This window comes from Elgaria multicarinata, chromosome 15 (assembly GCF_023053635.1).
Source record: "Elgaria multicarinata webbii isolate HBS135686 ecotype San Diego chromosome 15, rElgMul1.1.pri, whole genome shotgun sequence".
Lineage (NCBI taxonomy): Eukaryota > Metazoa > Chordata > Lepidosauria > Squamata > Anguidae > Elgaria > Elgaria multicarinata.
In genome coordinates, this window is record NC_086185.1 from 2,446,980 (window position 1) to 2,591,158 (window position 144,179).

At 43.6% G+C, this 144,179-nt stretch overlaps 4 protein-coding genes across 7 annotated transcripts; 2 read left to right on the forward strand and 2 right to left on the reverse strand.

The window, feature by feature from the left end:
• Window positions 1-39,213: 39,213 nt before the first annotated feature.
• Window positions 39,214-48,047, forward strand: LOC134409205 (protein EOLA1-like). Of its 3 annotated transcripts, XM_063141816.1 has the most exons (5): window positions 39,226-39,345; window positions 39,606-39,675; window positions 42,374-42,670; window positions 44,441-44,666; window positions 47,547-48,047. In XM_063141816.1, the coding sequence occupies exons 3-4, from the start codon at window positions 42,418-42,420 to the stop codon at window positions 44,662-44,664; spliced, it is 477 nt and encodes a 158-aa protein (XP_062997886.1). In that variant the 5' UTR covers window positions 39,226-39,345; window positions 39,606-39,675; window positions 42,374-42,417; the 3' UTR covers window positions 44,665-44,666; window positions 47,547-48,047. The 3 variants fall into 3 exon arrangements, with proteins under 3 accessions (XP_062997884.1, XP_062997885.1, XP_062997886.1); XM_063141814.1 differs by lacking the exon at window positions 47,547-48,047 and having other exon boundaries at window positions 39,214-39,305; window positions 44,441-44,932; XM_063141815.1 differs by lacking the exons at window positions 39,606-39,675; window positions 47,547-48,047 and having other exon boundaries at window positions 39,219-39,305; window positions 44,441-44,932.
• A 311-nt stretch (window positions 48,048-48,358) lies between these two features.
• On the reverse strand, window positions 48,359-51,698 carry LOC134409204 (heat shock transcription factor, Y-linked-like). The gene is made up of 2 exons (XM_063141813.1): window positions 51,001-51,698; window positions 48,359-49,666 (listed from the first exon to the last, which is right to left on the reverse strand). Exons 1-2 carry the CDS (start codon window positions 51,562-51,564, stop codon window positions 48,896-48,898), a joined length of 1,335 nt encoding a protein of 444 aa, XP_062997883.1. The 5' UTR covers window positions 51,565-51,698; the 3' UTR covers window positions 48,359-48,895.
• Window positions 51,699-52,710: 1,012 nt separating this feature from the next.
• TMEM185A (transmembrane protein 185A) lies at window positions 52,711-64,955 on the reverse strand. 2 transcript variants are annotated; one of them, XM_063141800.1, is made up of 7 exons: window positions 64,780-64,955; window positions 58,562-58,738; window positions 58,044-58,251; window positions 56,889-56,972; window positions 56,234-56,410; window positions 54,248-54,371; window positions 52,711-53,086 (listed from the first exon to the last, which is right to left on the reverse strand). In XM_063141800.1, the coding sequence occupies exons 1-7, from the start codon at window positions 64,815-64,817 to the stop codon at window positions 53,067-53,069; spliced, it is 828 nt and encodes a 275-aa protein (XP_062997870.1). In that variant the 5' UTR covers window positions 64,818-64,955; the 3' UTR covers window positions 52,711-53,066. The 2 variants fall into 2 exon arrangements, with proteins under 2 accessions (XP_062997870.1, XP_062997869.1); XM_063141799.1 differs by having other exon boundaries at window positions 52,711-54,094; window positions 64,780-64,951.
• A 10,059-nt stretch (window positions 64,956-75,014) lies between these two features.
• On the forward strand, window positions 75,015-87,978 carry IDS (iduronate 2-sulfatase). The gene is made up of 9 exons (XM_063141802.1): window positions 75,015-75,043; window positions 76,646-76,782; window positions 78,256-78,433; window positions 78,547-78,635; window positions 79,576-79,776; window positions 80,726-80,896; window positions 81,230-81,356; window positions 84,820-84,993; window positions 85,662-87,978. Exons 2-9 carry the CDS (start codon window positions 76,651-76,653, stop codon window positions 86,150-86,152), a joined length of 1,563 nt encoding a protein of 520 aa, XP_062997872.1. The 5' UTR covers window positions 75,015-75,043; window positions 76,646-76,650; the 3' UTR covers window positions 86,153-87,978.
• The last annotated feature ends 56,201 nt before the right edge of the window (window positions 87,979-144,179 follow it).

The following is a 144,179-nucleotide window of genomic DNA, read 5'->3' on the forward strand; positions in this document are numbered from 1 at the left end:
GCCGCTCGAGGCGACGCTAAGGTGGATTTTTCAGCGTCCCTCTTTTTCTTCTTCTTCTTCTTCTTCTCCAGCTCCGAAGAAGGTTTAGGAGTTCTGGCTTTCTTTGAAATCTTCTTAGCCATAGAACTCGTCAAAGACCGGCCAGGCGTGAGGGGTATCTGTGCCCTATGAGCTCTGGCTTGCACCTCAGTGCCGCGGTCTGCTGGTTTGTCGATAACGGGCTTACGGATTGCCGTTTTTTCAGTAACGGACTTACCAACTGCCGTTTTTTCCATACTGGGAGCCTCAGTAGCCTTGAGAGCTTTTTCCCACAATATAGAGCGAAGTCTATCGGCTCTATGTTTCCTAGTTTGTTTTGTAAACGACATACAGTGGTGGCAGGCCTCCACAACGTGTCCTTCTCCCAAACAAACGAGACAAAGAGAGTGTCCGTCCGTCGGCGGAAGTTTCGCCCCACACCTTACACACTTCCTAAATGGGGCTTTCGTTGCCATACGGGCCTCAGGCGACCGAAGTCGCTGAGGGAAAAACTATCTACAATTATTTTTTTTTTTTATTTTTTTTATATAGATAAGAAAGAAGTAAGAAGAATTAGGAAAGATTGAAGAATGAATAGGTTTAAAGAGAAGATTAAGTAAGTTAACTAGAAAAACGCTAGAGGTTCGGTTAAGCTGGTCTATGCACAATGGCGGACGACGAAGAACTGAGGTAAGGGCGGGAACCCCGCTGGACATGCGCGGTAGCGTGGGGGAGGGGTTCCCGCCAAAAACGTTCCACTCAGCTATAGTAGGTTCCGGTCTGGTCTCTGCGCAGGCGCAAAGCCCATATGTGTGATGCATAGAGACCACGAAGAAGAACTGGCCCAGGCACTTGAAATCAGGCAGAATGGTAAAAGGTCTAAAAGCAGGGCAAAACTTAAATCATTTAGATCTTAAAGCTACAAGATGCTCAACATCAACTGAGGCAAACTTCGGCTTTTTTGAACCGGTAGGAACAAAGCAAATGCTCAGGGCATTCTTGTGTTAACTTAGAAGGCAACATTAACGTGAAAAACTGGAACAAGATTTTTTGTATTTCCATGGACTGAAAAAGTGAAAGCATAAACACCATTCACTTCAGCATGGATTGTTTTAGGGCAACATTTGAGGATTGGATTGGACAATTAGGCCTACCAAGATGCTTAAGAAATTCAGACAGCATTTTCAAGGTTTTCTCCGCTACTTACATGCATAAATGTCAGAGAAAACACACACACACACACACACACACACACACACACACACACACGGAAGATTACCCTGTAATCATAATACTGCAATACGTATTTCCTTGTTGCTATAGTTATAGCTTCTAGGAAGGGCAAAGTTCAGCAGCTGCAGGCTGCTTCTCTAGTGATTTCATCCAGCGGTCTATTAAAACAGCAGAGTTGTTTTTGCAGAACACATGATAATGGGAGAAATTCCAGCTGCCCTTTTTTCTTCTCTGCCTTAATCTCATGCTATTAAGTAAGCTGAGAAGCAAAGCTCATGCACTTCAATAATGTAAAGGGCCAGGTAAAGACCACCTTCTACTCCCCGGCATTTAATGGTACATGATGAGGCATCTATGTCTGGTCTATTAGAAAGAACAAGTCTATTAGGAAAAAACACTGTTTATTTAAATCACTTTTAGCTGTTCACATTGTTTTAATTTTTCCATGTTAAAACTTTTAGACTGTTTTTATGATGTTGTATTTTTATGAATAATTGTAAACTTTCCAGAGAGCTTCGGCTGTGGATCAGTATAGAAATGATAATAATAATGATAACAACATGAAAAATGTGCTAATCTTTGGCTGCCTATTCGCTACTGGGCCAGGTTTAAAATTCTTGTACTTGTATACAAAGCTCTAAACAACTTGGGACCAGGATACCTGAGAGAGCGCCTTTTAGGAAAGCTGATTTTAATAAACTCAGAACTATAATAAGTAAGGTCCCGTGGCAAGGGAGCCTAATGAGAAAAGGAGTGCAGGATGGGTGGGAGTATTTAAAAAATGAAATTTTAAAGGCACAGTTACAAACAATTCCAACAAGGAGAAAAGATAGAAGACAACAGAGGAAACCAATGTGGCTCCACAAAAAGCTTAGAGATGACCTGAAAACAAAAAGGGATACATATAGGAAGTGGAAGGAAGGCCCGGCTACAAAAGAAGAGTACAGACAAGTGGTGCAGAAGTGCCGAAATGGCGTCAGGAAGGCTAAAGCTGTGAATGAGCTGAGATTAGCGAGGGATGCTAAAAGCAATAAAAAGGCTTTCTTCAGATACGTGAGTAGTAAAAGACAGAGGAAAGAAATGGTGGTTGAACTGCTTAACGAGGATGGCAAATTGATAACAGACGACAAAGAAAAGGCTGAAGTGCTCAATTCCTACTTTGCCTCGGTCTTCTCCCAAAAGCGGGTCTATGACCCCCCTGGAAAAAGTGAAGCAGAAGTTGAGGGGGCAGGATTGCAGTTTGAGATTGATAAACAAATAAACACCTAATTTCCTTGAATGAGTTTAAATCTCCAGGGCCCGATGAACTGCATCCTAGAGTAATGAAGGAGCTAGCAGAAGAACTCTCAGAACCTTTGTCTATTATCTTTGCAAAATCATGGAAGACGGGTGAGGTGCCGGACGACTGGAGGAGGGCTAACGTTGTCCCTATCTTCAAAAAGGGCAAAAAGGAGGAACCTGGGAACTACAGACCAGTCAGTCTGACATCCATCCCTGGGAAAATTCTGGAGCAGATTATAAAGAAGTCAATCTGTAAACACCTTGAAATCAATGCAGTGATTACATGGATTTGTCAGGAACAAATCCTGTCAGACTAATTTGATCTCATTTTTTGATAGGATAACCTCCCTTGTGGACTGTGGGAATGCTGTGGACGTCATATATCTTGACTTCAGCAAAGCTTTTGACAAAGTACTACATGACATACTGATTAACAAACTAGCTAAAAGTGGGCTAGATGGAACAACTATTAGGTGGATTCACAGTTGGCTACAGAATCGGACTCAAAGAGTACTTATCAGTGGAACCTTCTCAAACTGGGGAGAGGCAACAAGCGGGGTGCCGCAGAGCTCAGTCCTGGGCCCAGTGCTCTTCAACATTTTTATTAATGATTTGGACGAGGAGGTGCAGGGAACGCTGATCAAATTTGCAGATGACACAAAATTGGGTGGGATAGCTAATACCTTGGAAGACAGAAACAAACTTCAAAGTGATCTTGATAGGCTGGAGTGCTGGGCTGAAAACAACAGAATGAAATTTAATAGGGATAAATGCCAAGTTCTACATTTAGGGAATAGAAACCAAATGCACAGTTACAAGATGGGGGACACTTGGCTCAGCAATACTACAAACGAGAAAGATCTTGGAATTGTTGTAGATCGCAAGCTGAATATGAGCCAACAGTGCAATATGGCTGCAAGAAAGGCAAATGCTATTTTGGGCTGCATTAATAGAAGTATAGCTTCCAAATCACGTGAGATACTAGTTCCTCTCTATTCGGCCCTGGTTAGGGCTCATCTAGAGTATTGTGTCCAGTTCTGGGCTCCACAATTCAAGAAGGATGCAGACAAGCTGGAGCGTTTTCAGAAGAGGGCAACCAGGATGATCAGAGGTCTAGAAACAAAGCCCTATGAAGAGAGACTGAAAGAACTGGGCATGTTTAGCCTGGAGAAGAGAAGATTGAGGGGAGACATGATAGCACTCTTCAAATACTTAAAAGGTTGTCACACAGAGGAGGGCCAGGATCTCTTCTCGATCCCCCCAGAGTGCAGGACACGGAATAACGGGCTCAAGTTAAAGGAAGCCAGATTCCAGCTGGACATCAGGAAAAACTTCCTGACTGTTAGAGCAGTGCGACGGTGGAATCAGTTCCCTAGGGAGGTTGTGGGCTCTCCCACACTAGAGGCCTTCAAGAGGCAGCTAGACAACCATCTGTCAGGGATGCTTTAGGGTGGATTCCTGCATTGAGCAGGGGGTTGGACTCGATGGCCTTGTAGGCCCCTTCCAACTCTGCTATTCTATGATTCTGTGATCCCTTACCAACCTGCCCGGTCACTGAGGTCATCCGAGGGCCTGCTCCTGGTGGTTCCACCTAGATCCATCCTCCGATTGGAATCCACCAGGGGAAGAGCCTTCAGCGTGGTGGCCCCCCTCCTGTGGAATTCTCTGCCTCTGGAGGTCAGGCAGGCGCCAACCTTGTACTCCTTTCGGCGCCTCCTGAAAACATCTTTATTCCAAGAAGCCTTTCTTTAACATGCAGCCTTGGATTTCTGATTTTTGTTTCTTTTACATTTTGTTTTAACTGTTTTATTCTGTTTTTATTTTCATTTTACCTTGTACACCGCTCCGAAATTTTTCAATGGGGAGCGGTATATAAATATTCTAAATAATAAATAAATAAATAAATAATCTTTAAGAACCCCCTCGCCAAAAGTATGCACATATTGACCCAGCAATATTTTGATTCTTCTTATAGCTATATTTTGTGTATAAATTAGTTTTACAGTTTAACACTGTCAAGTGAATTCTAATACAGGGCAATTTTGGGAAATCACATAAAAAGAAAAAGTACATTTGATTCTGGCAGATTTTGCTTTGTTTGTTTGTTAAAGCATAAATGAACAGCTTAAACAAATTTATACAGGCACAATTCTAACAAAAGCATAATAAAATAGATTATCACGACATCCAACTCCTAAATTTAAGCCACAGAGTCCCCATCCCATCATCATATTATCCATTCTCACGTCTTTCTCAGACCGGAGGTAAAAATGTGCACATTGAGCAGGTAATTCTAGGAGCATTTACTGCTGTTAATCTGGCACTGCATATTTTTCTCCTTCAGCTTCAGCCTGCATAAATTCTAACAGATTGTTTGTAGGCAATTCAGCAGTTTATAATGACTCCAGGAATGCATGGTAGCCTGAAGGTAACCCACACAAACAAATTGTTACATGGATGTCATCATATTTGTACACTACAGGCAAATAAGAGTGTGTACATAAGAAATGTTGCTATCACCTTTACAAGGCCACAAACACACACACAGAGTAGATATACAAAGGAATTCAGTTTGGTTATCAGGAAAGGAAACCTTTTTGACAAATTGCCCATTCTAGAGAAAATACAACTAAAAATAGAGCTCATTTCATAGAATCATAGAATAGCAGAGTTGGAAGGGGCCTACAAGGCCATCGAGTCCCCCTGCTCAATGCAGGAATTTGTTGGAAATCAAGCTGTACATGTGAAAGATGAAGTATCATGCTCTTACTCTGGGTGGTTTGCCATTTTGGCAATAATTTTCTCTCTAGAAAAGTCATTGGGCAATGGTTAATGGCCCTCCTGAGGCTAGCTAGGTATCGTTAGCTGATGATCCACCCTGACCCATTGAAAATACAGCAGAACCTTGCATTTCCAAAGACACATCTGGATGGTTCTAATTTTGGGAATCAGGAGCTTTTTCCCAAGTTTCTCTAATCCATTAACCTGTCAATCTACCTGATTGATAAGGACAGGTGTATGTTGTACCATCTACTCAGCATGAGCATCTCTAGTTTTAAAAAACACCTGCCTTCACTCACCCCATAAGGTGCCCCATAGCTCTTTGCTGGTCCCAGGCACTCCACCCTCCCCATCTGGGTTTGGGACTGAAAGACCAAGGAAAAGTGGGGGGGGGGGGGCAGAGACAGTAAATTTTAAACAAGCACAATTTGGGTCATTGCACAGTTCTGTTCTGAAAGCAAGCAAGAGTTTAATTAGCTTGCCTTTTATAAAATGTAAATTACAGTAAGTATTTTTCTAAGTATGCACATATATTTGCATATGTAAATCAGCACATGCAAATTTGTGCATTTTTCTGTCCTATGGGCCTGAGCCCCAGACGTTTTTGATACCTAGCACTGTCCCTGCCTAGCAGGAAGCTCCTGTCTGGAGTTGTCCTGATCACTTTGTCTGGGAGCACATGGTGCTGTAATAAAGCTAACGATACGCAGGCCTAATAATTGCTTAGGTGAGCTTCGAAAGGATGAGCAGGGTAGAAGTATCGTTAAAAACATGCTTGCATATCTTAGCCCCGAAAGCAGGTGGGTGGAAACCTCAGACCATTTTGCATTGATTTACTCCCCCAGCTAATGCCTCAGTGCATGAGCAGAGGGGCAACACCAGGAAGCAGCAGCACAGGGCACAATGCAGTTGATGGTACCGACACTTCTGCTATTAATAATCTAGTTCATTCCATCCTAATATTTTGCAAAGATTCATGATCACATCATCCATCAGAGTGGCACTCTGGCAAAATGGAGGAAGAGGAGGGGCAGGGGAAAGAGAGCAATAATAGAATATTTTGTTGTTGCTGCCTCAGGCATATTTGGGGGTTTGGTTGCCAAGCTCAATTTATTTCTCTGTTTTTACTTTTAATGGCTCACTTAGTTTAACTTGTAACTAAAACACACAAAACTGTTTTGGTGGGAGTTTCCTAGCTGGAGCCTCACTCTAAATTTAGTGCTGACAGCACAGAAAGCCGTAGTAATTTGGCTTTGAATCCTATAAGGTTGAGAGGGATAGCTCCATGTTTATTTTCCTTCCCACCACTGAATACACATGGTTGTTTTCTGTTTTAGGTTAAATGCTACACAAAATCCAGCTCCTATAAAACAAGGCAGACTTCTGTGCAATGCTTCACTTGTAAAATGGGAACTGCTGGGATTCTAGCTCATTTGCAAGCCAAAATGACTAATGCTAGGTGCACAGGGGTTACCTATTGGAAAGGGGGGAAGATGTTCTGCTTATGTCCAGTGGCATTAATCTCCACTCCACTCTGCAGGTACTAAGAAAAGCCAGCACCAGCTATCATTTTGATATGGGAAAGTCAAGTTTCAGCACAAGACTTAGATGGAATTAAGTTGCTTTGTTTATTGTTCTACCAGTGAATATCATTTGCCCACAAACATCTAGCTGGGAAAATATGTTCTTCTGTGCTGCTTAGGAACCATGGTGCAAATAGACAACTTTCATTGCGTATATTAATCTAGCTAGAATAGCAGCAAGGTCTTCAAGTGATTCCCTGTGAGGCTGGAAGAACGTCTTCCTTTACCAGAAAATGCCAAGACATATTAACATGCCATCCCCACATATTCTTACTGAAGCCTGGTGTCAAGGTTTAGTCTGGAAAAGGCCAGGCTCAAAATAAGCACCATAGCCATGTGCATTTTGGTGGACACACAAATGCTAGGGTGACCCTATGAAAAAGAGGACAGGGCTCCTGTATCTTTAACAGTTGTATTGAAAAGGGAATTTCAGCAGGTGTCATTTGTATATATGGGGAACCTGGTGAAATTTCCTCTTCATCACAACAGTTAAAGCTGCAGGTGCCCTGCCCACTTTTAAAATGGTCACTCTAGTATAGCTCCTGCAGCTTTAACTATGGTGATGAAGAGGGAATTTCACCAGGTTCTCCATATATACAAATGACACCTGCTGAAATTCCCTTTTCTATGCAACTGTTAAGGATACAGGAGCCCTGTCCTCCTTTTCATATGGTCACCCTAACAAATGCATGTCTCACACCAAAAATACAATATTGGAAGATACATTGAATTGCCTTGTGAGGACTCTGTTGATCTTGAAACTCACAAAGCTCAAAATGACCGAATTTAGTTTTTTAGACTCACTTCCTGAAAATGTCAGTTCAGCACAGGTATCTGTCCTCTAGCTTCCACAGTGAAGACAACTGCAAAGAATTCATTCAGCTTCTCAGTAATCTCCTTATCCTCCTTTAGTATGCCTTAACTCCCTTGTGCATAATGTATACATGCAAAATAGACACTGTGAAAACAGATGCAAGACCTGCTTCTAAGAATGAAACAACAAAGTAATCAATACTCTATTTAATTGTAAATTAATAAGGTTTAATGGTCAGGTTTGCACTATAATTTAGGAAATAGAAGTAGTAGAATCAATGGGAAGCTTGATTTAAAAGAGGCTGTTTCTACACCTGCCTTTTTTCCAGGTATCATCCTGGGGTCATCCCTGTGCACGCAAATAACACACACGGGATCCCAGGAGCAGGCAGGGACGATCCCTCCTTTTTCCTGGGATAATCCTTAGGTATAGAAAGGGCCTAAGACTTTTTTCTTGCTAATTTAAATCCATCCATCCTGGTTTCTAGAAGAGAAGCAAGATTTTTTCCTAAATGCATTTCCTTGTTGCTTAACTTCTACTACCTACCTTTGAACATGCGTGCACCCATTGCTTACATTATACAACACGCAGAAAGGGTTGTGGGGTGGGTATGAAGCCACCCCTGCTACGTGCTGTGTTCACATGCCATGCCACACAGAAAACTACAAACACAGAAAAGCTCTCTTTCTATCTTAAATCCAAGAATGTTATCCTATGGAATGGAGCAGAAGAATTGTTTGTTTTAATAACACGTACAAAATTATTTCCTAGCACTGCAAACTTAAGAGAAAGCCCCCCTTTTTAATAGATAGATACATTTCTGTATATAGTATGATTCGAAATGATAAAGGTAATTAACTAAGCAATAGCTTGCTGTGCTTGCAGTTTGGCTGGAGATGGTAGTTTTGTGGAATTAACGACTGGATGTGGGGAAGCATGCAAACTAACATACAGCCTGACAAAGCAACTATTGCTCATTTCTTTGTTCTTGAAATGGCACAGCAGATTATTGCCTGCTTTTGGAAGCTCATAATTACAGGCAACAAATTTGCAGAAATAATAAATTAAAAATAAAATATATTAAACTGAAAACAAAGTAACTGTTTTATCAAATAAAACAGAAAAGAATTGCAACCACTTGAGAAGGAACTGTCTTCATATATCAATTGCACTTTTAAACAGACTTGTGTCACATGGCCAGTTTTGTCTGCTGACAATGGACTGAACAAGCCAACATACTGTTTGAAGTAGCATCAATGAATTGTGTTCAGGACTAGAATAGAAACAAGTAATATATAAAATACATTTGAAAGAGTCTTCCACATTCCCAAGGAATCCACATTAAAATAGCATCACAGGCTAAGATGTTAATATAAATGACGCAACACAATAGCAGTATAAATGCTAGTTTGGATGTGCACAACAGCAATCACACCTCTTTTATGGTGGATAAAACCTGCTTATCTCATGAATGCAGTACTTGATAGTGGCAAGCTTATTAAATGGTTAAACATCATCATTTGATAGTTACCCCCCTCCTTCTCTCTGAAAATACTAGAACCCAGGGTCATGGTCATCCCATGAAGCTAAATGGTGGATGATTCAGGACAGATAAAAGAAAGCTGTTGCTTCCACACAGTGCATAGTTAAACTATGGAATTGACTACCATAAGACGTAGTGACTGCCACCAATATGGATGGCTTTAAAAGGAGGTTAGATAACTTCCTGGAGAAGACTATCAATGGCTACTACTCCTAATGGCTATACATTACCTCTAGTATCAGGGGCAGTAAGTCTGTGTACACTAGTTGCTGGGGAACATGGTGGGAGGTTGCTGTTGCACTCATATCCTCATTGTGGATTTCCCAGGGGCAGCTGATAGGCCCCTGTGTGAGCAGAATGCTGGACTAGATGGACCCTTGGTCTGATCCAGCGTGGCTCTTTCTATGTTCTTATCTCAACTGACCATATCCTACAAATGCAACTATTTAATAGGTATTGTTACATTTTTATTCCGCTATTCCTTCCAGAAGTACGGGGCAGTGTACATTATTCTCCCCCCATTGAATCCTCACAACAGTCAAATCCCCATCCAGTCAGCCTAAAATACTCAGCCTAACTATGTCAGAAAAGTTAGGCTGAGTATTTTAGACTGACTGGATGGGGATTTGAACCCAAGTCTCCCTGGTCCTAGACCAATTCTCTAACCAGGATGAAACTGTAATGATAGAGTTTATGAGCCTGGTAAGAGAGCCTTCTCTCTCTTAATGCCAGCTGCTTAAATGCCCCAAATGTATGCCTTACCTGTCAAGCCTTAACTATTTAGCCAGCAGTTTTGCTACTGGCTTGAGAAGAACAGGTTGCTTACCTGTAACTGTGGTTCTTCGAGTGGTCATCTGTGCAGTCACACCATGGGTTCTGCGCTTGCGCTGAGCATTCACTCTGGAAAGGTTTTTGTAGCTGAGAAGCGTTGTTTTTGGCAGGAACCCCTCCCCCACCGTCTCGTGTACATGTTCCAGCACGTTCCCGCCTTCCCCTCAGTTCCTTTGTGACTGAAGTCAAGCCCGGTACCGAGAGAAGAAGTATTACCCCTTCAGTATCAAAATATAGACACCAAAGAGGGGATGGTGGGAGGGTGTGTGACTGCACAGATGACCACTCGAAGAACCAGTTACAGGTAAGCAACCTGTTCTTCTTCGTGGTCTCTGTGCATCACACCATGGGCGAGTATAAAGCTAGTCGACTTACCGGAGGTGGGACGGTGTCACTGGAGAACAGCAGATAGGACCGCTCTGCCAAATGAGGAATCAGCATGAGAGCGAACGTCGACATTGTAATGTTTGACAAACGTCAGTGGGCGTGACCATGTTGCTGCTTTACAGATGTCCACCAGAGAAAGTCCTCTAGCAAAGGCAGTTGATGTGGCCAAACCCCTAGTAGAGTGTGCTCTGACACCTTGTGGGACACTCAGGTTCGATAACTGGTATGCGAGCTTAATGGTGTGTACGACCCATCCCGCATATCGTTGGGTCGACACCGCATTGCCCTTCTGTTTACCTCCATAGCAAATAAAGAGTTTCTGTGTCTTACGGAACTGCTGTGTCCTGTGTTTGTAAAAAGCTAATGCTCTCCTTACGTTGAGACAATGCAGCTTCTTTTCCAGGTCCGTGGATGGAGTCGCGAAGAAGGCAGATAGAATGATAGGTTCATTTAAATGAAATTCAGAGACTACCTTAGGGAGAAAAGCCAAGTCTGGTCGAAGAACGACTTTGTCCTTGTGAAATATTGTAAAAGGGGAGTCAACACGAAGAGCGCAAAGCTCACTCGCTCGTCTACCCGATGCGATGGCCGTTAAGAAGGCCACCTTCCATGTCAAAAGGTGAAGAGACGCTGTGGCAAGCGGTCGAAAGGTTTAGCAGTTAGTGCATTCAAAACGACTGAAAGGCTCCATTCAGGAGATAGAGGTCGTACTGGTGGCACCAGGTTCTTTAATCCACGTAAAAATTTCTTAATTAATGATAGTGAGAATATAGACATGTTCTGGATCTCTCCACGGTGAGCTGTTATTGCCACTAAGTAGAACCTAATTGAGGAGTACTTGAGTCCCCTTGTATAGAGGTGGTGTAGGAACTCGAGGCTATGTTGAACTGTGCATAGATGCGGCTGGAAGTTATTGTCTCTTGCAAATGTTGTGAAGAGGGTCCATTTGGCAGTGTAAGACTTTCTAGTTGACCGTTTAATCGATGCCAAGAGTATCTCTTGAATGCCCTCGGAGAATTGTCCTGGTATCGAAGGGTTCATCCCGATTGTGAAATTCTCCATGCTGTTAGGTTGAGTCTCTGCAGATCGGGGTGGTGTATGCGGCCCCGGTCGCAGTACAGTAGGGACGAGGTTAGTGGAAGGCGATACAGGTTGCCCCTGGAGATTCGGACTAGTGGGGAAAACTACGTCTGTCTGGGCCAGCTTGGGGCGATCAGAATACAGTCTGTGTCGTCTTGTATTATTTTCGATACCACCTTCTGTAGTAGAGGGAACAGTGGGAAGATATAAAAAAGGTGGCCGTGCCAAGTGTATTGGAATGCATCTCCCAATGATCGGTGGCCTATTCCTGCTCTGGAGCAGTAGTTCCTGCACACTTTGTTGTTGCTGGTGGCAAAGAGGTCTATTGCCGGTTGACCCCATTCGTTGAAGATGTGGGATAGTACTGGTCTCGAAAGCTGCCATTCGTGATGCATGTGGAATTGGCGACTGAGCGAATCTGCCCAGTCGTTGTCAACTCCTGCTATGTGGAGTGCTGTGAGGCATATGCCCCTTGGGATAGTCCAGTGGAGGAGCTTGAGTGTAAGGTTGACGAGGCTCGATGACCGAGTGCCTCCCTGTTTGTTTATATGCCAGAGCACAGTGGTATTGTCTGTTAGGACTTGCACGTGGTGGTTCGAGAGATCGACCTCGAATGTAATTAAAGCCTTCCTTACTGCCTCTAGCTCTAAGAAGTTTATGTGGTTCTGAGCTTCCGTTTGGGACCAGTGTCCTTGGATTTGAAGGCATCCGCAATGTGCTCCCCAGCCAGCGAGGGACGCGTCTGTGGTGAGTAATTTGGATGGTGGAGGCTGTTGGAAGGGGATTCCCTGTGAGAGGTTCTTCATCCTCGTCCACCACTGAAGTGTTTGAGCGGTGTCTGGCGGGAGGTGCAAGAAATGGCATCTCGCGTCCCGGTCCTTGTCGAAATGTTTGAAGAACCACAGTTGCAGGGGCCTCATCTGAAATCTGGCCCATTCCACGACTGCTACTGTGGAGGCTATGTATCCCAACAGTCGCTGCACCCTGTGTGCCGAGGGGTGGGGAGTGAGCATCATAGAGTGTGCCCTGTGGGCAAGCATGCGTGCTCGATCCCTCGGAAGGAACGCTCTTGCCCTCCTGGAGTCGAGTTGTGCTCCGATGAACTTTATTGTTTGCATTGGCTGCAAGACAGACTTCTCAAGGTTTATGCAGAGGCTGAGGTTGTTGAGCAGGTTGAGTGTGAGATGGATGTTGTGTTGAAGGCTGTGCTTGGATTTTGCGACCAGAAGCCAGTCGTCGAGATATGGGTATATCTCGATCCCCAGCAGGCGTAAGTGGGCACACACGACTGCCATGCACTTGGTGAAGACCCTTGGGGCCATTGAAAGTCCGAAGGGTAGGTTTCAGTGACCAGCCGCAAGTCAAGCGTTCCTCTAAATGGTTTTATTGCTTTAGGGTTTTATGGTCAATTACTCGGCCATAAATCTCTGGCCAAGAATGCAGGAGGGAGCTGCTGCTGTTTTAAGAACAGCCCAGTCTTTTAAACTGAGTCCAAGAGTTCTTAGCCAGAGGCACGTTCTGCAGCGTAAGCCCACCGGTCCGGGTCGAAGCACCAAAACAGGGGGTGTGGGCATCAAGGAGCCAGGAGTAAGTGAAGGTCCAGTCCAGTCCTAAATCAATAGCCGAGTCAGTCGTCCAGAGTCCCAGGGATAAAGCGGAGTCAATCAAGCCGGTCCAGGTCAGCAATCCAGAGTCACAGTCACAAGGCAAGGCGTCGGGGCACGGTAGCAACCGGAAGAACAAAAGGTGTTTGCTACACCAGACCAGCGGTCAGATTCTCCCTTTTCAAACCCTGCCAGCATGACCCCACCCAGATCCCAGCTGTGCCTCATTCCTCCACCTTTTGACCCAACCCCCTCCTACAGTTCAGCGTCTTTTCCCTGCCTGTTCTGCAGGCGCATACTTTGCCTCACCACCTGCATTTGTTCTGCCCTTCTCCTTCGTCTCCTTTCACGGGGGCTGGGTGGTCGAACCACCTCCGTCTCTGACTCAGCCTCAGGAGCGACAGGCAGAGGAAGCAACTGACTGGCTCGTGGCTCCTCCACGGGACCTGCATTCTCCTCCATGGAATGACTCCCTACCAACTGCGCACTGGTCTCTGGTCCGGCTGTGGGGGAGGAAACACCCTCTACTTCTTGTAAGTTTGCCTCCTCCTCATCTGAGGAGGCTTCCTCGGGTGCAATCCTAACACTATTCCCCCCCTCAAGGTCCTCCCCCAAAAAACCATGGGGCTGCGGTTTCCTTGGGTACCGGCGGTGAAACTGGCAGACTAAGTCTGGAGCATGAACCTGAGTAGCATTTTCCCAGGACCGCTCCTCTGGCCCATACCCTTTCCAGTCCACTAGGTACTGCAGACGTCCCCTGTGACGTCTAGCATCCAGGATCCCTTCCACCTCGAATTCCTCTACCCCTTCCACCATCACCGGAGGTGGTGGCCTCGGTTGGATTCGAAGTGGGTGTCCTGGTACCACCGGTGCCAACAATGCACGATGAAACACAGGATGGATGTGCATTGATGGTGGAAGTTGCAGGCGAAACGCCACTGGATTGATCTGGACAATGATCCGGTATGGACCAATAAAACGGGGTGCCAACTTCCGGCTGGGTTGCGATACTGGGAGGTGCCAGGTGGAGAGCCATGCTTGATCCCCTACTTTCAATACCAGCCCTTCCTGCCGCCTACTGTCCGCCCCTTGCTTATAAGCCTGCTTCGCCCGATTCAACTGTTCCTGCAACACGGCATGGACAGCTTGCAGCTCCTGTATGAAGTTAGCAGCTGCTGGTACTGTGGAGGTGGCCACTGATGAGGGAAAGAATGAGGGGTGATACCCACAATTTGCAAAAAAAGGCGTCTGCAGTGTGGATGCGTGGGGCAAATTATTGTATGCAAACTCCGCCAGTGGTAGAAGCCCCGCCCAATCGTCCTGCTGAAAATTCACATAACAGTGTAGATACTGCTCCAAGGTGGCATTAGTGCGCTCCATTTGCCCATCCGATTGTGGGTGGAAAGCCGAGGAGAGGTGTAACTTCATCTCCAGTAGACGAAACAGGCTCTGCCAGAAACGGGACGTGAATTGAGACCCTCTATCCGACACTATTCCTTCCGGCAAACCATGCAAACAGAATATGCGCTGAATGAACAATTCTGCCGCGGCCTTGGCTGTCGGGGTGCCCGTGCATGGGATAAAATGGGCCATTTTGGAGAACAGGTCCACCACCACCATAATGGTGGTATGCCCCTCTGACGAGGGCAAGTCCGTAATAAAATCGAGGGACATGACCTTCCAGGGTCCCAATGGTGTGGGTAAGGGGTGCAACAGTCCCGCGGGCCTCCCTGTCTGATGCTTTGCCCTGCGGCACGTTGCACAGGACTGTACATACCGCTCCACATCTGCATGCACCCTTGGCCATCAAAACTCCCGGGTTAGGAGATGAAGGGTTTTGTACCGCCCAAAGTGCCCCGCTGGCTTACTATCATGGCATTGGTGCAGGATCTGTGCCCGCAGTGGTCCTGGGGGTATATACATCTGGTTCCGGTGTATCAGGATGCCATCCCGCACTTTTCAGTGACCAGCCATGAGTCAAGCGTTCCTCTAAATGGTTTTATTGCTTTAGGGTTTTATGGTCAATTACCCAGCCATAAATCTCTGGCCAAGAATGCAGGAGGGAGCTGCTGCTGTTTTAAGAACAGCCCAGTCTTTTAAACAGAGTTCAAGAGTTCTTAGCCAGAGGCACGTTCTGCAGCGTAAGCCTACCGGTCCGGGTCGAAGCACCAAAACAGAGGGTGTGGGCGTCAAGGAGCCAGGAGTAAGCGAAGGTCCAGTCCAGTCCTAAATCAATAGCCGAGTCAGTCATCCAGAGTCCCAGGGATACATGTTCAAGCGGAGTCAATCAAGCCGGTCCAGGTCAGCAATCCAGAGTCACAGTCACAAGGCAAGGCGTCGGGGCACGGTAGCAACCGGAAGAACAAAAGGTGTTTGCTACACCAGACCAGCGGTCAGATTCTCCCTTTTCAAACCCTGCCAGCATGACCCCACCCAGATCCCAGCTGTGCCTCATTCCTCCACCTTTTGACCCAACCCCCTCCTACAGTTCAGCGTCTTTTCCCTGCCTGTTCTGCAGGCGCATACTTTGCCTCACCACCTGCATTTGTTCTGCCCTTCTCCTTCGTCTCCTTTCACGGGGGCTGGGTGGTCGAACCACCTCCGTCTCTGACTCAGCCTCAGGAGCGACAGGCAGAGGAAGCAACTGACTGGCTCGTGGCTCCTCCACGGGACCTGCATTCTCCTCCATGGAATGACTCCCTACCAACTGCGCACTGGTCTCTGGTCCGGCTGTGGGGGAGGAAACACCCTCTACTTCTTGTAAGTTTGCCTCCTCCTCATCTGAGGAGGCTTCCTCGGGTGCAATCCTAACACTATTCCCCCCCTCAAGGTCCTCCCCCAAAAAACCATGGGGCTGCGGTTTCCTTGGGTACCGGCGGTGAAACTGGCAGACTAAGTCTGGAGCATGAACCTGAGTAGCATTTTCCCAGGACCGCTCCTCTGGCCCATACCCTTTCCAGTCCACTAGGTACTGCAGACGTCCCCTGTGACGTCTAGCATCCAGGATCCCTTCCACCTCGAATTCCTCTACCCCTTCCACCATCACCGGAGGTGGTGGCCTCGGTTGGATTCGAAGTGGGTGTCCTGGTACCACCGGTGCCAACAATGCACGATGAAACACAGGATGGATGTGCATTGATGGTGGAAGTTGCAGGCGAAACGCCACTGGATTGATCTGGACAATGATCCGGTATGGACCAATAAAACGGGGTGCCAACTTCCGGCTGGGTTGCGATACTGGGAGGTGCCGGGTGGAGAGCCATGCTTGATCCCCTACTTTCAATACCAGCCCTTCCTGCCGCCTACTGTCCGCCCCTTGCTTATAAGCCTGCTTCGCCCGATTCAACTGTTCCCGCAACACGGCATGGACAGCTTGCAGCTCCTGTATGAAGTTAGCAGCTGCTGGTACTGTGGAGGTGGCCACTGATGAGGGAAAGAATGAGGGGTGATACCCACAATTTGCAAAAAAAGGCGTCTGCAGTGTGGATGCGTGGGGCAAATTATTGTATGCAAACTCCGCCAGTGGTAGAAGCCCCGCCCAATCGTCCTGCTGAAAATTCACATAACAGTGTAGATACTGCTCCAAGGTGGCATTAGTGCGCTCCATTTGCCCATCCGATTGTGGGTGGAAAGCCGAGGAGAGGTGTAACTTCATCTCCAGTAGACGAAACAGGCTCTGCCAGAAACGGGACGTGAATTGAGACCCTCTATCCGACACTATTCCTTCCGGCAAACCATGCAAACAGAATATGCGCTGAATGAACAATTCTGCCGCGGCCTTGGCTGTCGGGGTGCCCGTGCATGGGATAAAATGGGCCATTTTGGAGAACAGGTCCACCACCACCATAATGGTGGTATGCCCCTCTGACGAGGGCAAGTCCGTAATAAAATCGAGGGACATGACCTTCCAGGGTCCCAATGGTGTGGGTAAGGGGTGCAACAGTCCCGCGGGCCTCCCTGTCTGATGCTTTGCCCTGCGGCATGTTGCACAGGACTGTACATACCGCTCCACATCTGCATGCACCCTTGGCCACCAAAACTCCCGGGTTAGGAGATGAAGGGTTTTGTACCGCCCAAAGTGCCCCGCTGGCTTACTATCATGGCATTGGTGCAGGATCTGTGCCCGCAGTGGTCCTGTGGGTATATACATCTGGTTCCGGTGTATCAGGATGCCATCCCGCACTTTTCAGTGACCAGCCATGAGTCAAGCGTTCCTCTAAATGGTTTTATTGCTTTAGGGTTTTATGGTCAATTACCCAGCCATAAATCTCTGGCCAAGAATGCAGGAGGGAGCTGCTGCTGTTTTAAGAACAGCCCAGTCTTTTAAACAGAGTCCAAGAGTTCTTAGCCAGAGGCACGTTCTGCAGCGTAAGCCTACCGGTCCGGGTCGAAGCACCAAAACAGAGGGTGTGGGCGTCAAGGAGCCAGGAGTAAGCGAAGGTCCAGTCCAGTCCTAAATCAATAGCCGAGTCAGTCATCCAGAGTCCCAGGGATACATGTTCAAGCGGAGTCAATCAAGCCGGTCCAGGTCAGCAATCCAGAGTCACAGTCAAAAGGCAAGGCGTCGGGGCACAGTAGCAACTGGAAGAACGAAAGGTGTTTGCTACACCAGACCAGCGGTCAGATTCTCCCTTTTCAAATCCTGCCAGCATGACCCCACCCAGATCCCAGCTGTGCCTCATTCCTCCACCTTTTGACCCACCCCCCTCCTACAGTTCAGCGTCTTTTCCCTGCCTGTTCTGCAGGTGCATACTTTGCCTCACCACCTGCATTTGTTCTGCCCTTCTCCGTCGTCTCCTTTCGCGGGGCTGGGTGGTCGAACCACCTTCGTCTTTGACTCACCCTCAGGAGCGACAGGCAGAGGCAGCAACTGACTGGCCCGTGGCTCCTCCACGGGACCTGCATTCTCCTCCATGGAATGACTCCCTACCAACTGCGCACTGGTCTCTGGTCCAGCTGTGGGGGAGGAAACACCCTCTACTTCTTGTAAGTTTGCCTCCTCCTCATCTGAGGAGGCTTCCTTGGGTGCAATCCTAATAGCACTGAAAAAGGCAATGAGTGCTTTGCCCCTGCTCCGACCACTTCCCGTAGCCGTGCTTGAGCAAACTGATCTTGTCCCTGTTGTTGTTGCAGTTGAGGAAGCAGTGTAGGTGGCAATAGGGCCGCCAGGAAGTTTTCAAGTCGTAACACAGTTGAAGCAGGATCCTCCTGCCGGGAACCGGCATGCTCCGGTTTCCTGGAGAGAGCATCCGCCTGCCTATTCTGAGTGCTGGGGATATATGTCACCTTGAAGTGGAACCGTGAGAAAAAAAGAGCCCACCGGATCTGACGCTGATTCAGTTTCCGTGATGTTTGTAAATGCTCCAGATTCCGGTGGTCTGTCCGCACTTCTACAGGGTACCGGGCCCCCTCCAGTAGGTGACGCCAGGTTTCAAATGAGTCCTTGATGGCAAGCAGTTCCTTTTCCCAAATTGTGTATTTCTGCTCCGCCGGGGTCAGTTTGCGGGAATGAAACGCACAAGGTAAAAGGGTCTCCCCCTCCCCCACCATCTGCAACAGAACTGCCCCCACAGCCACATCCGATGCATCTGCCTCTACCACAAATGGGGTCTGCTGATTCGGGTGCTGTAAGATGGGTTTCACGGTGAACCGGCCCTTCAGGCATTGAAATGCTTGCTGAGCTTCTGGACCCCACTGGAACTTTATTTTTCCATGTAGCAAGTCCGTGATTGGGGCCGCCACCTGGGCAAACTCAGGAATGAAACGGCGGTAATAATTGGCAAACCCCCAAAAACACTGGACCTCCTTTACATTCCGAGGAGGTTGCCAGGACTCGATGGCCAACACCTTTGCAGAGTCAACCTCTACGCCTTTTGGCGATATCCGGTGCCCCAGGAAGTCCACCGTATCCAAATCAAAAGCACATTTTTCCATTTTAGCGTATAGATGGTGTTCCCGCAATCGTTGCAGCACTGCTCGCACATGAGACTCGTGAGCCCGGGGACTAACTGAATAGATCAAAATGTCGTCAAGGTAGACAATGACAAAATGGTCTAGATAATCCCGGAATATATCGTTCATAAAGTGCTGAAATATTGCGATTGCATTACACAACCCGAAGGGCATGACAGTATATTCAAATTGGCCGTACCTGGTCTGAAACGAGGTCTTCCACTCATCCCCCGCTTGTACACGCACCAAATTATAAGCTCCCCGTAGATCTAGTTTGATGTAGATGGTGGCGTGACGCAGCCGTTCCAGGAGTTCTGGGATGAGCGGCAGCGGGTAGCGATTCCGGCAGGTAATCTGGTTAAGAGCTCTAAAGTCATTGCAGAGCCTCAGTTCACCACACTTCTTCACGAAGAGGACAGGTGCAGCTGCTGGGGAGGTAGATGGCCGAATGAACCCCCGTTTCAGGTTCTTCTCCAAGAAGTCTCAAAGGGCGGCAAACTCCGGTTCAGACAGGGCGTAAATCCGGCCTGCCGGTATCCGGGTCCCAGGAAGCAAGTCAATGGTGCAATCGTATGGCCGATGGGGTGGCAGGTGATCTGCCTCCTTTTTTATCGAACACGTCTGCAAAGTCCCGGTACTTGGCTGGCAGCCCCTCAAGCGGGTCCTCCCGAGGTCCTTCGAGAATGGCACTCACTGTCCCCGGCCAACAATGACAACTGCAGTAGTCTGATGCGAAGACGACCTCCCCCCAGGGCCATGAAATGCAGGGGTCATGTAACGTCAACCATGTCATTGCAAGGACCACTGGAAAATGAGCTATGGCTGCCACCAGAAACCGAATCTGCTCCCGGTGTCCCTGGATCTCCACCCACAAGGGCTCGGTCTCATGCGTCACCAAACCTGACGCCAAAGGCCTCCCATCAACTGTCTCAATATTGAGGGGCGTGGCAAGTGGGTACACTTGAAACCCCTGCTGCTGCACAAACCCCATGTCCATGAATGTGCTGGAGGCCCCTGAATCCACCATGGCCACGGTCTGGACTGGGCATTGGTCTAACTGACACACAGTCACTGGCAGGGCCAGTGGCTGACAGGAGTGGCGAGGTGGAGTCTCCGATGATGGGCGGCATCCCTGCCCCAGTCCTAGGACTCCCTTTAGGGCTGGGGTTGCCGGTTTCCCAACACCATGGGGCGTGGCCCTTTGGCAGGGCAGGTTTACTCTTGGCCACAGGAGAGGCACAGGTCTCCCAGTCGCCGCCTCTCCTTTTCTTGCATCGAGAGGCGGGGTCGGGCTCCACCCAGCTGCATAGGCTTCCCCAAACTGGGAACTTGGTGCAGGGGTGACTGCTGGTTGCCCATGACCTGCAGGGGTGGCTGCTCGGGGTGTGTGGGATTGTTTTGCCACCCTACGGCTTTCTAGGCACCCATCAATGCGCAGACACAATTGGATAAGTGCCTTCAAAGTCCCAGGCCAATCCACTCTTGCCAGTTCATCCAGGACTTCCTCATGCAACCCTTCCTGAAATTGGTCCAACAAGGCTGCTTCATTCCAGGTGAGATCCTGGGCTAGCAACCTGAACGCATTGGCATAGGTGGCAACAGTATCCCGGCCCTGGTGGAGGCGCCGGATTTTCCTATTGGCAGTTTCTGCCTTTTGCGGGTCCTTATATGCAACCCGAAATTCCTTCACAAACTCCCTATAGTCTTGGAGTAGTGGGCTCTTCTGCAACAGAGGAGTTGTCCATTTAGCTGCAGCATCCGTCAGCAGGCTTATCACAAACCCCACCTGAACTTGAGCTGTAGGGAAGTCTTGGGGCCGCAGCTGCATGTACAGCTCCCATTGTGCCAGAAAGGCTGCAAATTTGTTAGGTGAGCCATCAAACTTCTCTGGCGTGGCAATAGGACACTTACGAGAAGGTGCCAAAGCTGGAGGGGGTTGTTGCTGTATCTGCGATAGCTGTGCTTGCAAACCCATCACCGCTGCAGCCAGCTGATTAATTTGCTGCCTTAACATTTGGTTTTCATCTGCCTCCTCCATATTTTTTCTTTTTTCTTTTTTTGGGTAGCAAACACTCTTTCCTCTAAATGGTTTTATTGCTTTAGGGTTTTATGGTCAATTACTCGGCCATAAATCTCTGGCCAAGAATGCAGGAGGGGGCTGCTGCTGTTTTAAGAACAGCCCAGTCTTTTATTTTTATTTTTTTTTTTAATTTTTTTATTTTAAAACACAAAATAAACATCTTACAAAAAAGAAACAACAACACAACATACTACATACATTTTGAGTAAATGTTGAATACATATATATGAGTAAATATTATCTATAACCTATCCTATCATACAATATAAGCATTCTTAACATATAAGTGCACCCCCCACCTCGGGATCTATTCCTGCTTCCAAAATCTCATGCTTTCTTCCACTGGCGGTTTCCCACTTCCCTTAGAAAACACAAATATTAGGAACTGTTTCCAAATTCCTTCAAACTCATTTATTTTAGTTATACCTTTCCTCCACTTAATATTACAAGTCAATTTATCATTAATAGCTATATCCCAAACTTCTCTATACCATTCTTCAATAGAATATTCCCCCTGAATCTTCCAGTTCCTAGCTACCATCAATCGTGCTGCAGTCAGCAAACTCAATATCAATTCTTTAATTTCTTTTCCACATTTTAAATCTTCAAATAGTGACAGTAATGCAATTTTTGGTGTTTGTTCTATTTTTATTCCCACTATTTCTTCAATTTCAAAAAACACCATCTTCCATAATCTTTGTACATATTTGCATTCCCACCACATATGTAAATACGTTCCTTTTTCCCCACAACCTCTCCGACAATTTGCTGAATGCTGATTATTTATCTTATTCAATCTAATCGGGGTTAGGTACCACCTCCACAAAATTTTAAAGTAATTCTCTTTTATTCTCACTGACATACTTCTCAACACTCTTTGTTTCCACAGTCCCTCCCAGCTCTGTCGCCCTATTTGTACCTTCAAATCTGTCTCCCATACCATTTTTCCTGAGCTATCCATTAGCCCTTTTTCTAACAATATTTTATATATTTCGCTCATTAACCCTTTTAAGACTATACTTCCTCCTTTACCTTTTTCCTTTTTAACTATTAACTCCTCAAACTTCATCATTTCTCTACAAACTCTATTTCCTTTAATCCACTTTTTATTCCACTGTTCTAATTGCCTATACTCTAACCAAGATAATTTTTTCTCCTTTAACAGCTCTTCCATATCTTCTCTTGTATTTATATCTCTTAACCAATCCTTTAATTTCATTTTGTTTTTCTCTTTTAATATTTTACTTAATCTACCCTTCAGTTCCTCTGGGAAATTCTTTAACATTATTACCGGTGACAAGGGAGAGTTGCTCGGAAGCAGCTTCCCTTTAACTTTACTCCAAATTTCCCATTGAGACCTCAGGAGTGGATTATCTATACTTTCAACCCACTTTCTCCCTCCTTCCTTAAAAAAAACATTTTCCAAACTCATCTCTACATTACATGTAGTTTTATCCTCCATCCAATCTAAATCTCCTACTCCTATAATTGCTTCTACAATATGTCAACCTGTTTGCTACATAGTATAATTTTATATTTGGGAGACCCAATCCTCCCTTTTTTTGGCTTAAATACCATTTATTCTTATTTACCCTCGCTTTCTTATCTCCGTTACAATATTTGTTTATACTATTTTGCCAACTTTTTATCTCAACTTCTGAAATTTTTATTGGTAACATTCTAAACACAAAATTAATCTTAGCTAAAATCTTCATTTTTATTAATGCTATTCTTCCAAACCAAGATAGATTTAATCTTTTATATTTTTCCAATTTTTCTAATACCTCTTTTTTTAACCTCGTTAAATTCTCCTTTTCTAAATTATCTAAGTTTTTTGTAATTTTAATTCCCAAATATCTAATCTGTTCCTTAACTCTCATTTCTATTCCCTTACGTTCCCATTCCTTTTCTTCCTTCTTAGTATAATTAAACAAAATCATCTCTGATTTGGACCAATTTATTCTTAATCCTGTAGCTTCTTCAAATTCTCTCAATTGTTGTTTAATTCTATCTATTTTTCTTATTGGATTCTTAATAGTCAATAGGGTGTCATCCGCAAACATATTCAATTTTATTTTCCTTACATCTCCAATTCCTTCTATCTCTCCATCATCTCTTATTGCGTTCGCCAATACTTCCATAACCATTACAAACAGGACCGGTGAGAGCGGACATCCTTGTCTTGTACCTCTGGCTAGTCGTATCTTTTCAGTGAGTCCATCGTTTACCACCACTACAGCTGTATTTTGGGAATATAACTGTTCTATTATAGTTTTAAATTTATTTCCAAATCCCATTTTATCTAAAATAATCTTTAATGCCTGCCAGCTCACACAATCAAAAGCCTTAAAACTATCCAATGCCAAAATTCCTGCCTTGATCTTTGATTTTTTTATCGCGTGTATTACGTTTAAAACTCTTCCCACTAAACTATGCATCTGCCTCCCCGCCACAAATCCACATTGATCTTCTCCTATATATTCTGATATAAATTTATTTAACCATTTAGCCAAAATAGATGAAAAAAATTTAGCATCTTGATTTATTAATGAAATAGGTCTATATGAATCGGGGATAGTCAAATCTTTGTCTGGTTTTGGAATTAATATTATCAATGAGTGTTCCCATGATTCTGGTATCTTCTCTCCTTGTAATATAGCGTTGTAAAGTTTCAATAATTTCGGAACTAAAAACTCCTTAAAAACTTTATAATATTCTGATCCTAAGCCATCTGCTCCCGGTGATTTACCCACTTTCAAATTATCAATTACATCTTCAACTTCTCTTTGAGTTATTACCTTCTCCATTTGCTCTTTATGTACTATTTTTATTCCCTTCTTTATATACCTTCCTATCTAATCCTCCAACTTCTTTTTTTGAATTTCTTTACCCTTATATAATTCCTGATAAAATTTCTGAATTTTTTTTATTTTATCCTTCATTGTATGACAATAATTCCCTTGATTATCCTTCAATGCTCCTATCCCATTTCTCGCTTTTTCCTTTTGTGTGAGTCTGGCAAGCAATCTAGAATTCTTATTGCTATTTTCAAAATACTCCCTTTTCATATACATTAAATTTTTTTGAACTTCCTCTAAATTTAAATTTTCTAATTGTTTCTTCTTAGCTTGTATTTCTATTAATTTATATTTATTTTTACCCTGCCAATATTCTTCCTCCAAACTTCTAATTTCTATCTCTAGCTTCTCCTGCTTTGCATACTGTTGTCTTTTTAAGTTGCACATTTCTCTAATACAGATTCCTCTTACTACAGCCTTCATGGTGTCCCAAACGACTGACCCAGCTGTTCCTCCCTTTTCATTGATTTCCCATGACTCTGACAATTCCCTCTGAATTTTTTCTACCACTTTATTATATTTCAATATTTTTGTGTTCATTTTCCACCTGTACGCCTCTTTATAATTCTTCTTAATTGCAAATTCTAAACTTAACAATGCGTGGTCAGTTACCTTTATTACCCCCATTTCCATTTTACAAATCTTAGTTGCAAAATCTTTTGAGACAAATATATGATCTATCCTGGAGTATGTATGATGAACTGGGGAGTAATATGAGAACCCAGGCTTAGCCCCATTAAGTAGGCGCCAAGAATCCACATAATCATTTTCTTTTACTAATTTATTCAATATAGTAATATCATTCCTCTTTTCAACATTAGTGGGGTTTGACCTGTCCCATCTATTATCCATAACCATATTAAAATCCCCAGCTAAGATAACATACCCCTCCTTGAATTCTTCTATTTCTTTAAATAATTTTATAAAAAACTCTCTATGTCTCTCATTTGGGGCATAAACATTAATTAATGTATATACCTTTCCTTCAATTTTACCTTTTATCATAAGATATCTACCACTATCATCCTTTGTTATGGTTTCTAATATAAATCCACTTTTTTTTTAAATCAAAGTGGCCACTCCATTTTTTTTTAAGTCCCCAATGACTTTTCATAATAAGCTAACCACTTGATCCTTATCATATTTGCATTCTCGAACCCTTGAAGTGTTTCTTGCATCATTATGTCAGATCCTTCCTTATTAAACATTTGTTCTAGTCTCCTCCTTTTCACGACTGCCCCCAAACCTTTAACATTAAGTGTTGATACTTTTATTTTTTTTATCCATATTCACCCTTTTGATGTCTCTTCCGATCCCTTGTGCTCTGAAACTCAAATTCACATACATAAAAACACAAACACCATAACAAAACCCTCAATCCCCTTACTCTAACCCATACCATCCCCCCTTCCACCCCACCCCTCCCCCCACCTCTCCCCCCCCCCAAATCCCCGTAAGTCGAACACTCCAGCCATCTACTTTAGGGGGAGGGGGGGAGGCAGTGCTGCGCCTGGCTGGCAAGGTCTCTATGTTTAACATTTCTATCTACAATTATCTCATAATACAGTTAACAATTCTATTACATCCCAGATGCCCCAGCCTCATCTCCCCCCCACCTGTTTCAGTCACACTTGCTTCCTCATACAGACCCAAGCTATTCAACAACTCCTTACCCTGATCCAAAGAAGTTACTCTGTGCTCCCCCCTACCATATGTAAATCTTAAGAAAACAGGATAACCCCACGAATATGTAATATTTTTTTTCACTAATATTTCAGTTATTGGCTTGACACTGCGTCTCCAATTCAGTGTGTGCTGACAAAGATCATTATAAATTTGCACTGATTTGCCTTTATACTGTAGCTGGGCCATAGCTCTCAGTTTCTTCATAACTTGTTCTTTTTTATAGTAATTGCCAAATTTCACCAAAATATCTCTGGTAGCTCCTTTGTAATTTAGCCCCCCCCCCACTCTATGGACTCGGTCCAATTCGCATTCCTCTAATTCCAAATCAGGCATCATCTCTTTAAACCACTTCAAAATTATATCTCGCAAATTTTCTCCTTGTACTTGAATTAAATGTTTTATGCGAAGTGATGAACGACGATTTTGATCTTCTAAGGCTATCAGCCGTAATTCGTGATCCTGGAATTGCACATTAGATGATTTTTCAAAAGCCTCTTGGCTCTTCTCGATCAGGTCTGCTCCTGCCTTCACATCCTTTATACTCTTGACGTTCTGCGTGATTTTATCAGCTAACACAATCATCCGCTTATCCAATTTTTCCGTTTGCTGGTCCATTTTTTAAAAAATGATTGCATTGTTTTCTGCAATAACACTCTTGATTTCGGCTAAGGTGGCTGGCTGGCTGCCAGCTGATTTTCCACCTTCGGCCATTTTAATCTCTTCTGTTGCTGTGTCTGTATCTTCCTGCTCTTCTTCCGAAGCCAATTTTTCCAGATGGGGGAGTTTATGATTACTGGGTCGTTTCCTTGACCACGTAACTTTTGCAATTTCCTTTTTAATCTTTCTTTTTATATTCGACATAGGGCATAAATCTCCTTCTTGAATCCCGGCTCCCCTTCTTGCCAGGCTATTTTTATCTCTCTGTGCTTTTCAATACTTAATAACTCTTTCTTCTCTGGGGGGGGCGGAATTTCACCACACATCAAGACAGCATTCACTGGGGGAGACCGAAACAACCATAAACACAGTCCCGACAGCACCAAACAGCCGTCTCCCCACCAAATGCTGCAAACGCTCCAAAGCTGCAGTCCGCCTCCCCCCCCTTGATCTCAAATTAGCACACCGTCCATCCATCAGTCTGTGCCTGGGTTACTTTCACTCTATAAAGCCAGTGTTTTACAGCTCTTCGCTTTCCAATAAAAAGTGAGATTCACCATAAATCAAGTCCACATCTCTAACAATAACAAACCATCAACTGCCGTGCACTTTCCAGCACCTAGCAATCAGTTTCACTTTCCACAGAGACGTTTCTCCAGCCGCTTCAAATTTCTCACTTTTAAATCATTTCAACTTTGCATCATTATCAGTAACATCAACAATTAATATTCATAGTCCTTTTCCATCGTGTTCCTTTGAAATTTATGCCCTTTTAAAAGGAGATAATTTACTTTTCCGGCGTGGCCGGTTGGAAAGTTAAGAAACTCTTACCAGCTTCATGGCCGCCAAGCTCCGCCCCCCAGCCCAGTCTTTTAAACGGAGTCCAAGAGTTCTTAGCCAGAGGCACGTTCTGCAGCGTAAACCCACCGGTCCGGGTCGAAGCACCAAAACAGGGGGTGTGGGCATCAAGGAGCCAGGAGTAAGCGAAGGTCTAGTCCAGTCCTAAATCAATAGCCGAGTCAGTCGTCCAGAGTCCCAGGGATAAAGCGGAGTCAATCAAGCTGGTCCAGGTCAGCAATCCAGAGTCACAGTCACAAGGCAAGGCGTCGAGGCACAGTAGCAACCGGAAGAACGAAAGGTGTTTGCTACACCAGACCAGCGGTCAGATTCTCCCTTTTCAAACCCTGCCAGCATGACCCCACCCAGATCCCAGCTGTGCCTCATTCCTCCACCTTTTGACCCACCCCCCTCCTACAGTTCAGCATCTTTTCCCTGCCTGTTCTGCAGGCGCATACTTTGCCTCACCACCTGCATTTGTTCTGCCCTTCTCCTTTGTCTCCTTTCACGGGGGCTGGGTGGTCAAACCACCTCCGTCTCTGACTCAGCCTCAGGAGCGACAGGCAGAGGAAGCAACTGACTGGCCCGTGGCTCCTCCACGGGACCTGCATTCTCCTCCATGGAATGACTCCCTACCAACTGCGCACTGGTCTCTGGTCCGGCTGTGGGGGAGGAAACACCCTCTACTTCTTGTAAGTTTGCCTCCTCCTAATCTGAGGAGGCTTCTTCGGGTGCAATCCTAACAGTAGGACGCAAAATTGGTAGGTGGTTTAGCCGATGGCAAATTGTAGGAACTGGCGGTGTGATTCTCTGATTGCAATATGAAAATAGGCATCCTTTAGGTCGACTACTGCGAACCAAGCGTCCTTCTTTAGGAATTGCAGAATTGATTGTAGGGTAGTCATTTTGAATTTTTTGGGTCTGATAAACTTGTTTATGTCCCTGAGGTCTAAAATAGGTCTGAGACCCCCGTCCCACTTCGGCACCGTGAAGTACCTGGAAAAAAACCCATTTTTTCTTAAAATGGAAGGAACTCTCTCTATGGCGCCCTTTTGAAGCAGGTTGGGCACTTCCTGGAGGAGTGTTTCTGAAGGAGTGGTGACTTTCACGGTGTCGAGCGGGGGGAGAGTCTCGAACTCTATTTCGTACCCATTGAGGATTATGTTGAGGACCCATGAGTCTGTGGTGATGACTTCCCATGTATGGTAAAATTTGGCTAGCCGGTTGTCGCAAAAACGGTATTGAAGGGGTTGTGTTGGCAACAGGGTGGAGTCAAAGACGGCGCTTTAAGAAGCCGTCCCCTTTCCTTTGGGGTCTAAATTTGCTGGCTGGCGTGCTATTTTTCCGCTGAGGTTGTTGTCCAGATTGGAATCTTGAAGATCTGTAAAATTGTGATTTTGGGAAGTAAGATTGATGTTGTCGGAACCACTGACGGGGGCGTTGTTGGTGGCTCTGTTGTTGTTGTTGGCCAATGCCCATTTTCTTGGCCGTATTTCTTGCTTTTTGGACAGTGTCCATATGCTCATCTGTTTTAGCATTAAATAGGCCTTCTGCATCGAAAGGTAAGGATTCAATGCGGGATCTAGCCTCTGGAGTAAGGCCCGCTGACCTGAGCCAGGCATGGCGTCGGAGGGCAATTGCTCCTGTCATTAGCTTTGCGTGGCAATCGGCTTGGTGCCGGGTGGAATTTATTTGGAGTTTTGATAGCCGAGATGCTTGAGCCTGAAAGACTCTTGCCAATTCTCTTTGGTCATCGGGTAGGTAGTCACATAATGACCCGATCTTGCCCCATAAGAAGAGCTGATAATTGGAGACTCTTAGTCCCAGGGCGGCTGCAGAATATGAACGACGACCCATATAAGCGACGTCCTTCCTTGTCCACCGGGGAGGCGTGGACCTTTTGTGATTTTGAGTGCGACGACTCGACTATTATTGAATTAGGTTTAGGATGAGCAAAAAGGAAGTCAACGTCCTTATTTTGTACTCGATACATGGATTCTAGCCTGCGTGAGGTTGGTGGTATGAGCGAGGGGGATGTCCAAGTTATCGTCTGTAGTAATGTTGGGGAGAAAGGTATTTCAACCGGTGTGGAAGCCTCAGTGTATACAGCGTCAAAGAAGGTGTCTTGTATCTGCTCTTGGTACTGCTGGGCGTCCACTCCCAAGGCAGTGGCCATATAAAGGATTTGTTCGGCAAATGGGCCCATCTCTTCCGATGGGGACGCTCTCTCCCTGGTACCTACGGTGTCATCAGGTGAGGGAAGAGATGGGGCTGTTGTTGATGCGGATGATGAGTCCGATTCGTATTCCTCATGGGATGTGTGCGATAGCTGCCCTGGTATATCGAGCTCCTCCTGAGGGATTGGATGTGCCGCTGGGGCGTCAGTCAGGGCTTGACGGGAGACCTGTTGGTCTTCGTCTCTAGGGGGGTAATGGTGACGCCCTTCCCGAGTAGAGTGGTAAGACTCCCTATCATATTCTCGAGGGTAGTCTCTTGGGTGAGGTGGATAGTGGTAGTCATAGTATCTATCCCAATCCCTATATGGTGATCGGGATCAGCTGCGGTATGGTCTGTAGAACCGACGGTCGTAGCGATCTCCATATATGGATGGGGAGCGTTGCCTCGATGTCGAGCATGAAGGGCGTGTCTCCTTCTGGTATGAGTCGGGCCAGGGGTGCGGTATTTCCCTGTTGCCCGCTCCTGGGCGGTTCTCTCTCACCAGTTGAGGGGGTGCAGGTTGGACAGAGATAGGGTCGCCGGGCATGCGTAGATTGTTAGCCCTGCTGTCTTGTGAAGTTACAGTGGGGAGTGATGGTCGTGTCGGAGTCGATGGCTCTCTTATTTTGCCCTCTGATGTTGTAGAAAGGAGCTCAACTGACGGGCGGTCTGCCGGGTTAGAGTTCTCCGTCAAAGCCACTGGTGGCGATAATGTAGTTCGCTGTCTCTTCTTTTTCTTTGAATTAGAGACAGGGGGCGACTTGGCCTTTTTTGCCTTCCTCGGTATCTTTTTAGCTGCAGATATCATGAGGGAGTGGCCTTTAGTCGGCTTGCTGGTATGCACACTCGACATCGAAGACACTGTCAATGTCGGAGGTGCTCCTGATGTCGAAGGTTTGGGCGTCGATGTCGGAGTAGACACCATCGTATTCTTTTTTAGTGGCTGATCAGTACACTGGAGCGTGCGCTTCCAGAGTTCAGCCTTCAGGCGATCTGATCTGTGTCTTCTTGTTTTGAGAAACTCTGACAATGATGGCAGGTTTTGGTAACTCTCCCAAACAAAAAAGACAAAGGTGTTAGATCAATGTTCTTTTCACCCAAGGACGAAATCCAAACAGCCCTTAAGCACGACTCCACCATTCCAGCGACAGAGGGTTCAAAAGCGCTTTATTGATAAGTAATCAAGGCCTGGTCTCTTCAAAGGGAGCAATCAGACAAAAGACATAGGGAATACAGTACAGTATTTGAGCTTGCACGGGGCAGGGGCCAGTAGCAGCATTAACGAATCAGAACATAACACTGGGGCATAGCTAATTATGCTAAACAGTTCTGTAAACAATACCTTTGGCCTGACAGTAAGTTACAGAAGTTAACTTTGACACAGCAGCACTGGAGCCAGAGCTCTTGTTTATGTTAGATAAGAAGGATGCACTCAAGGAGACATTCTCGCATACAGGACATCATGACATTTTGCCTGCAATATGATGGCTACTTTACAGTTTCCTGTTAAAAATGGAGAGACCTCTGCTAACAAAGGGAGTGACCGTCTGCTGCTGGTAATTTGCTACCGCAGCGAACGCATTTACGAAATGGTGCCTTTAGGGTCATACAAGACAGATTTTGAAGAGAGGTAAGTATAACAATAGTAATTTAATTTTTTTTTTTTTTTTTAGAAAGTATGAGAATAAGAAGGAGAACTTGAAGACAAGAAGAGAGAAGAATTGGAAAAGAATGAAGAAGAAAAAACACTCAGCTACGATGTCCAATTTGAGGAGAAACCTTTCGACGAAGCATTAGCTACGCGGTCGCAAAGGAACTGAGGGGAAGGCGGAACGTGCTGGAGCATGTGCACAAGACGGTGGGGGAGGGGTTCCCGCCAAAAACAACGCTTCTCAGCTACAAAAACCTTTCTGGAGCGAATGCTCAGCGCAAGCGCAGAGCCCATGGTGTGATGCACAGAGACTACGAAGAAGAACCAGAGATTTCACAACTTTGCTAATGTGCTAATTTTTCAATTTCTAAAGATTTCAAACTTTGCAGTCATGACACAACACTAAAATGTATACTTTTAGGATTACGTTGTAAGGTGTCTTTTGTAAAGTTATCTTTTGCATTGTAAAGTAATGCATAATTGCAAAACAGATGCCCCTTTTTATATAGAAATTGACAAGATTTTCTTTAGTTTCATCAGATTAGCAAATACCAGCAATAGTTGCCAAGTAACAGAGTGGGAAAGGCAGATGAGCACTGTGAGATAACCATAGAGATGTGAAGGCCCGGAAAAAACCTGGAAAAATTCAGAAAAAACCCGGTTTTTCCCCCGAAGCCTTTTTTGTTTTTCTCCAAAAAATTGGAAAAATTGAAAAAAACGAAGAAAAAACAAATTACGGGATATGTTATTTTAGCATGACGAATAAAATGTTTAAGACAAGGTGTTCAGATATTTACTTCTCCAAATGATTTCTAAAAACTGTACAGAATCAGATTATTACAATGTGTGTGCACCAAGGACAAGCAAGTCCTAGGTTGCAAACTGAGACTACAACTCTCAAATGCAAGAGGAAGATGCATTTCTGCCTCTAGGGGGCAGCACTTCCATGGAAGCAGAGACTGAAACTAATACTGATAGCTATAGATCAGAAAATGAGTCTGATTAAATTAAATTTCATGCATATTCATTGAATCTTGCCCCCCCCCCATTTCTCTCAGTTCTTTTTATGGGAATGGGGGCTTTATGTCTTGACACTGGAGGACTAGTGGAGACATAAATAATTTTCTTTGTTACTAATGTTGGTGGTTTCTTCAGTTGTTGTTTTTTAAAATTGTTTTTTTGCCTGCTCCTCATAAACTGGCAGAACCAAAGAGGTTCCTTACAGTTAAGGTGTTCCTAACAGTTCAGGAGCTTGTAGCTCCATTTGTTACCAAAAAAAAGTTTAAAAAAGTAAATTAAATTTGTAATAATTGTTTGAATACACTAGTTTTAATATACCAAATGTAATAATTTTATGCCAAACCAACTTGGACATAATTACATTTTATGTTCCTAAAGTAACAAAGTGACTTTCAATCTGTAAAAAGTGCTAATATTGCATTATTTCAATTTTTCCAAAAATTTCTGTTCCCCCCCCCCCCCCGAAAAAAACGAAACAGTTTTTTTCCATGGCTTCAAAATTTCCGGAAATTTTACATCTCTAGCATAACCAGAGGGTCAAGGAACTAACAAGGATGTTAGTTATATGCGGAAACTGAGTGAGAACTGGAAAAGGGGCCAGGGAAAGTTGGTGATGGACAACATAGTTTGTCAAAAGATTCCAGTGGTTCACTGTAGATCTTTGGCAAATGATTAAATCCTGTCACAGCCAGAGAATTACTCTGTGGTCTTCTCAGCCACAGCTCATCACCTATAAATTGGCACTAACTAAGCTTTCTTCATAACATTGTTCTCAGCACAAACTAGACAAAGAATCTGAATGCATTTTTTAAATTAATGACAAGTTCTACAGAATATACACAAAAGAAAATGATTAATAAAAGTGAGCAAACACACTAAAGGTGGTGTCTTCACTTAAGATATATAAATAAATATCTGTTGCCATTTTTGCAACTTTACAGTATAGTCCAATACTGCCTTGATATTTCCAAAGCAGATAAAAATCAGGGTTTAAAGTGTTTTAAAGTGTTTATATCTTAGACCTTTAGACCTATAGACATGTTCCCAAAAATTTTTCTCTTTGAATCCTCAGGGAAGAAAGGATGTAAGAACTGGACCCCATGCAAGGAACATCAACACCATGCTTTATAGTAGATTTCATTGGCTTTCTGAAAATTTCTCACCTGTTGCGTGATATGAAAGTACTTCTCAAGTAAACACTGCTGCTATGGAAGGCCTGTTATATTGCCTTTGCGGCACAAGCCTTTCAGCCAATACCAACCACAGACATAAAAGACTGATGTCATTGTAATGTAGCCCCTCTATCCATACACAAAACATCTGCTGTTATTTAAAATGACAGGTTTCTTGAAAACGTATGAGTATGGTTGTGCATTTGAAGTCAGAGTTTCTGTGCTATCCCCTCAGGAGTCACAGAAGTGTGGTAGCTGTTGCAGATAAACAGATTTCCTGTCCCAGTCCCTGGAAAACATCTATGCCACCTCTTGGGGATACAAAGACTGTGGTATTTGCTCCAAATTTACTCACAATACTATGCTCCTCTCATTTTACAGTGGCTCAATAGTGACATTAATAACTTTCCATGCAATGTAACTAATCCATTCAGACAGGGAAGGCGGCAAAGATCAGTACAGCAAAGGAGTAATTTTTTTGTTTTGTTTTTTGCTGCTGCTGCTGTTCTTATTGTTCTTGCTATATAAAAGAGCACAAGAAACATTTAAAGCTACATAACAGGTGGCCGACTACATTCTATACACATTCAGTTCAATTTTCTCCAGGAAATTGATACATATTTCATCCTAAGGACTAGTAGTAGAATGACTGCATTTATACTTACTGCTTTCAGAAAGGAGAAATTGTGGGTTTTTCCCTTAGGCTCATGAAGTTACCATACCTAAGCACAAAACAGAAGAGAAAAAGGAAAGGTCAGTTGCAACCAAAGGATTTCATTCCTGTTTTGTTTTTGCTTTCCCCCCCTTAGCCACTGATACAGACACTGTTTCCAGCCTACATTGCTGTTGGATTTATAGGCAGCTTGGAGGACAAGAACTGTTCAAGCAGTCACACACACTTATGTGATTTTTTGATTTTGTATCAAATTGTAACAGCAAAGCAGCATCACTGTGCACATGCAGAACAGGAAACAAGCTTAAGGCCACGTTATGTTACTTTTTCCAATATGAACGTTAATATCTAGGACTTGTGGAATTCAGTCTTTGCAAATTCTTAAATGAAATGACCTGATCCGAACCTCTCAGACTAACGCATAGATCAGAACTTAGCTACCATCCAATTTCATACCTCTCCAAATATTGTAACAGTTCTTAGCAGTTTAAATTTATCAAATATGCATTTGAGAGAAAAACCCAAGCATTTAAATACATGCTCAAACACATACATTCAAATACACATTTTAGGAGACTTTAAAGAAATGTACAGATTAACGTGGAAATGGAACGGAACAAATGGGGAGGGGGACATGTGAAAGGGATATGGACTGGAAATAGATTTGTCCACCTCTATTAAACCCATTCCAGGAAATGAGTAAACAACTAATGGGCTGAATGGGTGCAGCCCTCCCAATACGTAGAGCAGCCGTGGGTAATACAGTGCTAGGAAATTCTACCAAGAGAGAAACAGATATATATTCAGCCATTCCTACCATAAATTTTATGCACTTCTCCTAATACAGTTATTATGCCCATGAAGCAATGCAGGCAAAGTGATGCTGTGTGTCAAGTATTTCAGCGAGAAGACAGACTATGTAAGGTGGTACTTGAAGCAGCAAAATGTCAGAGCTGTACATATAACACATTAAACAGGCAGCACTGATACTGGACTTTAGACAAGTGCAGCTCGACTGGTTCTGGAATGATGGAGACGCCTAATAGGATGAGCATACTATGGCTCCCAACATTGTTCCACTACAACATGGAAATGCACTCATCATATACACTTCTACTTTGTTGTGCCGGCTAAGGTAGACAGACCATTTGTCAAACTCAACCATAATGCAAGGATCTCCTTGCTAAGCACTCAGTGGGACTTAGCCTCATCATGGGGCATTTTTCTAAGGAACGTTTATGAAGTTGTGTAGCATATCTAATCTCTGCAACCTTGAATTCAGCTCATACTGCACTGAGAACACTATACCTACTTGGCAGGGCTGGGGTGGGTAGCAAGAGATGACCCATTTCTCTGATTTCTGGTAGAATTGTAAAATGACTGTCCCGTGGCTTTTAAGGTACAGCAGCCCCTTTTAACTTGGGATCTATTCTTATTCTGAACACGTCACAGTCTTTATAAAATATGTGTTGCATGTTCCCTCATCACATATGCACCTTCTGTATCTTTCTAATAAAGAACCTAGCTTGCTACAGTTTGTAACCAGCTATTTCTAGTAAGGATAAGCAATGAATGCAGGGCATGACCAGGCTCTGGGACAGGATCTGGCCACGCAAGCAGCCCACTCTGCTCCTTTGCAAAGACTGAGCGCCAGACACAATTTTGCATGCGGTTCTGCCACTATCGTGACTAGCTTGGTTTTCCAACTATCATGCTCTGACCAATGGCATCACTGACCCAGTTTAATCTTTTTTAAAACCTTGATTTCATAACAAAATAACATGAGAAGGGTTGCTTGGTGGTTAAGAACAAGAACGCAATGGACAGGAAGTGATGAGAACATGTTTTTAATCACGGGATGCAGAAGAAACTGGAGACTTTTTCTGTTGAGTGTGTTCTGGGGCCACCTAGGGGAAGGCCAGGAAGAAGAAAGAAACTATTTAATATGGTTAACATCAGCGTTAACCAAACATCCCCCTTCAAATCAATATGTACAAAGTCAAAACATCCCAAAGCCTTTTAAAAGTCATTTACATTGATTAGAGTATACAAGTTGTATTTCCTCCCTACCCTGGAAAATTATCTGGTGGGGATAAAATTTTTGTGCAGAATATCCAGAAGTTCAGTGGTGGAACACGTGGCCCAAAGATAAAAGCTTGGATGAGTACCTGGTGTTCAGGAAATCGAGTCAATGAGAAACAAGTGACTAGAGGCACAAGCAAAGCCTCCATTTGACCAGAAAACACATAGGTAGTGCTCTCATTATTTGCCCCCAACATCTTTTATGATTATTATTATTATTATTACTTTATTCAGGGATACACTCCCTCTGAAAAAGGAGGTTTCACTTATTTATTTATTGTAATCTGATGCATGTTTAGACATAGAAAAATCCTACAACTCTTAGTATTCCCCAGCCAGCCATGCTGGGAGTTGTAGGACTTTTTTTCTGTCTAAACATGCATCTCAGTGTTTCCTTAAGGATTTTCTGGCTTTGCACAGAGGAAAAAAAATATGGTGGGCAAGCATCCTTAACAGAGAGTCTCAGTGACACACAAGCAAACAGATCTGGAGGTATTCAATGGACCCAAATGCTTACATTATCATTTTTCCTAATACATATTGTGATGAAGTGTATAACCTGAACCTATGACTGTCTCTCCATTTTAAACTTCTCAAATTATCTCATGCCTTTATGCACCCAGTTTCCAATTTGAATTTAGCTATTCCTTTTTGGTTTCCCCGTTAAAGCCTTGAAACCAACATCAGGGAACAAAATGTTTTCAGAGATATATACACCTGAGAAGTTCTGCCTTTATATGAAAATTATGGGGAAGGTGGGGATAATTACAAAGCAAGGGTAAAATAATTAAGATGCAGTATGAACACTCCCTTCACAGCAAGTGTTCAGACAGAGCCTTCAAAAAGAAGAGATGTTCAGTATATTAGAGGTCACCACCCCTAGCTGTGATCTACAGCCAGACAGAGGACTTAATCCTTAGCCTATCTTATCTTTAAAAATACCTTTGACTAGTTAGTAGCTGCAGAGTCATTCCTAGTTGCCGCTGGAAGAGGACACAACACTCAGCAGAGGAAGGAGAACTCATGGTAATGAGCTCTTTTTCCTGTACAGATTTCCTCAGCATGAAGCCACATATCAAAAAAGGCTACACTTGTTTCTCAATAAACTTCCAAAATGCGAGGAACCTTATGACTTTCCTACATCCTTGAGGAAGTAAAAGGACAATGTTGAATATCTATGCTATCTCTCCTTTAAAAGCAACCTGAAAGTGATACTAAGCCCTTTCTTTCAGTATAAATAATAATAATAATAATAATAATAATAAATAGGCAAAATTGCCAAACTAATTCAATTTAAGAGATAAATGGCCCAATCTTATTCGTTTCATGTCCTCACTTCTACTCCCAGCTACACCTGCTGAGGTTCTCACCAACCAACTTAGGCGAGGCACAGCAGAAGGAACTTACTTTTAGTTCAAAATAATTACTTAAAACCCCTGTCCAGTGGGGTTTTAGGATGAGATGAAGACTAAAGAAGCTGTCACAAAGTCCATTCCATTTTCCTTTATCCTGCACAGGTAATCTACCTAGGAGCTTTTACTGAAACTTAACATATGTAGCCAAAACCCTAATCTTAATGTTAATTTCCAGTGAAATAATACTGTTATTTCACAATAAAACACATTCATAACAAAACGAGATGAAGGCTATGCGTAACTGATGCCTTTTAGAAGATTCCTTAAGTCACTGAAAATGCATTTTCCAACTTTGGACGGAGCACCATTTACCAGTATATACTGAGACCGCTTACAAAAGCCAGACATGTGTAATAACATAGCACTGAAAAACTTCTCCTGGTTTTGATTCTGGATATCTTGGCATATTCTGCAGGAGACTCAATCATGAGAAGATCAAGTACTGAGTAGGTTTGACAAAAACATACAATATTTGCTCATCCTACTCAGTATCACATCTGAGTCTCAATAAATATTAAACAAGCGTTGTTTTAGTATCACACAAAGATGTAGCACATTTCCATAAACAGGAACTCAAATTTTCTCTTTGTTTTGTTTGTTTTTAAACAAACTTGACAGAATCAGGTGGTGTTTAAGAAATGTGAAGGGAATGAAAAAAATACTGACTGGGTCATATATTCTCAAGAAGTGTATATTCAGACCTGCAAAATTAACATGCAGTTTTTGTAAATACTAGAATGTCATATTGACCTACTGCTGTAAGAATTACTGTGAACTCTGAATACTCATAAACACTAAATATTATTAACAATATGTGTAGCCCTTAAAAGACAGCAGCATGCAATCAGGTCACTGCTGAACAACTTGTACTTTTGATTCAGGATTTCTTAGTCAGACATTTATTTCTTATTAATGTTTAGATATCACTTTTTTTCCTAAAAAGCTATCAAGTACTAGCTAAGCCCTGCCCTCTTTTGTATCCGGTCACTATGTACATGTATGTATTTTACAGTGTTTTTATTTGTGTTGTACCCCGCCTCGATCCTGAGGGAGAGGCGGGTAACAAATATATTATTATTATTATTATTATTATTATTGTTCCTGCAGCTTTAACTGTTGTGATGAAGAGGGGATTTCAGCAGGTGCTGCATGCATAGAAAGGGCACCTGCCGAAATGCCCTTTTCAATACATAAGATGAGCCCTGATGCTGGATCAGACCGAGGGTCCATCTAGTCCCTCACTCTGTTCACACAGTGGCCAACCAGCCATGGGCCAGGGATGAACAAGCAGGACATGGTGCAACAGCACCCTCCCGCCCATGTTCCCCAGCTGTTAACAACTGTTAAAGATACAGGAGCCCAGTCTAACCTACCTCACAGGGCTGCTGTGAGGATTAAAATGGTTCTAACAGCCGCTGAATTTCCCTGGGCCAGGCATCATCTTTCAGCCTAACCTACCTCACAGGGCTGTTGTTGTGAGGATTAAAGAGGTGCACTGGGCTCCTTGAATGACTGCTGGGGCAGAAACGAAGCCAAGCCCCAAGCTGGCGGTCTGGCTCGGCTGCCTTTCCTCCTGCCTCATGACGCTGCCTGCCTTTTCCCTTCCTTCTGAGGCGAAGCAACGTCCACCCTAGGAGGCGCCCAAACCATGAATAAATAAACGGCGGGCTGGGCCCAGGCGGAGGCGGAGGCGGAGGCAGGGAGGCGCCCGCCCCGGCAGCCAGAGCTCTCACCGGTGGGGGAGAAGGCGAAGCCGGGGCCGGCCGAGAGGACGGAGCAGACTGGGCCGCAGCTTCGCCTCGCCTCGCCTCCATCTTAGCGAGGCCTGCTGCCGGCGTTCGAGCTGCAAGGTGAGGCGAGCGGGCGCTAGGCCCGGCCACGCCGCCTGAGGTAAAAAGGGAAGAAGAGGCGAGGCCTGGACGGGCGTCTCGGGTTCGCCTGGGGCGCAATCCTGTGCCTATATAGACGGGGGGGGGGGGCAAGGGGGAAGAAGAAGGACAAAGTCCTACAACTCCCAGCATTCCTCAGCCAGCATGGCCAATGGTCAGGAATTCTGGGAGTTGTAGTCCAGAACACACGCTAGGGTTACCTGATCGACTACACCTGGCAGATTACTGTAAATTAACACAAGGTTGTTTTTATTTCTCGAGGTTATTTCAGTATGTAGGAGGGAGTCCCTTCTTTGAGTTCAGCTACCAATCGCATGATGAAGATTGCAGAGTTTGTATTCATAATATTTACTGGAAAATTTATATCTCTATATCTATCTATCAATCAATCTATATATATCAGTTTACGTTTCCCCCCCACCCCTGATTATTTGAGTAAGGAATATTATCCCTGGTGTCTCTAAATTTGTGTATGTTGCTTTGCAAGTTCCATGTAGGAAACATTGTTTTAGCAAGGGCTGTGATTGCTATTTATAATTTCCCCCCACTGATGAAGATGGGTTTGGTTGAAAGGTGCTTGAGAAACAGGCATTGGCTGTTTGTCCGGCCTTTTTGGTTTGGAAATCAGCCTTGCAACTATGTACATGCGCTATATTTCTGTGCTGCTAATCTAGGATGACCATATGAAAAGGAGGACAGGGCTCCTGTATCTTTAACAATTGCATAGAAATGGGAATTTCAGCAGGTGTCATTTGTATTTATGGAGAACCTGGTGAAATTCCCTCTTCATCACAACAGTTAAAGCTGCAAGAGCTATACTAGAGTGACCAGATTTAAAAGAGGGCAGGGCACCTGCTGCTTTAACTGCTGTGATGAAGAGGAAATTTCACCAGGTTCCCCATATATACAAATGACACCTGCTGAAATTTCCTTTTCAATACAACTGTTAAAGATACAGGAGCCCTGTCCTCCTTTCCATAGGGTCACCCTAGCTAATCAATTATTATTATTATTTATTTATATAGCACCATCAATGTACATGGTGCTGTACAGAGTAAAACAGTAAATAGCAAGACCCTGCCGCATAGTGTTTTAAACTTCGTGTGAAGCATCAGTAGACCTCCAAGAGCTTCGGCTATTGAGCGGTATAAAAATGTAATAAATAATTAATATGTAAAATGTGATAAATAAAACCAGGTGCTGGAGGTGTAAGGGCAGAGGGATGCTGTTGCCATGACGCCCTACTTGTGGTCTTCCCAGCAGCATCTGGCTGGACAATGTTGGAAACAAGGTGTTGGGCTAAGAGGTGCTCCGGCTAAGCCAGGAGGGATCTGGCTTATGTCTAAATCATGTCTAAGGAAAGGTGTACGTGCATGGAAGAAGGTTGCCACTTTGCCCCTGGTTCGGCTCCTGTGCTTTTAAAGCAGTGCAACAAGCAGAAATGCAGCAGGGCCATGCAGATCGTTTCACTGCTGCATCTGAGAGTAGCAGGAGCCCTGCAGGCTTGTCAGGAAGATTTTAAAAACACAGAAGCCCCTGGGGTGGGGTAAGATGGAGCAGTCATAAGGAGAAACTGTCTTGCTGCCTTTTGAATCTAGTTAGGGCACAGTCCTATGCATGCTTAGACAGAAAAATGTCCAACAACTCCCAGCATTCCCCAGCCGGCATCAGATTTCACTTTTAATGGCCCCACACATGCACTTTTACTTATTTATTCGCAAAATTTGTAAACCACTCTATATCTAAGAAAGATTCCCAAGCAGTGAACGGTAATGAAGAAAAGAATCAGAATACAAAAGAATAAAAATATTTAAACTCAAGTTACACCAAGAAAACTGTGGCTGGTCATTCAGAAAAACCTTGTTCAAATAAAAATGTCTTTAGCAGAAACCAGCAATGTTGGTGCCTGCCTGACATCAACTGGCAGGGAGTTCCATGGAGAGGAAGCCAGTACACTAAAAGCTCTACTCCAAGTGGACTCTAAACAGACCTCAGGTCCATGCAAGAACACGTCCAATGACCTCAACAACTGGGCAGGCTGCTAAGGGAGTAGATGCAACACACTTTTATCATTAGCATACCTTCACACAGGTGAAGTTTTTGTTGAGTTATGGCTTTAAAAGCTGATTAGTTATGGCACAGACTGGGTTTCTGGCACATAACCTTTTGTGTTAAGTCTCTGTCTGGGCCTTCCAGAGACTAGCAGAGATTGCAGCGGTTCTCAGCCAAGTCAGCAAAGACGTGAATTAAGACAGAGATTTTTGTAGGTTAAAACAAACCTTTTACTGGGAAATAAATATATAATTTAGTTATGGCAGTACAGATACAAATACTTACAAACGGTCAGTCAATACAGCTCACATCAAGTTGGGTAAGGGACATGGAAGTTATAATGAACATGAAAACACATTTACTTTTATAGAAACCTGTACAATGATGCAACTCCTTGCAACCCTTAATTGAAGACAATCAGTTAGACAATTATGCAATTATGACACTCAATGTCCAGGTGTAGAGTTGACCTTTAAGTTTCTGCGGAGTCCTCTGTTCCTCCAGATCCTCAGCAATTAACAAAGCAATGGAAAACATAACCAAGATCCATTCCAGGATCCAACAGTTTTTTCCAGCATGAAAATTAGGTTCCAAGGAAGAGCTACAGCTCTTAAATTTCTGTGTGCCAGGCTAATGTTAAAGGCACAGGAGCAGAACACGCAGAGAAGATGGCAACTTCTCTGCATAAACTGCTGCATAAACCTAGGATTTACTCTGAACAAAATTCCATTGGAACCTACTCCCTAGTAAGTGTCTTTCCTATTTAAAATTAATTCTCAGTGGATAAAGCAACAACTCTATTTGACAAGTTAAGGTATGCTGGAATGACTGTGATTTGAGGTGCTGTGTAAAATTTCATATGGCAGTTGAGAATTACTGTGCTGCAGCTTCTGACAGGCAGATTAAACAGGCTGTGAACACTTGCTGAGAGCGAGAGCTGTTCTTATTTCTGGTTTTATTCTGTTTGGAAATTAAAGGTGATATGAGCAAAAAGTAAAGGAGAGAACGATGCTGAAGAAAAATGAAGTTTGCCGCCCTTTCCTTCCGACAACCTTATGCCGGGTTGGTTTTGAACAAAGTCAAAACTATCGAGACCCGTTGGCGACCAGTGTTGGCTGAGTACGAGGCCTGCACCCTTGCTGTCCACATTGCTTTTAAAGACTGGGACGATGACGCCTGGAAAGGCATCCTCATGAATAGACTCGGCATGACACAGACTCAAATGCAAGAGTTACTAGATGGGGGTGAAAAGTTTGGCAGAGGTGTCATTGCCGGTAAGTGACAGTTTTGTTAAACAATCTTCCAGTTTGAGCCTTTTGCCAAGAGGCACAAAATGCTGACTTCAGAGCATGTGTGTGTTTTCTTTCACCCACACCCTAAAGCTAGCAAGACTAATTCCCACCCACCCCCACAGCAATTTGAATACTAAGAAAATGCAGTGTCCCCACAAACAGAAGTACAACTGCTGCTGCAAATGGTTGCTGAGCAGCAACTGTGCTCCGGCTATTGGGCGGTATAGAAATGCAATAAATAAATAAATAAATAATCTGTGTATTCATTATGCAAAAACACTGTCAGTTGGTAAACCTCTATAGCAACCTTCTCCAACATGGTGCCCCCCAAATGTTTTGCCGTTCAGCTGCCACCAGCACAGCCAGTGTGGCCAGTGGTCAGAAATCCAGAGTGTTTTAGTCCAAAACATCTGGAAAACACCAGGTTAGGGAAAGCTGTTCTGTGGCATAGTGTCTATGCTTATGGTTCTTGTGAAACTTGCCTGTAATTAATACGCAACACCTAATTCCATAAAAACATATTGACTGGGTTCATATGACACGACAACCCACCATGGGCATTGCCTGGACTGTCTTTCCGTGAGGTGGCTTACTTTTCCTTGCAGTTGGACTGCGAAGTAACTGGAAAGAAAAATATGCAAATTTAATGGCTGGGAAATAAACGGAGGGGAAATTTGCACAAATTTAAGGGCTGGGAAGTCAGTGGAAGGGAAATGTTTTCCAATTTAAGGGCTAGGAAGTAAATGGAGGAGAAATTTGAGTACTGTATTTCTTCGATTGTAAGACGCACACTAATTTCAGTACCACCAACAGAAAAAGAAAACCCTAAGACACACCCGCGATTCTAAGATGCACCCCATTTTTAGAGATGTTTATATGGGGAAAAAAGTGCGTCTTTGAATCGAAGAAATAGGGTAGCTGTATTAACTACTCTGTTGCTGCAGGTGCACAAATTTCCCCTCCATTTACTTCTCAGCCATTAAATGTACATACCTTCCTCTTCCATTGACTTACCAGTTCAAAAAAATGTGTAAATGTTTAAAATTGTCAGGGAACTGCAGTAACCACTGCAGTTAACTGCTCCAAAAAGGACCCACAAAATAGCGGTGGAATGATCTCTATTTCTGGAGGGTATGGGAAATGTTGAAAAGGTGGAAGATGCGGAGAAGTGTCAATTCAACGCTAAAAAGCAAGAGGGTCACAGTGCCAATGGAGAGATATTTCCCCCACTCTCCTTTGGTGCACTTATTATTTTGGCATCTCCTCCCCCCTTTTTTCTCTCTGTTGCTGCTAAATTACTCTGCTGGGTCCCTCCTTTCTCATGGTTTTATTACTTCCCTGGTCCTTCGCAACTTTGTGCAAATTAGCCTATATGCAGCCTCAGTTGCTCGTATGTTACCACTCCACTTTGCATCTCTCTTGGACAGCTGAAACATACAAGGAAATTGAGCAGGCAAGACTACACATATCAGACAGCTGTAAATGTGCACTTGCAAAAGACTAACACAAATAATATTTACAAAATTGCCACCCCAATTGTGTAATTTTGAGGCACTGAAATATAAGGGGTGGGGGAGGAACCAGGGAATGAAATGAGGCATTTGATGCTGCCCTTAATTATTTTCTATCTCATGAACCATCCTGACCAATTCAAAACAAAGGGCAGTATGCAAGTCTTTTGAATAAAAATAAATTGATGAGCATTTTGCTTTCAGGAAGAAAATTAAAGTGCTATTTGTGTTTTAAATATAGGGCTAATTGACATTGGAGAGACATCACAGTGTCCAGAACACTTGCATCCTGAAGATGCTTTGGTATTGGAAAACAAAGCTATCCTATTAGGCCTGGAGCAGAAATACTTGACAGTTATTTCAAACCCCAGATGGTTGCTGGAACCCATTCCTGTACGAGGACGTAAAGATGTCTGGCAGGTGGACATCCCAGAGGAACTGATTCCTTCTGTGGAACGTTATTGAAGGTGCTGACTTCATGGTTCTTTCCTGAGTCAAACACAGCTCTGTTCTGAACTGGAATAACTTACCTGAACAGTTGGACGTTTAGGCCACTTTTATAAAGACTGGGCAGCAGGTGCCTGGCACCTACATGGGATCACTGTTGTATACCAGGAGTATTAATGCAATGGTTGAGGTCGCTAGTACTGTGAACTTTATTGAAGCTTCTCATATTTGGATAATTGTGAATAAACTACATGCACATTATGCAATACTTCAATAGTTGTTGTTTTTACCAAGTTTTTTTAACAGGCACTTGGTTGACCCCACTTCCTCCCTGAAATCTGCAGTCTAGAAATTCTGCTCCTGCTCGGTATTTCATGCAGTGACAAACAACTACTCCCAGCCAGAGAAATTTCATTGCCATGACCCAGGCACTTGTTGTGCTTTCCCTGGTATGGTGATGGAGCAATAGGAAATCTTCACTTGTTCAATTCGTGCCAGTTATGCAGCTGTTAAGGGAAGAGTCTGTGCCAGGAAAAAGGGTGACCGCTATTCTGGCTCATCCTGTTAGAATTACTAGCAGAAGCATTCAAAGCAAAGGACTAAGCACCATAAACTGTAGTGATAGAGTAAGTAACCTCTATCTTTTCATATAGAGTAAGTGACCTCAGGAGGTCCTCCTATCAACGATGGCTCTAACCCCATGTCCTATCCTTAAAAAACATACCCATTGAGTTTTCTTATTCCCTTTTGGTAAACTCAATACTCCATCCAAAATATTCAGGCATGACGTTAGTGTGCCTACTCATCCCATGCCTCCCCCTTCCATATCCATTGGAGTAATGGGACACACATTTTTCCTAGTGGTCTTTAAATCACTGGTGGGCAGAAAGTAGATCCCTAAATATTCCAGTATTCTTGACCATTGGCCATGATAGCAGGGGTTTCTGGGAGCTGAAGTCCAAAACATCTGGAGACCTACTTCCTGCCCACCCACCCCTGCTTTTAAAAGCAATATCAATGTTTAAACATGCCCATTAGGATGATGGCTGTTTTTGTTTAGATTATGCTAACACTTCTTTGGGCCATATGGATGAAACTATTAAATGTTGACACTGCTGAGGGAATTTGAGGAGCCTGGAAAAGTAGTTAAGGTTCATATGAGTATTTCCATTTAAGAACATTTTCTCCCAATACAAATGTTCCTGTGCAAAATAAACTTCAGCAGTCTGTGTCTCCCAAATTAGTGTGCTGCATGAAATGGGTCTTGGCAAACAAAGCATTTCAAAACATGATGCTCTCAATCTTTTCCTTCTTGTAGAGTAATTCTGAGCAGCTGAAAAGCTTGCTATCATATCTGTGTTAAGATTTAGAAGAGCAACTGTTCTCTACTTAGAATATGTCAATCATATCTGTGGTTCAAGTCAGTATTACAACAGATTATTCCCCATCATTGTAATTTTACTAGAATTCAAAATCCAGTGTATTTTTGAACTATTCCACAAAATACTATTCCAGGATAACTGAGAACGCCTTCTCCCTTCCCAACCTGCCCGGTCACTGAGGTCATCCGAGGGCCTGCTCCTGGTGGTTCCACATAGATCCATCCTCTGATTGGAATCCACCAGGTGAAGAGCCTTCAGCGTGGTGGCCCCCCTCCTGTGGAATTCTCTGCCTCTGGAGGTCAGGCAGGCGCCAGCCTTGTACTCCTTTCGGCACCTGCTGAAAACATCTTTATTCCAAGAAGCCTTTCCTTAATTTGCAGCCTTGAATCTGTTTTTGCTTCTTTTAAATTTTGTTTTAACTGTTTTATTCTGTTTTTATTTTCATTTTATCTTGTACACCGCTCCGAAATTTTTCAATGGGGAGCGGTATATAAATATTCTAAATAAATAAATAAATAAAAAAATAAAAAAGGAGTAACTACATGACAGACGGCATATGGCTGAAGATGGGTTAATTAGAAGCACTGATTTTTATTTTGAAACATTTGATGTTCTTCCTCCACTCATACATTTGTCAAATTATCTATATCTCATAACAGAGGCAGGGTGCCTGGACAGAAATGTCCAGCAGTTTGTAAATGCATTTTAGACCACACAATATTATTAATACATTATAATCTCCCCATTTTTTGTAAATTCGTTATCACTGAGTATCTGCACACAATCCTAGGTATAAAAGCAAATATAATCAATTAGTTATGTGAAATAAATGAGAGGTAGTGGATAAGTCTTGAAGCTGTCACTAAAACAAAATGAGTTTTTGCTAAGAATTGTCTAAAAGTTATCAAAATAATTTTGTGGACAGCAGGTTCTTTATGAAGATGAGCACTTCAGATGATTTGGAAACTATCTTGGCTTACAATAAAAAATGTTTGAGTTGTGTAAAGTGTCAGAGCTGGTTTCTCAATCATACTAAATATTTCTTGGGTCAGGGATGTTAAAGAGATGGATTATTTGGAACTTGTGGAATGGCTATTTATTTATTTACTTATCATATTTATACCCCGCTCCTCAGCCAAAAAAGGCTCTCGGAGCGGCTTACGCTTAGCAAAAAAGACAGGCTAGCAACCTACACGTCTCTATATTTGCTTGCCTTTTTAACACAAAGTTCAAATTTAAACTGCTTGCACATCAAAACAAGTAAGTTACAGGCCGAGAAAACTATTTATTTTAATGACTCTAGTCTTAAGCATGAATAATTCTGGATCTAAGCCAATGATGCAGTACTAATACAGTACGGCATTAGTAAATTCTGTACTAAAAACCATTTCAAAACTGTTTAGAATACTTCCGTCATATTGATCACAAAGGATTCTTTTCACCAACCACATGTACTAACAATTGTCTTGTATTTCACGTGGTTAAATATGCAACCTATCCCTATTTTCTCCCTTTTAGAGATTGTGAACAAGAGCTAACACATGGCTTGGGACCGCAATACCTGATGGAACGCCTCTCCCGACATGAACCTACCCGTACACTGCGCTCAACATCTAAGGTCCTCCTCCGAGTGCCTACTCCGAGGGAAGCTCGGAGGATGACAACAAGGGATAGGGCCTTCTTGGTGGTGTCCCCCTGACTGTGGCATGATCTCCCCGATGAGGCTCGCCTGGTGCCAACATTGTTATCTTTTCGGCGCCAGGTCAAGACTTTTCTCCTCTCCCAGGCATTTTAACAGCATTTAACAACGTTAAATTTGTTTTTAATGGACCCCAGAATTGTTGTTTTTAAATGGATACTGTTTTTATACTTTTAATGTTTTTGATGGTTTTTAAATTTTGTATACTTTTTAATGTTTACCATTTTTAACTGTTGTAAACAGCCCAGAGAGCTTCGGCTGTGGGGCGGTATATAAATGTAATAAATAAATAAATAAATAATACATGATGGTAAAGGAAATCCCATCTTTCTCTCCCACTCCCCTTCTTATATTGTTATTTCATTGAACAAGTTATTTACTGCTCCTTGAAAATGAATGGTCTGGTTTTTTTCATAGCAGTTAACCTCAGCCCTGCTGGAACCTCAGATTGCAGTGTAATAGATGCTCGCTGTGACCTTACGAACTTAACTTATTTTGTAGGATAGTTACCTTGAATGGCTTGGAATTCAACTAGTCACTCAACACAAAACATAGAAAATTCTTACCTATGATAAGGACCACATCAGTTAATAGTTGTAACTTAAGCATCTGGTTTAAATTCTGCCCTCTCCCAAACAAAGCTTGCGTAAGTATTGTTGGCAAAGCCTTTTCTTTCCTAACCATGTTACTCTCAGATTTTTAATCTTCAAGCTAGTTCATAAAACTGTCTTGGCCACACATTTTCTTTCCTCATGCCATCATAAAACACATAAGATGTGTGCATATTTTACATGGATTGTCCAGTCCAACTCATCAAGCACTTCTAGCTGCAATCCACTTCAGAATATTTCCTTAGCTGCAAGACACACAGAACGGTAAGGTAAGTTGTTTGTGGACTGCAATTTTTATCTCCAGCAACAGCAGAAAATGGACAACCCAAATCCAACTACTATCCTACAGTTTTTCTCCTTAAATCTATATTTTTCACAACAAAACCATAAAAGAAAACAAGTTACTTCTAATCCATCCATGATAAAAGAAATACAGAAGTTAACCTAGGTAAACAAGACAGGAAGAAGGGAAAGAAAGACATTTATTCTTCCGTCCATGCCATGGTGAATTTCCCTATTTTCAAAAAGGGGCGTATTTTCCCAGTCTGCCCTTTGCTTCATCGATGATACCCAGTATATTCCGCTGCTTTGGGTCCAACCCCTTTGGAAGCAGGTGTGGCGTTTGAAGTACAGTTGCAATTAGGGCAATGATGATACGCAGGAGTTCGATGATGATGGGAGGATCTTGACATGGAAATGGCAGAAGCGGCTGCTATCATAGGCATAGAGAACCATGGATTACAAAACGGGAGTAAACTGGCCCAATGAGCCTGCATGGCTGATAAGTCTGGGTATATGTTTGGGAAAGCTGGCAGCCCCATCACTGGTGCAAAGGGGTTGTTGGGTACGGGGGGTATGACATGATACAAAGAGGTAGCAGATGTGGTGGTGGTCGAATCTATCTCGTGTGTGTTGACTCGAGCATGGTTGGAGTGCTGGGGTACATGGAAAGGAGCCAGCTGGTTTATTTTGTTCTCATTGTCCTCAGGGGCCCCCCGTTCAGAGGCCCTCAGAGGGGTTGGAGGGGAAGCAGCATATCCACTCCTCAGCCGGGCTGCTGCTCCAGCAAGGCCCTTGGTCATGGGAGGTTTCCGGAGTCCGGATTTGTGCATTTTGTCCTTTGCAAGGAAGCCGTTTTCCCTAGAAGCAGGTCCCAGATTAGTTTGACCTTCTGGGCTTCTGGAGCTGCTCTTCAAGAAGCTTTCACTGTAGTCTTCATCAAACGAGAAAGCAACAGGTGGTGTATTTTTGATACCAACTCTTCTCTTGCATCTTGCAAGGAGGTGAGGACAACCTCTTTTAAAATTGGGGTTATGGTAGAACTGTAACTAGAATAAAAACGGGGAGAAATGGTAGTTAACCTTCCAAGAACAAAGGCAATTAACAAAAAATGAAATACTAAAGGTTTTCTCTATGTTTTATATATTTCTATCCTGATTTTTATCCATTACCAATATAAAATATGGGCTTTCCAAGTGAGCTGGTATGACTGAGAAGATACTATAGATTATATAATTAATTAGGCTAATTGAGTAATGAATATTTTCCTTAACCCTAATACAGCAATATAATGAAGTGGTTCACATAACACACTAATCCACGGCTTATTTAATCCAAGGTTTATTGCCCTACCTTGGGTCTGTCTGCCAATTGAACAAACTGTGGTTTGTTTTCTCCATGCCTGGGAGTTTCCCTCCACCTTTGCCCGCTTCTTTCCTATACCCCAAATGCCTTTGCAGTGCTGTAGTACCGGCATGCAGAGTATTTTTACTGCTCTTGCCCAGTGCCTCTGTAGCCTGGCAAAACAACCCATGATTCTGGATTCATAGAATCATAGAATAGTAGAGTTGGAAGCGGCCTATAAGGCCATCAAGTCCAACCCCCTGCTCAATGCAGGGATCCACCTTAAAGCACACGACAACCTACAGTTCACAAACCGACAACAAATAGTGAATTATTTTCCTGAGTTGTTAACTGGGTTGGCACAAAAAGACAATCAAGAATCCACCAACCCATGGGTTAAATAAACTATAGGTTAGCCTTATGGGTGAATCAGGTTAATGCCTATTTCAAACAAGCTGTGCAATAATTTCAACAAAGTTGGACTTGCATTTGAAAATAAAAAGTGAACCAGTGAAATGTGAATTAGATCAATTCAAACACAAAGGGATTGTCCAATCCACTAAAACCTAGGATAGTCAGATAAGGCATTTTCACTGTGTGTCATTCCATACCCAATGAACAATGAGATACAGTTCATTCTGTATCTGCCCTAATTCTCACAAGCTTCCTTCAAGTGCAGATGATGTTCACCCACTCTGTTGATCCATTATAGCAGCTGCTCAGTGCTGATTCTAGTTCATATAAAAAACATTTTTCTGTGACAAAGGCTTTTCTGGATAAGTTAGAAACGTTTAGTTCAGTTCATATTGTATTTGTTAATTACAGACTGCAACTTGCACAGAAAAAATGTTAGCTAGCTACTTTTTTCTCTTGGCCTTGAAGCGGTACAACATCCCATTTTTGCCATTCTCTCAGTAACTATTTCCATTCTGCATTGCTTTATTGGGAGAATGACTGAACTCGCACAGTTCTGAAGGCAAGGGGTTTATGAACTTTAGGTCATCTTTACCTTTTTACAAAAACCATGCTGTGATCTTACCTTGCTAAATGCATAAGCGGCTTTTTCTTCCGCTAAAAATTCAACAAGGGAGGCAGACCTTTGGAAATTCTGTCTCATCTTGCTAAAGCCATAGAGATTGAGCTGTCGAATGAAGCTTTTCATGCAGTCAGTTTCAAAGATGCGCAATGGTCCTTTCCTTTCCAGGACCTCCTTTTTAAAAAGTTCTTCGTCAATCACTACACAATTCCCATCCTCATCCCACCACAGTGATTTAAACTGATCACTTTCAACAATTTTCCACAGTTTCTTTGGGAAGGTAAGGGACAGAAAATCATTGTCTTCAAGAGAACCATCATCACAGAGAGCAAGCCGGGGTCTTTTTGCCCAGGGTCCATCACTCAAAACTTGAAAGGCATTTTCTTCTATCACGGACCTCAAGGTTGAGTCACCAGCTGCTGTTTTATCATGCAATGGAGTAGATGAAATTGGGATTGCAGAATGAACCATTTCATCTTTAGGTGAAAGCTGCTGAGTCTGTGCAGCAGGAAGGTCCAGGTCCAATTCTCTCTTCTCACTCAGGTGGTTTTTTTCAGCTGTAGCCATTTCTGCTATTAGTCAAACCATGCCAATAAGACGGCAGCAGGCCTATTAAAAATGATGCTTGCTTGTAGGGAGCTTCAATAAGGAGTTCTAGAACATCACAGTGAGACCTATCTTGTGCAGGTGTGACATCACAAAATGAACGCTGGTTTCCTAGCAAACGAGATCATAATGACAGGGCAAGATACTGAACTAAGCATTTATTACATCTGCTTTGAACAAAGGAAATGAGGGCAAAGTCCTATGAAATGCCTGCCTAAAAATATTCCTTGTAAAAGCAGCACATACCAATTGTACTGGAATTCCAAGAATGGAAACTTACACTGCTGTTGTTTTTTAAGCTTAGAAGCTTCTTCTATACTTGGATAAAGATGGTCTTATTTTAGTAGCTCATGAATGCTGAAAAACAAATCAGAGTTAATTAACACTAACTTTGGGGCTGCTATGGTTGTGTTTTTGCAGTAAGTAAAAAGAAACACCCCCGAGCCTGGTGCCCTCTTTGTGGTTCTCTTACAACAAGAAAAAGAAGTGTCTTTTGAACTGATGGATCCTATTTGTTGCCCTGTTTAACACACCTGTACATCCTCATTTACTTTGGGTCAATAGCCAACGTGGCGGTGAAGGAGCCAAATACTTCAGACCCCCCACTCATATTAATCACTCCCTACACCCAATACTACTTTCTTATTATGTTACATTAACTACTAGATATGTAATTACTTAAGGTTAAATATGTAACTATAAGAAATCTGCAAATATGGATATATTTGTTAAATTTATATCAGCTGGTAGACAGGGAGTCAAATATGGACATATAGAGGGGAAGCAGCTTTTCACCTCCAGCTCTAGCAGCCTACATTGATTTCCTGTGCTCGTCACAAATCCAATATTTATTGTTTTTCAAGAAGATGCGTGTTGATTATAAGCCTTTCTTGCCTCTCTCTGGAGCTCTGTGTCACAATTAGAGTAATAAAGGCTTGGATCAGTTTAGGACAGAAATTATAGCAAACAATATGTTATCGTATTACTTGTTTCAGACATTCTAAATAAACAAGGCAAATCTTAACAACTGCAAGAAAGTATATCCGTGAGACTCTGTAAACACTATTTTGCAGAACTATGAAGAAAATAAAGGAGCTCAGCAAGCAGTACAGGAGGATACTTTATTGAACAGCCAACAAATAGGGTGGGTGGGAGAGAAATAGATATAACCTAACAGTAACATTTTAACAAAAGTGGAAAAGCAACTTTTCAAAACTACAGTCCCCTCCCTCCCCTCTAGACAGTACAAAGAGTATGGTTATTTACACAATAATTTACATACCTTTATCAAGATCATTTTGATCCATTAACAGAGGAAGAACCTTCAAATCCTACCTGAGGACATGCCTGAAACATAGTGTTCACGGTTCAATGGGGAATTGAAGAGCCAAGAAACATGCTGATATAACACCACATGGCTGTGGTACTTCGATATAAATGGAAGCCATGGGTTGCATCCAGATTTAGTCATTCAGCAGACACACTGAAATCAATGGGACTGAAGTTAGTCATGACTAAATCTGGATCCAACCCAATGTGTATAGCTGAACACAAAATATGTCACTCACAATAGATTATGCACTTCATACAGCCTTTTAAAAATACTTTTACATATTTATACTGTACAGATATTTTTTTAAAATATATTACATTGCCAAAATGTCATATAAATACTATACAGGCACGCTTTAAGTTAACCCATCAGGAAGATTCACAAATAAAAAACACCCTTTCCTCTTCTCTGACCCTTTGTGGCTGCAATCCGGTTTACAGTTACATGAATACAAAGGCCCCTGATTTCAGGAAACCTTACCCATGTATAACTGCAGACAGGTTTGAAGCTTAGGATAGTATTCAAATGCTTTATCAGATCTTGGGAAAACCTTAAATTGTGTTGCCAAGGAAGTCTACGTGGGCTTGATGCTCACAGCTGAACACAAAAAGTAAATTGGGCTTTGCAGACAGAGATTTGAGATTTTTCATTTATGAATCTTACTGCAGCTATTGCATTCTCATGTATTTTTTACTGGCATGGTATTTCATACGCAAATGCACGGAATCTCTGAAAAATTATATTAACACAAATCTTAATTATCTACATTACAAGTCACTGAGGCACAAATCTATCCATAAACAAATCAGAACAAAAGGCATGAGATAAAAACCATATTGGCCACAGATTCCCAGCTGTGGTTTAGTCAGGAGGAGCTCTCCCTGGCTATGTGCCACATGGTTTAAGTTTGCTTTTAATCTGGCATATCAATGTTTAGCTTGGGAGGTGGTATAACGTATTTCCCAGGACTCTGGGTAATGACCACACCAGTCTTTTTCCGAAAAATTGGAGCTATTTTGGGAGGTTCTGGGACAGGGGTTTCTTCCATTTCCTCGTTATCTTCATGATGCAAGTCATAAGAAATGTTGCCATACTCTCTTAGGAATGGGAAAATTTCAAGTAGGAATTGACAGAAGTCTTTGCGAATTCCAAACCACCCTGCATAAACAAAGAATTATTGATAGCTTCACTCAGAAATGAAATTGTCAAATAACAAGAGTACCCCCCTTTTCTGCTACAAATTTGAATGATAGAACTAACTTTACTTCCATACAAGAGGAGCAAGAACAGAAGATTCTGTTTTATACTTACAATGATTGCCCCCTTTCTGTCCGAATGTCGTTGCCATTAAAGTTATCAGTGAAAGCCAAAGAGGAACAAATATGGGTATGTACGAGAATGTGTTGTGTCCATCCAATCTGTGCACAAGCAGGATCTAGCAAGACAATTAAGGTAGCTTCAGTTTCATGCTTTATACAAACGTATCTATTCTGGGGATTTCAAAGTTAGATATTATTTAAACTTCCAAGCACCAAGCTAACCAAGGACTGAATATCTTTTACAAATTCCTAGGCATCAGCATCAAATTTTGTGACCATGAACCCGGAATTTTTCCAAGCCTGTTTGAAAACCAATTTTGCATCCGACATTAAATTCAGCTGTGCTCATTGTTCAAGGATTTCTTTAGTCATGCCATTATCTTAAAGGTGTCACTGAAAACAAGTTATAATCAAGATTGTGTCTATGTCCCAATTTGGTACCATGCAAAGATTCAGTATCCTGACAGTCTCAGTAAACTTTCTAGCAGGGTTGATTTGATTTAAATTGTTTCTTTGAATGACACGATTTTAATGATTTAAATATCAGTTTATACCACTAGTAAGGAAGATTCTATTTAATAGCCATTTTTAGGAGAAATACATCATTGTTCAATGTAACCTTAATACATATTCGAGATGTAGGTTTCATTAGAAGGTACACATTAAGCAATTATTTTGAATTGTTTTCAAATTAATTTTCAACAAAAAAATGGGATGATAATTTGATCATTTAGTACTAAAGCAAAATGAACTTGTGCAGGTATTCAGGAGATGAACCATCTGCAACTGTTCAATTAATCACGATATTTTTGTCACGATATGCCAAAATCACCACCACCAAACAGGCTTTTAAATTGTACTAATGAGGTTGTTTGTTCTTCTATTGCATTTTCTTCTTCAAGAAACAATGATTAACAAAACATGCACATGGATTTTTGAATGTTTAGCTATTTCAGTTTGTTTTTTTAATAAATGTAAAGTTCTTTAAAAAAAAATTAAGCAAATAAAATTTAGGCAATTTCAGCCACAGTGGTCTTAGAAAGAAAATACTCCCAAATGGGGTCTCCTTTATGGCCTGCTACCGCCATGCTAGGTATTTCCCCTCTACAATGGAGGATACATGTGGCAGAAGTCATGAATGCCTTCTGTTCGCTTTTGGTTTCAGTTCCTATTCCCCTCCCTTGCATTTATATCCGGACTCCTCCTCCTCCTTGTTCAGCTCCACTCCACCTCCCTAATTCTCTATCTTGGCACTTAAGAGAGAGGCAAGGCTTTGAGACAAACACAAACACACACACACACACACACACACACACACACACACAGTGAGAGAGCGCATGCACACCGCCTGCAGTGCAGAACAGGACGGATCAGTTTATGTCCCATTTCCATAAACTGCTGTTAACATATTCATAAAATATAATTAGAAGTTGTAGAACTAGTATTCACGATGGTATCTTTAACATAGGCTTTTAAAAAACTAATTGGTTTAAGAAAATTCCAAAATCCAATCTAAATTTTAAAAATCTGGTTTAAAATCTTTTTAAAATATTGGTATTTTTGTTTTTTTTAATCATCCCCGGTTTCTACCAATTGCAGCTGCAAGACAACTGGAAAACATATGAACACTGTGTGATGAGATCTCCGAAGTCAAAAGGAAGTACGGGCCTGTTCTTCGGGCATCAGGGGCAGGGGCTCAGCACCCTGCACAGCTCCACGTGACCAGCAGAAAAAGGGAGAAATTATACAAAGCAAAGCACCTATGTAGAATAGAGATTACCGAATCCAATATTTTTGGCATATGGTTTAGTTTACAGTCTTGTTGCACAAGTTATCAATATGTAGTTCTAGAAATTGCAGGTACTCGATATTCATTCTTATATCCCCCCAATACACATTCAGCACCCCCTCCCCCTCCAAAGGGAAGTCCTAACTATACTCCACCCGCACCACCTAAAGCAGGTAAGCCTTTACTTACTTCAAAGGTGAGTAACGGAACCACGATAGTCATCCAGCTGATTGCCATGGTTATGTGTGTCCTCCTTTGCTCAGCGATCACGTCCATTGAGCGTAAGAACAGGACAGACCAGACAATGTAGTAGAGCACAACCAAACACAGAAAGGACATCAGGATCCACAGAGGGACACAGACAACCTGAAAATGGAACAGGGGGAAAAGACTTTGTATCAGCCCCACGTTCTTTCCCCCCAATAAGCCAGCACCATATTAAATATTTGTCATTACATTCCATAATCCTATTTATGTATCTCTTTAAAAAATAAAAGAATTATCTGCCTTTAACAATAGCCATATGGTCAGAGCTTCTGCCTCAAATTGCCAGTTATAAAAAGCCTTAAAAGTACTTTGCTTCCTTCCAATTTTAAAAATTAAACGGGCTAAATCATAAAACGGGCTAAATCATAAATACGTAAAGGGTCACCTACCATCTATGATATATCTTAAAGTTTATTAAAGCCAAGTGGCCAATTTCTTTTTTAAATTTTGTTCAGCTTTCTGTTATGTGCTACAATTTTAAAAAGCCATTTTTCTGACTTCGCCATTACAGTTGGTACTTGCATAAAGACGTTAAACCCTTTAAAACAACATTATAAATAATAATTAGTTTACGTACAAGCCATGGCCACTTGATGATTTCATCCAGTCGGAGTGCAATAAATATAAACTGGAGAATATTGACAGAACACAGGATTTCCAACTAGAGAAGGAAAAAAGCAAAGCACATCAGAATCAAATGTATTTTGCTACAGATTGCTGCAATAAGCCAAAGATCACCTCAGAACAAAGTATAGAATAAGTGAATATTTTGCTCTATGTATCATTCATTACACAAGGAATAAAAATAAGTGGAACACTACAAATATAAATATGAACAATAGAGGCATTCAATTAAAACATTTTAGCATGTTCTCTCTCTCTCTCTCTCTCTCTCTCTCTCTCTCTCTCACACACACACACACACACACACACACACACACACCTCATACATAGGATACAGGGCAGCCCATTTACTAACAGGGACCGGCCAGCGAGACCACATCACGCCAGTCCTTCTACAACTTCATTGGCTGCCAGTCCAGGTCCGGGCCCAATTCAAAGTGCTGGTACTAACATTCAAAGCCCTAAACGGCTTGGGGCCAGGTTATTTGAAGGAATGCCTCCTCCCATATGTACCTGCCCAGACCTTAAGATCATCCACAGGGGTCCTTCTCCGTGAGCCCCTGCCAAAGGAAGTGAGGCAGGTGGCTACTAGGAGGGCCTTCTTTGCTGTGGCACCCCGGCTGTGCAATGAGCTCCCCAGAGAGGTCCGCCTGGCGCCTACACTGTACTCTTTCCATCGCCAACTGAAGACTTTTTTTATTTTCTCAGTATTTTAACACCTAATTTTAACTTAAATTTAAACCTTGTTTTAATTCCTTATTTTAACCTATATCAATTTTTGCTGTGTGGTTTTATCCTGGTTGTGCTTTTTATATTGTATTTTGTATTTGTGTTTTTAGATTGTTGGTTGTTTTTTATGCTCTTCATGGTTTTAATTTTTGTGAACCGCCCAGAGAGCTTCGGCTATTGGGTGGTATAAAAATGTAATAAATAAAAATAATAAATACATCCACCAAAAAAGCTTTACTAAAAATTATTCCAAAGTAATTTAAGGACAGGTAGATCATAATTTTCAATTTCTATTTATAAACCCAACCAATCAATTTGTACTCCCCTTGCAGCAACCTTCACACTTGTGAATACCCAGCGCACAAAGAGAGGGCCTTACCTCCAGAGATCTATCATGCCGAAAGCCCCACACACAAGCCGCAACTGACACTGGAGACACAAAGAATAATGGCATGAAGACGAGAAGCCAGAAGCGGGTTCCTCTCTCGATCCCATCACAAACCAGCACTTCGAACATCAGCAGTAACAAATGGATGCCCACTGCTATTAACATAGCTTTGAACTCCACACACGTTTCTCCTTCTGCTCTAAAGAGGGGCAGAAAAGCATACAATTCATTCTGTTAGTTTATACTACAATTTCGCCCAAACATCAACAGACTTTTGGCTTAGCTCAGCCTCTACATGTTACCTATACTTCTCAAGGGTGGATTCCTGCACTGAGCAGGGGGTTGGACTCCATGGCCTTATTGGCCCCTTCCAACTCTACTATTCTATGATCCTGTGGGGACTAAGCTGTACTGCAGCAGGGCCTACACAAGCATCCTCCGTGACTTCTTCACAGAGCTTACACAAATTATTCAAATGGTTATTTACAAAAAAAGCATACTGCCCTTACCGATATTGTGGGTTCCGTGCCCATACTCCAGTTCCTACTGAGGCACCCACGATGACCATTAACTTCCACAGCCATATTGGAGCAAATACTGCCCAATAGCTCCACTGAATCTTATCATCCAAACGGAGAGAAAGCAAAACTGAGAACAGCAGCAGACAGGCATAGATAAGAAATTTGCTGTTTAAAAAGAGGAGAAAATGACAACTTTAAGACACATTATTTTCAGAACCAAATGTCCAGGAACATACATCATTTGTATTTCAAAGAAAAGTGTCACATAAACTTACACCGGGTCATAAATAATAGTTCTAACAATGACTGTTAGTCATGACAACTATATCGCACCTCCAGATTCAGCGGCAGTAAGCCACTGAATACAATTTTCTGGGGAGCAGCCATGTGGGATTTTGTTGTGGGCATCCTAGAAACATCTGGCTGGCTGCTGCAAGATTAAATGGACCTTTGGTCCGATCCAGCAGGGCTCCTCTTACGTTCTTGCATCATTAGTTTGTCTAGCCTAGTTCTGTCTACACCTCTCCAACTGGCAGCAGTGTTTCAAATTTCAGCTAGAAGGCATCTCCAGTCCTACCTGAAATCCTTCAGATTGGAAATTCCAGGTAATAAAACTTCTAGATGCAAGGCTTTTACCACCGAAGCATGGTCCACCCTGAAATATGCTCACAATAATCTGAATTTGGCTTGCTTCAAACAAACCACAGTTAAGACTAACCACAGCTTGTCAGGTTTGGATGATGAACATGCTGCAGTTAATAAAATAAATAAATACTCTCCCTCATAGTCAAGTTGGTGGAGAAGAAACAGGGCACCACACAAATCCAGTGGGAGGCTAGGCTCCTTCCCATCAAGGTAATTCATAGTTTGTCATGACACTGAACACAGGCCATGTCTCTGTTTTCTTTAATTGTTGAACTGCTTCAAAATATCACATATATGTTTTATCTATGTCACACTGAATTTTCTGGACTACTCATGTATTTGCGGAATCATGTGCTTTACAATCTCTCATTGTACAACTAAATAATACAACACATTAAGCAGAGCAATTGTTCCATTACACACCAGAGCACACCTTTTGGTTCTACTTTTTTTTCTTCCTTCCGTGTTCCTAAAAAAATCCTGAAGTGGCAAGTCGCGCACGTTTAAGGGTGAGGTAATTCTGCATCTCCTTTAATGCAGCATTTGCACTTCTTTCTGTAAAAAAGCTCATTAGCAAAGAGCTCAGCAGCCTTTCTCCAGCTGCCTCCCACTAGGAAGCTGACTAACACTAAAGCAGCTGCCTTCAAATTGTCATCAGTCAACACAATCAAAGGAAGGAAGATTATGAGTTAAGGAAGCTGATGCCGGCAGCTATGGCTCAGTCTTCTGAGGAGCTGAAATTGCACATAAGTGTTTAAGGTGAGGTCCCAATACACCAGCATAACATCACAACTCATCCTTGGCTTTATGCTGATGTCATGATGAGCAAGCTTGGGGCGCTACGCTAGTGCAACAGGGTGGACAGGCACCAAATTGGAGCACCCATCATCAGATGCATCATCTTGCTGAAGTGGCACAAAAGCAGATGGAAGGAAGGTAGTTTTCGCAAGGCCACGATTCTAGGCTCTCATCAATAGAACACAGACAGATACGCTTGGTAGAAATGAACATGCCAGGAGTATGTAGGCAAGCACAGCCTGCTTCTGCACTGACAGACTAAGGTTACACTGCTGTTCTGTTTGGCTCTAACAGCACAGCTTATCTGGCAATGTATGCCTGGTGCCATAAAGACACACTTGGGAAACTTCCTGGATTACATTTAAAAGGCCTAGGCATGCTCTTAAAACTCAGCTTGCGCTCAATGAATAAGTTGATCTGTTAAAATACCCTTGATACATGACAAAGCCAACGGCTCCCAACACAATAAGGCTGCAGAGCCAATGTGGCTAGACACAACCCTCTAAGTAATAAAAATGAAAGGGAGGGGGGATATTTACAGTGAGTGTAAGGTGGTGTGGGTAAGAGTCCTGACTTCTAAAAAACCCCAACCCTCTTAAAACAAACAGAAAACCCCTTCAGAAAGAGAAAGCCAACAGGGAGGATGGGATAGCAGGATGGGATCCTCTCCCCCCCCTCAGAAGGCAAGGATGTACAATGTACATTTTTGAAAACTGTCCTCTAATGAGATATTTACTTTATATCCTGTCCCCTCCCAAGGACTTCAGGCAGATAATTATGTGAATGGGGATTTATGACTAACAATAGTTTAAATTCCCATTTTACCTTGTAAAAAAGGGATGGGGGAACCTATAACACCCCTCCCCCCGCTCCCCAGATATTTAACTCAATCTCCATGATTTGGAATGAACTGAGATGCAGTCTAACAACATCTGCAGGGACAAAGGGTCCCCATCCCTGCTATAGAGGAAACAAATGTTTACTTAAACTTTCCTGACACTACTGGCACACCTACTATTCTATGTAAGAATCTTTCCTGTTGTGTCATTTTCTCTTTCATATCTTTGTAAACTGTAGCCCTACAGCAGGGCGAGCCTTGATTTTCATTTGTTGCACAACACTTTTGTTCTGAAAGTGGTTCAGACAGAATAGATATGGCGCAATGTGCCAGCTAAGTGGCAGACAGGCCTGTCTACAGTTGTCAGCCACAATAGTTACGCAACATCCCCGCCCCAGGTACAAATGCAGTTTATCTTGGAAAGAATTTATCTTCGAAAGAGACAAACTAGGGCGGACTACTTCTTTCAAGCCCTGCTTGTGGCCTTCCTGGATCTTTTTAGCTAGTCAGAGGATGCACAATTAGAAGGACCTTTGATTGAATCCAGCACCACTGGACTTACATTGTTAAGAGTGTGATCCTAACTCAAATCTCACCTTATCGAGTAGTTTTACAGTAGTCTCTCTCTTGTCTTTCAACAGCCTCAGCTTATAACTGCAATATGGGAAAATCAGAATGCTGGCTTGTCTCACGGGGCTGTTGTAACTGTTATTAAGGTAAATATATACAACCCACCTTGAGCACTTGAAATGAGATATACAAAACACACACTAAATGGCAGTAGCCACCCTCCCTCTGCCATCCTATATACAGCATGGTATAGCGCAAGGGTAGGCAGAAAGAACCATCTCCTAGAACCATCTCTATCACTTCAGGCTCAGGTGGCCTCGGTGGCATGGAGTGCTTTCTACCAACTCTGGTTGGTGGACCAGCTACACCCCTATCTGGTAACCTCCAAATTAGATTACTGCAATGCCCTCTACATGGGGCAGCCTTTGAAGATGGTTCGGAAGCTGCAGCTTGTGCAAAATGCAGCGGCCAGATTGATAACTGGAACATGGAGGTTCAAACATATAACACCAATTCTGGCCCGCTTGCATTGGCTACCTATACATTTCCGAGCCCAATTCAAGGTGCTGGTTTTAACCTATAAAGCCCTACATGGCTTGGGACCACAATACCTGATGGAACACCTCTCCCGACATGAACCTACCCGTACACTGCGCTCAACATTTAAGGTCCTCCTCCAAGTGCCTACTCTGAGGGAAGCTCGGAGGATGGCAACAAGGGAGAGGGCCTTTTCGGTGGTGGCCCCCCGACTGTGGAATGATCTCCCCAATGAGGCTCGCCTGGTGCCAACACTGTTATCTTTTAGGCGCCAGGTCAAGACTTTTCTCTTCTCCCAGGCATTTAACACCATTTAAAAACGCTAAGTTTGTTTTTTAACAGACCCCCAGAACTGTTTTTAAATGGATACTGTTGTTTTTAAATTTTGTATACTTTTAATGTTTACTGTTTTTAACTTTTGTAAACCTCCCAGAGAGCTTTGGCTATGGGGTGGTATATAAATGTAACAAATAAATAAATAAATAAAGCGTATCTCCAGATATTTTGCACCTCAACTCCCAGTACCCCTAACCCTGGGCTGTGCAGGCAGGGGTTTCTGGGAATTGAAGTCATACTACAGTGGACAACACACTACCCTTGGACCAGTCTGACAGAGATTTTGAGTCCTTGCTTCAGCCACAAAGCTCACCGGGTGACTTTGAGCCAGGTGCGACCTCCCAACCTCCCTTATCCTCAAAAGGCTGTTGCTTGGGTGGATAACTTGTGATATAGGGCGATACAAATGTCTTGATAAATAAATAACATAGGAACATGGCGCTCAACAGCTACAGCTCTGCGTGATCTATGGAACTCCCAGCACGAGGGGCAATATACCCTTGAATAACAGATGTCCACATATACTACCTTGACTTGGGGGGATTTGGTAAAAAATGTTTTCTGCTGGTGTAAAAAAACACCACTGGACACAACCCATACAAAGAGTCCTGTCCAATGTCATGTCATGCTATCCACACTTAGAAGAACTTACCTTCTTTCCCTCCACTTCCCCAGATGCTTCCTTCAGACCTTGAGGCACCACTTCCCCTCCCCATCCTTTCAAGAAGACCCTCCAACAACACCCCCCGAAATAGACTCCACAGAGCACCCCAAAGCTAACCCATAAGATCTCCATGGAGCCTCCAGTTTCTTGGCCTATTTACCTTGGAGTTACAGGTGCCCATTCGCAACCCAGTTTCCCCCAGATTGGCAGCCTCCAGATGTTTTGTTTTAATATCTGTTATTGTTTTTCTTATGAAGTAGATACAAAAATTATTCCTTCATTATAAACAAACAACCCTAATCACTCGGTGAGGTGCATTTCATTAAACAAAGACATTTTACAATTAATGAAGGGTACAAATATCCATATGAGGGTTATGTGTCTCATTCCACCAGCTGTTTTGAACTACAGCTCCCAGCATTCCTCACCATTAACCACAGTGGCTGAGGCTGATGGGAACGGCAGTCTCAAACCACTGGAGGGGACTACCAGGCTGGCAAAGGCTACACGTATCCTGCATAATAAATACAAAGGAGGCACCAATACGATTATTTATTTATTTACTGCTTTTCTATACTGCCCCAATAGCCGAAGCTGGGCAGTTCACAAAAAATCAGAACCGCAAAGTACAACTTTAGTATAAAGCGTAAAACCGCAATAGGAGGCCACAATATATACTTTTTTTCGTGTGTTTTTTTTAATTGTGCATTGCACAGAGAGCTTTGGCTGATGGGCAGTATAAAAACGTAATAAATAAATAAAACAATGTACCATATTTCTTCGATTGTAAGACGCCATTGATTGTAAGACGCACAGTAATTTCAGTACCACCAACAGAAAAAAAGCTTTGATTCTAAGAAATAATAAACATACCCGCGATTCTAAGATGCACCCTGTTTTTAGAGATGTTTATATGGGGAAAAAAGTGAGTCTTAGAATCGAAGTATGGTAATATAAAAATACAACACAGATGTAAAACAAGTTAAAAAGACTAAGATGTTAAAATGTTAAAACGCTGGGAAGATATATAAAGGGGGCAGTGGGGGGGGAAGCTCTCCGCGAGCCCATGCCTAAGAAAGTGAGGCAGGTGGCTCCCAGGAGCAGGGCCTTTTCTGCTGTGGCACCCCGGCTGTGGAACGAGCTCCCTAAGGAGGTTCGCTTGGCACCTACATTATACGCTTTTAGACGCCAGGTGAAGACCTTTTTATTCTCCCAGCATTTTAACAGTCTATAAATAAATTTTAACTTGAAGTTTTAAATTTGTAATTTTGCATTGCTGCTGTTTTTATCTGGTTGAGCTTTCATATTGCATTTTATATTATGGTTTTATACTTTGAATGTTTTTAATTTTTGTGAACCGCCCAGAGAGCTCCGACTATTGGGCGGTATAGAAATGTAATAAATAAATAAAGTACAACGGAGGTGCCAGGCGACCCCCCCCCTCTCTCTCGAGCCCATTCCAGAGCCAGGGGCGCCACAGCAGAGAAGGCCCTGCTGCTCCTGGTAGCCACCTGCCTCGCTCCCTTTGGCAGGGGCCACCACAGAAGGGCCCCCGAGGAAGATCTTGGGGGGGTGTGTCAAGGGCAGGTGCATGAGGGGGGACCCTTCGGGTATCCCGGCCCAGAGCCGTTTAGGACGTTAATACCAGCCCCTTGAATCGGGCCCGGGCCTGGGATTGCACCTTTACGTAGGTGCAAAGGCCCCTCCTGCCATCCCCACCCAGGGGGGCTCCCCCAATACTCCCCACAGGCCCCCTTTCCCCCCTCCCCCACTTAGGCCGCCCCTCCCCCCACAGCCCCCTTTCCGGCCTCCCCTCACCTGGGGTTGAAATCTTGAAAGAGGCCCCTCAGGTTCATGGCGCTCTGCCCTGCCACCACGCCGCCGCCGCCGCCGCCTCACAGGGGACACATCGCCCCGCCGACAAAACGCGGCCGTCGCTGCTGCTGCTGCTGCTGCTGCTGCTGCTGCTGCTGCTGCTGCTGCTGCCGCCGCCTCGTTCTCGCCCGCCGTGTTCCCCTCACAGCGGCCGGGCCGCACTGCGCGTGCGCCGCGCATGCGCTGGCCGGAGGAAGCGAGCCTGGCTCGGTCCGCTCTCAAGGCTCGGTTGCTCCTTCTCTTTCATCTTCTTCCACGCCCACCGGAGCAGGAGGAGTAAAGCGCATGCGCGTGGGACTGGCGCCTGCTCTGGCGGCGCCGGCGAAGTCTTGCCCTGCTGTGGGCGTGGGGGCGAAGGCGGAGGCGGGTGACTCGGGTTTCGGTGGGGCTCTGAATCCCTTCTGGGTTTCAGCCCAAAACAGCCAGGATTCTAAGAAGCCATCCAAGGTGCTGAATCTATTTGAGGAGTTTGCCTCAGGACCCTGGATAGCTCCTTTAGAGTTCTGGCTGGGGATGCTGGGAGCTGTAGGACTCCCCCCCTCCATCCCCGTCTAAACATGCATAACATTGCTTCTAAAGACACTTATAGGCATGTTTGAGCCCCCGCAGGTACCGTCTTAGGGCAATTAAAAGCACCTTTTGAGGAGAACGGAATCAGCGTTCTGTTTGACACCTCCCTCCCCTCCCCTCCCCTCCCCTCCCCGATGCAATGAAATGGAAAACCAGAAGCCATAAAAAACTAAACTAACTAAGCTAAACCAAACCATAACATGCGATGTATTGGCCGGTTCTGTCCCGATGCTAAAAAGAGAGATGGGCGCGACAGGCTGCAGAGGAAAAAGCCTCTGGAGAAAGCCCCGGCAAAAGCCCACCTGTGCTGGGATATGTGCAGCAGGTACGTGTAGCACACCTGAGGGACATCATCACCTCTGCTGTAGTTCAGCAGAGATGCTCTCATCTCCCCAGGATCGACTCTTGCATCGCGAAATAGGCTCCCGGTGTGGAGGCGGGGAGGGCGAATAGATGGGAGGGGGCGCACGCCCTTCCAGCCACCCCCCTTCCACGTAAGGGCCGGGGGCTCCGATGCCAGTGGGGCTGTGAATCCACTCTGGGTTTCAATCAGAACCACTCAGAACTCCAAAGGAGCCCTCCAAGGTGCTGAACCCCCCATGCCCAAAACAGATTCAGCACCTTGGATAGCCCTGACTGGTTCTGACTGAACTCTAGAGAGGCTTCACAGCCCCACCGACAGGGCAGCCACCAGCCTTCAGTGCCTTTTCCTCCATCGCTCCCCCATCTCCTCCTCGCATACCCCCAAATCACTCCTAAGCAGAGGACGGGCGCCACGCGTGCGCGCCAAGGGAAACAGGGGCTCTTCTGGGATGGAGCTTTGCTCCTAGTCGCCTCCCCCTCCCCCTCCCTCGCTTCTGCCTTATCCCAGTTGTGCTGTCCTGGGAGAAGCACATCTGCACCTATGTCCTCGGTGAGTAGAAGATGCAGACTTTCCTCTCCCAGGTGACCACAGCGATCTTCGTCCCTCTCTTTCTCTTTGCCCTCTTGCTCATTCTCTATGTGATCTTCTGGCACATTTGCAGGGACCCAGACAACGGCTACATCTAAATATCATAGGTGTGCGCAAGGGGTGTGCTGGTGTGCACAGGCACACCCTAATGTCTTAAGCAATAAGCATCTCCTCAACCCTCCCCTCCCCTGCAATGGCCCTCCCACAGTCAGGCAAGCCGAACGCGTAGTACAGCATCAGTGTCTACAGTGTTTAATAAATAAATGATTTTTTAAAAATGTCCTTTATGATTGAGTATTCAATCAATGTTCACCTTTTAAAAAATAAAATTCCCCGGGTTCACAACCTAATGAAATGTGCTGTGCACATGTGCACAGCACATTTCATTAGGGTGTGCACCCAGGGAATTTTATTTTCTAAAAAGTGAACATTGATTGAATACGCAATCATAAAGGATAGATCTGTAGATATATAATCTACAGATCTATCAAGCTCCAGCCGGACAAAGATGGAGCCACGTACTCCTGGCAAGGTAATGAAACTGCATGAGCAAACCTCTGACTCTTTCCCAAAGGGGAATTGGTATTTTTGGAAACTTACAACCAGGTGCCAGTCCGGCAGCACACTGGAACACACAGAACGCCTGTGTATTATTATTTTATCCTCATTGCATGCATTTCTCTTTTTTAAAAACTCTGAAGGCTTTTTTAAAAGCCATTGGTGATCCTTAATTAAGTCTGAAATCCCATACACAGTTACCTGAGAGTAAGGCCCATTGAACTTACTGGGTCCTAGTTTTGAGTAGAGATGCATAGGACTGCACCATAAAGCTTCTTTTGAGAATGGGACTTTCAGTCCAGAATAGGTTTGGCACAAGGCAATTTATACCCATGCTATTTTTTTCTGAGAAATAATATGCTAGTTTTCTGTGCAGGAGACAGGAGGCTTGCCCAGAGAATTTGCAGTGCCAAACTATGCATGGTTAATTGGGAGGAAATTCCATTGAATTCAGTGGGCCTTTCTCCAAGCGAGTTTCAGGGCTGCAACCCAAGTGTACCATTTAGTTCAAAGCTGTGCTGGTTTACTCAAAAGTTAAGTCCCACTAAATTCAATGGTGTTTACTTCCAATCAAGTGAACATAGGATGGCAGCCTTGGATGGAACAGTGAAAGGCTAAAGAGCCAGAAGAAACAAACAGCAGAGAAGTGGTTAATAATACAGTCCGTTCTGTGTGATTAGATCCAGAATGGTTTTTTCAGCTGTACTATACAATGCAGAATCAATATGACCATTAGAAGAACACTGCAATTAGTCCAGCTAGAGACAGTCCAAACTTTAAAAGGATAGGACAGCCTTCCTCAACCTGGGGCACCTCCAGATATTTTGCACTACAATTCTTGTCATCGCCAGCCAGAATAGGAGTGCACTGATTTGGGAGGCTGCTCTAGGAGAACAGAAAATGTTTCTGTCACTTGTCTGGCAAATGGATGAGCTCCGCTTGGAATGCTGTCATTCCTGCTGTTTATTCCATTTGACATAAGAGGGTCGTTCCCCCACCCCCCTGCATCCTATCTCCTTTTTCCTTGGCATCTTGTGACTTGTAAAAACAGAGTTTATTATCTGTCAGGCATCACTAATGCCCTGCCATTTCTTAGGATTTGAACATATGAGATTAATGTTAATGATGCAAATCTGTCCCCACCCATAAAATGGTTTTCAAATTATATTTCCATGTGTCTTGGGAAGCATAACACCAAATATAAAGTTAGGGAGGAAGAGAGCGCGCCAGATTGATTTAACTTTTACCCCACCCTTCATTCAAAGATCTCAGGGTAGCAGGCACATATAGTTCCCTTTTTATTTATTTAGTTTTTATAAGGTTGTTTTTGTGATGTATTTAATGTGTTTAAATGTTTGTGTATTTGACAGCACAAGCCTATCCATGTTTATACAAAAGTAGGACCCACTGTGGCCAACGGGGCATACTCCCTAGTATTTAGAATTACAACCATAGTCTTAAATCTAAAATGCTGTGTGTAAATGTGTGTGTGTGTATAATAAAAAGGTGAGTTACACATTTTAAGAACAACCAAGAGGGTCCCTGTCCTTTTCACATTCTAGTGCAGCCTTCCTCAACCTGGAGCGCTCCAGATGTGTTGGACTGTTTTTCCCAGAATGCCCCAGCTGAGCTGGCTGGGGCATTCTGGGAGTTGTAGTCCAACACATCTGGAACACCCCAGGTTGAGGAAGGCTGCTCTAGTGTAAGAGGCACTCTCAGGATCTCCATCAGCTCTAGCAGTGATGGGAGCACTATTACGGCCATTCATGAGTTGTCCTCTGTAACGGTGCATCAGCCTTCCCCATCCTGGGGCCCGGGGTCACCTGCCACCCCCTGGACTTGTCATTCTTCTTCACCCTTGCCACTGGCTTGTTTACCTGCCTCTGGGTCCGGCCCAGACAACAGTGGTGATGAGAAGGAGAAGCAGTAGATGCCACGGTCTACTTGCTCACTGGCTCTCCATCTGTCAAGCAAGCAAGCGGTGGAAGGAGGAGGAGTAACAGCTGGGGACAATGGCAGCACGAAGGTGGGCTCGTGAGGGAAGGAGCCATTGAGGGTGCCTTTGCCCAACGACTCTCCAAAACCTAGAGCCAACACGACTGAGGCCCACCAGATGTTTTGGATCTCAACTCCTTTTAGCCCCAGCCAGCATGGCCCATGGTCAGGAATCGAGGGGAAAAAGGGGAGTGAGAAGCTCTGGTGCTATAAATTCTTATTTTTATTCTTAAATCAGTTCTTCAATGTACTCAACACGTTTCAGACATTGTCCTTCGTCAGGAGCTGAAGAAGGAAATGGGGAGAAAAACACAAGACTGTAGTTTGATGAGTCCAAGTAAAATAGTCCTAATTATAAAAACCTAATTATAAAAGGAACTCATAGCTTGTACGTCAAGCATCTGTTGCTTCTCGAAAAATCCCCTCCTTCTTCTCTATTATTAATTAATTTAATAATGACTATAATTAATTTATTAATTAATTACTGAAATGCATATCCTAGCTGCCTGGATTCAGTGCACAAGGTGGCTAATGACAAAAAATACACTACTACAATAAAAAAACACCATCATATCAAACCAAAAATACTAGGAGGAGGGCTTTCTCTGTTGTGGCACCCCGGCTGTGGAATGAGCTCCCCAGAGAGGTCCGTGTGGCGCCTACATTGTATTCTTTTCATCACCAGCTGAACACCTTTTTATTTTCTTTAGTATTTTAACACCTAATTTAACTTAAATTTAAATTTTTCTGTTTTAATTCTGTATTTTAATCCTATATCAATTTCTGCTGTGTGGTTTTATCCTGGTTGAGCTATTTATATTGTATTCTGTATTTGGGTTTTTAGATGGTTGTTTGTTTTATTATGTTCCTCATGGTTTTAAGTTTTGTGAACCGCCCAGAGAGCTTCGGCTATTGGTCGGTATAGAAATGTAATAAATAAATAAATAAATAAAAATAGGTAACACAAAGAAATAAAACCAAAGAGCAGGTAAGACAGATAAAGACAGGAATGGATAAAAAGAGCAGCCAGCTAAAACCAACAACCGTAACAAGAAAACAGATACACTCTGCAGGCCAAAAGGCTCATAAGAACTGAAGAGCCCTGATGCTGGATTAGACGAAGGGTTCATCTAGTCCAGCAGTCTGTTCACACAGTGGCCAACCAGTTGCCCACAGGGTGGATGTGAATGCAGTAACACCCTCTCGCCCATGTTCCCCAGCAACTGTACATACTGCTTGTTATACTGTAGCATATAGCCTTCAGGACTAGTAGCCATGGATAGAAGTCGCATGCTCCCCATAACAGGCTGTCAGCAAGTCTGGATGCAGCATTCAGGACCTACTAAACATGTTGCATCTGGCAGACCAGGTTGGGAACAATGCCTTTCTCATCGAGCAAACACCTGTGGTTGTTTTCAAGTGTTACTGAGGAGCCGCTTTCAGGCAGCTATGCTTCCAGGCGGCCTCTGCCTGGTGCCCATAAAATCTGAAGAAGCAGCCTTCAGGAGGTAATTAATGTAACTGCAGAAGATCATTTAATAAACTTAGGAGGAAATGAGAGAAGCTTGCTAATGAATAAGTCAACACACAACACTCACTTTTAAGTCAAGGAAATCGTTGCCGTTTTTGAGACGCCCGTCTTGCAAGGAGCACTTTTGAACCAGGAATATATTATTGAATGCTTTCGCCTGTACCTTCCAGCGCTTTGCTCCTGGGAAATGGATCTGTATTGCGGTGGAAAGGCGACCGCAAGTGTGTCTTATCATTTAATTATTAGAATACTAACGAAATGTGGCAAATTTATGCAAATCTGCCTCTCCACTGAAGCTCTGCCTTTGGCTCAACCTGGGGTGTGGAGGTTTAAGAGAAGCTCAGTATGATTCTTATGCAGTTCTGAGAGCAAAGCTCATAAATCTTTCAGAAACATTAAAAAAAAAAACCCTCTGTGAGTTCTTTAAAAGATGTGTCTTAAATAACAAAGATGGCAAAGTTTGACCGGCATGTATAATGAGCACAGGCCTTAAACTCCTTTTGTATCAGAATTAGGAACATAAGAAGATCTCTGCTGGATCAGACTACAGGTCTTTCCAGTCCAGCATCCTGTCTCTCACAGTGGCCAAACAGAACCTCCCACAAGCAAGGGATGTGCACAGGGCCGCCCCTGCCATTAGGCAGAGTGAGGCACTTGCCTCAGGCGGCAGATGCTGGGGGTGGTGGCAGCAGCAAGTATTTGGAGGAGAGAGTTGTGGGACACATGACCTACCCTATGACCCCTATGACAGCCTGATGCTTTCAGGTGTGGTTGAGGATGTATCACATTGCCAGTGTTGAAGAACAATTCAACATCCAATCCAGTCTGCTTTTGTATATGGAATGGGTAGGGGCGCCATCTTGTCCTTTGCCTCAGGCAATACAAGAGGGTCAGCCCTCTCCTGCTCGTCTCCCAATCCCAGAACCAGGTAGCCCAGTATTGTCTACACTGATTAGGAACAGCTGTCTTGACCTTCAGGCAAAGGTCTTTCCCAGTGGGGTAGTGAAAAGGGAAGGCAGAGAATCAGAGCTCCAGGCCCATTTCAAGAGCAGGCTTGGTGACGTTACCTGCCAGAGTACCAGGGTATGAATGTACAGATGTTGCTTCATCTGTGATTCACAGACTGTCAGTTATCTTTGATTCCATCATCTGCTCATTGACAGCATTGGATTTCATGTGATTTCATTCCTGTTTGCAAATCCACATTAGTGCAAATTCCCCCGCCCCTCAAAGTATAATACTGGTCCTCAAGTCCACATGACTCAGAAAAAAACTGATCTGCTGCAGATTGGATTCATAGAAATCCAAACTCATTTGAATCTGTTGCATATTTCTTGGACATCCCTACACCAAGGTAATTGATGAACCTTCCTTGTCCGGGCAAGTAAACGGGTTGCTAACTTTAATGTTGTCTGTGACAGAGTAACATAGAGGAAGTCAGGAAAATAATTAAGTAGAAACTTGATGCTTCTTTCCTTTTGTTTGATGGAGCACCTACTTTGCTCTAGCAGTTTCACTTGTAACATGTCTTTGCAAGACAGTCTGCATTTCTAATTAAAAGCTAAAGGTTGCATTTCAGCTGGCTGAAGATCTTTTGTTAAAGCCCAATGTGTTTTACAAGATGAACTGATGCAGTCAAAATTAAGCACCACTGAATTAAATGGAGCTTACTCCCAGGTAACTATGCATAGGGTTGCAGGCAAGCTGATCCTAATAAATTGGGTATTATGCTATGAATGGCCAGTTTTTGGTGTGTGTATGTGTTCTCTGTTGTGATGAGTACTTGCACTTCAGCATGTACCACTACAACACTGGTCTTTTCCATGATCTGCTACCTGGTCTTAAGAACTAGTAATTCTGGAGGAAATGAAATTTTACTGGGGATTTTTAAAAACCCAAAGAACCAACAGCTGCAGGGGCCTTGCAAAGTTTAGAGCAGCATCCTGGCCAACGACTCCCAGCAAGTATCATCCCGCTGTGAACCAGGAGCGACCCAGAAATGTAAACCTGCATTTAAAACATATAATGTAAATATTAACTGGCTGTCACACAGTGATGAAATAAACAAATAAATAGAAAAACAGTTCTAGTATTAAATGAAAGATGCCTCCAAGACAGTTTTTGTAAATAATTCTCATGCACTCGGTTGATTTCCTGATTCCCCAGGCTGCCAAGTGCATGAAGAGGAAGCAATTGTCAGAATAGCATTAAATATTTCCTCTGCTGGAGGAATGTAATTGTGAGAACTCTGTGAATTGCGGGTGAATTAAGGCTAAGCTGAATCTGCATCTATTAAGTCTCCAGTGCCCTCAACCGGCTCATGAATAATACAAATGAGAGGGTCAGGAAAATACATTTCAGTGCCCCAAATATTATTATTATTATTATTATTATTATTATTATTATTATTATTATTATTATTATTTATTTATTTATATAGCACCATCAGTGTACATGGTGCTGAACAGATAACACAGTAAATAGCAAGACCCTGCCGCATAGGCTTACAATCTAATAAGTTGTAGTAAACAATAAAGAGGGAAGATGCCATCGCCATTTATAGCAGGTGTGGGGAACATGAGGCTCTCCAGATGTTGCTGGACTACAAGGCCCATCATCCACAGCTAGCATAGCCGATAGTAACGGTTGATAGGAGTTGTAATCCAACAACTCCTTTAGGACTACGCGTTCTCATCTTTGGTCTATAGCCTGCTTCTTTTTAGTGTGCTAAAAACGTAAGAGTCCTACTGGACCAGACCAAGGGTCCATCTAGTCCAGCAGTCTGTTCACACAGTGGCCGCCCAGCTGCCCACAGGAAACCCACAAGTTGGACATGGGTGCAACAGCACCCTCCCATCCTCCCAACTGGTGTTCATTGGCTTCCTGCCTCTGCAACTGGAGATAGCATAGAGCCAACAGGACTAGGAGCCATCAATAGCCTTACAGGGCTGTTGTGAGGAAAACATGGAAAGGAGGAGGATCATATAAGATGTCTCAAGTTCCTTGCAAGAGGAAAAAAGGCAGGACGTAAATGTAATAAATAATAACAAATGTAATCAGTTCAGCACCCACTGATGGATGCATTTGTGAGATCTTGCTTCTCTCTTATAGGCTGTCAGTTCTACAAAGCAGCCCTACTGCAGGGTGACTTTTTGGGGACGCCAATCAAATGCCAAGGCTGCAGGCCAGATTGAGCCAGGCGAGGAAGGCCTGTTCATGGGGCTTGAGTGCCACCTGGTGATGGATGCTGGGAAGCAGCAAAAGGCCTTGGGCACACCGCTGCCTGCCTCCAAGCCTAGGCAGCGCTGCGAAGGCCCCTGGAAAGGCGCGGGTGGTGGGAAGCCCTGCTCTCTCCTATCCCTTACCAGATGGTCACCCCACAGTCCCCATCCAAATCTGCTGCACCGTTGCACTGCTGCTGAAGAACAGTGGGTGAGGAGATCCTTAGAGTGGAAAGAAAGGGGGGCACAGAGCTCCATCCCCCAAGCTATTTCCTAGGGCCCAGGAGCTCTTCCCCAGAGCCCTGCCTGCCCACTGGCGCCAATGGAAAGGCTGGTCCCTCCCTTGTCTTCATTGTCATGCAGGGGACAATTTTCAAGGGGGATTTCAAGGGTTAATTTCCTGCTCTTCACATGCTACAACACCCCGCCCCCCCGCCCCCCCCCCCACAAAAGCTCTCCATTTGTGGCAATTAAGCTGAGGGGGGAAGGAATCCATTGCTCCGGGATGATCTGGAGCAGAGTGCGAATGGACTGAACAATTTATTTTGAGATGATTTGGATGAGAAATTAATCAGCTGGCTTTGCCTCCTGTGAAATCCAAATGAATCCTAGTAACTATCTCTGCATTTGCATATATGTATACACACACACACACACAGCATGTGAAGTTTTTAATCATAGAATCATAGAATGGTTGAGTTGGAAGGGGCCTATAAGGCCATCGAGTCTACTCCCCGCCCCCCCGCTCAGTGCAGGAATTTTGCAGACGTGTGTCCTGTGGGCCTGGGTCCCAAATCTTTCAGCAACACTCCTGGTGCCAGCCTCCCCCCCCCCCCCCCCCACACACACACCATAATGATGGCGAGAACAGGTAGCAGAGTTGCTGGAATGGGCACCGGTGAGAGTCGGAGGGCGCCGAGCCAGGAAGCGGCTCCGTCAGCAGGCCCTGCCTAAAAGTTCGGGGTGGGGGTGGAGCCAAAAAGGCAGCCGCTCGCCGGCCTGCAGGCCCTTCCAAGGCCAAACCCGGTCTGGTTGTGTGCGTGTGCGCGCGCGCGCTTGTAATTATTTCTTCACTAAGCCGCCACCCCCTCCCCTCCCCTCCCGGGCCGGGCTCCTGGCGCCCCAGCGGCCGGGGGTGGCGCTCCTGGCGCCGCCCCGCGCTGGCTTCCTGCTCCTCCTGCCGCTCCTGCCCCGAGGTGGGCGGTCCGGGAGTTCCCACGGCGGCCCCGTCTCGCCTCGGCTGCCGGACCATGGGGCTGGAGCGCGCCGCTGTGGCGCTGCTGCTGCTCCGCGGGCTGCTGTGCGCAGCCGGGCTCCTGCCGGGCTCCGGCGCCGCTGCAGCCGACGGGGCGGGAGGCGCGGGCCCCGGGGCGCCCCCAGGTGAGGCTGGCAGCCGCCGGGCAGGAAGAGGGCGCGGGGGCGCAGGCGGCGGCTTCGGGGCTCGGGGGCGGAGGGGGGGGGAAGGCGCGGGCCCTCCTCGGGGGCAGCAGCGCTGCGGGGCGCGCCTCGAGGGCGTCGGGGCCCGCAGGCAAGCGGGCTCCGCGGACGGAGCCTGGCCGGAAAAGCGGCTTCAAGCCTCCCGCTACAGTGAGGGCCGGTGGCTCCGATTTCGGCGGGGCGTGAATCCTTCCTGGTTTCCGTCGGAACCAGCCCGAACTCTGAAGGAGCCATCCCGGGTGCTGAACCCCGGGCCCCAAAGAGGTTCAGCACCTTGGAGAGCTCCCGCAGAGGTCCGGCGGCGCCTCTAGCCTCCACTGGCTCTGTCGGTGTCACCTTCCAGACCTGTTGAGCGCAGAAGGTGTCTGTGGATCCCTGGGGCCCTTGGGCAGGGTGAGGGCCCCCCCTCCAGCGGCTGATGGGGGGGGGGCTGAAAGAGCTGCGAAGGGCTTGTTGTTATTTCCAGGGAGGGGGGGGGCAGCTGGTACGATGCAGCTTGGGGATGGGTGCAGTTGCTGTACTACTGGGGGGGGGGGGGCTGCTGGCTTGAGCTTTGAGGTGCACCCATCTCCTTTCCAGTCCAAAGCATCATTTTTATACAACTCATAAGGAACTGGGGTGAACTAGGAATCCATTTTAAGTTCCTAGATGCTTTGCAATGTTCATGTGGATGTGGTACCTGGAGAAGTGTGGTACTACAATCGCTTTTGATCTGGGTGCAGATCTGGGGGAGGATTTTGGGGATCACTCAGTTTCAAGGCTGCACAGCCAGTGTATTTATTCATTTATTATTTATATCCCTTCTCCGCCCCCAAGAGCTCTATGTGGCATACAATCCCCCCTTTCTATCCTAACAACAACCCTGAGAGGTAGGTTAGGCTGAGGCTAGTGACTGGCCCAAGGCCACCCAGTAAACTTTGCGGCTGAGTGGCGGATTTATACTTGGGTCTCCCAGATCCTGCAACCAGAATTTTAGAGAGCCACTATTGGTAAATAGAACCGACTGTCAGGACATGCATTCCTTAAATGCCTTCCCCTGCAAAAACATGTCAAGTGGCTTGCAAAAAAAGTGGTTAAAAATCTGGTATAAATACTTTTAACTAGGAAATGAAATTAAACTACTAAACACTTGCTGGATTAAACTATCTTGCATGATTCCTCAAGGCGAATATGGATAGGCTCCCATGAACTTCTTTGACTAATGGATCCAGCAGTTTTTTCCCAGCAAAACTCTGTGAATAAGGCCTGACTATGCTTGGCCTGCATAAAGTCTGATCATAATGCCCACATCCTGTCCTATAAGCTCAACCCATCGGGATTGAAGAGTGCCCCATCTATTCCTGCAATCCTTTTGTCATAGTGCTTAAATATCTCTTAAGTACATTTTATGGTGTTAATCCTTTAAAATGCTATTATTGTACATAAGGGCGTTGATCTGCTGCTGGTTTTTATAATAGGGTTAAGGAGTTAAAATTAGCATTGTTCCCCAATTAGCGCTGACTAACGGTGCTCAAACCAATGTCCTTTAACACTTTGGCTTTCAAGGTGGCATGAACGTGCTCTTCGTTGTGGTGGATGACTTGCGTCCTGCGTTGGGCTCTTACGGAGACACCCTTGTGAGATCCCCAAACATCGATCAGCTGGCGTCGAAAAGCGTTGTGTTCCAAAATGCTTTTGCACAAGTAAGCAATGCAGCCTTACATTAGGGACTCCCAAACGTTCTTTCCCCTTTGAGTTACTTATTATGAATAGCTCCCAGTCCATTTCCAAGGGCAATTCAAGGTGTTTCAGAATCTGACACGGCTGGTACTACATCAGCCTACCTGTGCTCTGGGTTTGTCAACCGAGGCCCCCGTCCGTCTGTCCCTGCCATTCAAAGCAAGGCAGAGGGTGACTGTGTACAGGCCCTTCTCAGTGGTGGCACCCTGATTATGGGAATCTCTCCCCCGAGAGCTTGCCTGACACCTACTTTGCTATCTTTTCGATTCCAAACAAGGAACTTGGTTATTTTACTGGCTTTTGATGGTTAGCTGCAATTACTGGATCCCTGCCAGTATTTTTCTGCTGTTTAATGCTTTCCAAAATTGTTGCCCTGTTCTTGTGCTTGTTGTTTTTAACTGTGAATATTTATATCGGATTTTGGAAAAGTGCAGTTACATTGCCGAGCAGTTTCAGGTCTTTCACCTTGGTGTACTGGTAGCACGGCTTCTCGCTTGTCTTCGGAAATACAAGCTGCTCACTGTTATCCCACTTTGGCAGATGGCTTTGACGTAACCCTTTACCAAAGGGGAAAAAGGGGATTAGACCATATTGGAAAGTTGTCAAAGGCTCTTAGCCGTTCTAGCTAAATGGAACAGATGTTTGGATGCCAACTGCCAGGTGCTACCAGTTGCTGGAGGTGGCGAAACGCAATGGCTTTCACACCATGCCCTGGGCTTCCCTGAGGCACCTGTGGGAAGCCGTGATGTGGGGCAGAAAACTGTCCAGGGCTTTATTTTTCTGTGGAAAAATTGTTCGTGTCTTAAGTTCTTTCAAAACAATGGAAGGACAACAGAGAAGGGGCGAACCTAGACTCCCTTGGCAGAGAGCAGCCATTCATAAAATCATAGAATAGCAGACTTGGAAGGGCCATCGAGTCCAACCCCCTGCTCAATGCAGGAATCCACCCTAAAACATCCCTGACAGACGGTTGTCCAGCTGCCTCTTGAAGGCCTCTAGGGTGGGAGAGCCCACCACCTCCCTAGGTAACTGGTTCTATTGTCGTACTGCTCTAACAGTCAGGAAGGTTTTCCTGTCAGCTGGAATCTGGACATCAGGATGAAGGTCCTGTCTGGTGTCCCCAGTAAACATACCTCTCATCGCTGTGGGAGCAAGAGAAGGTTTTCCCCAAAGACCTTGAAACCCAGGCTGGCTCGTCGGGGAGAAGCTGGTATAAGAAGCTACTTTATACTAGGTCAGTTTCTTTGTCCGTGGGGTCTTCTGCCCATCCCAGTGTTTTCCACTCTGAATCTCCAGGGTCTCAAACATGGCGCTTTCCCATCACCTGCTAACTGATCTCTCAACTGGAGATGCCAGCGACTGAACCTGAAACCTTCGGCATGCAAAGGATCTTCTCGGTCATAGAGCTATGGGTCTTCCCCTGTCCTCTTTTTCAGCAAGCTGTATGTGCTCCGAGCAGAGTGTCATTCCTCACTGGGCGCAGGCCTGACACCACAAGACTCTATGATTTTGATTCCTACTGGAGGGTGCATACCGGAAATTACACTACCTTGCCCCAGTATTTCAAGGAAAATGGCTACTTTGCCATGTCTGTAGGGAAAGTGTTTCACCCAGGTAAGCTCTGAATTGGATCACGCATGTATGAGACCTGTTGGGGCTGGCTTCTCTACTACTTGAACGTGAACATTTGTTTTTGAATACTTACATATTTTCTTCCTTTTTTTCAGGGATTTCATCGAACCGTAAAGATGACTATCCCTACAGTTGGTCCATACCGGCTTTTCATCCCTCTTCTGAAAAATATGAAAACACAAAGGTGAATGGACAGTGCAGCTGTGTGCAGATGTTGATGATGAATTCTGATGTACAGGGATGTTTCGTGGGCAAGACAAGACAACTCCCTAGGACCTTATGCTGCAGGTCTTACTTTTAGGCTAGATTAGGCTTTAATCTCTGTGGTGCCTTTAAAAAAAAATTCAATTGTGCTCAAAGCAACACACGAATTAAAGACTAATCTAACAGAATGAAGAGACTGGGCTTCTGAGGGGGAATATGCGTACTTCATGCAGTTTGGTGACCAGTGGGAATGATGATTAAGGAGACAAGTCAAAGGCTGTGAGGAAAGGGCAGGGGGAACGGCCCGTAGCTCAGAGGCAGAGGGCATGGTCTGTGTGCAGAAGGTCCCAGGTTCACTGCCCGGCTGCCTGTCAGTTCTGCCAGTACTGGACTAGGTGGACCGGTGTTCTGACTCAGGATAAGGCAGTGTCCTGTGTTCCTAAATAGTTAACCCCCTGCTGTTGTGTGTCTGTCCCATGACTGTCAGTCTCTACGTGAAGAAGCATCAGAAAAAAATGCAGGCTTCCTTTGGGGAATTTGGATTGAACAGAAGTCAGCCCACACTGGCTTCAAAATCAAGCAAGGCGTGAGAGAAATCTTTCCTACGTGCGAAAGATGTGTTCCCATGAGCAGTTGGGCTTTGAGGAAGGATTTGAAGAGGTGGAGAGAGGCGAGGTGCACAAGAAAGGGAACTGGGTGCACCAGTTGCTGGGGAACATGGGTGGGAGGGTGCTTTTGCACCATGTCCTGCCTTGTTGGTCCCTGCCCAACGGCAGGTGGGCCACTGTGTGAACAGAGTGCTGGACTAGATGGGCCCTTGGACAGATCCAGCATCAGGGCTCTTCTGATGTTCTTAACTTCTTTCCTTATGATCTGTTTCCGAATGCGGTGTGGTTTTCAACAGCTTTCTTTCTTCAAAGGTTTGCAAAGGGAAGGATGGAAAAGTTCATGCCAACCTTATTTGCCCTGTGGATGTTTCGAAGATGCCCGAGGGGACCTTGCCAGATATCCAGAGCACCGAGGAAGCCATCCATTTATTGAACATCATGAAAGAAAGCAAGAGAAAATTCTTCCTGGCTGTCGGATATCACAAACCCCATATCCCGTTCAGGTACCCGCAGGTGAGGATGCTTGGCCTGAATGAGGTTCATCACCTCTGGTGTAGAGCTTTCACAGAAGGTAAGGAGAGAGAAGCACGACGGGTCCTTGTTCCCCGTGTGTGTGTGTTCTTGACCACCTGCCTGTAAGTAGGGGCCCTTCGGAATTCTCAGCGGGCAGAACCTGGCTGCTGTCACGTGCTGAGCGTGTCCAGCATGAACTTCTCACAGAGCCATGTACTGTTTCGTAGCAGAGGCATATTTATTTAGTAGAGCAGTTGGTGATTATTGTGAAGTTCACACAGCTGCATAGCAAAGGTCAGTGCTGTTTGCTTCTAACAGAAGTTGGATAATGCACCGTCGCTGTCTTGCACAGTTTTTGCCCTTCTTTCTGATAAGAATGTTCTTTTCTCTGCCGTGAGATACTTTTGCGCCTGCCAAGAAGCTAAGGACCACTTTCTCCTCCTTGGTGAAGGGAGGGAGGTGGGTGCGTGCCTTTTGACAGTCTGAAACCAGGCGAGATAAGCCCTATAAAATCCTGGGAAAATTGGCCTGTTACCTGTTTCCGTCTGGGGGTGCGGGGTGGTGGTGGTGGTTGTTCACCACTTGCTCAGATAAACAGCCCCCTGGGACAATGCCTGTTGCTTCCACGAAACCAGAGCGACTGCAGCTGCAAATTGAGGGGCGTGTGTAAGCTTTCTTTGCTTTGATTATCTGCACCCCTTTTCCATCAATAAACTGTATATGATTCTTTCACACGAGTGGACTTGAGTCATGTTGGTACCGTCAGATCTGTTTGGTGGGGTCCTGGGTGGATCAGGTCCCCAGTTTAAGACAGAGCGTAACACGCAACCCAGCTCTGAGAAGCAGTGCAGAAATGCAGAGGAAAGCCTTAACACCTGCAGCGTGTTGTTCGAACCCTGCAGAATCCAGCCGTGCCATTGCTGTTCTGAAACGGTTTTCTCTACTAAAGGAATTCCTCAAATTGTATCCCTTGGAAAACATCACACTGGCCCCAGATCCCAACATTCCTAAAGGACTCCCTTCTGTGGCTTACAATCCTTGGACGGACATCAGGAAAAGGGAGGATGTAGAAGCGTTGAACATCAGTTTCCCTTATGGGCCGATTCCAGACCACTTCCAGGTAGGTGACTGATACACTTCCTCCACTCTTCAGCTAAGTACGAGTTCATGTTCTCTGCTCAAAATGCACTCTGAATAATAATACAAATTATATGTTCTCTTTAGCAAGACAAGCTTATAAGTAAGGTAGGCAGACTGGCCAGCTGTTTAATCGAACTCTTAGCACAGGGGTAGGAGACCTCGTGCCCTCCAGATGTTTTTGGAATAAAACTCACATAACCCCTGATGCTATGCTAGCCATGCTAGCTGGGGTGATGGAAGTTGGAATCCAGAACATATGGAGGGCGCCGGTTTGCTTGGAAATCCACTTACTGTCTTTCGATGCATTTTCTAGAGGAAGATTCGCCAAAGCTACTTTGCATCCATCTCTTACTTGGACATGATGGTTGGGAAGCTGTTGAAGGGCCTGGATGACGCAGGGCTTTCACATAACACAATGGTAGTCTTCACATCTGACCATGGTGAGTCTTCGAGGCCTCTTGGGTTCTGCTGTGAACTGTGCAACATAACTTCATAACGAACAATTCTCCCTCTGTCCACATGGATTTTGTTTACGGCTACTAGCTGGCATAGTGAAGTAGTTGTCGTCTGTGTACTTTTAATCTCAATCAGGACTGTTTGCCTATTGAGAGGGCAGTTGCCTTCCAACTCCAAGCAGTTTTGGATGATACAGATTTTCTAGACCCATTTCAAACCGGCTTTAGGGCGAGATACAGAGTTGAGACAGCTATGGTCACCTTAGTGGATGATCTCCGCATGGGTATTGACAGGGAGAGCGTGTCCCTGCTGGTACTTTTGGACCTCTTAGCGGCTTTCGATACCATCGACCATGGTATCCTTCTGGAACACCTGAGGGGGTTGGGAATCGGGGGCACTGTGCTTCAGTGGTTCCGGTCCTACCTCTCAGGTAGGTTCCAGATGGTGATGCTTGGGGATAGTTGCTCCTCAAAAAAGGAGCAGTTGTATGGCGTACTACAAGGTGCCATCCTATCCCAATGCTGTTTAACATCTACATGAAACCGCTATGAGAGATCATCTGGAGGCATGGGGCGAGGTGCTATCAGTATGCTGATGACACCCAAATGTATTTCTCTATGCCTTCAATAACAGCATCAGCTAAGGACAGTGTATCTTCTCTGAATGAATGCTTGGAGGCGGTAATGGGCTGGATAAGGGAAAACAAACTGAAGCTGAATCCAGACAAGACAGAGGTGCTTGCTGTCAAGGGCTCTGACCTAGGTTTGGAGGTGTGTCAACCTGTTCTGGATGGGGCTACACTCCCCCTGAAAGACTGTGTTCGCAGTTTGGGGGTGCTCCTGGATATGTCGCTCCAAATGACAGCCCAGATAAACGCCAGCTGCGCCCCTTAGAGTCAGAGGACCTAAAGACAGTAGTGCACATGCTAGTAACCTCAAGGCTTGACTTCTGCAATGCGCTGTACATAGGGCTACCATTGTACCTAGTTCGGAAACTTCAACTAGTTCAAAATATGGCAGCCAGGTTGGTCACCAGTACATCTAGGGGTGAGCATATTACCCCAACATTAAAATCACTCCACTGGCTGCTGATTAGTTTCTGGGCAAAGTACAAAGTATTGGTCATTACCTTTAAAGCCCTAAATGGTTTGGATCCAGGTTACCCGCGGGATTGCCTTCTCCTGTACAGTCCGCCCTGCACACTCAGGTCCTCTGGGGAGAACTTACTTCAGTCAGCCAAGACTAGGCTGACATCAGTTTCCCAGAGGACCTTTTCTTCTGTTGCCCTCGGATTGTGGAATGGCCTGTCGAGATTCGTAATATTAACTCTCTCTGTGATTTTAAGTCAGCTTTGAAGACTAGCCATTTCCGGCAGGCCTACCCAGATCTATGTAAAATCAAGAATTTTTAAGATGTGTTGATTCCTATACTAGTGTTGTTCCCCGCCTTGATCCAAAGGGAGAGGCGGGTAAGAAATAAATTATTATTATTATTATTATTATTATTATTATTATTATTATTATTATTATTATTGCAATTATGTGCAGAATTCTATCCCAAGTCTGGTGTTTGGCATCAAACCTGAAAACCTTGGCTTTCACTGGAGTGAGAAACAATTTGAGAGTTCCCTATGGTGATCTGTAACCCGGAAAGAGGTCCTAGGTTCATGTTAGGCAACTCACTGAAGACATCAGCTTGCAGTGAAAAATGCAAATTCTATGCTAGAGATTGTTAAGAAAGGACTTAAAAGTAAAGCTGCCAGTACTGTAACGCCTCAGGGCCAGCCCTACCATTAGGCAGGGTGAAGCAGTCACCTCAGGCAGCAGATGCTGGGAGGTGGCAGCAGGATGTTGGCCATGTGCCTCATGGCTTCCCCTATATTCCCAAAGCTGGCCTGCAGCCTTCAGGTTCAATGGAGGATGCTGTTCTATCACCAGTATTGATGAATACCTAGGGAGGTTGTGGGCTCTCCCACACTAGAGGCATTCAAGAGGCAGCTGGACAACCATCTGTCAGGGATGCTTTAGGGTGGATTCCTGTATTGAGCAGGGGGTTGGACTCGATGGCCTTGTAGGCCCCTTCCAACTCTGCTATTCTATGATTCTATGATTCTATGAAAAAGCCTAATCAGCTTTTATAGATGAAATGGAAGAGGTTGCCATTTTGTTTTTCTCCTCAGGCAGACCCTGTAATGCCCTTATTATAAACTGTGGCAAAGGCACATTTGGATCATGGCATACAGTTCTAATCAGCCCACCTCCATAGTGGACCTTGTAGAGCTGCAAGAGGCAAAAATGATCAACTGATTGGAGCATCTTTTCTGTGAACAAAGGCTGAAGTTTTGAGGCTGGCAGTGCAGAACCTCAGGCCTGGGGAGGTAAATCTGGCCTGCTAGGGGGTTCTAATTCAGCCCTTAAGGGTTGTCCCCCTGCCCCCCTGCTTTCCCACAACTGCCGAGGTTATTTCTCTGCTAAGGGTTAGTTATTGGCTGCAAGAACTTTTCTAAATTGAGCAAAGTTTGGCTTGGCCAAAGTAAAGGGCTTTAATAAACGAAAAGCCTCAAGCAAAACCAGGCTAATTAAAACGAGGAAGATATGACTCTGAGGACAAGAGACACATAAAAGAGGAACCGAGGAACCTACAAGAACTAGACATTTGCTGACTTGATGGCTGGAAAATAGCTGCAACGATGCATCATCTTGTGGTTATGTCTGGAGTCCACAAACATAGCAGGGTTCAGTTTACTTTGAGTGGACAACAGTCACTAGGAGAAAGGAGTAACAAGTGTTGTAAGTGGAGGTATGCAGAGATGTAGAGAGATGGAAGTAAAAGAGTACAGTAACCCATCATATCACGTGTCATGTTCAAATGTAGAACCGTAAAAATAAAGACAACATACCGGGTTGGGTCACTCCCAGCAGGGACTTATCTCTGCTACTAGAAAGCTATAATGGGTAAAATAGGTCTCATTTTCTTTCCTGTTTTAAGCTTCGCTAAGTAGTATCATAGTACCATTTTCTTCCTGTAATGTTCTTAAATATGCCTGCTTTTTGCCAGCACATGTTTTAAAATCTGATCAAAATACATGTGTCTATTTGTAAAAGTAGCTGTGCTATCCAAGTCTGAGTATGGACCGTTAGCCACGAATCCAGCGTGTTCATGTTAGGCAGAGGTGCAGGGACCTGTTTTAGTAGGACACTGTAATTTAAAGTGCCAGCGTTAGTCATTAAAGGAGGGGTGGGAGCGGGGGAGATGACCGGAGTTTTTCAGCGGTTTCCTGCCACAGGTGTTCAGGTGAGTGACTGTTTTACTAGCTTGTTTTAGCGAGGACCGGGAGGCGGTTCCTTCAAAACCCACGTCACCTGCTCTGCTGCTTCACCAAGGACCATTCATGCGTGAGGTGGAGATGGCGCTCTTCCTTCCTTCAAGAGTTCTTGATCTTGTCTAGGCTGGTCACTGGGCGAGCATGGCGAATGGGCGAAATACAGCAACTTTGATATTGCGACCCGCATCCCGCTGATGTTCTACGTGCCGGGAATGACAACGCCCGTCTCTTACCCAGGACAGAAGCTCTTCCCTTTCATTGATCCTTTCACCCAAATTTCAAGACTTATGCCTCAAGGTATGTTTTCAGCTTTTATAACAGCCTAAAAACCACAGCATTCAACTGATGGTTTGGTTAGAGAAACTGTTGTTGTTGTTTTTTAAAAAAACATACAACTTTTGATTGGCTAAATTTTTGCCGCTATTAATTGGGCAAAGTTACCCCCATCCCACAAAGCACACACATTATTTTAAAATACATATACTTTTAAAACAGCAAGAACACTGCAGGTTCTTAAGAAGCATTTCACCCTTCTTTCTTGTACAGGGAGAATGCCTCTTCTCACATGATGCGTGAGAAACAGGACCGTCTCAAAACAGGAAGTTTTGTGTTTTGCTTCAAAACATTTTTTTAAAAAACCTCCGTCACATTTATTTATTATTTGTTAATGTATTTAAAGAGCAATCCTGTGCCCCATAGACAGTGTCTAGGTTACATAACTGCGCTGTCCAGGTTTTTCTTAGCATAAGGCTTACAAGATGCAGTTGATTAATTTTTGCAGCTCAGAGAGTCATACAAATATGTATTTTGCTAATACTAATTTAACAGCAGGGTTACTCCCAAATTCAAATTCAAGATTACTCCCAAGATTATAGAGGTTCTTTTCTTTCTTTTAGTGGAATTTAGGGTCAACCAGTAAGGTGATTTGTTGGGCTCCTTTTTCTTATTTTTTTTTCCTAATCCAGGGAAACCCAAAGAAATTGTTGAGTTGGTGTCTCTCTTCTCAACACTTGCTCAACTAGCTGGTTTAAAAGTCCCCCCTGCGTGTCCCCAGACTTCATTTCATGTCTCGCTGTGTACCGAAGGGAAAAGCATGGTTCAGTATTTCCCACCCCTTTACGGAGGACAAAAGAACGTCAGCAATGAAGGAAACAACACCAATACACCTATTGCTTTCAGCCAGTATCCCCGTCCCGGAGACATTCCTGAGTGGAACTCTGATTTGCCAACGCTAGAAGATATAAGAGTGATGGGATACTCCATACGTACTGCCGCTTACAGGTGTACTTTATGGTTTGGGTTCAGTCCCAGCAACTTTACCATCAATCTAACCGATGTCCATGGAGGGGAGCTGTATTTTACAGATACTGACCCCAACCAAGATCATAACATGTACAACAAAAGTGTCCTACATGGGCCCCTTACCCTAAAGCTTTGCGAGATCTTGGAGTGTTAAATTGGGGTGGGGTGGGGGGGTTGCTTCCTGTCTGGAAAAGTTTGCAACTGAATTGATTGGCACATTATTTATATACACATAGAACTTTGTGTTATACACAAGGAAATCCCTTAAATAATAGTTGTATTTGTACTGAACAATCTCAAACATGCTATGTATGTGTGTTTTTCAATGATATTCGTTAATTTTTTAATTAATAAAGACCCCCTTTCCCCTTTTGTAGTTGTATCAGGTCTGTTCATCTTTCCAGAAGTTAATGATGGAGATGATTGGTTTTTTAAGTGCTGGGGGTGCGGGGTGGAAGGCACAGTACAATAAATTGCTTCAAATTAACAATGCCTAAATCCTGTCCACGAGTTTACAATCTAAATCAGGGATTGGGAATGTGTGCCCCAGAGCAGTGGCAAATGCAAACCAGGAAGAAATTTTAAGTCAATATTTTTTTGTAAAACTATATGGGTTGAGGACATCTAGGTGTTTTTGTTTTTGGCAGTGTTCTGTAATTAAGATTATTGTTTTTATATGTTTCTAATGCTAGTCTGTTGACCACAACACAGAAGGCTCTATACGAACATATATTATGATGATAATAAAGGCCAAGATGAAACAGTTTTGACATGGATGTACCGAACTTTTGGGCAAGGGCTAGAAGTGGCGTCAAAGCTGCTGCCACCACTCACATTTCTGCACATAATGCGCGCCCATCCCCCTCTTATCAGGAATGTGCTGTGTGTTTGTTTCTCCAAGGGCTGCTCCTCTGTTCTGTTCTGACTAATGTTCTGTGTAAAACAGCCCATAAAGAAATAGTGACTGCATAAGTGATGCCATTAATTTAAACTTTATGCTTGAAGGTTGAACGAGGCTGGTTTGGTGTTGTCAGATCCAGGCCTGATGCTCAGTAGCTCGCTAAAAGGAAAGAAGGAATAGTTATGGTACCATTAATGACCATTTAGTGTCCTATTGTCTTAGCCCTGTTGCAGGTTTACCCAGAAATATGGCTGCATTAAATTGGACTTTCCCAAGCAAGCACGAAGCCCAATGACGGCACTGGTTTCATTATTGTCCTCCTTCAATCATGGAAATTAGGGCTATATGGACAGCTATGAGCTATGAAGTATGTCCAGGTTCAGTTTCTGAAAGGGCAGCCCTGTTAGTCTGTTGCAGCAAAAACAACTAAGAGGAATCAGGTCACGGTTGCAATGATGTCTGTGTAATCCTTCTAGAACTTATGTGAAGAAGTTCGTCTAAACTTTGCACCATTCGTATTCCCCAAAGTGGATATGATTCAGAAATGAATGTGATTCTTCACCGGAAGCCAGCGGTCCCTCGGCACACAATTTGATGAATCTTGCTGCTTCCCTTAATATGGTAGCAAATCTCCCTCTACTTAAGATGGGTTTGTGACGAAGCACCTGCCTGGTTGCCTAAAGGAGGTAATTTCCTCCCCCCCTCCACTCCCCAGGCGATCATAAAAGGAAGCATTTATAAAATGGAAGAGAGTTGGCTCCTCTCAGGCCGTTAATCCAGTGCAAAGGCCTCCAAAACAGGGCCTTGTTTTGTCTCTCTTCTCACATTTCAGAACGTGCCTGTGGCGAGACCCACCTTTCTGTCCCTTAGGTATGGCTGAGTTGTATGTCTAGTGAGTGTGGAACGTTTGAGTGGGTGTGGCTGATGATGCGGTGAGAGAGGGGGACGGAGCAGTATAAATAGGTTGGCTGAGGGGATTGTGAGGGTTAGTTTGAGGTGGTTGTTTGGTTTGAGTGGGTTTTAGTCTGGGTTGTGCTTCGTGAGAGTGTTTGGTGTGAGGAGTGAGAATTTTAAGGAAATTTTATATTTTGAATATAAAAACATGCAGGTTTGATCTAAATGAAAATACTAAAGATTTGTTAAATTTCAATAAACTTTACTTTGTATTCTGTTACCACAAACCACTTGTCAGCTCGGAGTTATTACCTGCTATATTACACAGTGTAAAAACATCTACCGATACACCTGCAGTTCAGTACCTCAGTAATAGAACCTATTTGCCAAAACCCTTTACCTTGTCCCCTCACATATAGGGGAGAGGTTGCGTTGTTTTTACCCTTTCCTCGGGCTTTTCAAGAGGCGGCGCTTGGCTTGGGAAGGATGTGCCAGGCAAGGCCTTCTGGGTGAGGTCGGTGCCGTCGCAGTGCCCTTCGCCACTTTACCAGCCTAATAGGAGTCTTGATTTCTGGAACGTCACAAATACGGCATTCCTTTCCGTGTGGATCCCCCGCCCCCTGCGCTGCCTCACAACTCCCAGCACGAAATAGCAAAATGCAGTTAGCATGGCAGCGTTCCAGTGCTGCCTCCTGCTCATGGAACAGGATGTGCTCGTCTTGAGGTCAAGATGGTCTCCGATAACAAACAAGAGCGCACACCTAGAGCAATAAAAACAGACAGCTTGGAGAGAGCATGAGAGGGAGAGGGAGAGAGGGAGAGAATGCAAAGCAAGCATCATAAAATAAATGAGATGCCACTGTTGACCCTCTTCCTCATGACGGCTCTGCAACAGCTGGAGCACTGGGCCTCTGCCTGCATCAGCAGTATTTACTACCTGTCTGGCAAGTTAGGAACAGCTGCGCTGGAGACTCTCGAGTTAAGTAGGAGGCGAAAAAGCAGAGTCAACAAACCGGCTTCAGTTAATAAAGCCGTGTGCAAGCCAGGTCAGCCCCGAGCCCTGGTCCCTGGAATCGCAGCAGTTCTTCTCCTCTCTCCTGTGTGAAAGATGTAACGTCTTGAAGACCAAATTGCCCATTTTGAACCCAGGTTAAAAAAATAATCACGTTTCTCTAACGCAGGAATCTTGGAACGGACAGAAAAGGTGGCTATAGGACACCCCCCTCCCCACAAAAACCCAGTGCCTTTCAGATGTGTTGGATTGCAACTCCCATCATGCTGGCTGGGAGTGATGGAAATTGCAATCCAATACACAGGAACATAGGGAGCTGCCTTCTACTGAGCCAGACCCTTGGTCCATCTAGGCCAGGATTGTCGACACAGATCCTGAGATTCAGGCAGGATTCTTTGCTTGCTGTGCCTGGAGAAGCTGGGTCTGGAGGGCACCACGTTGGGGAAGGCTGCCTTAGGGGGTCCTGGGATGTTTTACAGCTTACAAGCTGTAGTCAGAGCTTTATTATGTGCCCGTGGTTCTCGCTGGCATGACTTTTTTTGAAACAACAGCCGCTGTTCTTTTGTTTGATTCCACTTCTTTTAGCCCTTGAATAGCAAATCAAAAGACAGAATCTCAGTCTTCCAAAATATTTATTTATTTATTTATTTATTTTACTACATTTATATACCGTCCCACAACCGAAGCTCTCTGGGTAGTTTACAACAATTAAAAATGGTAAACATTAAAAGTATACAAAATTTAAAAACCATCAAAAACATAAAAAATAGTATAAAAACAACAGTATCCATTTAAAAACAACAATTTTGGGGTCCATTAAAAACAAACTTAACGTTGTTAAATGCTGTTAAAATGCCTGGGAGAAGAGAAAAGTCTTGACCTGGCGCCGAAAAGATAACAATGTTGGTGACAGGCGAGCCTCATCGGGGAGATCATTCCACAGTTGGGGGGCCACCACCGAAAAGGCCCTCTCCCTTGTTGCCATCCTCCGAGCTTCCCTCGGAGCAGGCATTCAGAGGAGGACCTTAGATGTTGAGCGCAGTGTACGGGTAGGTTCATGTCGGGAGAGGCGTTCCATCAGGTATTGTGGTCCCAAGCCATGTAGGGCTTTATAGGTTAAAACCAGCACCTTGAATTGGGCTTGGAAACATATAGGCAGCCAATGCAAGCAGGCCAGAATCGGTGTTATATGCTCAAACCTCCGTGTTCCAGCTATCAATCTGGCCGCCGCATTTTGCACAAGCTGCAGCTTCCGGATCGTCTTCAAAGGCTGCCCCATGTAGAGGGCATTGCAGTAATCTAATTTGGAAGTTACAAAAACAACAACCAATTGCTTTTGCCAGTAGAGCACTGTCAGAAACAGAGAGAGGTTATGCACAAATTGAAAAAGAACTGTTAGCTGTCCTTTTTGGGATGGAACGCTTCCACCAGCTCACTTTTGGACAGACAGTACATGTCCAATCTGACCACAAGCCACTGGAAACCATTGTGCGGAAACCATTATTGAGTGCCCCAAAGAGGCTTCAAAGGATGTTGATGAGATTGCAAAAGTATGATGTACAGATCCAATATCATCCAGGCAAGCACCTGGTAATGGCAGACACATTAAGCAGAGCATATCTCTCAGAGCCCAGTGAAGATGGTTCAGTTGAAAAGGACATAGTTAATAAATATGCTGCAATATCTACCCATTTCACGGCCACGCCTACAAGCAATACAGGAAGGCACAGAGCAGGATACCAACTTACAGATAGTTAAACGCATTGTCCTGGATGGTTGGCCAGAGACCAAACATCAGCTACCAGTGGAACCTACACCTTATTTCTCAATGAGAGAGGAGCTCAGTGTGCAAGATGGAATTCTCTTTAGGGCAAACAGAGCTATCATCCCAGAGGCAATGCGCTTGGACATAATGAAAAGGATACACTCCTCACATATGGGAATTGAGAGCTGTCTGAGGAGAGCGAGAGAATGCGTATATTGGCCTGGCATGAATGATCAGCTGAAAACTTACATGGCACAATGTGAGATCTGCAATTCTCTAGGTGACAGACAGCAAAAAGAAACACTCCACCCACATGAGATTCCAAGGAGGCCTTGGGAAAAGGTAGGAGTAGACTTATTCAAGTTGCAAGACAAAGACTACCTCATAACGGTGGACTACTATTCCAATTTCTGAGAGATAGACTCCTTGCTAGATACCCGATCTCGAACAATTATCAGAAAGCTTAAAGGACACTTTGCCCGTTATGGAATACCCGATGTTTTATTTTCAGACAATGGCCCTCAGTTTGTGTCTGAAGAATTTAGGGCCTTCAGAGCACAGTGGGAATTTGATCATCAGACATCGTCACTGGCCTATCCCCAGAGCAATGGGAAAGCTGAGTCAGCTGTCAAGACAGCAAAGCGTATTTTGGTCAAAGCCAAGAAAGCTGGGACAGATCCATATCTAGCTGTCTTAGACCACAGGAACACCCCATCACAAGGTCCAGCTCAGAGTCTCATGGGTCGAAGAACTAAGACCTTACTTCCAATGCGAGGAAATTTGCTGCAGCCAGAAATCCATAACAGACGAGCTGACTCTATAGCAGAACAAAAATCTAGACAGGCCCATTATTATAATAAGTCGGCCAAAGATCTACCTGATCTACACAGTGGTGAGCAAGTCTGGATTCAGCCAGCAGGGCAAGAGAACAAGGAATGGCGAAAGGCAGAAGTACAAAGGCAAGTGAACACACGGTCATTTGAGGTGGTGACACCAGAGGGTCAAGTCTTCAGAAGAAACCGTAGACATCTGCGGAGGAGCAGCCAACTAGTATCAAATGCAGGTGTGCAGAACCACAACCAAGAACAGCAATTCCAGGAGGAGAGAGCACCCACTTCACAGTCTGGCCTCCAGGCAAGAGGTCATTCGGAATCCCCTGCCAGACAGACTGGTCGCCTGGTACAGAAGCCACACCATCTACAAGACTATGTTTAACTTTTTGGGGGGTGTAAATGGGAGTTGTAATGTATTGTTGGTTAAAATAAAAAAAGGAAAGATGTATCAATAGGTAGAACTAAGTGAGACACACAGGAAGTTAGATGGAAGAAGAAGTCAGGGACACAGACTTTGATTGAAGGAATACTCACCCAATCAGGAGGTGACACAGCAGTCAGTCAGTGACTCAGCACTCTCAGGAGTCAGTCAGGGCTGGAGAGAAGTTAGTTAGAAGCTATGTTTGTTTGAGGCAATAAAAGTTTTATTTTTATATAATACTGCATTCCTCATTTGCAACAAACCTATCTTTGAAACAAGCTCTCTGGGCAGTTTACAAAATTAAGACAGTTCAAAGTATAAAACAACAGTATAAAACCATAATATAAAATACAGTATAAAAGTTTTGCAGTACATAGGCTTGTCCACTAGAGGTCACTAAGGCAATGAAGAAGAAAACCTCCCAGATCACAAAACCGGAGAATATCTGCCTGCCTCGTTGATGCCTGTCAGTTTTATTTGACAGTCCGTAGGAAGAAGACTCGCCTTGTCTACTGTCACATGTGTTTGCGGAACGTACTGCCTGAGCTGCCAGCAATACGGTCTGAAGGAAATCTGAATTTGTACGATTATGAATGCATCTTCATTGCGCCATCCTGGAAAACAAACTGACACCCGCAGAAACAAGGCATTAGGTGCAGTGAGAAAGCAACTGTAATTTAAATCCAATTAAATTATGTCTTGCTTTCCTTTGGAGAACCATATCCAAAGCAGCTAATGAAAAAGTCTAAAACCTATCAATAAAAAAGAGTTGTTTTTTTTTAATGATATTTATGTTCATGCCTGATTGCTGAGATCCATCTTCTAAGGTTCTTTGGGTACCGCCACCACCTACAATGGCGTGATGACTGACTACCAGGAAAACAGCCTTCTCTGTAGTGGCCCTTCATCTGTGGAATACCTTCCTGGCATCCACACTGTATACATTTAGTAGGAGAGTGTGTGTGATGTGGGGAATTGAGGATGGCTGGCTGTTCCAGAGAGCTCCCCCGGGCACTCGCTCACTGCGGCAAATGCCATGGCGGCAGAGCAGTTGTGTATGTGTGTGTGTGTCTTCAAAGCACCTGCTGAAGGTGGCAGGCAAGGGGGGGACCACACAGTTTCCCACTCCTCCCACTCCATTGCCTGATGCCTCAACCTGCTTCATGGGAGGGCCGGCCCTGCATGCCCTCAATGGAAATCCCCACCCCCCACCCCTCCGCTGTGTGCTAGTCCTGTATGCCCAAATGTTTTCAATAGCAGGACAACTTGCAGCTTGAGGATGTTGATTTTCATTGGGAAAATGGTACACGGAGCACACAAATATTTTAGCAAAAGTCCCTCTCTCTAACATCCAGTTTCCAATTTAGAGGGATTTTATAGTATGGACGGAACATCCCATTACATTTATTTATTTATTTATTTATTTCATTTTTACACCACCCACTAGCCGAAGCTCTCTGGGCGGTTCACAAAAATTAAAACCACAATAAAACAACCAACAGGTTAAAAGCACAATTACAAAATACAGTATAAAAAGCACAACCAGGATAAAACCACGCAGCAGAAATTGATATAAGATTAAAATACAGAGTTAGAACAATAAAATTTAAATTTAAGCCCTGACCTGCTTTCTGAAGAAGTATGATTCATACAGAGGTTTGTTGAGTTATTTATTTATTAAATATATGTACTGCCTGACCAGCAACTGCCCTTCGGGCAGTTTACAAAGTAGGCCTAAGGCTGAATATGCAGAAGTTCCCTGATGGCAGCTTATGCTAAGATTATTTCTCTTTGCCTTTATTTTAGCATTTCACAGGCCAAGACTAGGTCTGAGCCAAACATTTGGTTTTTGGGACTCAAGGGGCTGGTTTTACTGAAAATTCATTTTTGGGGCTCAATGGAGTGGTTTTGCTGAGGAGGTGAAATTGTTCCTGAAAAAGCTCTAACTGGTGTGAATGGTCATTGCTCGTCTCTGCCACACACCATGCTCCTGGTAGACGTGTAATGCTCTGTGTAGCCAGCAAGACTGCAGTCCTAAACTCATTTTACTAGAACAGCCTTCCCCAACCTTGTGCCCTCCAGTTGTTTTGGTCTACAATTCCCAGCATCCCTGTTGGGGCTGATGGGAGTTGAAGTCCAAAACATCTGCCAGATGGGGCACCAGGTTGGGAAAGGCTGTTCAGTAGATTAAGTCCTATTAAACTCTGTGGCACTTACGCCTGAGTAAAGATCGCCTTGCCTGCCTAACCGTGAGGGTCTTTTGATTCCACGGAAGAGGGCTTGTACATGAAGTGGAATAGCTGGAGAAGGAGCTGTACGCCTGCTATTACGCTATCTCTATAGAACGGTTTTATTATTGTTTACAGCCTGTGAAAACTGGCAGCTGGCCAGAAAGAAGGCAAAGAGGAAAACTCTCCTTGTAATAATTTTCATACATCTGGCATCATTATAAATATTTGATGGTGTAAACAACAAATAGCTCTTCATGGAAATATCTCCCCACGCCCTCCTTTGGCTGCAAGAAGACAGCTTTCTCTTTTGCATTTTTATGGGTTCCTTCTTAAAAAATGGCAAACACAATTGCATACCCATCTTTCTGACTGGAAAAGCTGGTATTTAGACATGAATAAATATAGTCCCTTTAAGGCAGAGACGGGCCAGGGTTACTTACATAACAGCTCAGAAAGCATTCTCCCGTTTTCTGATCAGTGTTATTTTTATTATTAAACATTTCATTCACAAAGAAGTTCAAATATGCAACATTGCACTTATAAAGTAGTTCTGGGGACAAAACAAGGAAGAACTTTTACTCAAACATCAGTCGTGTCATAAATTCACTAACTTGCTAGTCCAATATTTATATAAAACAACACATCTCAATATGCTATCTTCTCAGCCCAGCTAGAAAATACAGATCCATTATTTCTGTCCTGATATTGATAATCTCCCTGCTTCTGATATATTTATTTCTGCCTTTTCTATATCCTAACACATATGTACATTTGAAACAATTTATTAAAGTCCAGGGCTTCATCTGCTACTGTCTAACTGAAGGAACTTCTTTGTTTCCCCAAATCCTGGTAACAACAAGTGTTAAATAATCAGCTCAAAACCCGCCCTTGCAAATATCCAACTATCAGTATTATAGGATCTAATGAAATCCCAACACAAGTAACTCTCCTCCTCCTTCTTGCCAATATATCTGTGTGGATGTTTTATTCATTTATTGCTTACTATATTTATATCCTCTTGCAACCCCACTGGCAGGATCAAGGTGTCTAATGAAATCAACAGGGCAGAATGCAATCAAGCTCAGCTGATGCTAATAAACGAGAATGAGTTTTGCTTGAGAGCCACTGAATTCCAGAGAGAAGCATTTTCTGTCTTCCCTGTGAGGGGCTGCCCTAGATGGTGCAAAATACCTTGGCCTACCTAATGATGGTGGTGATGGGGTTATTTATTTAGTAATCACGCCTCCTGTTAGAAAGGCAATTAGCAGAGAAAAAAGCAAAACAACTAGCATTGACCGGTCCCACATGCACACAAGGCTATCTGAGAACAAAAGGAGATCATGCCCTTCTTTGGTGAAGAAAAGGTAAAATGGTTTTACTCACAAATGTTCTTACATATAAAATACAGGTATAGCATAGAGTTTCAAAAACGAGTTTGTTCAGTCCACTTTGTGTTCCACTACACAAGAAGTAGTGAGAGAGTAAAGACATGTGCTTCCAGCAATGGTGGAAGTAAGAGAGAGAGAGAGAGAGAGAGAGAGAGAGAGAGAGAGAGAGGAGGGAGGGAGGGAGGGAGCTGGGTGGGGAGAGGAGCAAAAGAAAGGAACCACAGGAAACCACATTGTAGGCTATGGAGATACAAATTTGGGTTGCTGGTTATTATTTGTGGTCAAAATTCCCAGGAATGAACTAACTGCAAAACTGCCCCCTTCCAGTAAGTCGCAACTGGTAGAGGGGCCATAGTATCTGTAGTGGACACCTATATCCAGAGCTATGCATGTGCACTGTGGAAGGTGTGGCCATTTCAAGAGGGTGCATAGCTCAGTGGTGTTGCACATGTGCCCATGGGTCATGGAGCTTTCCACTGTGACGGTTCAATTCTTGGTGTCTCCGTTGAAAAGAAATGCAGGTAGCTTGGCTGGCAAAAACCTCTGTCCTGGATCTTGGCAATCCGAGGCAGAGTAACCCATACTAGGATGGAGGGACAAATAGTCTGACTTGGCATAAAGGCAGCTGGAGGGAAAAATTATATGCAGAGAAAAGCCAATTTATCTGACCTGCCTAGATTAGGCAAATTGAAGGTCAGCTCACAAAAAACTGGTGTGGTGTAGTGGTTGGAGTGTTGGACTGGGACTTCGGAGATTATTATTATTATTATTATTATTATTATTATTATTATTATTATTTATTTATATAGCACCATCAATGTACATGGTGCTGTACAGAGTAAAACAGTAAATAGCAAGACCCTGCCGCATAGGCTTACAATCTAATAAAATCATAGTAAAACAATAAGGAGGGGAAGAGAATGCAAACAGGCACAGGGTAGGGTAAGCAGGCACAGGGTTCTAGCTCCCTCTCGGCTGTTATTTATTTATTGCATTTCTATACCGCCCAATAGCCAAAGCTCTCTGGGCGGTTTACAAAATTAAGACAATTCAAAACAACACAACACTATAAAACCATAATATACAAATTTAAACCATAATATACAAATTTAAAATACAAATTTAAAACAGCAAAGTTAAAATTAATTTATAGACTGTAAAAATACTGGGAGAATAAAAAGGTCTTCACCTGGCGTCTAAAGGCATATAATGTAGGTGCCAAGTGAACCTCCTTAGGGAGCTCACTCCACAGCCGGGGTGCCACAGCAGAGAAGGCCCTCCTCCTGGTAGCCACCTGCCTCACTTCCTTTGGCAGGGGCTCGCGGAGAAGGACCCCTGAGGATGACCTTAGAGTCCGGGCAGGTACATCTGGGAGGAGGTATTCCTTTAGATAGCCTGGCCCCAAGCCGACTTTGAATGTTAATATCAGCACTTTGAATCAGGCCTGGACATGGACTGGCAGCCAATGAAGCTGGAAGAGGACTGGTGTGATGTGGTTTCATCGGCTATGAAGCTCACTGGGCGACTTTGGGGCAGTGACTGACTCTCAGCCTAACCTACCTCACAGGGTTGTTGTGAGAATAGTTGGAGAAGGCGGAAGATCATGTATGCCACCTTGGGTTCCTTGTAAGATGAAAAAAAGGATATAAATGTAATGCTAATACCCATTCAATCCAGCAACCCAAATTATTGATGAAAGTGGAATGCTTTGGCCACATGGCAAAAACAAAATAACAGGTGATGAACATCTCCTGAGGTGGGGAGTTCCACAGCCTAGGCATGGCCACCAAGGAGGTCCTGTCCTGTGTCCCAGCCAGACATAGCTCTGCCACTTAATGGGACACAAAGCCTCCCTCACAGATCTTAAAAGAACAGGCAGCCCCATGGAGCAGGAGGGACTGGACTGTTCCAATTTCCAAGCTAAACCACTCTGCTGCACACAGCCTAAAACACAGGCTGAGCTCTGCTTTGGAACAAAATGCACCATTTCCCATCCGAGGGTGAATTAATTCCTGCCTCCGAGCTGCGTGCATGTGTATTTTCGCATCAAAGGTATTTGTCCCATTTTTCTCTACATTTCAGAAATGCAAGTTGATTTTTCTTTTTCAGGTTGCCATCTGGTTGTGCTACTAACAGTCTCCGAGAGCAAGAGGGCCCATCTGTTAATGCTTTCCCAGGAAGCTTTTTATAGAGCAGTGAAGTGGCAAATCTGAAAAAAAGAGAAAAGTTGTAATGACTTAGAAGAGGTTGGGTATGAATACAAGAATGGGCTAGTATTTTATTGCAGGATGGAAAGGGCAGATCTCACCATATCCTTCTTGCGGTTAGAGCAACCTCTGAAGCTGGGCCTTCTAAGGACCCCTGGGTCCCCCCTAGCCCAGGTCATTCTCAGCACTTGCTGCCTGAACTCTTTACCTGCTGGGGACTCTTTGACTGCAAAGCATGTGCTCTAAGCTATGGTTTTGTTCCCATTCAAAGGTATTTATTTATTACATTTCTATCCCACCTTTTTTCCTTCAAGGGACCCAAGGTAACATAACCCTCCTCCTCCTCTCCATTTTATCCTCACAATGACACCCCTGTGAGGTAGGTTGGGCTGAGAGTCTGTGACCCAGTCACCCAGTGGGTTTCCGTGGCTGAGTGGTGACTAGAAACCAAGTCTCTCGACTCCTAGTCCAACACTCTAGCCACTGCACCACACTGGCTGTGCAATGCATGCAAAGTGGGACGAAGTTGTTTCTGCAACTACGTTTTTGCACATTCAGTGGATTTTGATGGGCTCCGAAGTCAGTGGGGCAGTGAATCTGAGGTCCTGAGCCCTATCCCCAAATGAAGTCCAACATCTTGGGAAGCTCCCTGGTTCTGACTGAAACCCAGAATAGATTCACCAACCAACTGACATCAGAGCCACCAGCCCCAGCCTTGCACTTCCAGTTCCTTCATTGCTCCATAACATTCAGTATAGAACTTTTGACTCTCTTTATGGCGAGATGTGAAAAAGACATGGTGTGCGGAGAGCAAGCGTGTTTCAGTGTGGAGGCAGAAGGGCAGTGGGAGACATTTGCCCATCCTGGGTTCCCCCCTACTTTCAGATGTCCAAAACGACTCTATATCTTTTGGTCAGCTTTCATTCTCGGACCATAGAATCATCTGACCAGTTCCCATCAACAGGGTAATAAAATCTTTAATGTATACATGTACCAGGAACTGTTCTAGACCAGGGGCAGGAAGCAATAGCTACTTGGATATTGCTACCATTAATCAATATGTGCTTAAAGCATCAGGCAGCCCTCCCGGAGTCCTGCTTCTCACTTCTCTCTCTCTCTCATTCTGCAATTACATTAATTGCATAAACTGATATACAACTTCCTGTACTAGAGGATAACGCTGGAAGAAGACTGTGCATGTAAAGCTCAGAGAGTCCTTTTGCTGCATGTTGGAAACTTCTGGCAGAGAAAGTCCACAAATGGCCATAATTTAAATTACTTAAATTTAAATTAGAACCAATAGTTGCCTTTCATGTTCGATTCCTCATTGCCAGAGCATTTGCAGAGTCGGATACACAGTTTTCTTCTTGTGCAATTTTCTCTTCTGGCAGAGCAAACCCTATCTTGGTGTTTAGCCAGAAGCTCTGCTCTGCTCAATAAAACTTACTCTCAGGCAAGTGCGCGTAGGGTTCCGCACTTTTAAGATCAGAAAGAGAGGCCCTTCTCATTTGCCCACCTGTGAGGGCAATTAAGTGGGTGTCCACGTGGGAGAGGACCGTCTCTGTGGTGGCCCCAAACCTCTAGAACAAACTTCCCGTCGGAGGTCTGCCATGCACCATCCTTGCAGGCTTTCCAGAAGGCCTTAAAAATATTTTATTTTACCTTGGCCTTCACATGATGAGTACTGTTATTGTTATTATTGCTGCCATGTTGATCCTCCTGTTTTTATTGTTGGTTTTGTTGTTTCAATTGATGTTTTATTGCTCTTAATATTTTATTGCCATGATGTTTTATGCATTGTACTGTTTTTTTTAATTTTATTTACCACATATTAAAACATCTTACAAAAAAGAAACAACAACACAACATACTGCATACATTTTGAATAAATGTTGAATACATATATATTGAGTAAATATTATCTATAACCTATCCTATCATACAATATAAGCATTCTTAACATATAAGTGCACCCCCCACCTCGGGATCTATTCCTGCTTCCAAAATCTCATAGTTTCTTCCGCTGGCGGTTTCCCACTTCCCTTAAAAAACACAAATATTAGGAACTGTTTCCAAATTCCTTCAAACTCATTTATTTTAGTTATACCTTTCCTCCACTTAATATTACAAGTCAATTTATCATTAATAGCTATATCCCAAACTTCTCTATACCATTCTTCAATATTATTATTATTATTATTATTATTATTATTTATTTATATAGCACCATCAGTGTACATGGTGCTGTACAGAGTAAAACAGTAAATAGCAAGACCCTGCCGCATAGGCTTACAATCTAATAAAATCATAGTAAAACAATAAGGAGGGGAAGAGAATGCAAACAGGTACAGGGTAGGGTAAGCAGGCACAGGGTAGGGAAAAACTAACAGTAGAAAGTAACAGTAGAAGTCTGCACAACATCAAGTTTTAAAAGCTTTAGGAAAAAGAAAAGTTTTTAGTTGAGCTTTAAAAGCTGTGGTTGAACTTGTAGTTCTCAAATGTTCTGGAAGAGCGTTCCAGGCGTAAGGGGCAGCAGACGAAAATGGACGAAGCCGAGCAAGGGAAGTAGAGGCCCTTGGGCAGGCGAGAAACATGGCATCAGAGGAGCGAAGAGCACGAGCGGGGCAATAGTGTGAGATGAGAGAGGAGAGATAGGACCGTGAAAAGCTTTGAAGGTTAACAGGAGAAGTTTATATTGGATTCTGAAGTGAATTGGAAGCCAATGAAGAGATTTCAGAAGCGGAGTAACATGGTCGGAGCGGCGTGCTAAGAAGATGATCTTTGCGGCAGAGTGGTGAACAGAAACCAACGGGCTGATGTGAGAAGAAGGAAGGCCAGAGAGAAGAAGGTTGCAGTAGTCCAACCGTGAAATAACCAGTGCATGAACAAGCGTCTTGGCAGAAGAGACAGACAAAAATGATCGAATCCTGGCAATATTATACAGGAAAAATCGACAAGATTTAGCTACTGCCTCAATATGAGGAATAAAGGAGAGCGAGGAGTCGAAGATAAAGCCAAGGCTATGAGCTTCCTTGACCGGAGTAAGCGTAACATCATTGACAGTAAGAGAGAATGAGAGATGAGGAGAAGGTTTAGGAGGAAAAACAAGCAATTCAGTCTTTGCCATGTTAAGCTTCAAGCGACGATGAAGCAGCCAAGCTGAGATATCTGAAAGACATGCCGAGATACGATCGTGAACATCAGGAGAAAGTTCCGGAGATGACAGATATAGTTGTGTATCATCGGCGTACAGATGATATTGGAGGCCATGAGATTGAATAAGCTTGCCCAAGGGCAACATGTATAAGGAAAACAACAACGGGCCAAGCACCGAGCCTTGCGGAACCCCTACTGAAAGGGGAAAGGAGGAAGACGAGCTGCCATTAGTCAACACGCTGAAAGAGCGACCCGCTAGATAGGAGGCAAACCAGTTATAGACAGAGCCACAAAATCCAAGGTCATGAAGGGAATCTAAGAGAAGATCATGATCAACTGTGTCAAAGGCTGCAGTTAGATCAAGGAGAATAAGAACGGAATAATGGCCTTTAGACTTGGCAGTAAGGAGATCATTGGTGATCTTAGTAAGGGCTGTTTCGGTGGAATGCAGAGGACGGAATCCAGATTGAAATGGATCCAAAGCAGAGTTACTAGAAAGAAAGTCAAGACAACGAGAGTAGACCGCACGCTCCAGGATCTTTGAAACAAACGGCAACAAAGAGACAGGTCGGTAGTTAGACAGAGATAGCCTATCAAGAGTAGGTTTCTTGAGAATGGGAGAGACTGTAGCATGTTTAAAAGCAGAAGGAAATGAACCAGAGGACAGAGAAAGATTAATAATATGTAGCAAGGAAGGGAGGATAGCAGGAATAAGATTAATAAAGACGCGAGAAGGAATCGGATCACGAGAACAAGTGGAAGGCTTCGAAGAGCGCAGTATTGTAGACAGAATATTCGCCTTGAATCTTCCAGTTCCTAGCTACCATCAATTGTGCTGCAGTCAGCAAACTTAATATCAATTCTTTAATTTCTTTTCCACATTTTAAATCTTCAAATAGTGACAGTAATGCAATTTTTGGTGTTTGTTCTATTTTCATTCCCACTATTTCTTCAATTTCAAAAAACACCATCTTCCATAATCTTTGTACATATTTGCATTCCCACCACATATGTAAATACGTTCCTTTTTCCCTACAACCTCTCCAACAATTTGCTGAATGCTGATTATTTATCTTATTCAATCTAATCGGGGTTAGGTACCACCTCCACAAAATTTTAAAGTAATTCTCTTTTATTCTCACTGACATACTTCTCAACACTCTTTGTTTCCACAGTCCCTCCCAGCTCTGTCGCCCTGTTTGTACCTTCAAATCTGTCTCCCATACCATTTTTCCTGAACTATCCATTAGCCCTTTTTCTAACAATATTTTATATATTTCGCTCATTAACCCTTTTAAGACTAAACTTCCTCCTTTACATTTTTCCTTTTTAACTATTAACTCCTCAAACTTCGTCATTTCTCTACAAACTCTATTTTCTTTAATCCACTTTTTATTCCACTGTTCTAATTGCCTATACTCTAACCAAGATAATTTTTTCTCCTTTAACAGCTCTTCCATATCTTCTCTTGTATTTATATCTCTTAACCAATCCTTTAATTTCATTTTATTTTTCTCTTTTAATATTTTACTTAATCTACCCTTCAGTTCCTCTGGGAAATTCTTTAACATTATTACCGGTGACAAGGGAGAGTTGCTCGGAAGCAGCTTCCCTTTAACTTTACTCCAAATTTCCCATTGAGACCTCAGGAGTGGATTATCTATACTTTCAACCCACTTTCTCCCTCCTTCCTTAAAAAAAACATTTTCCAAACTCATCTCTACATTACATGTAGTTTTATCCTCCATCCAATCTAAATCTCCTACTCCTATAATTGCTTCTACAATATGTCAACCTGTTTGCTACATAGTATAATTTTATATTTGGGAGACCCAATCCTCCCTTTTTTTGGCTTAAATACCATTTATTCTTATTTACCCTCGCTTTCTTATCTCCGTTACAATATTTGTTTATACTATTTTGCCAACTTTTTATCTCAACTTCTGAAATTTTTATTGGTAACATTCTAAACACAAAATTAATCTTAGCTAAAATCTTCATTTTTATTAATGCTATTCTTCCAAACCAAGATAGATTTAATCTTTTATATTTTTACAATTTTTCTAATACCTCTTTTTTTAACCTCGTTAAATTCTCCTTTTCTAAATTATCTAAGTTTTTTGTAATTTTAATTCCCAAATATCTAATCTGTTCCTTAACTCTCATTTCTATTCCCTTACGTTCCCATTCCTTTTCTTCCTTCTTAGTATAATTAAACAAAATCATCTCTGATTTGGACCAATTTATTCTTAATCCTGTAGCTTCTTCAAATTCTCTCAATTGTTGTTTAATTCTATCTATTTTTCTTATTGGATTCTTAATAGTCAATAGGGTGTCATCCGCAAACATATTCAATTTTATTTTCCTTACATCTCCAATTCCTTCTATCTCTCCATCATCTCTTATTGCGTTCGCCAATACTTCCATAACCATTACAAACAGGACCGGTGAGAGCGGACATCCTTGTCTTGTACCTCTGGCTAGTCGTATCTTTTCAGTGAGTCCATCGTTTACCACCACTACAGCTGTATTTTGGGAATATAACTGTTCTATTATAGTTTTAAATTTATTTCCAAATCCCATTTTATCTAAAATAATCTTTAATGCCTGCCAGCTCACACAATCAAAAGCCTTAAAACTATCCAATGCCAAAATTCCTGCCTTGATCTTTGATTTTTTTATCGCGTGTATTACGTTTAAAACTCTTCCCACTAAACTATGCATCTGCCTCCCCGCCACAAATCCACATTGATCTTCTCCTATATATTCTGATATGAATTTATTTAACCGTTTCGCCAAAATAGATGAAATTTTTTTAGCATCTTATTAATGAAATAGGTCTATATGAATCAGGGATAGTCAAATCTTTGTCTGGTTTTGGAATTAATATTATCAGTGAGTGTTCCCATGATTCTGGTATCTTCTCTCCTTGTAATATAGCATTGTAAAGTTTCAATAATTTCGGAACTAAAAACTCCTTAAAAACCTTATAATATTCTGATCCTAAACCATCTGCTCCCGGTGATTTACCCACTTTCAAATTATCAATTACATCTTCAACTTCTCTTTGAGTTATTACCTTCTCCATTTGCTCTTTATGTACTATTTTTATTCCCTTCTTTATATACCTTCCTATTTGGTCCTCCAACTTCTTTTTTTGAATTTCTTTACCCTTATATAATTCCTGATAAAATTTCTGAATTTTTTTTATTTTATCCTTCATTGTATGACAATAATTCCCTTGATTATCCTTCAATGCTCCTATCCCATTTCTCGCCTTTTCCTTTTGTGTGAGTCTGGCAAGCAATCTAGAATTCTTATTACTATTTTCAAAATACTCCCTTTTCATATACATTAAATTTTTTTGAACTTCCTCTAAATTTAAATTTTCTAATTGTTTCTTCTTAGCTTGTATTTCTATTAATTTATATTTATTTTTACCCTGCCAATATTCTTCCTCCAAACTCCTAATTTCTATTTCTAACTTCTCCTGCTCTGCATGCTGTTGTCTTTTTAAGTTACACATTTCTCTAATACAGATTCCTCTTACTACAGCCTTCATGGTGTCCCAAACAACTGACCCAGCTGTTCCTCCCTTTTCATTAATTTCCCAGGACTCTGACAATTCCCTCTGAATTTTTTCTACCACTTTATTATATTTCAATATTTTTGTGTTCATTTTCCACCTGTACGCTTCTTTGTAATTCTTCTTAATTGCAAATTCTAAACTTAACAATGCGTGGTCTGTTACCTTTATTACCCCCATTTCCATTTTACAAATCTTAGTTGCAAAATCTTTTGAGACAAATATATGATCTATCCTGGAGTATGTATGATGAACTGGGGAGTAATATGAAAACCCAGGCTTGGCCCCATTAAGTAGATGCCAAGAATCCACATAATCATTTTCTTTTACTAATTTATTCAATATAGTGATATCATTCCTCTTTTCAACATTAGTGGGGTTTGACCTGTCCCATCTATTATCCATAACTATATTAAAATCCCCAGCTAAGATAACATACCCCTCCTTGAATTCTTCTATTTCTTTAAATAATTTTATAAAAAACTCTCTATGTCTTTCATTTGGGACATAAACATTAATTAATGTATATACCTTTCCTTCAATTTTACCTTTTATCATAAGATATCTAACACTATCATCCTTTTTTATGGTTTCTAATATAAATCCACTTTTTTTTGAAATCAAAGTGGCCACTCCATTTTTTTTGAAGTCCCCAATGACTTTTCATAATAAGCTAACCACTTTGTCCTTATCATATTTACATTTTCGTACCCTTGAAGTGTTTCTTGCATCATAATAATGTCAGATCCTTCCTTATTAAACATTTGTTCTATTCTCCTCCTTTTCACGACTGCCCCCAAACCTTTAACATTGAGTGTTGATACTTTTATTTTTTTATCCATATTCACCCTTTTGATGTCTCTTCCGATCCCTTGTGCTCTGTAACTCAAATTCACATACATAAAAACACAAACACCATAACAAAACCCTCAAACCCCTTACTCTAACCCACACCATCCCCCCTCCCCCCACTTCTTCCCCCCCAAATCCCCGTAAGTCTAACACTCCAGCCATCTACTTTAGAGGGAGGGGGGAGGCAGTGCTGCGCCTGGCCGGCAAGGTCTCTATGCTTAACATTTCTATCTACAATTATCTCATAATGCAGTTAACAATTCTATTACATCCCAGATGCCCCAGCCTCACTTCCCCCTGCATGTTTCAGTCACACTTGCTTCCTCATACAGACCCAAGCTCTTCAGCAACTCCTTTCCCTGATCCAAAGAGGTTACTCTGTGCTCTCCCCCACCATATGTAAATCTTAAAAATACAGGAAAACCCCAAGCATATTTTATTGTTTTCTTCACTAATATTTCTGTTATCAGCTTGACACTGCGTCTCCAATTCAATGTGTGCTTACAAAGATCATTATAAATTTGCACTGATTTGCCTTTATACTGTAGCAGGGCCATGGATCTCAATTTCTTCATAACTTGCTCTTTTTTATAATAATTGCCAAATTTCACCAAAATATCTCTGGTAGCTCCTCTATAATTTTGCCTCCCCCACTCTGTGGACTCAGGTCACAGTCCTCTAATTCCAAATCAGGCATCATCTCTTTGAACCACTGCAGAATTATATCTCGCAAATTTTCTCCTTGAACTTGAATTAAATGTTTTATACGAAGTGATGAATGACAATTTTGATCTTCTAAAGCTATCAGCCTTAATTCATGGTCCTGGAATTGCACATTGGACGATTGCTGCTCTGGCTACCTTCTAAGTCATATCAAGGTCATCGTATAAGCCATGTTGATAAATAAAAAAGAATCAGGTGCACAATGCAGGAAGAGGAGGAATACTGTCAATTGAGAGAGATTTAAATGTAGATTTTAGGGGTATGCATGGACCCCCCGCTCCGCTTCTCTTCCAGATCCGCGGTTTGCGGATCGGCCGCTTCGCTCCACCCCCACTCCACCTATGTCCACTCCGCTCCGGAGCTCTGGATCCGGATCGGAGCTCCGTTTCCCCCCCATAGGCTTGCATTAAGCTAAAAAAGTATACAACTTTTTTCTGTTAAAGTTAGAAACCTCAAGTTTGGCACCATGACACCTCATGGAGGTATACACATGCACGCCAAGGCTCAAGGCAATCCCATCATCCCCTGATTTTTGGGGAATTTATGAAAATCAGGCACCCCATTCACACCCCTTTCGATAGCTCCGTCAATTTGCACGTTAGAAACCTCAAACTCGCCACCATGATAGCTTATCCAGGGATACACATGCACGTCCAGACTCAAGGCAGTCCCATCATCCCCTGATTTTTGGGGAATTTATGAAAATCGGGCACCCCATTCACACCCCTTTCGATAGCTCCGTCAATGTGCATGTTAAAAATCTGAAACTCGCCACCATGATAGCTTATCCAGGGATACACATGCACGCCCAGACTCAAGGCAGTCCCATCATCCCCTGATTTTTGGGGAATTTATGAAAATCGGGCACCCCATTCACACCCCTTTCGATAGGTCTGTCAATGTGGAAGTTAAAAACCTCAAACTCACCACCATGATAGCTTATCCAGGGATACACATGCATGCCCAGACTCAAGGCAGTCCCATCATCCCCTGATTTTTAGGGAATTTATGAAAATCGGGCACCCCATTCACACCCCTTTCGATAGCTCCGTCAATGTGCACATTAAAAACCTCAACTTGCCACCATGATAGCTTATCCAGGGATACACATGCATTCCCAGACTCAAGGCAGTCCCATCATCCCCTGATTTTTGGGGAATTTATGAAAATCGGGCACCCCATTCACACCCCTTTCGATAGATCCGTCAATGTGCAAGTTAAAAACCTCAAACTTGCCACCATGATAGCTTATCCAGGGATACACATGCACGTCCAGACTCAAGGCAGTCCCATCATCCCCTGATTTTGGGGGAATTTATGAAAACCGGGCACCCCATTCACACCCCTTTCAATAGCTCTGTCAATGTGCAAGTTAAAAACCTCAAACTTGCCACCATGATAGCTTATCCAGGAAAACACATGCACGTCCAGACTCAAGGCAGTCCCATCATCCCCTGATTTTTGGGGAATTTATGAAAATCGGGCACCCCATTCACACCCCTTTCGATAGATCCGTCAATGTGCAAGTTAAAAACCTCAAACTTGCCACCATGATAGCTTATCCAGGGATACACATGCACGTCCAGACTCAAGGCAGTCCCATCATCCCCTGATTTTTGGGGAATTTATGAAAATCGGGTACCCCATTCACACCCCTTTCGATAGCTCTGTCAATGTGCAAGTTAAAAACCTCAAACTTGCCACCATGATAGCTTATCCAGGGATACACATGCACGCCCAGACTCAAGGCAGTCCCATCATCCCCTGATTTTTGGGGAATTTATGAAAATCGGGCACCCCATTTGCAGACGTGGGCTGTTCTCTGACATTTGGACAGATAAAAAAAGGGAAGTGAGCACACTCACAGATGCCATCTAGACCCACAATCATCTCAAGGTACAAGGCAATCCCATCATCCCCTGATTTTTGGCGGGGGTTAAGCCTGCAGACAGCTCAATGGGGCCATTTCAAAGGAAATCTCAACATGCCATGAATTGGGGAGTAGAGATCAACCTAAATGAATCTTCTTCCACACTTGAAAAATGGATTTGGAACTTCCAAAACTCTAAGTGAGCGCAGGAAGGACTTCTCCCCTGAGTCAAAGCCAGACACAAACCATCCCTGCGAGGCGGGAGGGGAGGAGGGAGGGAAGGCAGGCAGGCAGCAGACATTTCTGGGGGCATAAGGAAGTGAGGCAAGGATAAGCCAGTAATGCGTATAAAATGGAATAAATAAATAAATAAATAAACAAAGGAGGGGTGGAATTAAAAGCAGCAGTGTTGCTGAATAAACAACATCAAGAACTTTTTTTAAAAAGGCTATATCTGTCTTTTACCAGTAATAAGGGTGGTGGTGGTGGTGGACGTGCCCAGATGGGGAATCATCGGCCAATTTAACTGGTCCTGTCTAAGAACCAGTCTTTTAAGAAGCAAAGCTCTCATTTCAACTCATGATAGGCGTTGCTCCACTGGGTTACTCTCTTTGGAGGGCTCTGATGGCCCTCCAAGTACAGGAGAGAGTGAGGGCACGTCCACATGCCCTAGGGGAGCTCATCCCCTTGCACCACATCTTTTCAGTTGTTCCCCAAAGTGCTGTGTTTCTATCTCTTATTATTGGCTTAGTATATGATTTCAGGTTGTGTTTGTGCATTTGGTGGGGCTACTGTTTTAAAAAACACTTGGAAAAGTCCGTTCAGACTAAGAACGAGAAGTTCCCAGAATCCCAAGTTACCCGTTTTGCCTATCCCCTCCTCCAACTTTGGGATCATGTGATCATGACTGGGAGTTGACTCTGCCCCTCAGCAATTGAAAAGGTAATCTTTTTCCCGCCTTTACCCTACTTTTTAAAAAATTCTAGCAAGCGAACCGCACCACGCAGAGAGCTGAGAGTAGGCTCAAAATGACCCCCAGCCATGACTCTCTAAGCACAAGAAGTTTCAGAAAGATAGCTTCAAAAACAACACAGTTATCCCCTTTTCTTTTCCGCAATGCAATCCTATGGGCGAAATGTTTCAAAATGGTGATCGTTTCGGTCCGCGGAAAGAGAAGCGCTCCGAAGATGGGCGCTTCTCTTCGCCTTGCTTCTAGGGGTCCCCAGTCCGCTTCTACTCTGCCTCTGGGCAAGGTGGAGCAGGCCAATTTGCTTCTGCTTCTACGCTTTTGATTGGAGCGGAGCACATCCCTAGTAGATTTCAATACTTTTATTGAAAAATTTGCACATGTTAAAACCAGGCGATTTTAAATAAATGTAAGTACCGGTATTTGTTGTTGTTTATTTGGTCAGTCGCTTCCGACTCTTCATGAAGTCACAAAGAGTCAGATGCGACTGAACGAATAAACAACAACAAATACCGGTACTTACATTTATTTAAAATCGCCTGGTTTTAATATGTGCAAATTTTTCAATAACAGTATTGAAATCTACATTGAAAGTATACTAGTATAGTATTTACTAGTATATACTATATTTAGTTATTTATTTTATTTATTTTATTACATTTATATACCGCCCCACAGCCGAAGCTGTCTGGGCAGTTTACAACAATTATATAAGTATATGTACTATACTAGTATACTATATATACTAATATATATATATATACACACATACTATACTAGTATACTAGTATTAAATTAATTTTACTTTAAATAGATCAGTATTTTCTTAAAATATAATACATTAAATTTATGTATATATAATACAAATATAATACATTAAATTTGTAATTTTGCATTGCTGCTGTTTTTATCTGGTTGAGCTTTTATATTGTATGAACTTTTATATTGTATTTTATATTATGGTTTTATACTGTTGTTTTATACTTTGAATGTTTTTAATTTTTGTGTACCGCTCAGAGAGCTCCGGCTATTGGGCGGTATAGAAATGTAATGAATGAAATAAAATAAATAAAATGTGCTTGGGTGGTGGTGGTGGAAGGGACTCGGGGGTCCGAAAGGTCCACGGATTAGGGGCGCGATACTTGCCTTGCCCCGGGCGCTGGCAACCTGTGCTGCTCCACTGACTGAAGGACGTTGCGCTCTGGCTGATCAAGATTCAGTTTGCAGCCCAGCAGCTACACTAGAAAGGCGATGTACCCCCCTCGCCCCACCCGGCTCTTGTCCCACCACTCTGCTTCATGGACTCTGTGCCTGGGGGCTGAGCTAATTGTTCATTGGGTGACGCCTGCATGTGGTGTTGTAGCTGAGTTCTTGACCACACTGCCTGCTGCCAAATGCCAGACAACCTGTAAGCTCGTGCAGGCCAAACTTGGATTGGGACCACCATGCTTCAGGCGGTGAAGATTAAACCTTCCTCCTGTTTCCCCCCTGAAATTCTACCCCTGGAGGGGGGGGGGAGTTTAAAACAAAAAAGGGAAATAATACCTCCATTGAGTCATACAATGGAGAATATTTCCTTCTCTTTTTTTAACCCTCCCCCCTGCCCCACATGGGTGGAAGGGTGGAATTTCAGGGGGGGGTGGGGCAGGGGGGAATGGATGGTTAAGAAAATTTAATCCCCCCCTGCTAGAGCACAGTGGTCCTGATCCAAATTCAGGCTGTGCACACTTACACGAGAGTAAAAAAAAAGCCGCCCCAGCCACATCCTACGTGATTAGCATAATGCGCGGTTTGGCTCTCAAGCTTTGATACACCTCCTTTGATGTGTTTTGGCTGCTTCCTTTCTTTTTGGCCTGTGTGGAATGCTTCCTTTTTTGCATCAACAATGGCTATGATTCTTTTACATTTTTTTTTTAAATGATAAGTCACTGGCAGGATATTTTGCAGTGCCGCGTCCTAACCAGATTAACCAGGTGTGTTATGAGCCATCCACAATGGCAGCCGGGCTCCCTCTTTTTGTCACTTAGACACTGAATGTTCTGCCAAGGCTGTATAAAATATTAATCGGGATTGCAGAGCTGCTGCAAAACTCAGCAGCAGATTTCAGGCAGAGTCTTGTTGCAGTGAGTAATTGTTATTATCTCACTGTCCTTTGTAAAACTGTTAATTATGGGCCCTCACTTATGCATCTTTCTCTCTCATTGTATTTGCTGAAGCCAAGATGCTATGCATGAAATTTGCACAATGTTTAATAGGCTTCTGCTATTACCACAAATCTAAGACAAATGTCAGCGCATTCATATATGGCACTCTGGCTTACCAGTAACTGAATGGTGAGGGCTTTTGTGGGGGTTGGGGGGGTGCATTTTGGCTACTTTCTGTCAGTGTCAGGCCTTTGGAAGGATTGGACTGTACGCTGGGGTGGGGGACCCATTTCTCTGCCAAGGGGAAGAATCCAACAGGGTGCTTTGGCGTCTGTTGATTCTCTTCCACAACACGAATTCCAGTGCACATGCTGCCCCTACCGCTTGCACATCTGTGGTTTAGCACTTCCTGGGCAACCAGAAATGAGCAGAACCACTCATTTCAGGAAGTTAGCAGGTCAGTAGCGCTCCCATAAGGGAGTGCTGGTGTCCTTCCTTATGGTTTCTGCTCATTTCAGGTCTTCCTCTCAGAAGTGCTAATTTCCCTTGTGTAAGAGGTGGGTCCCACTTGCACAACAGAATCAGTGGGACCCACCACTTGAGGAATGGGATTTCTGTAAACCGCCCAAGAATTTCTGTAAACCGCCCAGACAGCCCTGGCTATGGGAGCGGTATATAAGTGTAATAAATAACTAAAAATAAATAAATAAATTAGCCAGATGGGAGAAACCTTGGGAGAAACCTGTCATGGCCCAGTGGACATAGTGAACTGTATCCAGTGTGTCAGTACCGCTAACATCCATTGCGTTGAGCTGGTGTAAATGATCTGTAATGCTACAACACTCTCTTGAAATACATCCCATGAAGCTGTTTGTTGGAAACTTCAGGACAGGCAGAACTCCGCCATTTTATTTTTCAGTCTCTAATATTTTCTTTTTCATTAACTAGCGTAGGCAGGTCAGCTGATCTCAATCAGCCCTGGATCAAGCACAGGCTCCTTTGCAGTTAGCCAAGTGTGGAAACAAATCAATTCCAAAATTGCCTCAGGCAATGGTGCCCCTTAACTCCCAACCCAACCAATTGGAATTGGCTCCTATTGATGATGCCACTAAAGCTTTAATTCACTGAGGGCACTTCCTGACTGATACAGCAGTATGACAATGGAACCAATGACCTAGGGAGGTCGTGGGCTCTCCCACCCTAGAGGCGTTCAAGAGTCAGCTGGACAAATCTGTCAAGCATGCTTTAAGGTGGATTCCTGTATTGAACAGGGGGTTGGACTCGATGGCCTTAGAGGCCCCTTCCAGCTCAATGATTCTATCATTCTGTGTTTAGACAGAAATAAGGCCTACAACTCCCAGTGTGTCCAATCAGCCATTGTGCCATTTTGGCTATTTAAGCAAGGACACTCAAAGCCTGAACATTGGAAACAGAGGGAATGATTGTGTACTACTACTACTACTACTACCTCTCTTTTCTCACTAGACAGACATGGCGGGCTTTGCCAAGTCAAGCTGTCTTTTACTGATTCAGGAATTTTCTTACAATTGAGCATGTTTTAAGTATGACTGCATTCTGGATGTTAGTGTGGATATATTTTGGTAGGCTCAGTTTCTGAAGGATTTTTATATTTTTCTTTTTTTTAATGTGATGCCAATGGCTGATGTGACTAATGGAATAATTGTGACCTTTTCCTGTTGTCATAGTTCTTTAACTTTGATAGCCAGTGGTGTGTATTTCTCTCTCTTTTCCTCTTCCTTTTCTACAACAGGTTTATTATTAGATATTGCTATGTTGTTGAGGTATGTGTGTTTTTCTTTTCTTTTTTGTCTATAACTGTTATGTCTGTTTGGTTGCAAGGTATTGTCTTGTCTATATGAATTGTTCTGTCCCAGTATATTATATGATCTGCATTTTCCAAGATTGTTTTGGTTGAGTATGTATAGCATGGTGTAGGTTGCTTGATGAGGTTGAATTTGAAGGCCAGTTGTTCATGAATTATTTTTGCAGTTGTATTGCGTCTGCCAGTATAGTCCATTCCTGTCAGAATCTTACATCCTCCTGTGACACGGTTTCTTGTTTCTTGGAATTGATGGCATTTCCTGCATAGGTCTGTTGTTACATTGTTATCTTTCATGATGTATTTTTGGTAGTTCTTGGTTGCTATAACTTGATACTGTATAGCTATTAGGAATCCTTCTGTTTCTTGAAATAGCTCGCCCTTCCTGAGCCATTCGTACAATTGTTCTTTGTTCATTTGCAGGTTCTGTATTATGTTGTACTGCTTCCCACGGAGTGCTTTTTGTGCCATTTTTCTCTGCAAGTGAGAGTGGTCATGTTTGGTCTTCATCTTGTAGTGTTAGGTTGAGTGGGGTTGTTGTTGTTGTTGTTGTTGTTGATGATATTTTTGGTTTTCTAAAAACAAAATTGAAACCAAGAGGTGAAACTATTTGTGGATACATTCATGAAGAATAGTGCTGATCTATATGCCAAACTCAAATATTAAGATAAATTCCTATTGCATTTTATTTATTTATTTATTTATTTATTTATTTATTTATTTATTAAAAACCCTCTCCTCTTTAGACCTGTCTAACTCTGGCCCAGCTGAGCAAACAACATTTGCAGACTAGGACATACTTGGTTATGAAGATCTACTGCTGGGGTATCCAGCATGGTGCTCATGGAAGCCAATGTGCCCATGGACACCTCACTTGCCACCTGCCATATTCCATGACTTTTATTTTTTATTTCTTAGATTTTTAAAAATGAAATCATTTTTTTTAAAAAAATTGGGAGGCTGGCACATCCCATCTTTGCTTGGGTTTGAAAGAGTTGTTTTGTGTTTTGGAGCTCAGATCCCACATCTCTCTTGGACTTGGGTTCTTGGGCAAGTGACTTTTCTTTGAGTGCCACCAGTTTGACCTCTGGGAAATGGGTGTTCTGTGACCAAGCCATCCCCACCCTGGCAGGTGTTTTATAAATGAGCAAACTGCCCCATGGCCCCATGGGTGTTGTGAGCACCCACAACACTCTGTCAAAATTTCAAATGTGCCCACTGTCCCAAAGAGTCTGGGGACCCCTGATTTACTGTAACCTATTTAAAACACTGTCAGATGATAGAACTGGGCTTCACTCCAGTCCCAGAATCTTTTTTGTATTCATTAAAAATGCTCCATGGGGGTGGGACAACTTCTCAGGGAGCCACCTGATTGGCTGGGTTCAAAAATCTACATTTTGGGGAGGCTGGAATTGACTGTACCCTGACTTAGGTTTGGGGAATGCCTCTTCCTGTCAGTAATAAGAACCCAATAGAGAATGAAGTGTCTCTCTCTGTACAGAGTAAAACAGTAAATAGCAAGACTCTGCCGCTATAGAAGCAAAGGCTAGATTTCTTGCCAAAGACTCAAATACTTCTAGCCAGTCATTTCCAAAGTAGTAGTTGGTAGTAGTTGTGGCCTTTAACTCAGTCTATGGACCTGAACATTTTGGTCTCTGACAAAGGAGACAGTCTTTTCCAGTCCTGCCAACTCCTTACGATGGAAAGTTGTTCTCCAGATGTCTTGGTCTTCAACTCCTACCAGCATGGCCAGTGGCCAGGAATGATGGGAGTTGTAGCCTAGAACATCTGGAGATCTACTTTCTGCCCAACCCTGCCTTACGATACAGGGAAACAAGCATTAACTCTTTGCAATTTTGTCATTGTGCTACTTCAGGTGGTGAGTAGTCCTCTGTAGTCTTGTGCTTTTGCAGTTTCACCCATATTCCACAAGGGTTTTTTTTTTTTGCTGTCTACACTGACTGGCAGAGGCTCTCTAAGGGCACCCTTGGTACTTGAGTTTTTGTTGTTGTTGTTGTTGTTGTTGTTGAAGTGGAGATACGAATCAACTGATATACAGGCAATGCCATGCACATGATACACCACTTCAAAACAAAACAAATGACCACCACTAGTACATCCAATTTATAAATGGCTAGATTTTTTTTATTTTTAATTTTTTTTAAAATCTATAGATTTAAACATTTCTAACAAATCCAGGAAAAGGCTCTGGCTCAGCTTATAACTGATATTGTAGCATTCTCTTATTTGTGACTGAAGTTGGTGTTTTATGCTGAAATGTTTCACATTTAAATTTTTTAAAATGTATAAATGTATAAACTGGATGCGCTACTGATGGCCATTCATTTTGTTTCGGAGTGGAGATACGGGCACTTGAACCTGGGACCTTCTACAGGCCAAGCATGCACTCTACTCACTGAGCTACAACACCCCCTCTTACAATCTATAACTGTGAGGCTGTCACGGACAACTACTTTTGATGCGTCCCAGCTGCCCTGATTTGCAGCACCAATTATCTTGCTAAAAAGGTGCAATTTCTTGATTTCTCACATGATGCTGCGACATATGGCACAAAGCTGATCCCAGCGTAATCAAGACCAAAGCTCTTTAAGGGTTTCCTGGATCGAAAGCAGCATCTTGAACAGTACCTGGCTAGGAAGCCAGTGTTGCTCCTGGAGGCTTTGTGTCCTTCGCTCCTGGTGTTCACCCCTTTCAGGAACCACACGCCTCTGCCGGGGCTTTTGTCCGTTGGTCGACTCCCTTGTGAAGCAACGCTTGTAATGACAGAGGTGGCCGCCCTCCTCTCCTCGATCTGAAGCCATGCAAGCTGTCACGTCAAGCGTTTAGCTGAAAAGCTGTGGGAATTGTGAAGCATTAATGCTTCCCAGACTGCCGTCTGCCACATTAACAAATCTTTCACTTTCTAGTAGATGATACTGCCAATCACCGTGACAGCCCGAAGAGTGCCGTTCATTGTTAATTAATTATTAGCTGTCAGCAGAAAGGCTCTGTTGAACTACCAACGTCGAGGCAGGCTGTGGATCACCTGTTATTTAAACTTTTATGTTTAAAAAGGACACTAAATACCCTCAATTATCAAAGGGAGTGGAAACCCTTTCAGATGTTTCTCTTCCGCAAGTGACTGCTTCAGGTACAACATTAATTATTAGCAGAGGGAAGATGCAATCCTGTCGCATTGATGGTTTTCGCTGATATTCTGAAGATCTAAAATGGGGGAAGGTTTCCTTCCTTTGCTTCGAAGATAATATACTGTCTGTCTTCCTAACATTTTTGGCAGGGGGAGAGAACCGGCCAGCGAGCTTCGGCTATTGGGTGGTATAAAAATGCAATAAATAAATAAATAAATAAATGCCAAATGGAGGTGGGTTGGTTTTTTTGGGTTTTTTTTTTACTTCCATGCTTAAACAGAAGATATTATTGACTATCGGGTGAAGCATGTGTCATACTCCCACTGGAGGAATCCTCTTCCTCCTCAGAAGAAGACCTGGAGCTCTCAGAAATCAAGGGTATCCCAGATCAGTCAGTCTTTCTAGACCAGAAGGTGCCTGGGCCCTCAGAGGAGGAGATGGCTTCAGATCCATCTCACCAGGGAGAAGGGACAGTGCTGCCTCTGATGCAGAGGTTGAGCAATCCCGGCCCCTAGGAGTGTCATTGCCTCAGAAAACAGGCCAGTAGGACTCCAGTGAGAAGGAGTGCTTGCTTGCTTGCTTGCTTGCTTGCAAACAAGGACTCCTGAGGAGAAAGCGACTCCTCAGGAGTAAGGCTCTGAACTGGGAGCTTTACCTGCACCAAATAGAAAATTTATCACATCCACCCACATCAGGGTTTCAGCAAGCATTGCCCAGAATATATCTTCTCGACTGTAAGGGCTAGAAACACACTTTTGTTAAAAAAGAAAGAAAAAGAATTCTGGGATCTCAGAAAGCTGAATTCCATGCCAATATGACACCCTGTGCTTTTCCTGCATGTTATACCCCCAACATACCCACAGTGTTGGTGAAAATCACATCCTATAATTTGCCTGATGGGACAGCATTTTATGACCAAGGAACAGATTGTGATCTCATCATCGTAAGCCCTGCTCTGGATGAACCCACTTTTGCAAGTTAAGTGGATAGTTTGCAGAGACAGCGCCTTCCCTGTGGTGGCACCAGAGCATTCAATCCCCTGCTTCTCTTTGCTGCTTTGGCTCTTTACTCGTTTTATTATAGCTGTAGGTGTTTTTTTTTTTAATTAATAGGATTGCAGAAATTACAATTGCCAAATCATACACATTTTAGTAGCCTGGTCCATTGATTGAATTTGCATGCTCAGTCCTGGGCCCAGTGCTCTTCAACATTTTTATTAATGATTTGGATGAGGAGGTGCAGGGCACGCTGATCAAATTTGCTGATGACACAAAATTGGGTGGGATAGCTAATACCCTGGAAGACAGAAACAAACTTCAAAGTGATCTTGATAGGCTGGAGTGCTGGGCTGAAAACAACAGAATGAAATTTAATAGGGATAAATGCCAAGTTCTACATCTAGGAAATAGAAACCAAATGCACAGTTACAAGACGGGGGATACTTGGCTCAGCAATACTACAAACGAGAAGGATCTTGGAGTTGTTGTAGATCACAAGCTGAATATGAGCCAACAGTGTGATATGTCTGCAAGAATGGCAAATGCTATTTTGGGCTGCATTAATAGAAGTATAGCTTCCAAATCGCGTGAGGTACTAGTTCCTCTCTATTTGGCCCTGGTTAGGCCTCATCTAGAGTATTGCATCCAGTTATCATAGAATAATAGAATAGCAGAGTTGGAAGGGGCCTACAAGGCCATCGAGTCCAACCCCCTGCTCAATGCAGGAATCCACCCTAATTATGGGCTCCACAATTCAAGAAGGACACAGACAAGCTGGAGCGTGTTCAGAGGAGGGCAACCAAGCTGGAAACAAAGCCCTATGAAGAGAGACTGAAACAACTGGGCATGTTTAACCTGGAGAAGAGAAGGTTGAGGGAAGACATGATAGTACTCTTCAAATACTTAAAAGGTTGTCACACAGAGGAGGGCCAGGATCTCTTCTCGATCCTCCCAGAGTGCAGGACACGGAATAACGGGCTGAAGTTACAGGAAGTCAGATTCCAGCTGGACATCAGGAAAAAATTCCTGACTGTTCGAGCATTATGTCAATGGAACCAATTACCTAGGGAGGTTGTGGGCTCTCCCACACTAGAGGCCTTCAAGAGGCAGCTGGACATCCATCTGTCAGGGATGCTTTAGGGTGGATTCCTGCATTGAGCAGGGGGTTGGACTCGATGGCCTTGTAGGCCCCTTCCAACTCTACTATTTTATGATTCTGTCTTTGCATATTGGTAAAATAATAGTTCAGAAGGAACAACCAAATTTTCTTCATGATGATGCATGCACATGTATCATAAGAGGCATTCTCTCCAGTGTGTTAGGAGAATGCTTCTTTTAAGACAGCACTTGTCAATTTAAAAAATGCACATCTCTATAAATCTACCGCCTGATTCATCTGGGGTCTCCTTTTCAATTGAGTGAAGGTATTTTAATTGATTAATCTGATTGATTAATCAGTTAAATGCTGTAGCCCTAGTAGTTTTATATTGCTTTCAAATGAAGTTGTTATCTGCCTTGAAGACCCAAGCAGTGTAAATACAGAACACACATTTTGGGAGGATTAATAAAGGAGACACCAAATAAGTAAAAATAGCAGTGCATGGCTGCATTAGAATCTGGTCCCTGTGCCCGTTCATGCTGATGTCCCCCACCTCCTTGTTGTGCACTATGCATCTGGGAACCAGTTAAATTTGCTAGTTTTTAAAGTTGCTAGAAGTCTCTGTGTCACTTTTGTTAGCACATTGTCCTTTTCAGGAAATGGGCGCAAGGATCTGATCCAATGTGCTTCGTTATTAGGACAAACCTCTGGGAAGGGTCTGCTGTCGTTTTAGAAGACTGTGCTAGATTTCTGAACGCTGCTTTCCTTTAATGACATGGTCTTCTTAATAAGGTTGGCTTTAACCTTGTTGCAAGCAACCTGTTACAGCTACTGACAATGAGCTCCCGTTTGAGAAACTGTTTTCATCATACCTGCCTGCCTTACAGGGGAAAATATGAGGCGTGAATTAAGTAAGGGGTGTAAAGGCATGTGAGATCCTCAGGTTAATGGAGAAGCATTGCCTGTTTCAGAAACTTGCAATATCTTCAAAGCACCACACACTGCTGTTAATCAATGGATCCCACGCTAATTAGTCAAAAGGCATTATGCAGGCGCCAACTTTTGAGAGTTGCCTTAAACTCTGGCATTATTATTTCATCATAAATCTTCTCAAAGTCAAGCGTAACTGTGTGGGATTACAGATATGGAGTGTAATCCTGGCTTCACAGATGTGACCATCAAAATTGCCGTTTGATTTCTATGGATTCAGGATTATACCCATACAGCAATTTTGAAAAACGAAAAAAAGGCACCTAAATAATTGAGGAAGCTGAGTTGCAATTTCCAGAATGGATTTCAGCCGTGAGGTGTTTCAACCTCTTTGAAAGTAATTGGAACTAAAGTTGCAATGTTGAGCACAGTTAGTGGGAAGTAAATCCCACTGAACTCAATGCAGCTTACTTCTGAGTAAATGTGGATATGATTGCAATGAATGTCTACTGTTTGTAATATGTCCAGAGAACTTTGGTTATTGGCTGGATTAAAATACATAAATAATACCTTATGCCATGATTTTAATACTGCTGATTTGAATTGGGCAATGCTGGCACCATGGGCAGTGTTCAGTGGTGACATTTTGCAAATTCAAAAGTGCTGGTGGTGCTCTGCTGAACCCTTTCCTAGTGTCAGCTGTTGCCCGTTTCTCTTGTGAAACTGGTTGCACAACAGGTGCAAGGAAGTTGCCCATAGGAAGCTGTACAAACAGTTGCACAAGGGCTTGTGCAATGCATTGCACAACAGGTGCAAATAGTTGCGCAACCCAAGCGGAATGCACAATAGGTTCCACAGCACATTGCAAAACCATTATGCAAAACTGCCTGTGCAACCATGTTTGCACAAGCATAACGTCAGTTGGATTCTCTTCTTGTCCATTGTTCAGAACTTAGCTTCCTCTAGTGCAGCATCATTTGCGCTAACAGAATGATACATTTGGATACTGCCCCATGCTAACGAAAAATGACTTGGGATCAGTCTACTTTGCAGCTCCTTACACTTGAGCTACTGTACTGTGATTGATCCCCCCCCATAGCAACAGCTTTAGTAGCATTTGTGTTCAGAGACCCAACTGTCTGAAACCAACCCAGTCCGGTGTTCTCAGCATGGAGCCGGGGGGCAAAGGAGAACAAGGACAGTGCTGTGGTCAGCAGCAGTTGGACTAAACGTTGGCCAAAAATCAATTAGCTACAGTAGCCTCCTGCCCCATCCTGGTGCCCTCTTGATGTATTGGACTAAGCTCCCATTAGGCCCAGCCAGAATGGCCAATGGAAGGAGAAGAGAGGGAATGACTGCAAACAAGTACAGTTGCATGTGCTTCGACATTGTTTCTGACAGGGAAACACACGATGTGATGACGTCTGCTCTGCATTACTATCAGAGCACAGAATGAGAACCAAAGGGCAAGGAAGCAAATTTCAGCTCCACCTTAGGTGAAACTTCCTAGCAATAAGAGTTTGACAGTGAAACAGACTGGCTGTTCACGCAACATGCTAAGGTTGAGGGTGGGTTGTTGTTGAACTGTGAGTTAGTATGTTGTCTGAACCCAGGACGTTTTCTGCAGGGTGGTTTGTTAACCAATCTGAAGAACCCAACAATAAACCATGGTTTCTCAAGGTGGCTTGTTAAAAAAAAAAAAAAAGTCAGAAAGAAAAAGGTCCTCTAATTCCCAGCTTTCCCCAGCCAGCTGAGTTGTAGGACTTCTTTCATGCATGGGGCTGCTCTCTTAATCAACTAACCTGGTTGAAATATTATGTACACTTACAAGGGAGTAAATCAGTGAAAATCAGAGGGCCTTACTTTTGAGTAAATAAGTTTAGAATTGCCCCATAACTTTCATACCATTAATGGACTGACAGCACAATCCCATGCATATTTATGCAAAAGTAATTGCCCCAGGGGTGAGGGGCTTACTACCAGGTAGATGTATATAGAAGTGGACATTTATGCACACTTACCTAAGTAAGCCCCATTAAATACAGTGGGGCTTAGATCTGAATAAACATGCAGAGGACTTCATTGTAAGATTTCTTTAATTGGGTGACAACTCTACTTAAAGTACAGTCATAAGGCCATTTCATTCATCTTCTCAATATTATTGTTGACTGGAAAGAAGTTGTATAAAAAGTTAGGAGAATATTTGCCAAGTATAATGAAGCATTTACCAAATAAGTACTTTTTTTTCTTTAAGTAAGGCCATTAGAAACTCTAAATGGGGATCATAATGAGATATCCAAAGTCTTGCCAAGTGAATTTAATCACTTTGTGATCCCCATAGCTTTTGCCGCTCAGCTCTTCCTTAGCATAATTAAGCAACTAAAAATAAGGGTGCCATTCCAAGACATTGTAATGAGATGCTACGGGGTGGGGGGGGATTTAGCCGGAGGGGAATTCCTATTAAATATTTATTGTGTGGGCTGCCTCCTTGGCAGAGAGAGAGAGAGAGAGAGAGAGAGAGAGAGAGAGAGAGACAAGGAAAACATCGAGGTGTTTTTCCCGCCCTCCTGAAGCGAACTGTTAAAAATGGAAACAAACGCCAGCCACTTGATTCTGGACATGCTATTATTTTTGGCCTGAGGGCTCTTTCACTGCTCAGCATCAATAAAACTCATAGCTGAGGTTGGAAAGGGGGGAAAAATAAAGCAAGTAAAAGACGACAAATGCACGTGAAAACCCAAGCGGAAGGTGAATGAGGCGACGAACTTGTGGCAAAGTAACAGAGGAGGCACCACTTGGGTCTAAAGGAGATATAAACAAATTGTTCAACGAATAGTGCACAGGATTGCGATGGGAGATAAGCAGGGACATTTCTCATCTGATATGACAGGAGAAATCATGCCCATATATCTTGCATGAAAGCCATGGAATGGACTACAAAAACTGGTATTCAAAAACTGAGCAAATGGGGGTGGAACTAAGTTGGCGTTTGAACTAGGTCCAGGCCTGGAAATATGTTCCTGACTCAAATTCACATAGTGTGTATTGTGTATGTGATTGGGTTCAGATGGTCACAGCAGCCTGGAGGGTTGCGATGCTACTGGCAGCCATTTTGAATATTCAACCTCTGGCAGTGGCAGGAGCGGCATTGCTGTGGTTTGTCATGTCAAACCCAGGCAGCAGGGATTGTCTGAGGGTTAAATAACCCTCAAATAAACCTTCAACAGACCATGGGTTGTTTGAAAGTTGTTTAACAGCCCCTGTTGCCTGGGTTTGGATGAAATGGCAAGCCATGGCAACCCCCTGCTGAGGGTTGAATATTCAAAATGGCAGCCTGCATGAACCGTAACCCAGTGTGATTTAAATAAGCCATAATGAGTTGCGGAAATCATGTGAACTGGTCTTGTGCACTTTCCCCAAGCGCAATAGGACCGCAACAGCTGTTTGGGAATCTAAAGAGTGGCTCAGAATGTGATCGGACAGAAGAAGCTTAAGGAACCATAGAATGAATTTTGAGAGGAAGTTTTTCAGGTTCTAAATCTGGAAAGAAATAATTACCACAGACTGGTTTAAATTACGTCTTATCCTAAGGAGTCCTGGGAATTGTAGTTTTGTAAGGAAGCTCAGAGAATTCTCAGCACCTTCCCCAAACTACAATCCCAGGAAGCCTGGACAGATGAACTTGTATAACACAGGAAAAATGCGATATGTCCAGGAAGAAGTGATGTCAGCTAAAGAACTAAATACAACATCTGTTTTGTATATTCTCCCAACAGCCCTTTTCCGGAAAAGGATTGTTTTGTTTATATCCGGGTTTTACTGGCTTTGGTAAGTGCTGGTTATGAGGCAGTTTTGGCTGTAGCCATATTTACTTAATTAAAGTTGTGTAAAGCATAGTTCGTTAGCAAAGTGGGTGACCATCTCAGGTTGCTGAGTGCCGCATCTTTAATTGAATAATGGGCCTGCTGCTAGACCTGTAGCGGTTCATTACCTCACAGCTTCAGCCAGGACTGCTCAGGTAAGAATAGCACGAACTCTGCAGTAACCAAATCACATTGTTTCCTGCTTTCTTCCTCTTCATTTAAAACGCTGAACAGTTTGAAGTCACTATTTGAGTTTTAATAGCAGCAGCTTCCATTTTCTTTGGAAGCTGAGTTCAACTATAGTTCAACCACTAACGATTCTTTATACTCAATTACGTACTTCTACCCGTTAGGGAATGCCTGGTTTCTTAATATAATTTCCTCTTCACCCATTTTGCAATAGAGACAGAGCCGACCTTTCTTTATTATTAAAACACAGGGACCAAAAAGCAAGCAAGCAAACGAACAAACATTAAATGGCAAAAGGCAGGCAAGATGCACGTTTCCCGCTGTCGTGAGATGCCTCCGTCAAGTTAAATGGGGAACAATCTATTCATTTATTTTATTTATATTCTAACATTCCTTTGTCATGGGACTCAAGGCAGTTCTCAGGTAGTTTCCCATTGAAACACTGACCAGTTCCAAGCGTGTCTGGCTTCAGCGGTGTTGGCGGATCAAGTGCATCCAAACCATAAACTGGGAATGTCTCTGTACTTAGGCCCAGAGTTGTGGGCTGCCATAACATGGGCCAAATTTCAGGCATGATGGACATCCGTGAGCAGATTGCTTGCCTCTTTATATTTTGGTAAAAAGCCTTTGTGTGCGCAAGTGTATGAACTAGGAGTGAGATTGTGGTACTGATGCAGTTTTTCCCAATGAAATGGTTCCCTCTCCAATATGCTATTGGACTTGTTAAACAGAACTTATATGTCACTGGTAGCTCCCCAGATGAAGGCTAAAACCCAGTGCTGTGGCGTTTTCCGGAGTGGGAGAGAGACGCCAGCAGGGTCGTCCGGAACAGGCGCCTGCTCAGCAAATGCTGCAGTGAGAGAGTGGCAGGCTGGGCTTCCTGGAGAAGCCGCCCACCTCAGAGTGAAACAGAGGACCAGTGGCTGAGCATCCTCTCAGCGCAAGCCAGCAGGCGGGTGGGCTCTCTGAAAAGGTGCTTTGGCCAAAGCAACCCTTCAGAAATCTGGTCAGGCTGAAGTGCCAGGCATTGTGGGAGGGGTTTCTCCGGGTTTTGTGGGACGCTTCTCCTGCACTCTAGCTTGAGTGGTGTGGGGTGGTATGGGGGCAGTAAGAGGGGGGTGTTGGTGGGGCACAAGGTGGTGGCGAGGGGAAGGGGGCATATTGCAGTCATGGCTGGGGGTGGTGGAATATGGCGGCCTCAAGGGGAAGGGGGCACAATGTGGCCATGGCGTGGGGATGGACGGGAGGAGCTGGGGAGCACAGTGTGGTGGTTGGAAGAGGTCGGCTGGCATGATGTGGTGGTGGGAAGGTGGCACGTTGTGGCCAGGGAAGGGGGGAGGCTTCCTTTTGTAGTCTCTCAGGCCTTTTGACTTACTCTTAAAGTTGCATTTTGGAGCTGGTTTTATTTCAGTGGATACTTTCCAACCTTTGTTGTTTTGATATTTGATATTTCAAATTGTGTTTGTGGCTGCTCTTGGTTTGTTTGTTTTGAACTTGCATCTGACTGGATCCTACTAATTTTATTACATTTCATTTTGTATTTATGTATGTTTGCCTGAGAGCTTTGTCTATAGGATGACTCACAAGTTAAGTAAATAAAACATGAATAGGATCGCAGCCTAATTAGGATAAATCAATTTTCCAATTTCTTTCAGGGGCGGTGGGTGGGTGGAACTCAGTGTAATAAGACTCTTCTCTTCCTCTCTGACCAACACCCCACAGTTCTTACTACTTTCCAGATTTACATTATTTCTCACCACCCCAAATCTCCCCCACTATTACTATGTCTTCGCTGCCCCCCCAATGGCAGAAAAACTCCCTTCCCCTACAGCTGAGACGGTTCCACTGCTGTGCCTTTAATGGAGTGAGGAGAGTGCAGCAAGGATGCATTGCTGCTGCTCAGTAAATTTAATGACTTTATGAAGATAAATGTTTCCCTTCCGTAGCTCCTTCTTGTCAGAATACATTTAAGGCCGACATTCCTTTGAGGGCGACATTCCTGTAGCACTTTGCAGCATATTAGCATGTTTTTTTCCGCCCTGCATGAAATTGCACTTCAAGCAAGAAATAATAATGTTTCTGCATTCCCTTGTACATTTTTTATTACTGCCAATGAATAGGAGTAAATTAAGTATTATGGCAAACATTATTCACAGGGACTAAATTCCTAATTCATTTTGCATAGCATAATAAATAACCAATATCAATCAGATGCCCCTCATTTCCTGAAGATTCGCCCAAATGGGGGGTCAAGTTGCATTGATAAACACAATGTGAACATCCACAGGAATAGACAACTTCTTGTCGGGTTTTTTTTAATGCCATGATTGGGCAAGACTGTGCCTTCCATGAGACACTCTTCCCTTTAAACATATTCATTGTAATCATTGTCATTAGTAGCAGGAAGGTCTGCTGTCATTTGCCCCTCTGCTGTTGGTCCTCCAACTGCAGGGAGGACTAAAAGTAGGCATTCTGGTGTGTGTGTGTGTGTGTGTGTGTGTGTGTATTGTTCCCTGACACAGATCTAGAAAGAGGTCAGGAGGGAAGTAAAGCAAACCATTGTTGTACTTGCTGCTCTGCATTATAGCTAGGATGACCCTATGAAAAGGAGGACAGGGCTCCTGTATCTTTAACAGTTGTATTGAAAAGGGAATTTCAGCAGGTGTCATTTGTATATATGGAGAACCTGGTGAAATTCCTGCTTCATCATAACAGTTAAAGCTGCAGGTGCCCTGCCCTCTTTTAAATCTGGTCACTCTAGTATAGCTCCTGCAGCTTTAACTGTTGTAATGAAGAGGGAATTTCACCAGGTTCTCCATATATACAAATGACACCTGCTGAAACTCCCTTTTCTGTGCAACTGTTAAAGATACAGGAGCCCTGGCCTCCTTTTCATAGGGTCACCATATTTTAGCTAGACAGGCTTTTTCCAAGGGCTACTGTGTGAGGTGGACTCTCCAGTCCTTTCTCCCTTCCTCTCCAAAGGGCACTTTGGCAACCTTGGAGATGTAGCTGGTGCAGTTCTCTCTTGACCAGCTGGGAGGGGGAGTTGAGTACAGATTCATAGAACCATAGAATAGTAGAGATTCTTGGGTCTGAAGCTGGAGTGCTAACTCTTACTTCAGATCCAGGAATCCAAAATATCCTACTGCTGGCCAGAGGAATGAATGAATGAATGTCACAGAGGAGCTTAGGCTATCACATGCTACGGGCAAGTTCACACATGCATGCAACACCATGTGATGAATTGCACATGTGATTGGGCCACCGCAGATCTAGCCCCCATAGCAATTGATATCACCCCAAACACAGAGTTTTAAAAGGAAGTCCATTCATTTAGGGTGACCATATGAAAAGGAGGACAGGGCTCCTTTATCTTTAACAGTTGTATTGAAAAGGGAATTTCAGCAGGTGTCATTGGATGTGTGGAGAACCTGGTGAAATTTCCTCTTCATCACAACAGTTAAAGCTGCAGGTGCCCTGCCCTCTTTTAAATCTGGTCACAGTATAGCTGCAGCATAACTCCTGCAGCTTTAACAGTTGTGATGAAGAGGGAATTTCACCAGGTCCTGCATGCATACAAATGGCACCTGCTGAAATTTCCTTTTCTATGCAACTGTTAAAGATACTGGAGCCCTGTCCTCCTTTTCATATGGTCACCTTAATTCATTCATTCATTCAGCTGCAGTAATCAAGTGTTCAGCAGATGCATGGGTGTGATGAACATATGTATGAAAATCAGGCAATCTTGTACAGAAATCAAGAGAAATCAAGTGCATGTATGAATTATCTCAGCAGTAAACCAGAGGACCATGGAGTATATACCTTTGTTATAGTGAGTTTGTTATATCTGGTTTATTATATCAGCAGCGCTCTGGGAAGATAATATGAACAGGAGGGCACCTAGGATGGGTGCGTAGAAGAAATGGAAGCAATGACCTTCTGCTCTTTTCAAATCCCGTGCTTTATGAATCTTGATTTTTAAAGCAATTGCGTAATTTGTTGGTTCCTTTACAGTGCAACCCTATAATGTCTACTCAGAAGTAAGCCACACTGAATTCAGTGGAGCTGGCTCCCAGAGAAGTGGTTGCAGGATTACCATCTTGGTACTACTCCCATGTCTACTTCCTGCCTTTATTCTCTGTCACGCCATCACACTATAACTGTTGCAAAAGCAGGCAAAGGTGTATGGGAACCCATTATGCTTGATGGTGGTGGTCATTTCCTGGCAAAATCTCTATTTCAGCATTACATTGCAACATCCTGCAGCTTTCTTGTAGAGGGGAGGTTATTTGCGAAATGAGAACAATTAAAATGCAACCTGGAGCACAAAGAGATTAAAATGATGACCAAGATTCCCCCTCTTCCTTTAGTCAGCAACGGTTTTTTTTTTATGAAATTCTGAGAGATTTGTGAAGAAGTAGAATGGTGCTTTGAAGTTTAATATCCATCAATCAAATCTGAAACTCTTTAAAAAGATTACCTTTAAAAAAGCCTACAGAACGTCAATTAAAATTTCAAATTTAGTTAACAAGGCTGGACCCTCTCTCTATCGTGAGTATCATCTTGTCGGTTCTGAACACGCAGCAGTTCTGCTGACGGCGCCTTTGATGGATGGTTCTTTTCTTGCACACTCCAGGAGTGCAGCGCCTATCTCCACTGCAGACTTGAACTGGTTTAATACTCATTCTCCTCCCCGGGGAGCCATGGGAAGTGTAGTGTTGGCAACTGAGGGAGTAGGAATCCCTCATACAGAATGCTCAACACCCCCATCAAGCTACAATCTCCAGGTTGCTCTGTGGGTGGGGAGGGAGGCACCTGAGTTAATCTGATACAAAAGTGGTATAAAAGTTTGTAGCTTGGGCAGACCCTTAGAGCAACGCACCAAGAGAAATCGTCACAGGACAGAGAAAATGAAATTACGCAACCTCCAAAGTTGCTTGATATTGGAGGCCAGTTCAAGACATCTTTATTTCACCAAGCCATCTCTGATTGACCAGCCATGTTTTTACTGCCACAATCAGATTTTAAATATTCTAGTTCTATATTTTTCTCCCCCTCTTTTTTAAAAAAATTGTTCACTGCTTGGGAATCTTTTTAGGCTATAGAGTGGTATATACATCTTGTAAGGAAGCAAACAAGTAAAAGTCGAGCTGAAACCACTTGCTCAGGCTTTGTTTTGTTTCTGGACTGGGAAGAACAGAAACCCTCCTTCTCACTGATAAGTAATGGTGGCCTGGAGTTGAGTAGTTGGTTGAGTGGGCAAGCAGCCTGTTCTGCACTTGAACAGGGAGTTCTTTGAACTATGGATCCAGTTGAGAGACCATGTTCATTGGCTCTTCTGCACAGAGCTCTGCCGCAAACAATGCCTGGGCGTTAGGTAGGGCGACCCTATGAAAAGGAGGACAGGGCTCCTGTATCTTTAACAGTTGTATTGCAAAGGGAATTTCAGCAGGTGTCATTTGTATATATGGAGAACCTGGTGAAATTCCCTCTTCATCACAACAGTTAAAGGTGCAGGTGCCCTGCCCTCTTTTAAATCTGGTCACTCTAGTATAGCTCCTGCAGCTTTAACTGCGGTGATGAAGAGGGAATTTCACCAGGTTCTCCATATATACAAATGACACCTGCTGAAATTCCCTTTTCTATGCAACTGTTAAAGATACAGGAGCCCTGTCCGCCTTTTCATATGGTCACCCTACGTTAGGAGTACGGCCAGTGGGCATGGTCCTGTTTCTCCTCCACATGTCAATTATCTTCAGATATAGTCAAGTGCCCATGGCTTTTATTTTCCTGCAGGGAGGAAATTGTATTACCACTCCCAGCCACCAGCTGCTGTGCACCTGAGATCAGATGAGCAGTTCTTTCCACTTGCAAATTATCTATACAGATAGCCCAGGGAATGAGGGCATGTCTACCCCAGCCCTGTATCCCAGGATCGTTCCTGTGCATCCAAATGCCACACAGGGGATCCCGGGAGCAGGCAGGGATGATCCCTCCATTTTCCTGGGATAACCCTTAGGTGTAGAAAGGGCCTAAGGCTGCCTTACCAACTGGGTTAGGTCTTTGGCATTTTCCAGTTACTACCTAAGTGCTTGGCTTCCTTTGGACTTCCTCTTCTCCAGAGGAGACCCCTCTCCAAAATGTCTATCCTGCAAATTAAAGTTGACCACAAGCAGTTGTTTGCTCCACAGAACATCACAGAAAAGAAACATCTTATTCTCCTCTGACTGCATTTCATATCTGGGATCACCATTTTAGGTTTAACTGTCTGGGCGTGGGGAGGACCAGACAACGCTTGGCTATACTGAAAATAAAATTGGGAAAAGGGTTGGAGTACTCAACACATGGCTAATGTTTTTGGTGGCAGCTGCAAATTTATTGCAGCTTAGCCCTGTGAGCTTTGGGCTGAATAAAGGTCTCTAAAACTGCGTTAGTGTAACAAACAATTCCAATGAGGCATTTACGGTAGAGAATGGAAATTATTAAAGTACATTGGCATTTAGAAATATTGTAAACACCATTTTGTTGGCAAGCGGTACTGATATCACTCTTGTATGTATTCGAAAGAACAAAGATTTGCAAAATGTTAGCATCTGTCAATGCAATATAAACAGTTATAAGTAACTTTAACAAAGCGATTATGCAATAATGAAAGGTGCCACTGTATATTAATATGACATGGTACTTGGTTTATGTACTCTAAAATGTTTTCTATAATTCAGTTATGAAAGCAAACAAAGATTATGCAGGCCCCCCCTTAGGAAAATTCTAAATCTAGCATGAAATATAAAGCCAGGGAAATCGAGACTGTTATTAAAATTGACCTTGATCAGATTTTTATTATGTCAGAAAGAGAGAGCGAGAGTTGTCATGGGATTAGGCTACATCTACAGCAATATGTTTCCATGGCAACAAATCAAACACCATTTCCTGTGATTGCTGTTGTCAGCTTCAAAAAACATGAACTTAGCATTGAATAATTATAAAGAAATGCAGAAATCTTGCACAAAGAGGTAAAGTGGGCATCAGCAGCTGATCTGGCTGCAGTGCCTTGTTTTTAAAATGCCAATTCACCCCATCAGCATGACTGACTTGGCTCTCCCGGTGGAGGGGGCAAGAAGGGAAGCTCTGGGAAGGAAGCTGAAGAACTTTGGGGCCCAGGTAGTTTTCTCATCCATCCTCCCGGTTCTTGGAAGAGGATTAGAAAGGGAAAGAAAAATACTCCGGATGAACGACTGGCTTCGAAGGTGGTGCAGTCGTGAGAGTTTTGGATTCTGGGACCACGGGCTACGCTACTTGGAACATGGACTGCTGGCAAGGGATGGGTTGCACTTCACAAGGGCTGGAAAGAATGAGTTCGGCCACAGCATGAAGAACTTGATCAGGAGGGCTTTAAACTGAATCTTACGGGGGCGGGAGATGTAAATTTTGAGGCAACAATGGATGAAGGCCAATGCACCACAGTACAGAGAACAGCTCCAATAGTGTCCCAAAATAGTGTCTGCAACAATGTAGGAACAAAGCCAGACTATAAAATACATGGTCTTCAATGTCTATATACTAATGCCCAGAGCATGGGAAACAAACAGAACGAACTTGAACTCTTATTACATGAAGGCAAATACGACTTGATAGGTATAACTGAAACTTGGTGGGATGACTCCCATGACTGGAATATAGCAGTTGAAGGATATAACTTGTTAAAAAAGAACAGAAGAAATAGAAAGGGAGGTGGAGTTGCACTATATGTTAAAAATACCTATCCCTGCACAGAAATACAGGCGGATCAGACTGGGAGTCCCATCAAGAGCATCTGAATTAAAATAAATGGGGCAAGGAATAAAAAGAATATGATAATCGGAGTCTACTACCGACCACCCAATCAAGGAGAAGACGAGGACGAAACTTTTGAGAGACAAATTGCCAGTGTTTCAAGGAAGTGTGATGTAGTAGTGATGGGGGACTTCAATTACCCTGATATCTGTTGGGAGACCATTACTGCCAAAAGCGGCCCTTCCAAGAAATTCCTGACATGTATGGGTGATAACGTTCTCCTACAGAAAGTGGAGGAAGGAACTAGAGGATCAGCAATCCTTGACTTGTTATTGACCAATAGGGATGACTTAGTGGATAAAGTGGCAGTTACGGGAACTCTGGGGGAAAGTGACCACGTCATACTTGAATTCTTGATTATGAAGGAGACAAAAGTTGAGTGTAGCCATACACGTACTCTGGATTTTAGGAAAGCTGATTTTAATAAACTCAGAACTTTGATAAGTAAGGTCCCGTGGCAAGTGAGCCTAATGAGAAAAGGAGTGCAGGATGGGTGGGAGTATTTAAAAAAGGAAATTTTAAAGGCACAGTTACAAACAATTCCAACAAGGAGAAAAGATAGAAGACAACAGAGGAAACCAATGTGGCTCCACAAAAAGCTTAGAGATGACCTGAAAACAAAAAGGGATACATATAGGAAGTGGAAGGAAGGGCAGGCTACAAAAGAAGAGTACAGACAGGTGGCACAGAAGTGCCGAAATGGCATCAGGAAGGCTAAAGCTGTGAATGAGCTGAGATTAGCGAGGGATGCTAAAAGCAATAAAAAGGCTTTCTTCAGATACGTGAGTAGTAAAAGACAGAGGAAAGAAATGGTGGTTCAACTGCTTAATGAGGATGGCAAATTGATAACAGATGACAAAGAAAAGGCTGAAGTGCTCAATTCCTATTTTGCCTCAGTATTCTCCCAAAAGCAGGTCTATGACCCCCTGGAAAAAGTGAAGTTGAGGGGGCAGGATTGCAGTTTGAAATTGATAAACAAATGGTCAAAAAACACCTAATTTCTTTGAATGAGCTCAAATCTCCAGGGTCCGATAAACTGCATCCTAGAGTAATGAAGGAGCTAGTGGAAGAACTCTCAGAACCTTTGCCTATTATCTTTGCAAAATCATGGAAGACGGGTGAGGTGCCGGACGGGTGAGGAGGGCTAACGTTGTCCCTATCTTCAAAAAGGGCAAAAAGGAAGAACCTGGGAACGGCAGACCAGTCAGCCTGACATCCATCCCTGGGAAAATTCTGGAGCAGATTATAAAGAAGTCAATCTGTAAACACCTTGAAATCAATGCAGTGATTACTAGAAGCCAACATGGATTTGTCAGGAACAAATCCTGTCAGACTAATTTGATCTCATTTTTTGATAGGATAACCTCCCTTGTGGACTGTGGGAATGCTGTGGATGTCATATATTTTGACTTCAGCAAAGCTTTTGACAAAGTGCCCCATGATATTCTGATTAACAAACTAGGTAAAAGTGGGCTAGATGGAACAACTATTAGGTGGATTCACAGTTGGCTACAGAATCGGACTCAAAGAGTACTTATCAATGGAACCTTCTCAAACTGGGGAGAGGCAACGAGTGGGGTACTGCAGGGCTCAGTCCTGGGCCCAGTGCTCTTCAACATTTTTATTAATGATTTGGACGAGGAGGTGCAGGGAATGCTTATCAAATTTGCAGATGACACAAAATTGGGTGGGATAGCTAATACCCTGGAAGACAGAAACAAACTTCAAAGTGATCTTGATAGGCTGGAGTGCTGGGCTGAAAACAACAGAATGAAATTTAATAGGGACAAATGCCAAGTTCTACATTTAGGAAATAGAAACCAAATGCACAGTTACAAGATGGGGGATACTTGGCTCAGCAATCCTACAAAGAAGAAGGATCTTGGAATTGTTGTAGATCACAAGCTGAATATGAGCCAACAGTGCGATATGGCTGCAAGAAAGGCAAATGCTATTTTGGGCTGCATTAATAGAAGCATAGCTTCCAAATCACGCGAGGTACTGGTTCCTCTCTATTCGGCCCTGGTTAGGCCTCATCTAGAGTATTGCGTCCAGTTCTGGGCTCCACAATTCTTTTTTTTTTAATAGATTTTTATTGCTTTTCTACATAATTAAACATACACCATTACAATAAGGAAACAACAACAACAACAACAACATACTACATACATGTTGAGTAAGTGTTGAATACATATATATTGGTTAGATATTAACTATAACATAACATATCATAACATAATCAAATCATTCTTAACATATAAGTGCACCCCCCACCTCGGGATCTATTCCTGCTTCCAAAATCTCATACTGTCTTCCGCTGGCGGTTTCCCACTTCCCTTAGAAAACACAAATATTAGGAACTGTTTCCAAATTCCTTCAAACTCGTTTATTTTAGTTCTACCTTTCTCCACTTAATATTACAAGTCAGTTTATCATTAATAGCTATATCCCAAACTTCTCTATACCATTCTTCAATAGAATATTCCCCTTGAATCTTCCAGTTCCTAGCTATCATCAATCGTGCTGCAGTCAGCAAACTCGATATTAATTCTTTAATTTCTTTTCCACATTTTAAATCTTCATATAGTGACAGTAATGCAATTTTTGGTGTTTGTTCTATCTTCATTCCCACTATTTCTTCAATTTCCAAAAACACCATCTTCCATAATCTTTGTACATATTTGCATTCCCACCACATATGTAAATACGTTCCTTTTTCCCCACATCCTTTCCAACAGTTTGCTGAATGCTGATTATTTATCTTATTCAATCTAATCGGGGTTAGGTACCACCTCCACAAAATTTTAAAATAGTTCTCTTTTATTCTCACTGACATACTTCTCAACACTCTTTGTTTCCAGAGTCCCTCCCAGCTCTGTCGCCCTATTTGTACCTTCAAATCTGTCTCCCATACCATTTTTACAGCACTATCCGTTAGCCCTTCCTCTAGCAATATTTTATATATTTCACTCATTAACCCTTTTAATGCTAAACTTCCTCCCTTACACTTTTCCCTTTTAACTATTAATTCCTCAGACTTCGTCAATTCTCTACAAACTCTATTTTCTCTAATCCACTTTTTATGGGCTCCACAATTCAAGAAGGACGCAGACAAGCTGGAGTGTGTTCAGCGGAGGGCAACCAGGATGATCAGGAGTCTGGAAACAAAGCCGTATGAAGAGAGACTGAAAGAACTGGGCATGTTTAGTCTGGCGAAGAGAAGGTTGAGGGGAGACATGATAGCACTCTTCAAATACTTAAAAGGTTGTCACACAGAGGAGGGCCAGGATCTCTTCTCGATCCTCCCAGAGCGCAGGACATGGAATAACAGGCTCAAGTTAAAGGAAGCCAGATTCCAGCTGGACATCAGGAAAAACTTCCTGACTGTTAGAGCAGTATGACAATGGAATCAGTTGCCTGGTGAGGTTGTGGGCTCTCCCACACTAGAGGCCATCAAGAGGCAGCTGGACAATCATCTGTCAGGGATGCTTTAGGGTGGATTCCTGCATTGAGCAGGGGGTTGGACTTGATGGCCTTGTAGGCCCTTTCCAACTCTGCTATGCTATGATTCTATGAAGGAGCCAGCCATGCCCATGGAAAACAAATCTGCTTTGTTTTTTTGAGGGTGATATGTCACTTTTTTAAAAGGGGGTAGGTGGGTGGGAGAGTGGATGTGTGAGGAGAAGCCCTAACTCTGCTAGGATTGTGGAAGTTGGGACATTTATATACAGATGCAGGAATAGAACTCCAGCATTCTGTTGGAATATTCAGATAGCAATAATGTGCAGCACACTGTCTGACTTCTCATGTTTGAAAGAGCTGAAAACATCCTTGAGTGGGCTACATGCTCAGTCTCCCACAACCAATGAGCTATCTAAATTCATAGGTTCCAATGACATACTTCTGTGAACTTGGTAGAAAGTGACTGGTGAGCATGTCACCACTTAGAACTTCTGGAGTAAGTTAGGGCTACTTAGCTTACCAACTCCCTCCTTAAATGGCCATAATTGTTTTTCTCTAGGCAGCCCCTCTAATCCCCCGTACCTCTGACCCCTGCAGAGTAGCAAGATCTGTTTATTTACCTGCTTTCTTCCCCCTCCCACTGAGTCTAGGAAATGCTACTGTGCTTCCTCTAAAATCCCCTCTTGAAACATTTGTCTCTCAACCCCAGGTCCATACGAGGCCCCTGGGAGTGATAAAAAAAGCTGAAGACAGGGGCGGAACCAAGGATAATCTTGCAAAATATTATTTGTATAAAAAAGGGTTTATTGAAGATGCCTACGCGTTTCGGACAAAAAAAAATGTCCTTCCTCAGGGCTTATTCAACAAAGGTTTTTTGCACTTGTCTGCTCAATGAAATCATAGGCAGATTATCCTGGGTTCCGCCCCTGCTTTCGGCTTGTTTTTTCACTCCCTCACGGGGTTTCCCTTCTCTTCTGCAACCATATGAGACCTCGTCAGCTAAGGCTGGAAGCTTAACTGGCCTCCCAATTGAGCCAAGCTTTAGGACTTAAGACTTTAGAAATTTTGCACAAATTTTGTCATAGAAAAATGTGAAAAAATTAAAAGAACTAGGCAAAAATGTGCATTTCCCCCAAAGGCTAAACCCTGAAAATACAGCAAAGGCGCCGGGGGGTGGGGGTGGGGGAGAGAAATTGTGCATTTTCACATTTGCAAATTTGGAAACTATTTTTTTTATTCCGTCGATGGGTGGATGACAGAATGAAAGGCGCCTGACAATCTGCGAAACACAGACGGATTGGATTTTACACAATTTGCACATCCCTAGTCAAGCGTCTCCTTGATCCTGGAACCAACCTTGTGTCTGTTCAGATGGTGCATCCCTAGGGCGGGGAGCATCAATGCGATGATGGGAGGACAGAGCTGTTTGTGGCACAAGACTCGCTAAGCTAGACTCTCTAAGCTAGCTTGCTACCCTCAGGTGTAGTGTTTGTGGGGTGTGTGTGTGGTGGTGGTCGTAGTTGCCCCATTGCCAGTGTTGAAGTAAAATTTAACCGTCTGTCCTGTTGGCTTCTGTATGTGGAACGAGGAGGGGGCACCATCTTGTCCTTGACCCAGGACTGCTGCCAGACAGAACCGGGGTGAATCAGATATCATTGAAAGGCAGAGAAGTTCCCTTAAAATGTGTCTTTTCCAAGAGGCATTGTGCAGTCAATTGTTGAAACATTTTTTTGGGACTCTCCATGGGAAGAGACTCTTCTGATGACGGAGCTCATGATGGATCTCTAGCCTATATCTGCTTGGGCTACGTTTCTACAATACAATCAATGCCTATTGAAGATTATGCCATGGCCTGAAGTACAGTACAATAAGAAATCAACCGAAATAAAAATGGCATGCAACGAAGCGGTGTGATTCCCCCCGCCCTCTTCGGGTTGCCTGCGTTAAACGAAAAGAAACTGGCCCCACGTCACACTTAAAAGCTGTGTTTATGGGATTCTCAGTAATGGTGCAATGACTGTTATATGGCACAGATAAATATTGGAAAGGAGGAGATGAACATCTGAATTGTCCGTGTGAGAGTAGTAAAGCAATGCAAATCTTCTGAAAAGCAACGATTATTATTTAATGGCCGGGGATCAACAGACCTAAAGGCACGGTATCTGGCTCTATGGCTAACTGTGAGTGACATGTACAGCAGGGGTGGCCGACTTGTGGGCCGAAACATCTGGAGGGCCACAACTCCCAGCAGCTCTAGCCAGTATAGCCAACAATGAAGGATTCTTGGAGTTGTAGGCCAAAACATCTGGAGGGTCACAAGTTGCCCACTCCTGATGGAAGGGCGTGTTGATAAATGGCTCTATGCCACCTCCATTATCAGGGGCAGTATACTTATGTGCACCTGTTGCTAGGGAACAGGGGGATTTGAATATTGCTTCAGGGTGGATTCCTGCCTTGAGCAGGGGTTGGACTCGATGGCCTTGTAGGCCCCTTCCAGCTCTGCTCTTCTGTGATTCTATGATTACTGCGCAAGCTCCGAAACTCCCAAGAAATTCTGAACTTAATAACGATTTCGAAATAAATTGATCCAGGCTTGCTGCAAAGGTATGCATTCTGAATGGATGAGTTATGACCAGCGAACTGACCAACTATGAAATGTGGAGCGTCACTACCCGGACCCCCGGAGAATGTTGCCAGTCAGTGATGATAATATATGGCCCAATGGTCTGACTCAGTAGAAGGCAGGGGCGAAATATTATGCAACTGAAGCTGCAACCCCATGCACATTTACCTGGATTTAGTCCCACTGAACTCAATGGGATTTACTTCTGAGTAGAGATGTATGGGATCACTTTGTGAGAAAATGGTTTTAAAACATTAACAGCGCAATTCTATGTATAAACAACACAGAGTCTTATGGCACCTTTACTCTGGCATAAGCTTTCATGGACACCGTTCATTTTTTCAAATGCTTGAAGTGTTAATCTCAGTCCTATGCATGACTGCTGAGGAGGACGTCTTACTGAGTTCAGTGGGGCTTACTCCCAGGTAAGTGGGTAGAGGATTGCAGCCTAAAAGAGCAGCAAAAAGAAATGTAGCTTTTTAATTCTAATGATCTATTAGAAACTGGTTTTCTTCTTCTTGGGAACAGACACAGTTTTTATAGATTTATGTGTGGAGAACTAGATGAGCTATTAATTAATTAATTAAATATAAAATGTGCTTATACAGTCATGTTACAGTGGGCATACCTTCAGCACTTTATTGCTGCTCTTGCATGTGGTTCACTGACAATAAAGCTATTTATGTGTGTGTTTGAAACATTTATAGGGCACTTTTCAATTTAGTGTAACAATGCCCCCAAACAACTTACTATACAAATGGTAGACAATTCATTTTAAAAAAAAACCATATTAGAACAACACAATTGAAATAACACCAGATTACGCAGCTATTTTTAAAAAATAGAGGAAGAAAAAGATTGACCACATGTGAGAAAAGATATAGCGACCATTGTTATTATTACAAAATTAAAACATATACAGTTAAAACCTATAAATTAAGAAATACAAAAGTTAAAAATAAATTAAATACGTTCCAGTATTAAAACTGGTGGTTCATCTGTCCGGCGAGGTGATGTTTGCCCTGTCCTGGATGGGGTTGCACTCTCCCTAAGGATCTGGTTTTATCCTGGTTGTGCTTTTTATACTGTATTTTGTATTTGTGTTTTTAACCTGTTGGTTATTTTATTATGGGTTTAATTTTTGTGAACCGCCCAGAGAGCTTCGGCTATTGGGCGGTATAAAAATGTAATAAATAAATAAATAAATAAATAAATAAATAAATAAATAAGAATCATTTAAAATACATGGCAATTTTAAAAGTCCTAGGCATAGACAGAGGTCCAGATTATTTGCTGAAGGCCTGCTGGAACAAGAAAGTTTTTGGCTGCTTCCAAAAACTCATCACAGAGGGAGCCAGTCTAGCTTCCCTGGGAAGGGAGTTCCAGATCACCAGAGCGGCCACCAAGAAGGCCCTCTCCCACGTTCTACCAGGCATGCCTGTGATGGTGGTGGGACTGAGAAAAGGGCTTCCCCTGATGATCTTAAAGCATGGGCAGGCTCCTAAGGGAGAAGACGGTCTTTCAGATAACCTGGACTGTAGTCAGATCTGGAACACATGGCATCTTTTTCAGAGTCAGTCGTGTGTCTGAACCATCCCCATGTGACAGTTGTAGTCGTGTGTGTGTACGCACACAATTTGCTGTTGCCCCACTGTGTCATAAAACTATAGCTGCTGCCAGTTACTTTCTATTTGCCACAATATGTTTCTCAGGTAGAAATATTGAAAGTGACCTTAAAGGCCATTTGCATATTCATAGTATAACCTCCTCATAACAGATCTTTGATCAGGCCGGGCGTTTAAGTTGGAAACAAATGGCAGGAGCGGCTGGGAATGGCAAAGATCCCGGAAGAGAAGCGTTCCCTGCAGAAAACGGCGTTGGCTTCTGACATTTCCAGGCTTTCAGCAGCAGATGGAGCTGCCCACACTCTGAATGATCCCCCACGCCAGATCGACACATCTGCCTGGAACGCTGAGGTCCCTTTGGTTCTACAAGTGCTCTTCTCAAGATCCATGTCAAAAATGTTATGCTGAGAGAGTTCCTAGCCGATTGTTAAAACCCCTTCCTTCTATGTGGGGGAAGATTTCGCAGTAACAGCTAAAACGCTAATCTTAGGACAGGAAGATGGATATACTGTATGTATCAATGACAGGCCTCTTTAGGTAAAGAAAAATCCTTTGGAAATGGCCTTGATAAAAGGGCATTTGTTTCTAGGCCATCACTGAGGAATACAAAAGCTTGAGACTGCAACGCTATGTGTAATTGCCTGGGAGTAAGTCCCACTGAACTCAATGAGGCCAATGACTGGGTAGAAGTGTATAGAATTGCACGTTGGTGGTGAAGTCAAGCTTTCTGTATGCCCTTGCTGGGCTTGCATTGTCGGAGTGGACGGTGTGGAGAGGTGGATGCCTTTCTTTCGCTTTCCTTTTGTCTTTGATTCCCTTGCCAAGGTCCCTCTCACACGCCAATGGTTCCAATGGGAGGGGAAATTAATTAAACCAGCTCCCACATAGTTTTGCTGCTGGTTTGGGGACATGCGGGCTGAATGGGAGGGCTTTGGAGATGGTGGATGCAAGCCTTCCTCCAACACACACACACACACACACACACAGAGAGAGAGAGAGAGAGAGAGAGTCCCCACAAGGTCAGAGAGACGAGGGCTGTGGAGGTTTTTGCATACACAACAGGGAGGCTGTCAAGGACAGGCCTCTCTCTCCAACTTGCCAGGGGCTGTAGGATTGCAGCTATAATGTGTGAAAAGGAAAATGCCCCACATAGTTTGCAACAGAGAGTTGTGGCGATGGTTAATGGAAAATGCTTTTGTAGGATTTAACTACTATTTGATTTTTTACCTTGCTCTTCAATTGAACAGAATTCCCCGAATGGCTTACAAATTAAAACATACATAAATACAACAAACATTCATAGAACAGTGTTAAAAACAAGCACACATCACCCAGCAATTAAAAACACCTATAAAACTCATTTAAGAGGCCTTGGAGAATGAAAAAGGTCTTTACCTGGCTTCTAAGGGAGAATAAAGGTGGCACCAGGTGAATTTATTGGGGGAGGGGACTCCACAAATGACCACGTGTCTTCTTTCATTTGAAGAGCTGTCCAGCCCAAGTCCAGCTTAAAGATAAATAACCATAAGAACTGTTGTCCATGAATCGTCAGCACCTGGACAGCAGACTAAGTTAGTCTTCTGTGCTAGGGAGAGATGCACTGTATATCTATTTAAATTAAAGAATTCCAATTTTGCACCTGTACGTATAAATTAGTACATGCAAATTGATGTCCCCCTTTGTCATCTTTTTTGGGTAAGACTTCCTCTCTCTTTTTTTTAACAATTCATAGGTGGCCATGCAACTACTGCAGCATCACTCCTGAGAAGGCCTGTGTCTTGTTAGCCACCCACGCACCTCATCCACAGCCGTCTCCCTCAAGGAACCAGGCTGCTCCTCTTCTTCTGGCATGGCCTGCTCCTTGATCTTGTTTGTTTCTGAGAGCTGTAGCTCATCTGAAGAAGTTTCCTCCAGCGAGGGCACGACACCTTCATTCAATCTATCTGAGGACTGCTAAAATGTGTGAAAGGCCGAGCGCTCGCTATCTGATGGGGCAGCACGTTTTCAATGTTGTTTCCCGTGAGTCAGTTAGGCAGGCCTAACTGCTTGATGCACCGAAGGTAAACAAATAATTCCAACAGGACTTAAGGTTTCAGAGGGTGAGGTAGCAAATGTTTATTTTGATATTATGTGCTGCAGAATTAGCAGAAATCAACAGGTTTTTAGTTTCGTGAAGATTCAAGTCCATTTGACTTAGCAACCAAATGATGTCATTCTCTCCCTCTCAGTACAGCTTCCTTGGCAGAATTCCATTCCTTTCAAGTTGAAGCTGAACTTTTGAACCCAAAATACACAACGCGACAGAGAATTACTCTTCCTCAGTGGGTAGAGATGGAGACACAATTTTCCAGCCATGTTTTTCTGGATGTCAGTCTTTCAAAAAAATGTGAAGGAGTGATGCTAACTGATGGTGGGAAACCAAGAGCTACCCGGCACGTGCCTAGAGCTACTCTGCATGTGCCCCATGGAGGTGGTGCACGGTTTCCTTTGAACAGCGAATCATGGTGCCATACTACATGCAGCTTTTGAAAGGCTGTGGTTTGAGAAACCAAAATGGAGAGCTTTGCTGGGTACACGAGACCCTGGGTCTTTGCACCCTGGGACTGATTGACACATTGTTCAACGACTGCAGCATCCAGTGTTGTTGCTGCATGTGTGAATGGGCCACCACAGATATAACACCACTGATGAATGATCACATTGCCCCATATTACTTACATCACCATCTTTTTTCCTGGCATCATTGCACTCATCCAGTCTCCAAAGCTTCACACGATGAATTCCCATACACTGAACTTGTGGGGATCGTCCCTGAGTGATGCATGTTTAGCCAAACTTCTGAACAGAGTCTACATGTACCCATACACTGTGCATACATGTAGTCTATGTTCAGACATTCAGCTGCGTGCATGGAACTGAGCGGCAGGACCAGCAGGGGCAAAATCCACTTCCCCTCCATTGAATATGGAGTTGTTGCCTGCCTACAGCAGTTATGCGGTATATGCCTGGGTCAACTATGCCTTTGTTTGAGCTGAATTCTATAACACCCAATAACTGGTGTAATTCTGCCTGGTGTCTTTCCTCACCTTCGGCTGATACGCCAGCTGCGCCCCTTCCTGGAATTGGAAGACCTAAAGACGGTCGTGCACATGCTGGTAACTTCAAGGCTTGACTTCTGCAATGTGCTCTACATAGGGCTACCTTTGTGCCTAGTCTGGAAACTTCAATTAGTTCAAAATATGGTAGCCAGGCTGGTCACCGGTACACCTAGGGGTGACCACATTACACCAGTTTTAAAATATCTTCACTGGCTGCCAATTAGTTTCCAGGTGAAGTATAAAGTGTTGATTATCACCTTTAAAGCCCTACATGGTTTGGGTCCAAGCTACCTGCGGGATTGCCTTCTCCCATACAATCCACCACACATACTCAGGTCCTCTGGGAAGAATTTACTGCAGCCAACAAAAACAAAGCTGACAACTATTACCCAGTGGACCTTTTCTTCTGCTGCTCCCAGTTTGTGGAATGGCTTGCCGGGAGAGATTTGTCAAGTTAGAATCATAGAATAGTAGAGTTGGAAGGGGCCTATAAGGCCATTGAGTCCAACCCCCTACTCATTGCAGGGAGCTTTGGCTGTTGGGCGGTATAGAAATGCAAATGCAAATAATAATAATAATAATAATAATAATAATAATAATAATAATAATAATAATAATAATATAATCCACCGTAAAGCATACCTGACAGATGGTTGTCCATCTGTCTTCCGGAATTTAAGAAAGCCATAAGACTGATCTCTTCCAGCAGGCCTACCCAGTTGAATTTTAAGATGCCTTTTTAATAATGTGCTGCTTTTAATAATGAATTAGTTTTAAATGTTTAATTAGTTGTATGTATTTTATGGTGCTTGCATTTGTGTTGTACCCCACCTCGATCCAGAGGGAGAGGCGGGTAACAAATATATTATTATTATTATTATTATTATTATTATTATTATTATTATTATTATTACATTTTGTTTGGACCTGCTGGGGTTAGAACGCGGAGCCTTTGGTTCTGTGGGCGGCTGCCCCCATGTGGTGAGTTATCAGAAATGCACCTTGGGACATCTTCCTGGCAGTGAAGTATTCTCATGCTCTTGACTGGTCCTGCCCGCCAGGCTGGCCACTGGGCCCTCCTGGACAAGAAGGGCTGTAATAGGCTGAGATGTTGCCTGAGCAATAAATTTTCCTGGCTCAGATGCATTTTGGTGCATTCATTGCGCCTGACTCTTGGATTTGTTCCTTAGTGTTGACTTTTCTTGGCTTTGACTCTGGGCTTTGCTTCTTGGGTCTGATTCTTGGCTCCGGCTCCCTGGCTCACATCCTGGTTCCTGGCTTCTTGCTCACCTATGAACAATGCCTATGGCTCAACCATGAAAATTTGACCCTCTGGACTGTGATTCTGAAGTCTTTTGGAAGCACAGCTTGGTTGTTGGTGATAGTAGGTGTGATGCTGGAGACGAAGACCAAAAATATCTTTCTGTCAGAGGTAGTTGTTGATGAGAGGGCAAAGTAGGGCAACAGGTCATGGATGTAACACACACACACACACACACACACACACACACACACACACACACACACTGAGCTACTGAAAGGTGTCTGTTCCCTCAACTCTGGGAAAGCTGAAGATGCAACTGGTAGGGGAACTCCACAGGCAACCCCCTCCTTCCACATGTCCCTTTAACTACTGCCAAAGGCTGTCAGATCACCCCTTCCTTCCGAAATAGTACCTATTTGCTGATGGGCTGGTGACGGTGCTATAAAAATACAGTCTCTTCACATTGAGAGGGAACTATCACGGCTGGGACAGGTCTGTGGGCAGCCATACTGGAATCCAGGCCTGGTGTGTGTGTGTGTGTGTGTGTGTGAGTGTGTGTGGGGTGTAGGGTGTAGGGTGGCCATGTGTCCTACTTTACAGAGGGCAGCTCTCTGTTTGAAGGCATTGTCCATTTGAAGGACTGCCCAGTCCAGGTCTGGTCTAGACAAAGAACCATAAGGAAGTGGGAGCCTTGGAGTTGCCTCTGAACAGCTAGTAGCATCTACACAGCAGACTGAGCCAGCAGGCACACTGGTCACAGACTTCCCCATTACAGTGAGATGCACTGTATTTCTATTTTAATTATAATCATTGTTTCTACATTTATGTCTGTACACATACATTAAGATATCAAATCTGTGTCCTCTTTGATCCTTTTCTTTTGGTGATGCATATTCTTGTTTTTAGCAATATGAAACTACCTGCCCTATGAGTGTGGTGTGTGTCTGTGTCTGTATTGTTGTTGTGTGAGTGTTGTTGTTGTTGTTGTTGTGTGTTGCGTTCTCCCTGAGGCCGCTTGGGGAAACCGGTGGTACTGTTGTGTTGAGGAAGTGAGGTCAGAAGTCCAGGTTCCTAGTATTTATACCAAGCCTGGCCAATCCAAAGCCTTCATACTATCAGCCAATTGCAGGAGCTGATGTTGCAAAGCCAACTCCACTTTTGTACCTGCATTGTGCACTGAGGCCTAGTGAGTCACAGTCCTAGATCGTTTCTTATGCTAGATTCCAGCTTCTGAACCTGAGGGTCTTCTGGGCCC

Excerpts from the sequence above, each read along its gene's own strand:
- LOC134409205 (XM_063141814.1), top strand. The coding sequence starts at position 42,418 with ATGAAGTTTGCCGCCCTTTCCTTCCGACAACCTTATGCCGGGTTGGTT. Across the intron at positions 42,671-44,440 it reads TGGCAGAGGTGTCATTGCCG|GGCTAATTGACATTGGAGAG; the intron begins GTAAGTGACAGT and ends TTTTAAATATAG.
- LOC134409204 (XM_063141813.1), bottom strand. The coding sequence starts at position 51,564 with ATGGCTACAGCTGAAAAAAACCACCTGAGTGAGAAGAGAGAATTGGAC. Across the intron at positions 49,667-51,000 it reads CCGCTTATGCATTTAGCAAG|TTACAGTTCTACCATAACCC; the intron begins GTAAGATCACAG and ends TTTTTATTCTAG.
- TMEM185A (XM_063141799.1), bottom strand. The coding sequence starts at position 64,817 with ATGAACCTGAGGGGCCTCTTTCAAGATTTCAACCCCAG. Across the intron at positions 58,739-64,779 it reads TTTCAAGATTTCAACCCCAG|CAAATTTCTTATCTATGCCT; the intron begins GTGAGGGGAGGC and ends CTTTTTAAACAG. Across the intron at positions 56,411-56,888 it reads TCATCAAGTGGCCATGGCTT|GTTGTCTGTGTCCCTCTGTG; the intron begins GTACGTAAACTA and ends TTCCATTTTCAG.
- IDS (XM_063141802.1), top strand. The coding sequence starts at position 76,651 with ATGAACGTGCTCTTCGTTGTGGTGGATGACTTGCGTCCTGCGTTGGGC. Across the intron at positions 78,636-79,575 it reads AAAAATATGAAAACACAAAG|GTTTGCAAAGGGAAGGATGG; the intron begins GTGAATGGACAG and ends CTTTCTTCAAAG. Across the intron at positions 80,897-81,229 it reads CGATTCCAGACCACTTCCAG|AGGAAGATTCGCCAAAGCTA; the intron begins GTAGGTGACTGA and ends TGCATTTTCTAG.